Here is a 137,353-nt window from a genome sequence, read left to right as displayed (position 1 = left end):
AATAGTTATCAACAATTGGTTTTACTTTTTAGATAATTTATTAAAACAAAATCTACAAACTATTACATATGAATATCAATATAAGAAAAATTAAAAAAAATAATAATTATAGATAAATAAATTTTACCGGCATTCGGTTTGTCAAAATCTTCATTAATAGCTGAAAAAAATAGAATATTCAAGAAATCATTTAAGTTATGTATGAATATCAATACAAAAATACTTATGATCATACTCTCAAATTCTTCTTTATATCTAAAAAAACGTGCGGTCGAGGGAATAATCAAAATTGAGAGAACTGTAATTGTAATAATTATAAAATATTGCATAAACGAATTCATTTTATTTAATTGTTATGTACGAAGAATACAAATTATGTGAACGTTAAATAATGAAATGTTAAAAGTAACAGGTACTTCTTGTTTTTTTTTTAATCGATTCTTTCCTGACCCACATTACAATATTTAAAAATAAACAATAAGCAAATAATATACAACAACAAATATACCTACTATGAAAACAATAAATATTCATTATTTGTCTTTTTCTATGTTAGGCAATATATTGCAAAAAACTTAACCCATTTTTAAGGTTTTTTAACACACGTGTAAAATAAATAAAATATGTTTTAAAACGTGGTGCTATACCATTGGTGCATACATTGAACATACCAAAATTCTAAAAGCCTTTAAATTTGACCTCAATAAATATTACAAGATAATGTTTAAAACATTATATTTTGTATTAAAAACTACAAATTAATGTTCAAATACATATTTTCCCTAATAATAAACGTTTAAACATTTTTAAATAACACTAGTTTATATGAAAATGGAATTGAAACTTTACATCCAATAAACGAATTAGCTTAGTTTTGTATGTCTCTTCTACCTATTTATAACTGTTGTTTCAAGTTTAAGGATTTTACTTTTTAGATTGATTAAAATATTTTTAATTAAAAATCGAAAAATATGCAAAAATATGCACTATTAATTTTTGATAATTTGTTCATAATATCTTGGAATGGATTTCTGCTTTCTAGCTCAATAAGCATAAATCTTATAATTCTTTGTAGACTATTATTACAATATATAATGGCAATTAAAAATAATTATATTGAAACTAATTATAGTTCAAAAATCGACATATTATACCATATTGATTAAAATGTACTTTTACATTTTATCGTATATGTATAGTAGATTTTTCAATTACAATATACTGTTTGAATTAGGTAAACAAGTAAACGTCATTATATGAAATATCATACATATACGGTTATAGGTTGCACAAAGCATATATATTATTCGAGCATTAATTATTTATCTCCCAGCAGCGTTTTTTTCATGATTTGATGCCAATGTATGCTCATTCAATAATTACTCATTGATTACATGTAATAAACGATTTATTTGTAATTATTTTATATTTTAACACTTTTTAGCTGGGATGAAATGGTAATACATATTACTAATTGTATTACTGATTATTTTTATAGTAATATTACTATTTATACTTTTTTATCGGAGAGAATATTTATATACACACACACATTTATATAGTGAATATAGTTGACAAAATTGGTATTATTCCTACATGGATTACACAAATACCTATAAGAAAATATTTAAAAATAAAGTAAAAATTAGTTTTATTGCAGTGTTATAATTATTGGGGAGACGCAGTCTCAAACGACGCACCGCCCCTGGAAACTAATGATTTAAAACCTATTATTTTAGACGTAAAAATCAATAATATTAAGTTAAAGGTTCAATTAGATTCGGGTTCAGGTTTAACAGTAATTTCTGAAAAAACATTCTATAAATTATTTAATAAAAATACGTTTATAAAAAAGGTTTTTAAAAATGTTAGTGGTTATACAGGTGAAAAAATTAACATTTTAGGTATTTTCTTAGCGGATGTAGTTTTCAAAGATAAAATATGCGAACTTTTTAAAATTTTTGTAGTTGAGAATGGAAGTCCAAATTTGTTAGGTAGAGGTTTTAATGAAAAATTTAGCCTAAAATTAACTAATATTAATATGTTGGATTATACCGAGCCTGATTTTGAACAATTAAAAAATAAGTATTCAAAATTGTTTAATGATGACATAGGCGAATATGTGTATGAAAAATTTTAAATTAGGTTGAAGGACAATGCTACGCCTATATTTTTTAAGCCAAGACAAATTTCTTTCGCATTTAAGGATCAGGTGGAAGAACAGTTATGCAGATTGGAAAAATTAGGTGTAATTTCCCAGGTTGAGTCGAGCGAGTGGAGAAGTCCGTTAGTACCAATTTTAAAGAGCGATGGTAAAATTAGATTATGTGCGGATTACAAAGTTACGGTAAATAAATTTGTTCAAGACGTAAAATATTCGTTACCGAGAATCGAAGAAATTTTTCAAAAAATGTGCAAAGGAAAAGAATTTAGTAAAATTGACCTAAGTGAAGCGTACAACTAATTAGCTCTAGACGAGGAGCCTTCGAAAATTTTAACGTGGAGCACATATAAAGGACTTTTTAAAGTTCATAGGTTACCGTATGGTGTCGCACCGGCTAGCGCAATATTTCAAAAATTAATAGAACTTTTTCAAGGTCATGATTGTGTAGCAAAATGTTTGGACGATATTATAATTACCGGATAAAACAGAGTAGAGCATTTAAATAATTTAGACAAAGTATTTAATATTTTAAATGAGGCACGCTTAAAAGTGAAATAGAATATTTAGTCATATTATTTCACCAGTAGGTTTAAGTAAATGTAAGAATAAAGTTATAGCGATCGTAGACGCGCCAGTGCCTCGTAATATAACACAGGTTAGATCAATCATTTGCAGGTATGGTAAATTATTATTCTAGATTCTTACCGAACGTTTCGATAATTATGAAGCCTATCTACAATTTATTAACGAAGAATAAACGTTTTTGTTGCACTCGGGACTGTCAATTAGCATTCGATCAGGTAAAAGAATTGGTTATTTCAGATAAAGTTTTAGTGCATTATAACCCAAATTATCTAATTATTTTAACGACGGTATCGCGAGTTGTTTATCACATAAAATGCCGGATGGCAGTAAGCGACCAATTAGTTTTATTTCTAGAACATTCGTACCAGCGGAAATATTATTCTGTAACGGATAAAGAGGCTTTAGCAATTTATTGGTCAGTTAGAAAATTATTTCAATATTTACAGAACCAACAATTTACTATTAGAACTGATCATAAACCACTTATTGGGATTTTAGGCGAAAATAAAAATATACCGACTATGGCATCAGTAAGATTTCGGAGATGGGCAGTTTTCTTAGCGGGATTTCAGTACAAACTTGAGTGTATTAAGGGAAACGATAATTAAACGACTTTCGAGATTGCCAATTAGCGGAAATATCGAATTAATTGATAAAGAATCGCAAAGCACATATATCACATTTATTGAATTGTTAGTAAAGTTTATTATTATGTAACTCATGGATGGCCAAAATCAATTAGCGATGATTTAAAACCATATAAAGACAGACACGCCGATTTATCGGTGGAACAAGGTTGTTTAATGTTAGGATACAGAGTGGTAATACCGAGTAAATTACGTAATCAGATTTTAAACGATCTGCACAGTACACATTTAGGTATAGTTAAAATGAAGGCAGTCGCAAGATCATATGTTTGATGGCCCAAGATTGACGTACATATAGAAAGTATAGTCAAATCGTGTGATTATTGTATGAAATTAAGACAAAATCCTAAGAAGTCAGAGTTGATACCATGGAGTAGACCGAGTGGTTTATGGCAGAGAGTGCATATAGATTTTTTCGGACCTTTTCATAATAGTTATTTTTTAGTAGTTTCAGACGCTTATTCGAAGTGGTTGGAGGTAAAGAAGATGACGAGAATAACAACGGATAATACTATTGTAGAGCTGTTTAAGAGAGATATTTGGTAGATGGGGGTTACCTTTAACATTAGTTTCGGATAACGGTGCTCAATTAACATCACATGAATTTACCACGTTTTTAAAAAGTAATGGTATAGTTCATCTACGCACAGCTCTGGGACACCCTGCAACAAACGGCGCGGCTGAAAATGCGGTTAAAACAACCAAGCATGCTTTATCGGCAGCTTTAGCGGATTGTAAAAATAAAAATATACTCAGGTCAGTCATATTAAATAAATTTTTATTAGGTTATAGAAATGCACCACATTCTACTACGGGGTAATCACCGTCAGTGTTAATGTTGGGTAGGAAACTACGTTGTAGCCTGGATTTACTTTATAAATCTGACGAGTGGTGTGGGAGAAGCAAGAGAGATCTATACAAAATTATAATGGTAGTAAAAATAAAATGTTTAAAGAAGGTGATGAGGTGATGATAAATATTATAAACCAGGGAGTAAGGAATCGTGGATAAGAGCAAAGATCAAGAAAGTGCTAGGTACTAAAAGATACGAATGCGTCTCGAAGGATGACAAAACTTACATTGGGCACGTTGATCAAATAATAAATGCGACAATAAAATAAATAAAAACACAAACACACGGGAGCGTAAGCGGTGCAGTTAGTGTTACAGGTAGGTTAGATAACAAGAAAAAGAGAATAAAAAAAAAGTTTCTAGTAAATTAAAAGATTTTATAGTAAATTACAATTAATTATTAGTTAAATTGTATTCGTTAATTATACCTATGTAAATGTTGTTTTCTTTTTCTGAAGATTATAATGTTAACTGTAAAGTATATATATATAAAAAAATGTAATTTCAATATGTATGTATGAATATTTTATTATTATTATAAATTGGGATTTGTGGACTATGTTATAGTGGTTTCAAACTTTAATTACTAAGGGACTATAATATTATAATATTATTAAATATTTATATGTCAAAGCTAGCACGTATCCAGGATCAATTTCCTTGGATTGGAGGGGGATGTTGAACACCTAACCCTCTCTTATGTATATGTTCCTATAACAAAGATTCGTAAACTTCTAATATTTTTTCAAAAACAACTATTTCTCTATCACTTCAAAACGCACTATGTTCTATATGATAAATATATTGAACAAAATTTAAGCAATCACAAAAATACAAAATGTAGCTACTATTTCCTGCAGTTTTAAAATATATTAAACCTCTTTTTTTAGATTTTAATAATTAATTAATTTATAAAAATTAACTTTGCAAATTAATTTGTATGGTGTCTTTATTTATTTCTATATCTTAATACATTATCATTATACATCAAGCATTAATATAATTGATAGTAAATTATGCCAAAAGTGTCGATGTTTAAGTGAAGAGATTTCAAGTGAAATATTCCAAATTCAGAACCCTAAGATTAGGTTAAGTTAGCACAAACCATGAATATTATTTGAGCATTAATTATTTTTCTCCCAGCAGCCTTTTGAACACGACTTGATGCCAATGTATGCTCTGGTAACATTTTCTATAACAAACATGATTCATCAACATTATAAATTTATTCTGGGACCAAATTATTTTCATTAATGACTCATTGCTTACATTATATATTAAAAAATGTATTTATAATTATTATACGGTTTAAAATTTATTTACTGTAATCAAAATATGGTAATATATATTATATACCTAATCTCTGTATTACTACATACTGTGTGTTAAAACGCATTATGTTATATACGGTAATACGATAAATATAGCAAACGAAATTAAAGTAAACACAAAATGTATTACTTCCAGTAGTTTTAGAGTACATGAAAGCTCTTGTTTTAGATTTATAATTAATTGTGATGTATAATTAATTAGTTTATACAAATTAACTTTGCAAATTAATTTGTATGGTGTTTTTAAACATCAAGCATTACTATAATTGTAAATTGATAGTAAATTACGCCAAAAGTGTCGATGTTTAGTGTTATAACCTATCATATTAATATTATTAATTTCAATATGTATAAAAAAAATATTAAAATTTGTATAAAGTAGAATTTAAACAATAAAAAATGTATAAATCTAAAACTAGATCCCTTGTGCGTAGATAATATTTTTCAATATTCTATTGAAATATTTCAAGAAAAGTGATGTTTTCAATTTTGAAATGTTTCAAGGGAAATATTTCAAATTCGGAACCCCAATTATTAAAAATCTACAAAAACAGATTTTATGTAATTTAAAACTGCAGGGAATAGTACATTTTGTGTTTACTTAAATATTATTTATTATATTTATCGTATTGAACATAGCGCGTTTCAAAGTGATAGGGAAATAATTATTTTTGAAAAATATTAAAAATTTACGAATATTTGACATATAAATATTTAATAGTTAATAATATTATAATATTATAATTCGTTAGTAATTTGAGTTTGAAACCACTATAACATAGTCCACAAATTACAACTTAAATAATTTAATGTTTTGATATAATACAGAGATTCCTTGTGCGTCGATAATAGTTTTCAATATTATATTGAAGTATTTCAAGAAGCGTGAAGTTTTCAATTTTGAAATTTTTCATGTGTAATATTTCAAATTCAAAAGCAGAACCCTAAGTACAAAGCATGTATATTATTCCAGCAGTAATTATTTCCCCCCCCCCCATCAACGTATTTTTCAATACTTGATGCCAATGTATGCTCTGGTAACATTTGCTATAACAAACGCGATTCATCAACATTATACATTTATTCTGGGCCCAAATTATTTTAATTAATGACTCATTGCATACGTGTATTCAACAATAAATTTATAATTATTATACATTTTAAATTTTTTTTCACTGTAATTAAAATATGATAATATATATTATTTACCTAATCTAAAATATTATTAAAACTTACTGTTATACCGTACCTACACCACTTTATATTATGTACTTGTAACATATGTGTTACAGAACAATTTATTTTATTTAAAACAGCAATATTCCAAACTTGGTCAAGAAAACAGATATAAACGTATAAATAGTAATTAATATGACTATTAATAAACGTAATGCATGAATAAGGTAAATAACATATATAACCATTTCATGCGAGTTAAAAAGAGTTAAAATATATAACAATTATAAATCAATCGTTTATAATAAATATTCAGTGAAACATAAATGAAAATAATTAGAAGCGAGTACAAATGTTTAACACTGATAAATTATGTTTACTATGGAAAATATTATCATAGCATACATCGGCATCAAGTCATGATAAAAACGTTGCTAGGAGAAATATAATTAATGCTCGAATAATATTCGTGCTTTGTGCTTAGGGTTCTGTATTTGAAATATTTCAAAATATATTATATTGAATTTGATGGAAGAAGGAGTGTACAAATATACATTACTCATAATAAAGGCTGTATGTAAACTGCGACAAAAAAAAATTAACATTATACAATCTGCGACAAAACTTTTAAAATTAATTATTCAAACTGTTAAAATTTACTTTATATGTAATATATAATATCATTGATTATAAATATTTATAATATATTATGTTATTATTATTATATTTATAATCAATGATAATATATATAGATACGTACCGATACGATAACATACATAGGTATATGTATATATAATACACGCATCATACATACCTATGTGTTATTATGTACATATATCATTTAATTAATATGTTATGTTGGAGACAAATCTGTAAGGAAAATCCAAATTTATTTTTAAGTTTTAAAGCAATATACAAGTAAAAGATTATCATAAGTTAGGTTAGTACGTACTGTGTCGTGTAATATTGTTCAAGATATAATATGATTATCGTTTATATTTTGAGACCAAGTTCGACGACCTTTGTATGCAATAAGCTCGGCAAGCTCGTCCGTCGTCCCCTCCTCTCTTGGTTGTACGACAACCGTGGATATCCACCTACGCGCGATATACTATCTGTTCTTACGCGACCGTCGTACGAGACGTCGCCTTTGTCGCGTGTGCGTGTTTTTTCGTTGTGGGCCATTTTGTGCCATTTTTTACGTCATTTGGCGTCGTTGACGTATTATTCTTATTGAAGGTATTTGCAGACCTTTTAATTACTATTCGATATCTTGTCGCGCGGGATGTCGCCGCTGTTGTGCGTGGCGCGTGGGCCAATTTACTCGTTTTTGGCCGCGTGAGTCGTTGATGTTTGGTACCGCGTATTAATTAATTACCAGGTCGTCACGTCGTTTACGCTACTATTATTGTGTCGTTGTGCGGGACGTCATCGTTACCTTTCGTTTCGTCCCTTGTCCAATTACAAATCCGCGAAGTACGTAAAAAAGAAATACACCACACAAATGTGTGTGTCAATGACCTGTGTCACCTAAAATAGAGAGATATCGGGTCCAGTAATTACGCGCAGCCAGTTTAGTGGTCACACTGCGAGGGACTCGGCCGTCGGCGGAGATTAGCAGTTTTGGTATCGTTATTTTGTTGTTGTATACTATCCGTGATACCTGTGATATCAATCACGTTCAATATTATTGTTCCTTGCCAAATTGTCAATTATTGTATTTTACTGTTTCTCTTAGTTGGGCGCCCGGTATCTATTGTTATTATTATTAGTCATATTGTGTATGTATTTTATACGAGTATTATAATACATATACTCGTAGCACGACGGTGCGTATAAACTAAATTGGTTTATTCATTATAATATTGGTCACCCGCTCCTTGTACGATTGTTCACTATATACTCTGGGTCTTACTGACTTGCCATCCTAGGCCAACCGCCTTACGTAGGACTCTGGTGGTACGAATATTGTATTTAAAACAGAACAATACGGCAAACAATTATTGGTGCTTAACCAATTTTAAATTAAATTCCAAAATAAGAGGTTATTCAAGAAGGATTTGCTCAAAGAAAAATGCAGAGCCAAATTGGTATTAAACAACGAAAATATTACTCCACAAGACAAAATCATATTTGATACATACTCTATATCTATATCATAATATAAATATTTAATTAAAATATGATTAACGTATTTGTGTGGAGAGTAGGTGGCATATAACGGATGTGGGTTTTTTCAACTTAAGGTATAAAACACAAACATTTTATGCATTTTCAACTTCAAAATTCTTTGCAAATTTTAATGATTTTGACATATTTGAATATTTCGTAAACATTTGAACTTTAACTGTTAATTTTTTATTTACTAAAAATTGTAACTAACGATTTTTGATTTGTTTACTAAACTTAGTACAACTTATATGTATAAACTTAACAAAAGAGTTTAATAAAAATCTGACTGTAATTATGAAGAAAACATGGACGTATGAATGTTTCGTAAAACCATCTGCCCTGTTTTTATACTGTAGACTAAATCAATCTTTAATTTTGAAATAGCGAGTCCGTTTAAAAAATCAAATCTATATCAATAACTCAATATGTGGCTTAAATATAATTGTACAAGATAAAGGAGAAATATTTATTAAGTGGCAAATAACATTATTATGATTATACGATTATACGATTATTAACACGATTGATATTCTATAGTAACTACTAACTAGTTATAGCTAATAACGTCTGCATCTTCAACTAAAAAAGGTAAAATGAATACAAAATCTATAGAATATAGACTATAATATTAATACATTATGACGTTATCACATTACTTGGTTTGTCCGGCGCATTGTATAGGCATTTCGACTACATTTATGCGTAGATCAAAGCATAAAAGATAAATGATAAACTAGTTTAGAATAAATATTTAATTAAATTTTTTTTATAATACATTTTAAAATGTTACATATTATAATGTTATATACAATATACACAATATATAAACTTATTTTTAGTTTTTTTTTTTTTATTTCCGTTCCCTTCATTTTGACTTGCGGCCTGCGTGATATTTTAAAATATCTTATGTGGCCTAAATAAAAAAAAGGTTGAGTATGGCTGATCTATACTGTGGTATACGAAAATACGATGTTAACAAAGGAAAATATTTCGTAGCCCCCCCTCCCCCAGACAAACACATTTTCGACCGGGCCCATTGATATCTTATAAATTCAATTTTTTAGACATAAAAATCACAAAAAAAATAATAATTTTAAATAATTTCCGTAGCGAATACAACATGTTCATTACTTTTTGGGTTAGCCCGAAATACAAATCAACCATAAGTATACCTACCATAAATGGTACACATAACGGTTAACCTGATAATTGTGTAAAATGTATAACAGGTATATGTTTTAATTGTTGTAATATATTTATAATAAATAATTATAATATATTATATTTATAATAATTGTAATATATATTTTAATATAATGTAATGTTACATGGTAATATTATATAGATATTATTATATAAATCGGTATTAATCGAGTGACGAGTGTATCGGTACACTCAAAACCATATAAATCGTTTCGGTGCGTATAGGTTAAGGCCACCCGGCGATTCACCAATTCACCATTCGTCTGGGTGTGCATTAATTCGCACTTCCATCTCGCGTGTATACATATAAATCGGTCGTTCGTGCGTCGGCCTCGTGTTGTATCGGTGACGCGTCAGATTCGTTGTCAATTCGGCCAGTTTCATTTATCACTATTACCGGAATATTGCGTGACGCCGAATACACTTATGCCAATCAGCGCAAACACCGGCCGGTCACGTTGTAGCACAGTAGAACTTCGATAAGTCAAAAACCTTGATAAGTGAAAATAAATGCCATAACCTTGCGAAACCCTCGATTACTCGAAAGAAAGAATGGTATAGATAACTCGAACATTCCGATTTCCGAAAATAGACGAATAATGACGGATAAATCGAATAATCAATTACTAAATCTGCTTGTGCATTCCCATAATTTAACCTATTCACGTTTATTGATGTTTGTTATTGTATTTTTCATTCTGTTTATTTTCACTAAATTCGGTATATTGACATATTTTTATTTCCAGTTTCTATCGATCGTTTACACGTGTACGGTGCTATCGAATGTAACAATTATTAATTATTTAATCACATTTCTCATCATAACTTTTTAGTGGCAATTTATTTTAAAATAATAACAATAAAAATACGCAGTGTTGAATGATATCTAGGATAAATCATCTAGATACAAATTAAGTACATACAGATTATCTTGATAAATAAATAAATTAGACATTAGTATCTAAATGGATCATTTAAAATCAATCTAACATTTAAATACAATTACGGAAATCTACATAAATATCAAGTAAATCTCGTGTATTTCACATGTATTTTGTTCAATAATCTTTTACTAATTGTAATTTATACGTATATATTTATATTGTCAAATGTAATTAATTGTTTAGGTTAAAATGCAAAACCGGAATGCAGATGCATTTCTAGGCGCCGATGACTTCCTACCACTGCTTGTGTGGGTGCTTGTTCAATGCAAATTCCTTACAGCCGAATTGAAAGCAGAGTAAACGTGGGGACTGTTGCATCCATCATTGATACACGGTGAGGCAGGTTACTATCTGACTGCACTGTGCGGAGTTGTGCACGTATTAAAAAGTTAATAGTCATCCATGGAATCCAATACTATCAATGGCGTAAAGACATTATGCTCCGACAACACAGTATGTAACACCAAAATTGTTTGCTTTTTACAAATAAGTATAAAATCATTTATGTTTTTTTTTTTTTTTTTTTAGTTGAGTTATGATCCACTGAATGAACTCAAATCTGTTATTAAAGTGGTTGTACCCGATGAAACCAATGGATCACTGCTGACCAAGATGTTACCTGTTAGACCGTACATGACGACACGTGACGTGACAAATTTTGAAAATATAATTAATATATTACATACAATTACACAATAATGCTTACGAGTATTTGTTGAATCAACTTGTTATTATAAACGTAAATCACAAAATCGTTTATTCTTGTAACAGTCTTATAAAGTTACTTATAGATAAAGGCTACCAAATGCACTCGGTGTTTACTGCATTGTAGTATTGTCTATGTTTACGTCATGTATATCTCGTAAGCATAGTAAATACTTAAATTGTTAGAACAAAACTTACTTTTCATACTTAGGTGTTTAATCATAGTGAAATATTACTTATTTTTATCATAATTAATATTGTGATTTGCGTAAAAATCGATGATTATAAGGTAGGTACTATCGTATATTTTTTTTATATATTTTTTGATATTTCCAATATGAAAAGCTAAAGACATTGAATATTCCGTTTATAGATACCGAGAGGTTATTTACACAGTTCTGCGTCAGTATTGACTTGATAATACACGATAAACATATCATATAATGTTATAATTATTATATTATTTTATCTAAAAATATAATTTAGTATGTATTTTTGTGCGAGAAATAAAAAAATCTTATTATTATAAAAGTTACTATCCGATAGTCCCCATTACTAATAGATATTAATTTTGGTGCAAATTACAAACACTATTTTCAACTACTTATGGTGGTAACCTATGGTTCAAATTATGAACTCCCATCACTAGTAGGTCGGGAAACGATTAACTAAATTTCTTACCTGAGGTATTAATGATGCGCAAAAACAAACACCGTAACAGTTTGCGACAGTGCATAATTTATGCCACTGTATTATCTTTAATATAGTTAAAATAATATTAATGCTGCCCTTATTGTATTACTACACTGTGTTGGGGCGCTTGGTCTACATTATAAGTACATAAACCTAATATAATCGTTACATAGACCGGTCATGCACGGAAAATGGAGTGAGATTGTAACCGTGTGTACATCTCTTGACACATCTAGACATCTAGATTGATCTTTCATTAAATTAGATTAGAGTCATGATTTATGACTAACTTTATTACATTTAAAAACCATAGCCTTAATCCGTTGCCATCCTTGAATTTCATAATCTAACTTGTCGATAATGAATGTTAATGCTACCTATAACGTTTAAATGTATAATTATGAAATATAAAAATATAAATTTAAGAGATAAACAGTTTGCATTTTTAAATATTTTGAAATCAAGCTACTATAAAAAAACTGCCCAATAGCTTTTAAAAATATTTATAACAATGCTAATGAATTCACTAAAATGCTTAATATATGAGTACTTTTAAAATTAAAATTATATTTTACAATAATATATTATATAAAATCTAATTAATTTTTAAATTAATCTTTTGCCATAGGTTAAAAATAGCATTTAACTTTTCATAAATAAACTAATATTTAAAATTGTATTAAAAGTATTATATTACATATTATAACTTATACAACTATTGATACAAAAAAATCTATATTTATTTACACCCAAATTATAAAAATGTTACAATCTAAAAAGACTCATTAAAAGATTTTCTCTCTCAGACGATTAATAATATTACCATTTTTATAATTAAGGCTCGGATATATATGCCCATAAAAATACCGAAATGACTTTTCAAAAATTGCCTTATTTATTTAATAATTTCAAATTATTATGTAAAAAAAATATGAAATTATATTTGACTAATGGATGGTGTGACATAAAGATAAATTTTAGCCTTGTCTAATTTAAAATCAGATCACCTGATGTCAAGTTCAAAATAAAAATAATTTGTATTACGTAGTACTATTTATAGATATTGCATATCTAATGCAATGTATTTTTAGACTTAGAGCGAACAATAAATACATGATTAAAGAAATGTCTACTGTTAACCTAAAGACATGGGCTACTCAACATTGGATTTTTAAAACTACAAAATTAAAATTAGACAACAAAAGTTGAAAAACTAATAGTGGCTGGAATGCAATTATCATATCATCTATCTATAAGATACGCCGTATTCAATACGAATTATGACAAACTCAGTAGAATATTGAATTCATTAAAGTTTAGTTTCATTCAGGTTTAAGGGGAAAATAAAAACAAATTCTTATAGATTATATACCACATATCAACTCATCAACATTAAAATTTGGACTATCCTCGGTTGAATCAAATATGATGATTACCATTTTAGTATTTTTTATATTGAGTATAATCCTATATGATGTATACGATCCTATATGATGTATACGTTATAAAGTTTTTTTTTTTAAAAAAAATACGATTTAAATGTTTAATATATAATTTATGAAAATTATATCCATGTTTTTTAAAAATAAATATTTTATTTTATTTTTTTACAATAAATGTTTATTTAAATATATACATAAATTAAATAAAAAAAAGAGTACAAAATTATGATTTATCTACATGGTATTTTCAAGTTAAAATAATTATACAATATAAAATATATTTACAAGTTTTCTTATAATTAATTAGTGATAAATTAAATATTTAAAAAATGATGATCCTACTGAAATATATATGAATGACAATAATATTTTATGCTTTTACACACCAAATTATGCAAATGTTATTAAATATAGACTTATATATTTTTTTTTTAATATTATGCTACATTTGACAAAATATTTGGTAGTTACAATGATTTGTGATATGATTTCTATATTTCTACGGTTATGTTTTTCAAAGAAATTAATTCCTCATAAATTAACAACAAAAAAAAATTAAAAAAATTTGTCAATAAAATAAAATAATCAAACTTAAATATCTAATAATTACTTATATTGTTATCACGGTTGTCTACACAGGTTGGACCTTATCACTTGTCTAAATGGCAACTATAGAAACTAATAGCGTTTATTCTATCAGACCCGGTTTTTAATATGTTTTTAGTGTTTTTACACTTACAATAGTCAATAATTTATACAGTTTTTGCCAATAAATTACCGCAGATTGGTGATAAAAATAATATGATTTGATTACCCGATAGAAAACAATGTTATTAACAATTTAAGTTCTGTAAAGACTATCGCTAAACTTTTACACGGTGGCTACATGGGTTGAATATCCGCGAGCTTCAACCTGTGTAGATAACCGTGATAATTATATAAGGAAGCTACTGACGTTTTATATTTAGTTTTCATAGATATTGAGTATTTATAAATTATTCAAGTGATATTCACAATTTAATTACAATTCAATAATAAAAAATAAAACAACCAACATACAAAAAAATATATATACAAAGTATTTATATGTTTTATATAATTAATTTAATTGATAACAACTCCTTTAGTTTTAAATCCAATTTTTCAAATTCTTCAGCTTTACTATAAAATTCATAAATGTTATGAGTATATAATTTAAAAAAATATAATAATATCAACTTACTTTATAGGTACTATAATAGTATAGTGTCTGTGAGCCAATGTATGTATACAGTCTATGAAGATATGCCTCTCATCATCGTGGCTATTATGGGTACGTTATTTTTTTGTATTTGATCGTCATGAGTTGTTTTTGATAGAACGTTTAAACATTATCTTTTGTAACAACAATATTCACCACACCAAACAAACACTTTTTATGAACCTCCAGATTCATGTGGTTTTAAGGGGATCTTAGCCTTAATCTTCTCTCCTCCTAATTTTTTGTTTTTTCTTCAGTCGATATTGTATGCATACGACTTTGTTTGAATGCAAAAAACTCAGTTATTATATTTCCGTCCAACTCATCTGAAAAATGCAGGGTATTTTCTTCCACGAACTGGTGTAACATTGATAGGCCATCTGGCAAATTTGACGTATCTATCCGAACGAATAAGTCTACATTTTTTACCAATTCGTTATAATTATCATCTGTCATCAGTGAATTTGAAATAATAATATTAACTAATATAAATGTATACGAAAATTAGTACATATCATATACCAAGGTTGTTGATAGTATGGCTGGAGAGAATCTTGAGGCTAATGCTAAGGAACAAATTACTACTCAGACATCAGTTAATATCTCAGATTCGTCAAAAACTTATGTGTTGGTTACTTATTTAGCCTCTGATCAGTCTAGTTGAGTTCAGCTCGCAGTATCTATAGTCGAAATTGATACTATGAGGTCAAATTTTATAGCGGAGAACGAAAAATTGTTAAACTTACTTTCTGATTTAAACCAGCTGGAAGAGTACTCATTGAATTAGCAACTAATATCTGAGCAACAGGTCATGGTCATTGAAGCAAATGATTTCGGCTCTGTCCAGTCGTTGGCATCGGTTCCATTCATCTGGTTACTGATATCTTCTTATTGATAATTCTAGCTCCTCTCCTAGCACTTCAAAAGATTACTCAGGACTTTTACCGAAAGGGCTTTGGTTTTTACCGAAGTTATTGAACAATACTTCTGCCATAATTCGATGGTGAATGACAAAACTATCCAGCATTTGGAATACGTTCAAGGCTTTATGTCCAATGTCCAAATGATCTTATTATAGATGAATTATTATTATAAATAGTATTTAATTAGTTATCTTCATGTTGGTCCACAAGAATTAGTTAAAGGATTCACACTTTCGAACGAAAATAACACTACTATAGGCTAGTACGCTTTAGTGAAGCGATATAACAAACTTCGTAAGCTTGCATCATTGATTTTACTAAAATTTTTGACTGCTCCCGTCGAAACTTCTAAAACCTTTTCTGCTTTACAAGTATTCTTGTCAAATTTTCATAAGAAAATTGCTATTCTGGAATCGCTTTGTATTCCAGATTTATCTTCGTTCTTTCGCAAATAACAAATAATATCTATCCATCCATAGTATAATCAAGTTCGTTAAGTCGCCTACACCATAGGAGTGCAGCAGTCTGGAGACTTGTCCAATTATTTTCATAACAAGAACGGTGGTCTTTGATGGGACGGAAAAATCACGTTGGTATCTTCAGAAAAACTTACATCAACAAAATGTGTAGTGTGTTCTGGTGGTGCTCATCAGATAGTAGATTGTTCTAAGATAAAGACTTGGTCAGTCGATGAGCGATATAACTCAATGTATACCCGTCATTTTTACATAATTGGTTTAGGTGAAGATTAAATTTCGTTCAAGTGTCCATCTTCCTGCTCCATTTGTAAAAAAACGCCATCATACGTTAAACTACATCGAAACCCTACCGCTAACGATGAGAATACTACTTTGCAGTTGCTCTGCTAGACCAGCGACAAGCTCCGACGGCATTGCTCTGGCCCATGTACGAGACACAGTAGAAAGTAAACAGGAATGTATGTGTTCTAATTGATTCTGTTTTCCAGATCAGCATTAAACGTCTGTTTGATGTGATCATATGGTGTTACAGCTTTTGCGCTTGACAGTACTGTTATCGGGTTAACAGATAAGACAGTTCCGAACGGTGTAATTCAGCGAAAGATCTAGCCTAGAGACAGTCCACTTCCACCTCTATAAGAAAAGCCTCGGACACTGTCTTCAAATACTTCTCATATACCAGTGCAGATGCAATCCAAATGATCTATTTTCGACTGGTACTTGATTCATCCGGTATGAAACGATCCAGATGTCGATGCTCAATCCGTGATGATATCATTTGAGTCATCTATTGAGAACATCATAGAAAAGTTTAGGAGGGATGAAGAATCTGAGAAGGATCCACTTCCGTACGAAAAATAAAGGTATATATCCGTAAGACATCAATCATTCAAGCCATATAATCTGTATGCTTTCACATTTCATTTTCATATAACATTTTAAATTTTACAGTAACTATAATATTTGCTAAATATATTGAATACAAAAATGAATTTCTAATTTAATTAATATATATCATTTATATTGGTTAGAAGGTTCATTAATACAATTAAAAATGTGAATAGTATAAAAATATAATAAAATAACAAATCCACACATAATATATAACAAAATAAAGTGAATGGTAAAATACGAAATAATAATTTATAATATTTAGTTAGTATTATGAATATATTTCGTTTAACAAAATACAAATTTTTTAAAAAAATAATAAAAAATAACTAATATAAAATAAGTAAAATTATAATAATTAGAACAAGAATATTATTAAAAAATAAATGAGCAGTATTTTAAGGGAGGAAAAAGAGATGTATTCTAAGATACTCCATCAGAAATAGTCAAACAATTTATGGGACATAATTTGACCCGTAGGCTAAACAAACATGACCATATTATAATAGGAAAAACACTCGCAATTATCGTAAATAATAATACGAAAATCCTAATTAGATTTGATCAACGCTAAGGAGATATATGAAAAGTGGCCTAACTTAGCGAAGGATTACTCATCAAAAGATGAGTATACTTCTTTTATAAAACGGAATAAAAAGCGTCCCAATCCAAGTGTACCGAGACAACGAGACATGATGATCAAAAATGGAACAACCCGTTTTAAACGGAATGTATGTACAGTCTATCATGCATTCAACTCTACATATCTCACTCCTCCAAAAAAGAGAATGCACCTTACTACAGGCAGAAAAAATAAGTCAGATATCAGTGATGCTATTTTTAAAACTCAAAAATAAAGGCTAAAGGGGTTCGAAGAAAAGTGGTTAAAAGTAAATGTCTTTCAACCACCATAATGTTTGTCTTTATTCTACTGATGCTGTGCCCATGACCTGGGTCACAGCTCAAGGAGTAGTGATTAAAGTGTGGGGAGTGGTTTTTGAATCGACTAAATATAATACTAAAAATATATAAAAAAACAAAAATGTTATAATCATTACTTGGATTTACAAAATAAAATCCTTGAATGTTATTTTGAATAAGTGCTAAAACATTTCTTTTTTTTTTTACAGAAAAATAAATGTAGCTTCAAACTACATTGTAAATAAAAGAAAAACTATTGATGTCTGTGATCATAAATCATGTCAGTTAAATTTGATAATGACGAAATACGGTTTGACCCGTGGACTAATACCCGATGAAGTTGTTGGAACAACTAAAATCGATGGCAAATTGACATTCGTTCTAAAATGGAAAAACGCAAACAACGATTAAGTAGATTTGATCAACGCCGCTAAGGAAATATATGAAAAGTGGCCTAACTTAGCGATGGATTACTCGTCAAAAGATGAGTATACTTGTTTTATGAAACGGGATAAAAAGCGTCCCCTTCCAAGTGTACCGAGACAACGAGACAATTCGTTATAAACGGAACGTATGGACAGTCTATCATGCATTCAACTCTACATATCTCACTCCTCCAAAAAAGAGAATGCACTTGAGTACGGGCAAAAGAAATAATTCTGATGTTAGTGATGTTATTTTTAAAACTCAAAAATAAAGGCTAAAGGGATTCGAAGAAAAGTGGTTAAAAGTAAAATGTCTTTCAACCACCATAATGTTTGTCTATATTCTACTGATGCTGTGCCCATGACCTGGGTCACGGCTCATGGAGTAGTGATTAAAGTGTGGGGAGTGGTTTTTGAATCGACTAAATATAATACTAAAAATATATAAAAAAACAAAAATGTTATAATCATTACTTGGATTTACAAAATAAAATCCTTGAATGTTATTTTGACTAAGTACTAAAACATTTCTTTTTTTACAGAAAAATAAATGTAGCTTCAAACTACATTGTAAATAAAAGAAAAACTATTGATGTCTGTGATGATAAATCATGTAAGTTAAATTTGAGAATGACGAAATACGGTTTGACCCATGGACTAATACCCGATGAAGTTGTTGGAACAACTAAAATCGATGGCAAATTGACATTCGTTCTAAAATGGAAAAACGCAAACAACGAATAAGTAGATTTGATCAACGCCGCTAAGGAGATATATGAAAAGTGGCCTAACTTAGCGATGGATTACTCGTCAAAAGATGAGTATACTTGTTTTATGAAACGGGATAAAAAGCGTCCCCTTCCAAGTGTACCGAGACAACGAGACAATTCGTTATAAACGGAACGTATGGACAGTCTATCATGCATTCAACTCTACATATCTCAATCCCCCAAAAAAGAGAATGCACTTGAGTACGGGCAAAAGAAATAATTCTGATGTTAGTGATGCTATTTTTAAAACTCAAAAATAAAGGCTAAAGGGGTTCGAAGAAAAGTGGTTAAAAGTAAATGTCTTTCAACCACCATAATGTTTGTCTTTATTCTACTGATGCTGTGCCCATGACCTGGGTCACAGCTCAAGGAGTAGTGATTAAAGTGTGGGGAGTGGTTTTTGAATCGACTAAATATAATACTAAAAATATATAAAAAAACAAAAATGTTATAATCATTACTTGGATTTACAAAATAAAATCCTTGAATGTTATTTTGAATAAGTGCTAAAACATTTCTTTTTTTTTTACAGAAAAATAAATGTAGCTTCAAACTACATTGTAAATAAAAGAAAAACTATTGATGTCTGTGATCATAAATCATGTCAGTTAAATTTGATAATGACGAAATACGGTTTGACCCGTGGACTAATACCCGATGAAGTTGTTGGAACAACTAAAATCGATGGCAAATTGACATTCGTTCTAAAATGGAAAAACGCAAACAACGATTAAGTAGATTTGATCAACGCCGCTAAGGAAATATATGAAAAGTGGCCTAACTTAGCGATGGATTACTCGTCAAAAGATGAGTATACTTGTTTTATGAAACGGGATAAAAAGCGTCCCCTTCCAAGTGTACCGAGACAACGAGACAATTCGTTATAAACGGAACGTATGGACAGTCTATCATGCATTCAACTCTACATATCTCACTCCTCCAAAAAAGAGAATGCACTTGAGTACGGGCAAAAGAAATAATTCTGATGTTAGTGATGCTATTTTTAAAACTCAAAAATAAAGGCTAAAGGGATTCGAAGAAAAGTGGTTAAAAGTAAAATGTCTTTCAACCACCATAATGTTTGTCTATATTCTACTGATGCTGTGCCCATGACCTGGGTCACGGCTCATGGAGTAGTGATTAAAGTGTGGGGAGTGGTTTTTGAATCGACTAAATATAATACTAAAAATATATAAAAAAACAAAAATGTTATAATCATTACTTGGATTTACAAAATAAAATCCTTGAATGTTATTTTGACTAAGTACTAAAACATTTCTTTTTTTACAGAAAAATAAATGTAGCTTCAAACTACATTGTAAATAAAAGAAAAACTATTGATGTCTGTGATGATAAATCATGTAAGTTAAATTTGAGAATGACGAAATACGGTTTGACCCATGGACTAATACCCGATGAAGTTGTTGGAACAACTAAAATCGATGGCAAATTGACATTCGTTCTAAAATGGAAAAACGCAAACAACGATTAAGTAGATTTGATCAACGCCGCTAAGGAGATATATGAAAAGTGGCCTAACTTAGCGATGGATTACTCGTCAAAAGATGAGTATACTTGTTTTATGAAACGGGATAAAAAGCGTCCCCTTCCAAGTGTACCGAGACAACGAGACAATTCGTTATAAACGGAACGTATGGACAGTCTATCATGCATTCAACTCTACATATCTCAATCCCCCAAAAAAGAGAATGCACTTGAGTACGGGCAAAAGAAATAATTCTGATGTTAGTGATGCTATTTTTAAAACTCAAAAATAAAGGCTAAAGGGGTTCGAAGAAAAGTGGTTAAAAGTAAAATGTCTTTCAACCACCATAATGTTTGTCTTTATTCTACTGCTGCTCTGCCCATGACCTGGGTCACGGCTTAAGGAGTAGTGATTAATGTGTGGGGAGTGGTTTTTGAATCGACTAAATATAATACTAAAAATATATAAAAAAACAAAAATGTTATAATCATTACTTGGATTTACAAAATAAAATCCTTGAATGTTATTTTGAATAAGTGCTAAAACATTTCTTTTTTTTTTTACAGAAAAATAAATGTAGCTTCAAACTACATTGTAAATAAAAGAAAAACTATTGATGTCTGTGATCATAAATCATGTCAGTTAAATTTGATAATGACGAAATACGGTTTGACCCGTGGACTAATACCCGATGAAGTTGTTGGAACAACTAAAATCGATGGCAAATTGACATTCGTTCTAAAATGGAAAAACGCAAACAACGATTAAGTAGATTTGATCAACGCCGCTAAGGAGATATATGAAAAGTGGCCTAACTTAGCGATGGATTACTCGTCAAAAGATGAGTATACTTGTTTTATGAAACGGGATAAAAAACGTCCCCTTCCTAGTGTACCGAGACAACGAGACAATTCGTTATAAACGGAACGTATGGACAGTCTATCATGCATTCAACTCTACATATCTCACTCCTCCAAAAAAGAGAATGCACCTTACTACAGGCAGAAAAAATAAGTCAGATGTCAGTGATGCTATTTTTAAAACTCAAAAATAAAGGCTAAAGGGGTTCGAAGAAAAGTGGTTAAAAGTAAAATGTCTTTCAACCACCATAATGTTTGTCTTTATTCTACTGCTGCTCTGCCCATGACCTGGGTCACGGCTTAAGGAGTAGTGATTAATGTGTGGGGAGTGGTTTTTGAATCGACTAAATATAATACTAAAAATATATAAAAAAACAAAAATGTTATAATCATTACTTGGATTTACAAAATAAAATCCTTGAATGTTATTTTGAATAAGTGCTAAAACATTTCTTTTTTTTTTTACAGAAAAATAAATGTAGCTTCAAACTACATTGTAAATAAAAGAAAAACTATTGATGTCTGTGATGATAAATCATGTCAGTTAAATTTGAGAATGACGAAATACGGTTTGACCCGTGGACTGATACCCGATGAAGTTGTTGGAACAACTAAAATCGATGGCAAATTGACATTCGTTCTAAAATGGAAAAACGCAAACAACGATTAAGTAGATTTGATCAACGCCGCTAAGGAGATATATGAAAAGTGGCCTAACTTAGCGATGGATTACTCGTCAAAAGATGAGTATACTTGTTTTATGAAACGGGATAAAAAGCGTCCCCTTCCAAGTGTACCGAGACAACGAGACAATTCGTTATAAACGGAACGTATGGACAGTCTATCATGCATTCAATTCTACATATCTCATTCCCCCAAAAAAGAGAATGCACTTGAGTACGGGCAAAAGAAATAATTCTGATGTTAGTGATGCTATTTTTAAAACTCAAAAATAAAGGCTAAAGGGATTCGAAGAAATGTGGTTAAAAGTAAAATGTCTTTCAACCACCATAATGTTTGTCTTTATTCTATACTCCGTTTCACGAGAGAAGGTACACGTTTTTTCGTCCGTCGATGCGCATCTCCCACCAATGTCGCCCGTTCGTTCACGATCGTAAAATGTTCCGGCTGCGGTCGGCAACGACTCGTTCGCATACGTAGCGCTGCTAACGTACATAACAAAATTTAAACGGCAACTGTTGTCTATAATACAACTCTAACCGCGTAACACGTACACACTGTATACATCTACATACCTTCGATTTTATCGCACTATTCTGTTTGTTTTTTACTTTTTGTTTTTTGCAATTTAATTTGTAAATAATTATGAATGCTGCTGTAGAAGAAAATGTGCCTAGCACATCGTCTAAGCCAACACCATCGCCCGTGTAAAAAAATAAAAATGGAAAGGTAAGGTATCTCTAAATTATTAAACATTATTTGTTATACCAGTGGCGTATTTTATGGTCTTAATAATTTATTTTACCCTCGTGAATAATAATTTAGTGTTCCACCACCCTAAAATTAGGTCAAATACGCCACTGTTTTATACAATATTGAAAATATTTTAATTTTTTGAATAATTTAATTGTTACAAGTACGTAACTCGTCGTAAACACATAATATTGATAAAGGCAATTTTATTATTTTTTTAGTTTGTCGGAACCAGTCAGAAAACACTTATTATTAATTTGTACAAAAAGTATCTACTGGAACAACCAACAATGAAATACATCGATCTAATGATGTCGTTGTCGACTGATACGGGGTTCGGTTTACGCACAATAAGAAGTACTGTTAAGGAGTATAAAGAAACAGGAGTAGTGTCCTCACCAAACAAAAAAAAAATACGATCTACAGTTATTGAAAAAATTGATGATTTCAATAAGAACGCGATTCGCCAAAAAATACACAGCTTCTGGTTCAGACGAGAAATACCTACACTGATGAAAGTTTTGGCGGTTATTAACGAAGATTCTGAACTTCCAAATCTATCTCGTAGTGGTTTGTATCGGTTGTTAGCTGACTTAAATTTCGAATTCACTAAAAGAAATAGAAATAGTGCATTAACAGAGAGGAATGATCTGATATTATGGCGTAGACGTTTTATCCGAGATATAAGACGTTATAGAAATGAAGGTCGAACAATTTATTTCTTAGATGAGACTTGGGTAAATGCCGGGGAGTGTACGAACAAAGTATGGGTCGACAACACCGTAAAATCGTGCCATGATGCATTCATAAAAGGACTAACGACTGGGGCCAAGAATCCTACAGGTAAAGGCAAACGATTAATTGTTCTACATATTGGTTCATCTAACGGTTTCGTCGAGGGTGGTCTGCTGTGTTTTGAATCAAAAAAAAATTCAGCCGACTACCACGACGAAATGAATGGTGATTCATTTTTTGAATGGTTTTGTAGAGTCTTACCTCTATTGAACGAAAATTCTGTGATAGTGATGGACAATGCGTCGTACCATTCAGTGAAAAAAGACCCAATACCAACAAAGTCTTGGACAAAAAATAAAATCATTCAATGGTTGCAAGACAAGAATGTAGAGATTGACAAAACATGGCTCAAAATTGAACTGTTAGACAAGGTTCAACAGTTTCAACCTGTTAATAAATACGTCATTGACGAAGAAGCAAAAAAATATAATAAAATTGTCCTACGTTTACCACCGTACCATTGCGAATTAAATCCAATTGAATTAGCATGGTCGGTGGTAAAAAATCACGTGAGGCAGAACAATTCTACGTACAAATTGAGTGATGTACGGCAATTGTTGATAGATGGAGTTAAAAAAGTTTCTCCGGAAATGTGGGCCAATTTTGTAAAACACACCATCGCAGAAGAAAACAAGATGTGGGATATTGATTGTATTTCAGAAGAAATGTTAGAAGAAAATCCTTCAACCACTCATGTACTAACAATAACAGGGGAGACAACTTCGGATTCCGACTAATATGAAATATTATAAGTACTTATTATTTTTTTTTATACATTCTTATTCTTATTTATTGAAAATATACAAATTAAATAAATATTAACTTGTGTTTACTATTATTTTATAACAAAAAAAATACCTGTATCACTCATAATATTTTAGTGATGGTAAACACTATAGTACGCTGTATACACGTTACACCGAATGTTATCGGGGTGTATAATCGATTTGGCTAGCCGCCGGGCAGTAAAAAGTGAGGGAAATTTGGCCTCCGCGCTGTTGACGGCGTCAGTCGGATGCGCGACTCGTGTACCTTCTCTCGTGAAACGGAGTATACTGATGCTGTGCCCATGACCTGGGTCACGGCTCAAGGAGTAGTGATTAAAGTGTGGGGAGTGGTTTTTGAATCAACTAAATATAATACTAAAAATATATAAAAAAACAAAAATGTTATAATCATAACTTGGATTTACAAAAAAAAATCCATGAATGTTATTTTGACTAAGTACTAAAACATTTCTTTTTTTACAGAAAAATAAATGTAGCTTCAAACTACATTGTAAATAAAAGAAAAACTATTGATGTCTGTGATGATAAATCATGTCAGTTAAATTTGAGAATGACGAAATACGGTTTGACCCGTGGACTAATACCCGATGAAGTTGTTGGAACAACTAAAATCGATGGCAAATTGACATTCGTTCTAAAATGGAAAAACGCAAACAATGATTAAGTAGATTTGATCAACGCCGCTAAGGAGATATATGAAAAGTGGCCTAACTTAGCAATGGATTACTCGTCAAAAGATGAGTATACTTCTTTTATGAAACGGTATAAAAAGCGTCCCCTTCGAAGTATACCGAGACAACGAGACAATCCGTTATAAACGGAACGTATGTACAGTCTATCATGCATTCAACTCTACATATCTCACTCCTCCAAAAAAGAGAATTCATCTTGCTACGGGCAGAAAGAATAATTCGAATATCAGTGATGCCAACCATATTAACTCTAATATAAAGAGAATTTTTAATGGATTCTGGTGATAAAGAACTTCTTCTAATGGTTTCATAATGTTGTATTAGGGAATTAGTCGTTCTACATTTGCAGAATGAGGTTTAGCGTTAAATATTTTAAACATTATTTTTTACTGTGTATTAATAGTATGTTTGTGTAGAAAATACTATATAGATAATTATTAAAATTTAGTTTGACTAAAAACCATTAAAATGTGAAGCTATAAAATTAATCATAATATTATAAAGATTTAATTTTAATAACACACTTAAATTTCGTACTACACAAAGTGTGTCGTACTATACACAATTTTAGGGGCTGTTCCGAATTATATCTATCAAATACGTCATGACCTCAGTATTGAATGATATATGATCGACCTAACAATTTTTAACCCCCATTTAAATCTAGCAATTAGTTTGTTTAAAAAATCATGAAAATATTGAATTCTGGATCAATTGTGTTTAAAACAGATGTTTGATCATCGGTTTCTCTTTCTACTTCTTGGCATGCTGATCCCGTTGTAATTTCCTTGTAAACGTCATTATCCGACCCGCTGCTTTCTAACTATAGATAGCTAGTTGATATTCATTATTAAATGGAAAAATGCAAAATATGGGAAAGTAGATTTGATCAACACTAAGGATAAATATGAAAAGTGGCCTAACTTAGCGATGGATTACTTTCAGGCAAGTCTATTTTATACGTCACCTAATTGCGAAAAATGGACAAATCTGTAACCATAACATTACTTAAGTATTTCAGCGGTTCGGGGAGTAGTGAGTAGGATGTAAGGGATGGTTTTTAAATCGGTTAGTTTAGTAACCTATAACAAAGAAAGCTGTTTAGGTTATACATACAATAGAATGTGTATAATATACAGCATCAAAATAAAAAAGTAATAGATGTTTTACCTTTTCTTATTTATTATATTAATTATTTTAATAATTATTAGTTTAAGTGCCAATAGATATGTAATGACTACGTTTTTTTTCAATAAAAAGAAACATATAATTAAAGTTTGAATCATTACTGTCAAAGTTACCTAATCAAAAGGTAGTGTTTATTGCCATAGACCGAGTTATAAAATTATTTCAAATGTATAACATGGATGAAAAGTAAGTAAGTTTTTAAAGTTATTCACACAATATAGATTTCAAAAAACTTTAAGTATAATTTACTAAAAGCTACAATTTAGGTTAGTTTATTTTTTATTTTCTAAGAATCGAATTTAAACGACCTGGAATCAGATGAATATACTTTAGAAAAACCAAATACTTCACTGTAAAGTGAAGACTCTCTAGAATTGGAATATTTCAATAGTATCAGTAATGATGAATATTGAGAAGCATAGATGAATCGAATAAAAACGACATGGAAACAGATGTATATACTTCAGAAAAATCAATTACTTCATAGAAAAGTGAAGATTGTTTAGAATTCGGGGTGGAGGGGGATCTAATTTCGGGTCTGGAAAATATATTTTTCTGGCTGATTAGTTCATTAGCTGATTTTTTCAGAGGCTTACACGTAGACATGAACTTGAAAAAAATATTATTTAATATACTCTGATTTATAAAATAACTTTTAAATACATTATATAATATTGTCGCAAACGTACCACTTGTTGGCGACTTACTTTTTGCCGTCGATCGGTTTTCCGCGTGCGTCAACGAAGACGACGACGACGACGCCGCTCAGAGCCCATATATGCATCCGGTCACCATTGTTATTTCGTGTGTACCTAATCTATCAATTGTAGTTACTGGATCACCCTAACTGCTGCCGATTATTAGCTAAATTTTTGTGAACAACCAGACACTTGATACACATGTCTTAAGATTTCCACTTTAAGATTCACAGCAATTCGAATTACGACTTATGTAATAAACCTCGTGAAAGCTATAATTAACTCTTAAAAGTGACATACCGTCATGTTTTCAACGGTTGGTACATTCTACATTAAGGTCAGCTAAAAAGTCTGATAACAAAGACATTAAAACCCATCTAAGCTAAAATAAAATTGGAAAATTACTTTAACTTCGGGGCTTCAACTAGCACAGCGATAAAAATTGAAAAAAAAAGTAACAATATAATACTGTGAACAAAAACAGCCGTGGAACGTCGGAAAATATTTTAAACATTATTTGTACGGACCGGGAACGAATATTAATATTCTGAGCACCCGGTAACCGATATACTTTGTAGCGCTACTATAATATTCTCACACACCGACTGACCTACGTAAAAATGTGTATATGTGTATAGCAAATCAAAGGAAGTGGACGGGGTCGCCGAGCAAGACCAAAGAGTGCTAGTGTGCGGTGGTGTGTGTATGTGTGTATCATTGTATGTGCGTACTTAAATACTAAACGGATATAGGTAACGCAATGCAATATTGGTAAAAATACACGGTATAATACAATAATAATAAACTACGGCTCTTCTGGCCGAACAATACAAAAATATCAATAACGAGTAAATAAATAATAGAAAAATAACTCACAGTTTTTTGTGGAGTGCAGACTGGCCAGCTGTTTTCCTATAGCCTGTATAATATATAAATCTGCCAATTTGTGACAAGTATATGTTAATTAATAAAAACAACAAACTTAGGAGTAATTAGTACCCATAAAATATAATAAAAGAATAAAATTGGCGATCAGCGCCTATAAACGAAAATATAATAATAATTAGTAGCGATTCATACTCACAATTTTGGAGTATATGTGGCCGTGGCGATTAGCGCCCACAAAACACAACTTAAAACATTAAAAAATTGCCTATTTATTACGACGATTAGCGTACGTATAATGTTGGTTAACACTGGAGAACGAACGAACGAAAACTGAAAATTATTCGTTATAAAGCGTAATTACTATATATTATAATATTATATAGTACTTCACAATCGACAAAATAGTATAATAATAATTAAGAAACATAAAAAGAAATATAATGGGCGGCGCTCGAGTGTTTATGCGCGTGTGTGTAACAGGTCGGTCGGTGATGACCGAGAATCGGCCTATTTATAGTTGTATATAATTATTTGATTAACGGCGGAAACGGTGCAGCAAACATTATTGTTTACTGTGTATTAATAGTGTGTTTGTGTAGAAAATACTATATAAATAATTATTAAAATTTAGTTTGACTAAAAACCATTAAAATGTGAAGCTATAAAATTAAACATAATATTATAAAGATTTAATTTGAATAACACACTTAAATTTCGTACTACACACAATTTTAGGGACTGTTCCGAATTATACCTATCAAATACGTCATGACCTCAGTATTGAATGATATATGATCGTCTTAACAATTTTTAACCCCCATTTAAATCTAGCAATTAGTTTGTTTAAAAAATCATGAAAATATTGAATTCGGGATCAATTGTGTTAAAAACAGATGATTGATTATTGTCCTCTTCCTCTTTTTCTTGGCATGCTGATTCCGTTGCAATTTCATTGTAAACGTCATTATCCGAGCCGCTACTATTTCAGAGCCTTCACTTTATCTTTCGCTGTTTTTTTGACACGTCACAAAATACTTAAAAATAAGATATTACATTTAAACAAAATTAAAAAAAAAAAAAACAGATTTATAGACAAAATTTGTCCAAATAATAATAATAATAATAATTAACTCGAAGAATAAGTTAATTAGTTTCAGTGTTGAAAATTATAAGGCTGGTAGAATGAAAATTTTGCGTATTCAACATTTGAAAACTAACATGCAGAAAATATGTTGCTTACTTGTCAAAACTAAATAATTAAAGCTTATAGCAATCCTATTTCTGATTGCTATTCCTTTGTTTCCATTAGATCTAAATTGTATTAAATGTCTTATAAAAATTATAGTTACAATTCACAAGTTTTAAAAATGTTATATCATCACTAAATGTTTGTACAATCAAAGGATATTAAAAGAAAAACTCTAATATTTAAATTGTATATATTAATAATTGATGGACAGTATTTTACTACCTATAATCATGTAATTAATTGATCGATTAGGTATATTTGTTTCAATATAAAAAAACATCCATAGTTTAAACAGTTTAATTTATATTAGGTGATCTACAATGTTTTACAATTAAAAATAAATAAACTCCTAAATTGTGTTCATGCATAAAACACCAAATAGGAAAAATAATTAAAAATTAAAAACAAAATGCCAAATGAACTATCTTACCTTATTAATATTATGAAACCAAATCTTTAATATTTCATCTCCTTTAAACTTTATTACCCAACACTTCCACACTGAAAGTTAACTGACATCTGTAAAATAAAATAAAAATTAGATTAAATATGATACTATAGGTTTTTATGAAAATATATAAATCATAATAACAAACACATTAGTTTTTCTGAAGTTTCAATTATCAAATTGTATTTATGTCTAAATTGTATTCAATGTTTTTCACCAATACTGCTAAAATAAAAAGTACAATATGAGTAATTATGTGAAGTTAAATCATAATGCAAAATATATATAATAAGATAAATAAAAATATTTGACTACAGACTTTTAATATTGAATTATTAAATTCTTTTTATCTTTTAAAATTTTTCATATCAGAATAAATGTATGGCAATATAAAAATTTAAGAAGATTGATTCAGTTATTATTTATTTATTCTATTCATGGATTGATACATATCCCCAGCTAAAAAAAATTATAATAAATCTCAGATTCTTTAAAGGTGTTAAAGTCAATTTAAACCTAAATATTAATAATCTTTAGAGAACTATAGAATTATAATTTAATAGGTGCATTTATTTATCACAGAAATAAATAAAACAAACTATGTTTTTCAAAAACTTGAATAATAAGTAAATTAATTAGATTAAATATAACTAACCTTATTAGTTATACTATTATACATTTAATCGGTTGCCATCTTAGCACTTCATAAGCTTGTGTACCCATACTGACCATATTCAATGTATACTGAAATTTGTAAAATTTAAACATAAAATTAGAAAAATAGAAAATTATTTAAGTATTAATATATGTCCAGGGCCAACAATGGTAAACAAATCGTGGTGACTGGCCCAGAGTTGCCCAGAGCTCAAAACATGATTACGACGCGCAGTGCCACCAACGGAATACTTAAAATTGTAAACAAAAATTTTTTATGATTTGTATATAAATATATATTTTTCTAAATAAAACAACATTACCTAATAGTTAAAATGTTATCTATTATTTTAATACACCAGAAAACTAACGATAACGACATTATATATATTTTTTAATTTACTTACTGAATCCTAATATTTTAATATATTCCATATACCATAAAATGTTCAACGATAAATAGTAAAATGTAAGCACATTAACAATTATATAAAAAAAAATCATAATATCAATAACATATGAATACCTATCTTAAATCCACATGAATTAATGCATCTATTAGAATTCGACATCAACTGATTTAAAATATTTTATAAATTCCAGCTTTATAAATATTAACCAGAAGATACTTGGCTTATATTAATATTTAATCGCTGTTGTCGTATAATAAAATCTTAAATATAAAATTCGAAAAATATTTTAATGGACACATTTAGTCTTAATAAACAATATAGGTACACTCTTTGGCCTCCATTTGTTTATTTGGGACGAGGACCCCTAAGACTTATTTAACACACCACTAGCATAATGTTATTAATATATTGTACATAGCAAAAATATAAGTTACTTACACTGAATGTTAAATCTGTAAAATATAAACATATAATTAGAATAAAGATAAAAAAAAAAGTTTGCATGAAAAGATACTTATTACATATTATTAAAATATACATTATATTCTTTTAAATTATGCTTTATGCTCGTAATAAAATATAATGTGTAAGTCGAGTATTAACAGCAATTGTTTTGAGAAATAATGAAAATATAAACACTATTATATTAATTAAACATTTTGTATAAAAGTATTATTATAAACAAAGAAGTTGGAGAATATTAAAAAAAATAATAATAACAAAAAAACTAATAGTCATAATTTTACAATTTTGTATTAATTTTTAACAATTTAAATTTATAATAATTGTAATATGCATACATAAATATATGTATGTATAATTAAAAAACAAAATATAGATGATTCTTGCATTTATAGCTATCGTTGTAATGTGTATCTACATAAATAAATAAAAATAAAAATAGATTATACCAATATAGATTTATTGGTTATAAACGATTATGAAAGTAATCGTTACACAATCCATATTATCAGGACTTTTGGTTTGAGGTATTTGAAGTTATTTTAGAAGGTGAAATTAACAATTCTTAATCATTTATGAATTCAATGTATTTTTAAATAGTACCCATACGGACATTGAAGCCAGAAATGATTAACAGTTATTAATTAGAATGTAACGGTCTCTCGAACATAGTCATATGTTATTTTCCCACAATTAAATATTAATAAATTACTAATTTATATTTTTTAATTAATACATACAACATAAAATAGACTCAACTCGCCTTATTATTAATATAACTAACCAAATCTGTAATCTGTCGTCTCATTTAAACTTCATTATCCAATACTTACACATGGAGTGTTGATGGAAATCTGTAAAATTAAAAAAAAAAAAAAATTAAATTAAAGATAATAATATAAATTTTATGAAAATAAATAATGCATACTAAATTAATAAAAACACCATAATCTTTTTGAAGTAAAGATTTTCACATGATATTTAAGTCAAAATTATATTAAATGCCTTGTAAAAATTATAATTACAATTCACACATTTTAAAAAGGTTACATCACAATTGGTTACGTACAATTAAAGTACCTGTCTAATAATCTAATTTTATATAAACATAATAAATTGATGGACATTCATGTAATTAAAAAATCAAATAGTTATATATGTTTCAATATAATAGGAAATCTATGGTTTATTATAGAATTGATATTCTACTATTTTTCTGCAATAAAAAATAAATAAATTATTAAATGGTGTTCTTTAATTAATGTAAAAAACATATATTAAAGACAAACTATTGAACAGAAATTTTTGTGTAAAATTTAATTGTTTATTGAATAAAATACAATTGAATATATAATGATAGTTTTTAATCTTAAACTAAATTATTTAAAAGTAAATAAATAGACATAATAAAAAAAATATATTCAACAGCCACTTGTTAGCCTGTCTTCATTTCATTTAAATTGACTGATTCTTTTCTTCTTCCGTAGCTTTTGGTGTTGTGACGGAGTCAAAGGAATTGCTTTCAAAAATATAACTTACTAGTCAAATTAAAGAGTTAAAGTAAATTATATTTCTGAATGCAATTCCTTTGTACCCATTAGGTTCTCATCTCGCCCATATGCCTGTTTCACAATCCTTACTGAAAGTAGCTGCAACAATTTAATTGATGAGAATCAATGTGTGTTAACACATTACACAAAATACTAACGCTTCTAATGTCGTAACACAAATGTTGTAATTCATTTCACATACTACAAATTTTTCTGGAGTTCTAAAACACAAAAGAATAACATACATAAAATTAATTCAAAATTTAAAATACACTTCACAAGTATCTATTATAATTTAATTATGATTATAACATTTTGAACTACTACAACTTTTATGTATTTATATTAAATGTTTAAATATAATTACATATAGATGAATATATCGTTACCTTTTTAAGTGATGCAAGGTGGAATCTCATCCATCGATAGGTTACTAACAAATCAATTATTGTGATTGTCAATATAATAAAATTTAAAAAGAAAATGAGTAACAATCTGACATAATCATAGTAGTTCTCATAAATTAAAATTAAATTTAAAATTCTTTTGACAACAGAATACTAAGAATACAATACAAGTGTTAAAAATATAGCATAATTTAATATCAAATATATTATATAATTACAATTAAAATTAATGTGTTTTTACATATCAAATATATTAAAATGAATAGAATTATTTTTCAAAATAAGAACAATGAAAAGCTTATAATAAAAATTTATACATAAATTAAAATATTTTATAAACATCTGAATCACAGTCCATATATTTTATTAATAGTGCATCTCTCAATAAAGAATTTCTATTACATTGCTGTATTCATCATTTTTAAATTATCCAGATGAAGCAAACAATATAACAGAAATTCAAATATGAATTAAAACATAAGGTACCATGTGATTTTTAAAATTTTAATTAAGAAATACTAAGAATACAAAATATGAAATATTACTGTTATAGGCCTTAGTAACTAGTGAATATTGAATCCTATATTATAGACATGAACATGTTCAGTGAGGCCCATTATCTCCTTGAAGAATAAATAAAAATAAAATAAGTACTGATAAATGAAATACATAAAGTTATTTAATAAAAGAATAATAACATTTACCCATAATTGATCTAAAGTATATTAGACGACATGATAGTGAAATTCACTGTTTGTTTATGTAAAATTAATAATTTTTCTTTTTATCATCGATGATATATTTTTGTTAAAATTATATAATTATTCATACAATTCAATGTAGGAACCAATTGTATTGATATGTTATTTAAATATAATAAAGGGAGACTTTAATGCTAGTGATTTGTCGCAGGACAATTTTATAATTTTTTATAAATCTAATTTTATTTAAATGTTGTCATCAAACAATTCAACTCCCTGTACATGAGAATAACTGAAGTCTTACATAAATATTAAATATTTAATAAGATATAATAGTAAAAATCAAGTTAATGTTTGAATGAAACAAATCAAAAGACTAAAAATAAATATAAATGAATCCATACAATGAAAACAATTTAACTTTCATAAATATTTTAAATAAATCATACAACACATAATTACTTTTTAAATACTGTTGAGTGCATTTTCATCTATAAAACACCTATAAAATAGTTTATACCGTGGATCATCCTAGTAATAATTTAGTAGTGTTATAGCAAACTTTAGAGTATTGTAATAGTGTATAAAACATTAAGTATTACATATTTCTTAATCATAAATATAAAGTAGATCTTAGAATTATATTCAACAATGCCGATTAAAAAAACATAAAATTGATGTAATGCACATTAAAAGTAGTCATCATTGAGTACTTATGATATTAAAAGGATTTTATATGAAGAATTACTAACATCATTTTCATCTAGACAATATCATACAAGAATATATATGTTGATAAAATCGAATAATTAGATTTGAATATAATATGTTATTAAATTGATGTTAAAAAGCATAACAAATCGCATAAATGTAAAAGAAATTATTGCGAGATTATATCATTTTTAAACTCTCTATTGTCTATAAATATTTGTTATAAATCAAAATGACTTACCGAAATGGCGTTTTGATTGAAATCACTTGAATATGTAAAAGAAGATGTCAAAAATTGTCCAAGCGTAGGGTATTTGTATATCATTTTAATATTGCAAATAGCATCGGTATATGATGGACTGAAAAATATTAAGACAGAATTAGTAAAAAGATTAACTAATATTTGCATAACAAAAAATAAAATACATTTGATTTATTCAATAAACAGTTATTTTCCAGATTAAAAATAAAGAAATTATTTAATTATGTAATAATACTAACGCTTCTAATGTCGTAACACAAATGTTGTAATTCATTTCACATACTACCAATTTTTCTGGAGTTCTAAAACACAAAAGAATAACATACATAAAATTAATTCAAAATTTAAAATACACTTCACAAGTATCTATTATAATTTAATTATGATTATAAAATTTTGAACTACTACAACTTTTATGTATTTATATTAAATGTTAAAATATAATTACATATAGATGAATATATCGTTACCTTTTTAAGTGATGCAAGGTGGAATCTCATCCATCGATAGGTTACTAACAAATCAATTATTGTGATTGTCAATATAATAAAATTTAAAAAGAAAATGAGTAACGATCTGACAAGGTCATAGTAGTTCTCATGAATTAAATTTAAATTTAAAATTCTTTTGACATCAGAGTACTAAGAATACAATACAACATTTAAATCACAGTCCATATCTTTTATAATTAGTACTTTTTTCAATAAAGATTACTGCTGTATTCACTCTTAAATTTAATAATTATAAAAACTTCTTTACATTTAAAATATATATTAAGAACTAAACAAACAGCTGTAAAAAGCAATAATTGTGAAATTATTTAACAATACTAACGTCTGTAATATATAAGATACCACATATTCTCGATTACTAAAAAACCAAAGAAAATGTGCATACATTTTAGTGACAATTTAAAATAGGTAGCTGATTATTTTATTATAAATCAAATATAATTTTATAAACATTTATATTATCTAAGTTAAACTATTAACCTATTACTTAATATTATTTAAAAAATACGACTACAAATAATTAGTTGTTGCATATCATTAATATTTGATAATTATTTAAATTGTGATTTTATTTTGTAATTTTAAAATGAGCAAATTAAACAATACTCAACAATTAATGATCTATTCAGATCGATCAGCATACTTAAAATAAATAACAATATTCAAGAAGCGTTATGAATATAATAAAAGATGAATAAATATACCTGTATAATTCTAAAAGATTATGAACTATTTTTACTGTAGCAAGGTTTCAGTAGCTATACTCTAAGTCCTCCACAAAAACATAGGAGTATGAAGAAACACATGTTTTTGGGAAAGACCTATTTATATAATTATGATAAATCCACTCTTAAAATTAATAGTTAATTAACATACATATTGACTTACCAAAGTAGTAATTCGATTAAATTCACATAAACATGTAAACGTTGATGTCCAAAATTGTCTAATCCTTGATTATTTGTATATTTTAATAACCCAAGTAGCTATGGTACATGGCGCACTGAAAAAAATTAATACAAAATTAGTAAAATTATTTAATAATAATATTTGCATGACAACAACAAATATAAATACATTTGGTATATTCAGTAAGCAATTTATTGATTTCCAGATTATAAATTAAGAAATTAATTTATTATTTAACAATAAAAACGTTGATAAAATTGTAAATAGTTCCACATTCTAACACATTTTATCGAATACCTAATAAAAACAAAAGAACAATGTGCATAAACTTTAGTGAAAATTTAACATAGATACTTGACTAGTTTATCATAATTCAATTATAATTATACAATAATCTACACTTACCTCTTTTAATAACCTGGTAAAGAGTGACTCTCTAAAGTATTTTTAAATATAAAAATAGAATATACTTACTTAATTTGTTACCATGTCATATGTAATGTTTAATTTTTCAAACTGGAATGTTTGTATAGATACTTTGATGATGAAAGGAGAAATCTCATTGATACTTTACATATAATCCCAAATATTTTCAATACATCAATAGTAGTTTTCTGATATTAAAATTTAATTTTAATAACATGTCATATTGCTAAGAATACACTAGGTACTGGTGTAAGAAATATAGAATAACCTAGTATTAAATAATATAATATACTAATAACTACTATAATAACTGAATAATCCTAATCAAAAATATGAATATAGGTACTATAGTATAATCTAACAATAAAATGTATATAAGAAGCACAACTCCAAATAATAAATAGTTATATATCATTAATATTTACAGACTGTGTATTTAACAATTTAAGTTCATTATTTAAAAATTGATGAAACACACAGTTCTATAAAGATTAATGTACTATTTAGATCGATAATCATATCAAAAATAAATTTTAATACAAGCAATGCTTTAGTGATATAGATTAGTATAGATACGCATTATATGTACTGTTGCAAAAATTAATAATTATATTACAAGTTTTCATCAAAAACATAGAAAAAAACAGAACACATGAGGATTTTGAGTAAGATTTGGAATATAATTGTGAAAAATCCAATCTTAAAATTAATAAAAAAAAATAGTAAACATATTACTTCACATTTCAAATATAGATTATGAAACGTAAAAAATTGCACGAATGTAAAAAGCAATAACTGTGACAAAACATATAAAATTTTTATTTGATTGACTACAATTATTTGTTATAAACAAAGATAACTTACCCATGACGATTCCATTGAACTCGCACGAACATGTATAAAAATTGAAGTAAAAAATCTTCATAAAGTATTGTTGATTATAATATTCCAATTAGCATTGGTATACGTAATTTTGACTGAAAAACATTAGCACAGAGTTAGTAAAACGATTAACTTATATTTGCATGACAAAAAAAAGGAAATTTATTTGATTTATTCAATGAACAATTATTTTCCAGATTAAATATAAAAAAATTAATTAATTATACAACAATACTAACGTTTGTAATGTTGTAGCAATTTCACATGTCTGCAAATCTTCTGGACTTCTAAAACACACAACAATAATATGAATAATTTTAATTCAAAATTTAAAATATACAACTGTTATATATATTAAAATTCTATTCTAATAATAAAACTTTAAATAACTACCTCTATTATCTATGTAAAAATATAATAATATATAAATTAATATATGTATAGATTCTTCATTGATGCAAGATAGAATCATATCGATAAGTTACTAATAAACCAATCATTGTTTTAATTAATATTTGCAGATTGTATACTTACCTAGGTATACAAAAAATACGACGAAAGAAATGATGCATATCATTAATATTTGATGATTGTTTAAATTGCGATTTAGGTACGTAATTTTAAAATGAGCAAAATAAACAATCATCAAAGATCAATGTACTATTCAGATCGATATTAAATTATTAACAAAGCGTTATGAATAGAATAAAAAACAAATAAATATACGTGTATTATTCTACTTTGATACTTACTATTTTTTAGTGTAGCAAGAATCAATAACTATACTCTAAAATACCTCCACAAAAACATAGAAGTATTAAGGAAAACATGTTTTTGAGAAAGTGCTAGAAATATAATTATGATAAATCTACTCTTAAAATTAATAATTAATTAATCATAAATATTGCTTTACATTTAAAATATATATAAGGAAGCATAACAAATTGCATGACAGTAAAAAACAATAATTGTGTAAAAAAATATTAAATTTTCTTTCAATCTTCTTTAAGCAATATTTGTTATACATCAAATGACTTACCAAAATGGCGTTTCGATTAAATTCACACAAATGTGGAAAAATTGATGTCAATAATTGTCCAATCGTTAAGTATTTATATATTTTAATAATCCAAGTAGCTATGGTGTATGGTGAACTGAAAAATATTAATACAGAATAAGTAAAAACACTAAATAATGTTTGCATGACAATAAATATAAATACATTCAATATATTCAGTAAACAATTATTTTCTAGATTATAAATTAGGAAATTAATTAATTATTTTACAATGCAAACGTAGGTAAAGTTGTAAATAATTCCACATGCTAATACATTGTATCGAGTACCTATTAAAAACAAAAGATCAATGTGCATAAACTTTAGTGAAAATTAAAAGTAGGTGACTAATTATTTTATCTTAATGTAAATTTAATAATATATAATTATAAATCTATTATAATTTTCTACAATAATCTACAGTTCCTTCTTTTGAAAACCTGCTAAAGAGAGGCATCCTAAGTATATAAATATAACAATCGAAGATACTTACTTAATTTGATAACATGTCATATGTTATGTTTAATTTTTAAAAATGGAATGTATGTATAGATACAGAAATGACGAAAGGGGAAATCTCATTACGAATTGTTGTAGACAATCCCAAACATTTTCAATATATCAAAATATAATGGAGAAGTAAGTAAAGGTCATCTAAGACTTTCTTACATTAAAATTTAATTTCACATTCTTTTGATAACATATTGCCAAGAATACAATACTAGTGTAAGGAATTTAGTTTAACTTGACATTAAATATAATACAATTTAAAAGTAGAGTAAATTTAATAATTACATAACATGTCAATAATACTTTAAAGGAAATTATGTGAAAAATAGTATTTCAAAGAAAACAGTTCTCTTATTTATTTATTCAACTGAAAAATCAGAATACAAAATATGAACGTAGATACTATAATATAATCTTTCAATAAAAATTATATAAGAAGCATGATTCTAAATAATAAATAGTTACGTATCATTAATATTTGCAGACTGTATATTGAAAAATTTAAGTTTGTGATTTAAAAATTGATGAAATACAGAATTCTACAAAGATCAGTGTACTTTAGATCGATAATCATATCAAAAATAAATTTTAATATAAGCTTAGAATCTACCGAATTTTCTCATCTTCCGTAGCTTTTGGTGTTGTGACGGAGTCAAAGGAATTGCTTTCAAAAATATAACTTACTAGTCAAATTAAAGAGTTAAAGTAAATTATATTTCTGAATGCAATTCCTTTGTACCCATTAGGTTCTCATCTCGCCCATATGCCTGTTTAACAATCCTTACTGAAAGTAGCTGCAACAATTTAATTGATGAGCATTGTGTGATTGACACATTAGCTCAGCAACGACAGCAATTGATATAGATTCAAATTAAAACATATGATTGTTAGTTGGGATTACTGAAAACCGTAATACTCTATTGTACTGACTTAACTGGAATAGGATTCAATATCCATATTCAAATTAAAAACTTTTATTCATTAAAATCAATATGAATATACTTTATACATAAATTAGTAAATTGTGGTCGTTAAATAATACATAAAACAACAAATAAAAAAAAATTAAATAGACTCGACTCGCCTCACTACTATGAGAAACCAAATCTTTAATCAGTCATCTCCTTTAAATTTCATTACCCAATACTTCCACTAATAGTTGATAGACAATTAAAAAAAATGTAAATTAAAGATACTAATAAAAGTTTTTATGAAAAGAAATAATGTATAATAACAAATACCTAACATTTCTTGATATGATGTATCTAATGATATTTTCATCAATAATTAAATAAGGTTGTTTTATATAAGAATAAAATGTTTTATACCAGTAAATAATATTATAGTTTTATATAGGTAATATTAATATTGTTTTTTATAAGATGTACATTGTTAGCAGCTATACTGTAGCTGGTATAAATTATACCTACTATCCAAAATATATATTATTTATGCAAAAAAAAAATTAATTAATATTTATCCACTCTTTGAATAATTAATAAAAGCATAGTATAACTATTACTTTACATTTAAAATATAATTACAAAACATAACAAATTGTACGAATGTAAAAAGCAATAACCATGACAAAATAAATCAAATGTTTATTTGGCCGACTATAAATATTTGTTATAAACCAAGTTGACTTACCCGTGAAGTTTCTATTTGATTCAAATGAACACTTAAAAGATTATGTAAATATTTTTCTTTGAAAATTGTTGATTTTAATATTCCGTGTAGCATCGGTATGATGAACTGGAAAACATTAATACAGAATTAGTAAAAATATTTTTTCTATTTATTTAACTGAAAATTCATACTCAAAAAAATGAATATAGGTAGTAATGGTACTACAGTATAAACTTACAATAAAAATTATATAAGAAGCATGATTCCAAATAATAAATAATTACATATAAATTTCCTAAGATCTATAAACATACCTAAAATAAATTATAATATACCTACACTAAGTTTATTAACATAATCAATATAAAATAAATAAATACATATGTATTATTCTGCATAGATACATACTAAATTTACCGAAGCAAATATCAACAATTATTTTCCAAGTCCTTCTCAAAAGCACGGAATAAAATGGAACACATGATTTTGAGTAAGGATCGGAATATAATAATGAAAAAAAATTAAATACACTAGGAGAATTAATAAATACAAGGTATACATACTAATTTTCTTTTAAAAGATATATCAGGAAGCATAACAAATCGCACGACTGTAAAAAGCAATAATTGTGTAAAAAAATTATATATATAATTTGCTTGTCTAATAGTACATGTCATAGATTATAAAGACATACCCATTGCGTTCCAATTAAAACCACATAAACGTGTGACAGTAGATGTTAAAATGTGACCTTTCATCGAGTATTTGTAAATTTTAATATCTAAAGTAGAATTGGTACATGTATGATGAACTGAAAAACATTAATATTGAATTAGCAAAAAGATTAACTAATATTTGCATGACAAAAATGAAATACATTTGATTTATTCAATAAACAGTTATTTTCCAGATTAAAAATAAAGAAATTATTTAATTATGTAACAATACTAACGCTTCTAATGTCGTAACACAAATGTTGTAATTCATTTCACATACTACTAATTTTTCTGGAGTTCTAAAGCACAAAAGAATAACATACATAAAATTAATTCAAAATTTAAAATACACTTCTTATGTATTTATTATAATTTAATTATGATTATAAAATTTTGAACTACTACAACTTTTATGTATTTATATTAAATGTTTAAATATAATTACATATAGATGAATATATCGTTACCTTTTTAAGTGATGCAAGGTGGAATCTCATCCATCGATAGGTTACTAACAAATCAATTATTGTTATTGTCAATAAAATAAAATTTAAAAAGAAAATGAGTAACGATTTGACAAGGTCATAGTAGTACTCATTAATTAAATTTAAATTTAAAATTCTCTTGACAACAGAATACTAAGAATACAATGTAAGTGTTAAAAATACAGCATAATTTAATATCAAATATATTATATAATTACAATTAAAATTAATGTGTTTTTACATATCAAATATATTAAAATGAATAGGATTATTTTTCAAAATAAGAACAATGAAAAGCTTAAAATAAAAATTTATACAAAAATTAAAAATACATTTAGCTGATTTAATGTAGAAATTTCTATTAAAATATTTTATAAACATCTGAATCACAGCCCATATATTTAATTAATAGTGCATCTCTCAATAAAGAATTTCTATTACATTGCTGTATTCATCATTTTTAAATTATCCAGATGAAGCAAACAATATAACAGAAATTCAAATATGAATTAAAACATAAGGTACCATGTGATTTTTAAAATTTTAATTAAGAAATACTAAGAATACAAAATATGAAATATTACTGTTATAGGCCTTAGTAACTAGTGAATATTGAATCCTATATTATAGACATGAACATGTTCAGTGAGGCCCATTATCTCCTTGAAGAATAAATAAAAATAAAATAAGTACTGATAAATGAAATACATAAAGTTATTTAATAAAAAAATAATAACATTTACCCATAATTGATCTAAAGTATATTAGACGACATGATAGTGAAATTCACTGTTTGTTTATGTAAAATTAATAATTTTTCTTTTTATCATCGATGATATATTTTTGTTAAAATTATATAATTATTCACACAATTCAATGTAGGAACCAATTGTATTGATATGTTATTTAAATATAATAAAGGGAGACTTTAATGCTAGTGATTTGTCGCAGGACAATTTTATAATTTTTTATAAATCTAATTTTATTTAAATGTTGTCATCAAACAATTCAACTCCCTGTACATGAGAATAACTGAAGTCTTACATAAATATTAAATATTTAATAAGATATAATAGTAAAAATCAAGTTAATGTTTGAATGAAACAAATCAAAAGACTAAAAATAAATATAAATGAATCCATACAATGAAAACAATTTAACTTTCATAAATATTTTAAATAAATCATACAACACATAATTACTTTTTAAATACTGTTGAGTGCATTTTCATCTATAAAACACCTATAAAATAGTTTATACCGTGGATCATCCTAGTAATAATTTAGTAGTGTTATAGCAAACTTTAGAGTATTGTAATAGTGTATAAAACATTAAGTATTACATATTTCTTAATCATAAATATAAAGTAGATCTTAGAATTATATTCAACAATGCCGATTAAAAAAACATAAAATTGATGTAATGCACATTAAAAGTAGTCATCATTGAGTACTTATGATATTAAAAGGATTTTATATGAAGAATTACTAACATCATTTTCATCTAGACAATATCATACAAGAATATATATGTTGATAAAATCGAATAATTAGATTTGAATATAATATGTTATTAAATTGATGTTAAAAAGCATAACAAATCGCATAAATGTAAAAGAAATTATTGCGAGATTATATCATTTTTAAACTCTCTATTGTCTATAAATATTTGTTATAAATCAAAATGACTTACCGAAATGGCGTTTTGATTGAAATCACTTGAATATGTAAAAGAAGATGTCAAAAATTGTCCAAGCGTAGGGTATTTGTATATCATTTTAATATTGCAAATAGCATCGGTATATGATGGACTGAAAAATATTAAGACAGAATTAGTAAAAAGATTAACTAATATTTGCATAACAAAAAATAAAATACATTTGATTTATTCAATAAACAGTTATTTTCCAGATTAAAAATAAAGAAATTATTTAATTATGTAATAATACTAACGCTTCTAATGTCGTAACACAAATGTTGTAATTCATTTCACATACTACCAATTTTTCTGGAGTTCTAAAACACAAAAGAATAACATACATAAAATTAATTCAAAATTTAAAATACACTTCACAAGTATCTATTATAATTTAATTATGATTATAAAATTTTGAACTACTACAACTTTTATGTATTTATATTAAATGTTAAAATATAATTACATATAGATGAATATATCGTTACCTTTTTAAGTGATGCAAGGTGGAATCTCATCCATCGATAGGTTACTAACAAATCAATTATTGTGATTGTCAATATAATAAAATTTAAAAAGAAAATGAGTAACGATCTGACAAGGTCATAGTAGTTCTCATGAATTAAATTTAAATTTAAAATTCTTTTGACAACAGAATACTAAGAATACAATTCAAGTGTTAAAAATATAGCATAATTTTTTATCAAATATACTATATAATTACAATTAAAATTAATGTGTTTTTACATATCAAATATATTAAAATGAATAGGATTATTTTTCAAAATAAGAACAATGAAAAGCTTAAAATAAAAATTTATACAAAAATTAAAATATTTTATAAACATCTGAATCACAGTCCATATATTTTATTAATAGTGCATCTCTCAATAAAGAATTTCTATTACATTGCTGTATTCATCATTTTTAAATTATCCAGATGAAGCTAACAATATAACAGAAATTCAAATATGAATTAAAACATAAGGTACCATGTGATTTTTAAAATTTTAATTAAGAAATACTAAGAATACAAAATATGAAATATTACTGTTATAGGCCTTAGTAACTAGTAAATATTGAATCCTATATTATAGACATGAACATGTTCAGTGAGGCCCATTATCTCCTTGAAGAATAAATAAAAATAAAATAAGTAATGATAAATGAAATACATAAAGTTATTTAATAAAAAAATAATAACATTTACCCATAATTGATCTAAAGTATATTAGACGACATGATAGTGAAATTCACTGTTTGTTTATGCAAAATTAATAATTTTTCTTTTTATCATCGGTGATATATTTTTGTTAAAATTATATAATTATTCACACAATTCAATGTAGGAACCAATTGTATTGATATGTTATTTAAATATAATAAAGGGAGACTTTAATGCTAGTGATTTGTCGCAGGACAATTTTATAATTTTTTATAAATCTAATTTTATTTAAATGTTGTCATCAAACAATTCAACTTCCTATGCATAAGAGTAACTGAAGTCTTACATAAATATTAAATATTTAATATGATATAATAGTAAAAATCAAGTAAATCTTTGAATGAAACAAATCAAAAGACTAAAAATAAATATAAATGAATCCATAAAATGAAAACAATTTAACTTTCTTAAATATTTTAAATAAATCATATAACACATAATTATTTTTTAGATACTGTTGAGTGCATTCTCATCTATAAAACACCTATAAAATAGTTTATATCGTGGATCATCCTAGTAATAATTTAGTAGTGTTATAGCAAACTTTTGAGTATTGTAATAGTGTATAAAACATTAAGTATTACATATTTCTTAATCATAAATATAAAGTAGATCTTAGAATTATATTCAACAATGCTGATTAAAAAAACATAAAATTGATGTAATGCTTGTTTAAATAAGTCATTAAAAGTAGTCATCATTGAGTGCTTATGATATTAAAAGTACTTTATATGAAGAATTACTAATATCATTTACATCTAGACAATATCATACAAGAATATATATGTTGATAAAATCGAATGATTAGATTTGAATATAATATGTTATTAAATTGATGTTAAAAAGCATAACAAATCGCATAAATGTAAAAGAAATTATTGCGAGATTATATCATTTTTAAACTCTCTATTGTCTATAAATATTTGTTATAAATCAAAATGACTTACCGAAATGGCGTTTTGATTGAAATCACTTGAAAATGTAAAAGAAGATGTCAAAAATTGTCCAAGCGTAGGGTATTTGTATATCATTTTAATATTGCAAATAGCATTGGTATATGATAGACTGAAAAATATTAAAACGGAATTAGTAAAAATATTAAAAATGTTTGTACATCAACAAATATAGATACATTCAAAATGTTCAATAAGTAAATATTTTCTGGATCATAAATTAAAAAATAATAAATTATTTAACAATACTAACTATTAATGTCTGTAATATTGTAAAATATTCTGAACTCTACCACATTTTCTCGAGTACTAAAAAACAACAAAAACTGTGCATACATTTTAGTGCCAATTTAAAATAGATAGAGGTAGCTGTTTATTTTATAATAACTATTATAATTCTTCAAATATTTATAATGTCATTGTTAAACTACTAATATATTACTTAATATTATATAAAAATATGACGACAAATAATTAGTTGTTACATATCATTAATATTTGAAGACAATTTAAATGGCTTATTTAGTTCATTATTTTAAAATAAGCTAAATAAATTATCTGCAAATATCAATGTCCGATTCAGATTGATCAGCATACTTAAAATAAATAATAATACAACTAAGCGTTATAAACATAATAAAAATAAATAAATATACGTGTATAATTCTAAATCAATATGTAATATTTTTACTGTAGCAAGGTTCAATACATATACTCCAAGATCTCACCAAAAATATGAAAGTATTAAGAAACACATGTTTTTGGCGAAGATCTTGGAATATAATTATGATAAATCCAGTTTTAAAATTAATAATTAATTTATTATACATATTGACTTACCAAAATGGCATTTCGATTAAAGTCACATGAACATGTAAAAATTGATGTCAACAATTGTCCAATCGGCAATCGTTGAGTATTTGTATATTTTAATAACTCAAGTAGTTTTGTTACCTTGCAGCCTGAAAAACATTATTATAAAATTAGTAAAATTATTAAAATAATGTTAAATAATTAAATGTGTTACAACATATATAAATACATTTAATATACTCAGTAAGCAATTTATTGATTTTCAATTATAAATTAAGAAATTAATTTATTATTTAACGATACAATTGTTGATAACCGACTAGTTTATCATAATTCAATTATAATTATATTATAATCTATACCTACCTCTTTTAATAACCTGGTAAAGAGTGACTCTCTATAGTATTTAAATATAAAAATAGAATATACTTACTTAATTTTTTACCATGTCATATGTCATGTTTAATTTTTCAAATGGAATGTATGTATAGATACATTTGATGATGAAAAGAGAAATCTTATTGATACTTAACATATAATCCCAAATAATTTCAATACATCAAAATATAATGGAAAAGTTTGTAAACATCAACCTAGATCATAGTAGTTTTCTTATATTAAGATTTAATTTTAAAACATAGTGCTAAAAATACAATACTAGTGTAAGAAATAAAGAATAACCTAATATTAAATAATATGATCTACATATTTACAATTACAAATAATGAATGCTTACGTACTATATGTACTGTTGCAAAGGTCAATAATTTTATTCTAAGTATTCATCATAAACATAGAAAAAAGTGGAACACATGAGGATTTTGAGTAAGGATTGGTATATAATTATGAAAAATCCAATCTTAATATCAATAAAAAAAATAGTAGTAATCATATTACTTCATATTTCAAATATAGATTATGAAACGTAAATAATTGCATGAATCTAAAAAGCAATAACCGTAACAAAACAAATCAAATTTTTAATTGATTGACTATAAATATTTATTATAAATCAAGATGACTTACATGAACACGTACAAGTTAATGTTAATATTCTTCATACACTATTGTTGATTTTAATATTGCAAGTAGCATCAGTTTACGTATCATGGACTGAAAAACATTAATACAGAATTAGTAAAATAATATTAACTAATATTTGCTTGACAATAAAAGTAAAAATAAATTAATTTGATTTATTCAATAAACAATTATTTTATGGATTATAAATTAAGAAATTAATTCATTATGTAACAATACTAACGTTTGTAATGTTGTAGCCATTACACATATCACCAAATCTTCTGAAATTCTAAAACACACATCAATAATATGAATAATTTTATTTAAAAATTTAGACAATTGATGTGTCTATCATAATTCAATAATAATTATAAAAATTTAAACAACTACCTCTTCTATCTATGTATACATATAAATATAATTAACATATACTGTAATATATGTATACATTATTCGATGATGCAAGATGGAATCACATCAATATGTTGCTAACAAACTAATAATTATTTGAATTAATATTTGCAGATTGTGTGCTAGGCAATTTAAGTTCAATATTTAAAAAAATATAAAAATAAACAAAATTATGGAAATCAATTTTCTAAGACCTATAAACATACCTAAAATAAACTACAATATACCTACACTAAACGATATTAATAAAAATAAATAAATACACGTTTATTATTATGCATAGATACGTACTAAATTTACTGAAGCAAATATCAAACTATTACTTACCAAATCATCCTCTAAAGCATGGAATTAATGGAACTCATGAATTTGAGCAAGGATTGGTCTTCGATTATAATAAATACACTTTTAAATTTGATAATTACATATAAAAAAAACTTCATTTCATTTAAAATATAAATTAAGCAGCATAACTAAACACACGACTGTAAAAAGTACATGTTATAAATCAATATGGCTTAGCATGATGTTACGATTAAATTCACATAAATTTTATTGAGTAACAAAAAAAAAAAAAGAAAATGTGCATACACTTTAGTGACAATTTAATATAAATAGCTGTATATTTTATTATAAATCTATTATAATTCTATTAATATTTATAATATCAATGTTAAATTATTAACCTCTTATTTAATATTATATAAAAAAATACTACTACAAATAATGAGCTGTTACATATCATCAATATTTGATGATTGTTTAAATTGTGATTTTATTTTGTAATTTTAAAATGAGCAAAATAAACAATCCTCAACTATTAATGATCTATTCAGATCGATCAGCATACTTAAAATAAATAACAATACAACTAAGCGTTATGAACATAATAAAAATATATAAATATACATGTATAATTCTAAATCAATACGTTCTATTATTCTGTACTAAGGTTCAATACGTATACTCCAAGATCTCACCAAAGACATGGAAGTATTAAGGAACACATGTTTTTGGCGAAGATCTGGGAATATAATTATGATAAATCCACTCTTAAAATGAATGATTAATTAATTATACATATTGACTTACCAAAATGGCATTTCGATTAAATACACATCAACATGTAAAAATTGATGTCCAAAATTGTCCAATTATTGAGTATTTGTATATTATAATAACACAAGTATATTAGGTGTATGGTAAACTGAAAAATATTAATACAAAATTAGTAAAATTATTTAATAATAATGTTCATATGACAATAAATATAAGTACATATGATATATTCAGTAAGCAATTTATTGATTTCCAGATTATAAATTAAAAAATTAATTAATTATTTTACAATACAAACGTCAGTAAAGTTGTAAATAATTCCACATACTATCACATTTTATGGAGTACCTACTAAAAATCGAAAAACAATGTGCATAAACTTTAGTGAAAATTGAAATAGGTAGCTAATTATTTTATTTTAATGAAAATCTAATAATGTATAATTATAAAGCAATAAAAATATTATACAATAATCCACAGCTACTTCTTTTGATAACCTACTAAAGAGAAATACCTTAGGTTAATAAATATAACAATAAGAGATACTTAATTGGATACCATGTCATGTTATGTTTAATTTTTCAAAATGCAATGTATGTATAGATTTTTTGCTGATGAAAGTAGAAATATCATCACGAATCATTGCAGACAATCTCAAATATTTTAAATGCATCAAAATATCATGGAAAAGTATTTAAAGATCGGTAAAGATCGTAGTAGCATTGATATATGTATGATGAACTGAAAAATATTAAGACAGAATTAGTAAAAAGATTAACTAATATTTGCATAACAAAAAATGAAATACATTTGATTTATTCAATAAACAGTTATTTTCCAGATTAAAAATAAAGAAATTATATAATTATATTATATTATGTTATTATGTAACAATACTAACGCTTCTAATGTCGTAACACAAATGTTGTAATTCATTTCACATACTACCAATTTTTCTGGAGTTCTAAAACACAAAAGAATAACATACATAAAATTAATTCAAAATTTAAAATACACTTCTCATGTATCTATTACAATTTAATTATGATTATAACATTTTGAACAACTACAACTTTTATGTATTTATATTAAATGTTTAAATATAATTACATATAGATGAATATATCGTTACCTTTTTAAGTGATGCAAGGCGGAATCTCATCTATCGATAGATTACTAACAAATCAATTATTGTTATTGTCAATATAATAAAATTTAAAAAGAAAATGAGTAACGATCTGACAAGGTCACAGTAGTTCTCATAAATTAAAATTAAATTTAAAATTCTTTTGAAAACAGAATACTAAGAATACAATACAAGTGTTAAAAATATAGCATAATTTAATATCAAATATATTATATAATTACAATTAAAATTAATGTGTTTTTACATATCAAATATATTAAAATGAATAGAATTATTTTTCAAAATAAGAACAATGAAAAGCTTATAATAAAAATTTATACATAAATTAAAAATACATTTAGCTTATTTAATGTAGAAATTTCTATTAAAATATTTTATAAACATCTGAATCACAGCCCATATATTTTATTAATAGTGCATCTCTCAATAACGAATTTCTATTGTATTGCTGTATTCATCATTTTTAAATTTTCCAGATGAAGCAAACAATACAACAGAAATTCAAATATGAATTAAAACATAAGGTACCATGTGATTTTTAAAATTTTAATTAAGAAATACTAAGAATACAAAATATGAAATATTGCTGTTAAAGGCCTTAAACACGAACATGTTCAGTGGGGCCCAGTATCTCCTTGAAGAATAAATAAAAATAAAATAAATAAAGATAAATGAAATACATAAAGTTATTAAATAAAAAAATAATAACATTTACCCATAATTGATCTAAAGTATATTAGACGACATGATAGTGAAATTCACTGTTTGTTTATGCAAAATTAATAATTTTTCTTTTTATCATCGGTGATATATTTTTGTTAAAGTTATATAATTTTTCATACAATTCAATGTAGGAACCAATTGTATTGATATGTTATTTAAATATAATAAAGGGAGACTTTAATGCTAGTGATTTGTCGCAGGTCAATTTTATAATTTTTTATAAATCTAATTTTATTTAAATGTTATCATCAAACAATTCAACTCCCTATACATGAGAATAACTGAAGTCTTACATAAATATTAAATATTGAATAAGATATAATAGTAAAAATCAAGTAAATCTTTGAATGAAACAAATCAAAAGACTAAAAATAAATATAAATGAATCCATAAAATGAAAACAATTTAACTTTCTTAAATATTTTAAATTAATCATACAACACATAATTACTTTTTATATACTGTTGAGTGCATTCTCATCTATAAAACAACTATAAAATAGTTTATACCGTGGATCATCCTAGTAATAATTTAGTAGTGTTATAGCAAACTTTAGAGTATTGTAATAGTGTATAAAACATTAAGTATTACATATTTCTGAATCATAAATATAAAGTAGATCTTAGAATTATATTCAACAATGCCGATTAAAAAAACATAAAATTGATGTAATGCACATTAAAAGTAGTCATCATTGAGTACTTATGATATTAAAAGGATTTTATATGAAGAATTACTAACATCATTTTCATCTAGACAATATCATACAAGAATATATATGTTGATAAAATCGAATGATTAGATTTGAATATAATATGTTATTAAATTGATGTTAAAAAGCATAACAAATCGCATAGATGTAAAAGAAATTATTGCGAGATTATATCATTTTTAAACTCTCTATTGTCTATAAATATTTGTTATAAATCAAAATGACTTACCGAAATGGCGTTTTGATTGAAATCACTTGAAAATGTAAAAGAAGATGTCAAAAATTGTCCAAGCGTAGGGTATTTGTATATCATTTTAATATTGCAAATAGCATCGGTATATGATGGACTGAAAAATATTAATACAGAATTAGTAAAAATATTAAAAATATTTGCATATCAACAAATATAAATACATTCAAAATGTTCAATAAGTAAATATTTTCTGGATCATAAATTAAAAAATAATTAATTATTTAACAATACTAACTACTAATATCTGTAATATTGTAAAATATTCTGAATGCTACCCCATTTTCTCGAGTACTAAAAAATAAAAGATAATGTGCATATACATTTTAGTGCCAATTTAAAATAGTTCAAATTAGCTGTTTATTTTTTTATAACTCAATTATAATTCTACAAATATTTATATTATTGATATTAAATTATTAACCTATTACTAAATATTATAAAAAAAATGAAACTATAAATAATAAGTTGTTACATATCATTAATATTTGAAGATTGTATAAATGGCTTATTAAGATCATTATTTTAAAATAAGCAAAATAAACAATCCTCAAATATCAATGTGCCATTCAGATTAAACAGCATACTTAAAATAAATAATAATATGAACAAAGTGTTGTGAATATAATAAATAATAATTAAATATTTGTATATAATTCTACATCAATACGAACTATTTTACTGTAGCAAGTTTCAATAATTATACTCTAAGTCCTTTTTAAAAACATGAAAATAAGAAAGAACACATGTTTTTAAAAAAGACACGAGTATAACTATGATAAATCCACTCTTAAAATTAATAATTAAATAATTATACATATAACATATTCCTTCACAGTTAAAATCTATATTAAAAACCTATTAAAAACAAAAGATCAATGTGCATAAACATTAGTGAAAATTGAAAATAGGTGACTAATTATTTTATTTAAATTTAAATTTTATAATGTATAATTATGAATCTATTCAAATATTATATAATCATCTACAGCTCCTTCTTTTGATAACGTGCTAAAGAGAGGTATCTTAAGTAAATAAATATAACAATTGAAGATACTTACTTAATTTGATAACATGTCATATGTTATGTTTAATTTTTCAAAATGGAATGTATGTATAGATACTTTAATTATGAAAGGAGAAATCTCATTACGAATCGTTGTAGACAATCCCAAACATTTTCAATATATCAAAATATAATGGAGAAGTAAGTAAAGGTCATTTAAGACTTTCTTACATTAAAATTTAATTTCACATTCTTTTAATAATATATTGCCAAGAATACAATACTAGTGTAAGGAATTTAGTTTAACCTATTATTAAATATTAAATATAATAACATTAATAACATTTAAAAGTAGTGTAAATTTAATGGTTACATAATATGTCATTAATACTTTAAAGGAAATTATGTGAAAAATATTATTCCAACGAAAACAGTTCTCTTTTTTTATTTATTTAACTGTAAAATAATAATTAAAAATATTAATATAGGTACTATAGTACAGCATTTCTCAACCTTTTTTCATGTATGTACCGTTTCATCTATTACCACTGCTTTGCGTACCTCCAAATGCCAATTTATCATATATTCACACACACAATACAAATAAGATATAATTAAATAAGTTTTTTTCACGTACCCCCAGTGGTACGCGTACCTCAGGTTGAGAAACACTGTTATTGTATAATCTAACAATAAAAATTATATAAGAAGTAAGATTCCTAATAATAAATAGTTACGTATCATTTATATTTGGAGATTTGTATAATTCACAATTGTAGTTTGTTATTTAAAAATTGATGAAAAACACTAATCTACAAAGATTAATGTCCTATTTAGATCGATAAGCATACCAAAAATAAATTACAATATAAGCAAAGCCTTATTGACATAGATTAGCATAGATGAAACATTAAAACTTAACAAATTGCAGTAATGTAAACAGCAATAATCATGACAAAATAAATCCTATTTTTTTTTATTTTTATTTTATAGAATATAAATATATGTTATAAACCAAGATGACTTACCCATGAAGTTTCCATTGAATTCACATGGACATGTACAAGTTTATGTAAAAATTCTTCATAGAGTATTGTTGATTTTAATATTCCAAGTAACATGGGTATCCATATTATTGACTGAAAAACATTAATACAGAATTAATAAAAAAATATTAACTAATATTTGCTTGACAATAAAAATAAATTGATTCGATTTATTCAATAAACAATTACTTTACAGATAATAAGTTAAGAAATTAATTAATTATGTAACAATACTAACGTTGGTTATGTTGTAGCAATTTCACATGTCACCAAATCTTCTGGAGTTCTAAAACACACATCAATATTATAAATTGACGAAAAATGTCATTTACTTTTCTATATGTACATGTTATAAATCAAGATGACTTACCCGTGAAATTTCCATTGAATTCATACAAACATGTAAAAGTTCATGTAAAAAATTCTTCATAGAGTATTGTTGATTTTTGACATATGATGAACTGAAAAATATTAATACAAAATTAGTACAAAGATTTAATGACAAAAAAAAAAAAAATTAAATAGTATAATTTATGTAAAGATTATTTGATGATGAAAGGTGGAATCACATCGAAAAGTTACAAACAAACCAATAATTATTTTAATTAATATTTGCAGATTGTATACTAGGCAATTTAAGTCCAAGATTTAAAAAATATCAAAACACAAAAAACTGCGGAAATCAATTTCCTAAGATCTTTAGACATACCTAAAATAAATTATAATATACCTACACTAAGTTTATTAACATAATAAATATAAAATAAATAAATACATGTGTATTATTCTGCATAGATACGTACTAAATTTACCGAAGCAAATATCAACAATTATTTTCCAAGTCCTTCTCAAAAGCACGGAATAATATGGAACACATGATTTTGAGTAAGGATCGGAATATAATAATGATTAATACACTCTTAGAATTATTACAACTAACGCTTACAACTAAGCGTTATAAACATAATAAAAAAAATTAATATACGTGTATTATTCTACATTGATACTTCTATTTTACTGTAGCAAGGTTCAATAACTATACTTTAAGTCTTCTACAAAAACATGAAAGTATTAAAAAACACTTTTTGGGGAATACTTAAAAATATAATTATGATAAATCCACTTTTAAAATTAATAATTAAAGAATTATATATATAACATATTGCTTTAGAGTTAAAATATATAAATGGAAGCATAAAAAATTTATCATACAACTATAAAAAAAAAAAAATTGTGTAAAAGAAAATTAAATTTTTATTCGCTCTTCTATAAGCAATATTTGTTATAAATCAAAACAACTTACCAAAATGGTGTTTTGATTAAATTCACATGAACATGTAAAAATTGTGCAATTATTAAGTATTTATATATTTTAATAATCCAAGTAGCTATGGTGTATGGTGAACTGAAAAATATTAACACAGAATAAGTAAAAACACTAAATAATGTACGCATGACAATAAATATAAATATATTGAAAGTATTCAGATTCAGTAAGCAATTATTTTTTAGATTATAAATTAGGAAATTAATTAATTATTTTACAATACAAACGTTGGTAAAGTTGTAAATAACAACATGTTGGACAAAACATCAATGTGCATAAACTTAAGTGAAAATTTAAAATAAATAGTTAATTATTTTATATTAATGTAAATATAATTATGTATAATTTATTATAAATTTATCATAATTATATAAGAAGCATGATTCCAAATAATAAATAGTTACATATAAATTTCCTAAGATCTATAAACATACCTAAAATAAATTATAATATACCTACACTAAGTTTATTAACATAATCAATATAAAATAAATAAATACATATGTATTATTCTGCATAGATACATACTAAATTTACCGAAGCAAATATCAACAATTATTTTCCAAGTCCTTCTCAAAAGCACGGAATAAAATGGAACACATGATTTTGAGTAAGGATCGGAATATAATAATGAAAAAAAATTAAATACACTAGGAGAATTAATAAATACAAGGTATACATACTAATTTTCTTTTAAAAGATATATCAGGAAGCATAACAAATCGCACGACTGTAAAAAGCAATAATTGTGTAAAAAAATTATATATATAATTTGCTTGTCTAATAGTACATGTCATAGATTATAAAGACATACCCATTGCGTTCCAATTAAAACCACATAAACGTGTGACAGTAGATGTTAAAATGTGACCTTTCATCGAGTATTTGTAAATTTTAATATCTAAAGTAGCATTGGTACATGTATGATGAACTGAAAAACATTAATATTGAATTAGCAAAAAGATTAACTAATATTTGCATGACAAAAATGAAATACATTTGATTTATTCAATAAACAGTTATTTTCCAGATTAAAAATAAAGAAATTATTTAATTATGTAACAATACTAACGCTTCTAATGTCGTAACACAAATGTTGTAATTCATTTCACATACTACTAATTTTTCTGGAGTTCTAAAGCACAAAAGAATAACATACATAAAATTAATTCAAAATTTAAAATACACTTCTCATGTATTTATTATAATTTAATTATGATTATAAAATTTTGAACTACTACAACTTTTATGTATTTATATTAAATGTTTAAATATAATTACATATAGATGAATATATCGTTACCTTTTTAAGTGATACAAGGTGGAATCTCATCCATCGATAGGTTACTAACAAATCAATTATTGTTATTGTCAATAAAATAAAATTTAAAAAGAAAATGAGTAACGATTTGACAAGGTCATAGTAGTACTCATTAATTAAATTTAAATTTAAAATTCTCTTGACAACAGAATACTAAGAATACAATGTAAGTGTTAAAAATACAGCATAATTTAATATCAAATATATTATATAATTACAATTAAAATTAATGTGTTTTTACATATCAAATATATTAAAATGAATAGGATTATTTTTCAAAATAAGAACAATGAAAAGCTTAAAATAAAAATTTATACAAAAATTAAAATATTTTATAAACATCTGAATCACGGTCCATATATTTTATTAATAGTGCATCTTTCAAAAACGAATTTCTATTGTATTGCTGTATTCATCATTTTTAAATTTTCCAGATGAAGCAAACAATACAACAGAAATTCAAATATGAATTAAAACATAAGGTACCATGTGATTTTTAAAATTTTTATTAAGAAATACTAAGAATACAAAATATGAAATATTTCTGTTAAAGGCCTTAGTAACTAGTGAATATTGAATCCTATATTATAAACACGAACATGTTCAGTGGGGCCCAGTATCTCCTTGAAGAATAAATAAAAATAAAATAAATAAAGATAAATGAAATACATAAAGTTATTTAATAAAAAAATAATAACACTTATCCATAATTGATCTAAAGTATATTAGACGACATGATAGTGAAATTCACTGTTTGTTTATGCAAAATTAATAATTTTTCTTTTTATCATCGGTGATATATTTTTGTTAAAATTATATAATTATTCACACAATTCAATGTAGGAACCAATTGTATTGATATGTTATTTAAATATAATAAAGGGAGACTTTAATGCTAGTGATTTGTCGCAGGTCAATTTTATAATTTTTTATAAATCTAATTTTATTTAAATGTTATCATCAAACAATTCAACTCCCTATACATGAGAGTAACTGAAGTCTTACATAAATATTAAATATTCAATAAGATATAATAGTAAAAATCAAATAAATCTTTGAATGAAACAAATCAAAAGACTAAAAATAAATATAAATGAATCCATAAAATGAAAAAAATTTAACTTTCTTAAATATTTTAAATAAATCATAAAACACATAATTACTTTTTACATACTGTTGAGTGCATTCTCATCTATAAAACACCTATAAAATAGTTTATACCGTGGATCATCCTAGTAATAATTTAGTAGTGTTATAGCAAACTTTAGAGTATTGTAATAGTGTATAAAACATTAAGTATTACATATTTCTTAATCATAAATATAAAGTAGATCTTAGAATTATATTCAACAATGCCGATTAAAAAACCATAAAATTGAAGTAATGCACGTTTAAATATGTAAAAGTAGTCATCATTGAGTGCTTATGATATTAAAAGGACTTTATATGAAGAATTACTAATATCATTTACATCTAGACAATATCATACAAGAATATATATGTTGATAAAATCGAATGATTAGATTTGAATATAATATGTTATTAAATTAATGTTAAAAAGCATAACAAATCGCATAGATGTAAAAGAAATTATTGCGAGATTATATCATTTTTAAACTCTCTATTGTCTATAAATATTTGTTATAAATCAAAATGACTTACCAAAATGACGTTTTGATTTAAATCACTTGAATATGTAAAAGAAGATGTCAAAAATTGTCCAAGCGTAGGGTATTTGTATATCATTTTAATATTGCAAATAGCATCGGTATATGATGGACTGAAAAATATTAAGACAGAATTAGTAAAAAGATTGGTTGAGACGTTGGTAAAGTTGTAAATAATAACATGCTGTACAAAAGATCAATGTGCATAAACTTTAGTGAAAATTTAAAATAGATAGTTAATTATTTTATATTAATGTAAATATAATTATGTGTAATTTATTATACATTTATCATAATATTATACAATAATCTACAACTACCTCTTTTGATAACCTGCTAAACAGAGGTTTCTTTAGTATATAAATATATCAATAGAAGATACTTACTTAAATTGATACTAAGTTATATGTTATGTTTAATTTTTCAAAATGCAATGTATGTATAGATACTTTAATGATGAAAGTAGAAATCTCTTTACGAATTGTTTAAAAAATAAATTAAAAAATAAACAAAGCGTTATTAACATAATTAAAATTAATAAATATACATGTGTAACTCAACATCGATACGTACTATTTTTTATCGTAGCAAGGATCAATAACTATAATCTAAGTCCTCCACAAAAACATGAAAGCATTATGGAACACATGTTTTTGAGGATGGACTTGGAATATAATTACTTATAACATTATTACTTTACATTTAAAACATTTATTACAAAGCATAAAAAATCTAAAGAATACAATTTTCATTTTTAACTGAAAAAAATATTGCAATAAAATTATACAAAAAATACCGATAGTTAGTAAAGTATAACCTTCTACTAAATATTATATAAAAATTACGATTACGGATAATAAATAGTTACATAGCATCAATGTTTGCACATTATACATGACAATTAAATTATTTAAGTTCATTATTTAAAAATTATCAAAATGCACAAATCTACTTTATACTATAATTATTTATAATTATAATATAAACAAAGAGTTATTAAATAAAAAAATAAATAAATATACACTTATTACCTATTCTGTATAAATACGTACTGTATTTATTATAGCAAGGATCATTAATTATTATTCTCCAAGTCCTCTTTAAAATCATTGAAAAATGGAATAAATGATTGTGAATAGGATCGGAATATAATTATGATTAATCTAGTCCTAAAATTAATAAAAAACTAAGTATGCATATTAATTTACATTTAAAATATATATTAAAAAGCATAACAAATTGTACGACTGTAAAAAGTAAAAGCAATAATTGTGAAATTAAAATGTCATTTGCTTTTCTATTAGTACATGTTATAAATCAAGATGACTTACCCATGACTTTTGATTAATTTCACACGAACATGTAAAAGTTTATGTCAAAAATCTTCCGTAGAGAACTTATTTGTATATATTTATTATTCAAAGTAACATCGGTATATGACGGACTGAAAAATATTAACACAGGATTAGTATAAATATTAATAAATGTTCACATGATAACAAAAATAAATATAGTTCTTACATTTTTTATGGTGTGTGGTTTAAAATCATCGTTACGTACCCAATAATTTAATCATCTTTATCAGAAGACGTATGTGGGTGTAATATATATTTGTACTAAATTATATAGTTGCAAAGATCTGTTATAATCTTAGACTCACTAAAGATATTTAAATATTTATAAATTACATTTAAAAATATCTTTAATGAGTCTATGATCATAATATTATATGCTTAATCACTGAAATTTGTATTAATAAATAGATAATTATTATTAATTTTGATGAGCAAAAAATATAACGATAATCTGAAACATTTTTTAGATATTGGACAGCATATTTGACAGCATATTTATTATTATTGAAATAGAATTTATAGAATACAAATTAAAATTAAAATAATTAACAAACTTTTATGCAAACATTTTATGCATTTTATTATTTATACAGTTCTCAGATTTTTTTTTTTTTTAAACTTAATTCTTTATTTAGCAATCTGTTACAAATTTGAACAATAAGCTTAATTTATATGATAATTAAAATATTTTCATTTTATAAAATGCACACATGTAAGTTATCTGACACAGCTGTTTTAAAAAAAGACCTGTCCTGTAAATGACCTGGTATAATATATGATAATGTTATTTAATTCATAATTATAATTCAAATTTATCTAATTATTTATATATGAAATTAATTAATTACCAAATAAGTTGATAGTGATATGCCTAAATTTGTAGTCAGAAACTGTTAAAGGTAAATACATAAATTTGCATAGCAAATAAAGAGGTATAATATACTTTAAATATTTAAATTATAATGCTATCAAAAACTAAGATTTAAAAATCAATATTGTTTAAAAGTATACATATCAGCCTCTAAATAAATAAATATTGAATATTATATATAAAATGAATATATTGATACTAAAATGTAAAATAACTCCTCAGAAATTATTACAATTATAAATATCAGTTAATAAACACTACTGTATAAATGAAAATTAATAATAATATAATACTACATTATAACAATTAATACTAAATAAATTACCAATTTGTGTTCTTCAGTTAATACATTTAACATAAAATAAAAAATAAAATGGACTTACTTTACTAGTATTAGAAAACATAACTTTGATCTGTTATCTTCTTTGTATTTTGTAACATAACATATTTATATTGAATGATAATCTGTAAAATTATTTAAGCATATGATTTGTTGATGATAGAAAATTTGTGAGAAAAAAAATATTATTTATTATTACATATACCTTTCATGTTTTGAAATGATACTCTTAGCATTAAATTTTGATCAAAAGTTTCGATGGTCTTTAAGATTGTTCAAACCAATGCTACTGAAAAAAAACCTTATAATATGAGAAAATAAGTTAAATAAAGTGATTATCAAATTGTACGAGGACTTAAATGTTTCTAAATTAAATCCAAACAAAACAAAAAACAATTATTAAAAAAAAAAAAAATGATTATGAATACTTGAAACTATCATCAAATTATTCCATTCCAGTGTTTGAATATATTGTTTGTTTGATAATCTATAACAGAAGTCAATAAAAAAAATGTTAAAACCATTCATTAATCTTAATTTTATGGAAATAAAAATAGAAGACACGATTTTTGGTACCGTATAACCATTATAATATAATGTATTCCTAATTTATAACAAAACTGAATGAATGTACCAATCATATACTCTTTGGTGGTATGAGTAATGTAAGTTCATCCTTACATATCCCAATGATCGTGTATATTTTGTTGTCTATATCACAAAAAATGCATCAAAGTTGTGATATGTTCAGACACGTTGATAGATGTGAAGAAGAATCTGATACCATCTTAAACTCTTTAAAGATTTAAATATTTTTAAATAACTTCTAAATATGAAAATCTTTAAAGAGTTTAAGATTATAACTTAACATGGCCGAATCACTTAAATTTGTAGTTATTTTTTTCAAATACATAAATATAATAATAATGTATTATTACTTAAAAATAAACACAACTTTTATTATAAACATTTTATATATATATTAATGTGAAATATTTATGTAGTTCACTGGTGTATTTATATTTTATTCAATCCAATTTTTAGTTAAGTTATGGATTCTAATCAAAATATTTTTCTTAAATAGGTACAATATACATAAGTATGATCTAATTTAGTTGATTGTAAAAAATTAATTTGTGGTAATTAAGAAAAATCATTAAATATAAAATCAATATAAATGTGTTCATGGTATAAAATATTATTATTAACCAACATATAATCATATAAATGTAAAAATTATAAACTAACATATTATAATAGAAGTGTTAAGTCTACATCAATAAAATATAAACATATTACCGACAAGCTTAAAAATAAATATATATACATATATTTAGAAAATATAAATATAATTAATATACCTACGTCCTACATTAATATTTATATTATGATACTATAAACGCCTTTAAAAGTATTTAAAACAATGACCAAGAGCTCAAAAATAATATAGTGTGGATAAATAAATTATATAAAAAATGTATGTAATATTAAATAATAATTATTGAATAATTTCCTAGTTACAAATTAAAAATAATGATTGATAAATACTTCATTAAAAATAGAAATTAATAAAAATATATTCATTAAATTATTATTTGTTAAATATTTTAAATATCAATACAAGTAAAAACATTTTAAAACCCAAATAATAATATAATAGTGTATAAAATCTTAAATGTACACATTAAAAAGAATTGTTATGTCTTACAAACTCAAGTATCAAAAAAACCTCAAGAAAAAAAAAATAATAATAATCAAAATACTTATTATAATTTATAATAAAGTATGTAAGTTCACAATATAACAGGTTGAATTTTTAATGGCTTAAATTTGTAATAACTGCCAAAAATATACAGACGTAATCAACAAATTGATATTATTTAGAGTAAAGAAGACAATTGAATGCCCATAAATAATTTGAAAATAAAATATTTATATGTCTGTGTAAATGGTTGTCAATTGATTAAATAGGTAGTTACCCGATATAATTAGATTTTTCTTAAATACATAACTTAACATTACCGTCACTGTACCTATGTACTCTTTTTTTGTAAGACCGTAGAATTCAACACTTATTATCCAGTACCTTAGTACCTAGTACCGTCAGACCGGCCAATTTGGGCCAGGGATTGATGCCGCCCATCGTGATCATACCGGGGAAGGTTTCATGAGTGGGAAATCAACGGTGTACCAAATATATACACCATCAAACAATAATCAAATAACGGTAAAACGCTATAATCGTCTATCCGTTCTATTCGAAAGCGTCTATAAAACGAGTTGACGGTGGCTGGATTTCAACACGCAAAGTTATGAATCGCTTTAGGGGGAAAAAAAAACATAGCTCGTTGTGCGAATAACATTTTGAATGTGCCGTACGACGCATCGTCCACGCGTATTAAACGTTAAACGCAATACCGCCGACGGACGAACCGAGAGGACACGGGACAAGACGTACGGCACAGTCCCTCGTAAAACGTTACGGAACGAGAAGAACGTGCGGCGCGCCATCTATACGACGGACCGCGCGTAAGCGGCCAGACACGAATTTCCGACTTTTACCGGTAGGAGCGCTGCTGGACGTAATCGACCGTTTGCGGCGGCCGAAATTCGAGTACTGCGATCACCCCCCCTTATGCCTCCCACCGCCGCCCACACACACACCGCCCGTCGGTGCAACGCGCGCGATCCGGTCCTTCGTTGCCCGCGCCCAACAATGCGTTTTCAATCGACACGACGTACCGAGCACTGCGCTAGAGAGCGTTCGGTAGCGGCGTTAATAATAACCGTAGCCCTATACGCGACAATATTATAATAGCTTAGGACGTACACACGATCAACGTAAGATCCGACACTTAATAACATACGGACACAATACGGATTAAGTGTCGCGCGGGTCTTACTTACAAGTAATTCCTTGGACCAGAGGTTCCCAAACCGTGGGTCACGATTATATTTTTTTGGCGGTTCAAGTTATATTTCAAAATAGTACATTTTTTTAAACGTTGTATAAAAAAAACGTCATTGATATGATTGTAGGCCACCAACATTTAAAAAATTCACAAGATGAATGGGTGCCATCATAGAGGTTGTGAACCCTTGCCTTGCACAAACAGTATTAACAATTGTTAACAAAAATAATTTATTAAGACACCTATCATTTCGATTATTTTTTTTCAATTTTGTCTAAGTACCCAATATATTATGTACTTATTAGAGGCACATATACATTTATCACGCTAACCTAACTCCGATGAACCTTATTAACATCCAGAATATATTCTATACAATTTAAAATAGTTCAGTCATGAAAACTAAGGAAAAACAATCACTATACTACAATATACAAAAGGAGAGGTTTTACCGCGTCCGTGACAAACGGCCATACGCTATATAGCCTATACGCCAGGATATCAGCGCACCGTTTGTTCTCTCTGGCCCAATCGCAACATAAACAAAACGCATTTACGCCGAATCATTTTTTTTTTATGTCTATTGATCTTAGAATAAAATCACCTATTACAAAAACGATAGAGAATAATATTTTTGAGGGTATGAAATATCGATTTATCTAAATATTGTTTCAAAACAATTAAAACATAATTTACACTTAAAATATTTTTTTTTATTTTGTGAGTAATACAGATATAAAACCAATGTAGTTCACTCAAAAATAGTATTCTATATAATTTTTATGATAAGCGATTTTACTTTTAAGTTTACTCAAAAATCGTAAAAAAAATTTTTAGGTGAAAGCGTGGGTCTGAGAGAGAAAATAAATATTGAGCTGCAGATATCCTCTAAATATTACTTATATTAAAAATAATTTTTAAGTGTAATTTATTTATAATATATATACTTAAATTAATTTTTATTTTTAATGAATCTAGATTTTAATTTATTATTTGTTTTGTTTTATTTTTATATTATCACGTTTTATAACTACCAATATATTTTATAACATAATAAAGAAAATACGCATTTATAATAATATACATTTTAATGATACCTATCTTAGTAATATCTTAATAATATTGTAAAATCATTTTTAAAATTTTTAAAATAAAGTTTTTGTTATTAAATTTTAATAAAGAAGCTAATTTTGTTCCTTTATCACGAAGAAAGACAAACAAGAAGACTTTAACGGCAGTGATGTTTCGTGGATAAATTATAACTATTTCTCTATTATTTATTGAAATTTTTTAAATAAGCATTTTTATAAATTATTTTATTTAAATGATTAAAATTATTATAACTATATATTTTTTTTTAATTTCAAAAAAAAAATTATTCTCATTATTTTAGGATTTATAAATATTTTACGAAATTTTTCTGTATTTTTGTATTTCATTTCAAAATATTTATAATTTTATTTCTAGAAAATTATATTTTAACATTCTTTTAAACAATTTAACTATATATTAAACTAAATATAAGTCTTACATCTATTTGAAATATTTTCAAATTAATAAAAAAAGAGTACTCTATAATTTAAACTAATAAATACTAACTAATTATTAAAAAAAAAAAATATTTAATTCAATTTAATCTAATATTAAATTGAAACATAAAAATATTTAAATAAACTTAATAATACATGCGTACCTTTGATATGCAGTCGAGTGTCGGCAAACATCACGGCAAGGAATGTGCAGGCTATCGAGACATCAATAACGAAAACTACGAAAAAGTGAACAAAAAATTAACACTTAAATTAAAAATAAGTCTTAAAATCAATTTGTAATATTTTATTATTTTTTAAAAATAAGTTACTCAAAAATTTAAACTCATTATAAAAAAATATATACATATTTAATTTAATTTAATATTAAATTGAAACAATTCGAAAAGTTAAAATATTTAAAATAAACTTAATAATAAATACGCACATTTGATATGCATTGAAGAGTAGAAAAATCCATAGAGTTTGAAATGGTTTCCAACGGCTCCTCGGCAATCATCACGGCAAGGAATATGACCATCCGAGACATAGAGACCGAAATGTGTACCGCTGTTACTGAAGCCGAAAAACTGCGAATCAGCGGACTGTGTAGCTGCCTTATATAATAAATTGGTCTGCTCCCTCTCGCCGCCGCCCGGATATGGTGATACAATGAGACGTCTTCTGATTGGAGCGATGGCGTCAATGGGGCCGTGCCCATTCCGTCCCCGACGATGCGCATACATCGTATAGAAGAATGTGCATCTCCCCCTCGAACTGCTCTCTTGCAGACCCACACACTCCTTATGGATATTTACCGCCGGGACCATTATTGTTATATATTATATTATATATTTTATATATTAAACAGAAGGTTTTTACAAAAATATATTGTTCATTATTTTTTTTTCTTTTGGTCAACACATTTATCAAAACCGAAATGTCGAACTCGGATACGCTCACTACAATGTATAATATCATTCCATTTATAAATTATTATGTTCGGACAGTTATTTTAATACAGAGATAGGTACACGTTATTTTACCTGAAGACCAGGTAAAGGGATCTATTTTTTGTCCGGTATAATCATGAAGTAGGTATGAGATACAAATACATTGAAATATACACAATAACTATATTGAATAATTAAATACTCTACACATAAGTGAAATCAATCGTTATTTCGTTTTGAACGACTATTATACTTTTTTTTCGAAATCATTCTAAGCTGGCCCCAACCGGAAATCCTATTTATATATTATAAAATATAATATAATATCAATACTATAACATATTATACTATATATAACAATAAATTGCAGTATGCAAGTAGATACTATTAACAATGACGAATGATTACTATATATTATATTTAGGTATGACTTTTTAAATTTAAAATAAACACAATTATTTAGAATTTCAACACGTATTTTATATAAAATATTATATTCCTGTAGAATAGTAACACAAGTAGGTACTGTTAACTATAGGTACAAAGTTCAAGTAAAGAATACGAACCAGTTACGACGATAAGATATCCGATCCAATGACTACATACGTTAAGTAAACAATTACAAGTACTGTAGAGGTGTTATACCTGATTATTTTTCGACTAATAGAAAATCTATAATCTACAACACTCTACTATAGAGTACTGGTACTCTATAACACTGTATAATATTTTAATTGAATGAAAAATATATCTTCTCCAAGAAAATACTCGAATTTAACGTATGCTACCAATAAAAATTCATTAACTTAACAAACATATATATATATATATATATATATATATATATATATATATATATATATATATATATACCGAATAAATTCATATATTACTCTGCAAACATACTATAAAATGTTTGTCATTTCTCTACGTTATCTATACTATTATAGACATATCTATGAGTCTAAAATGATTATAAATAACCGATACCAATAATTGATATCCTATTGTCTTTCCAATTTAATAAAAATTTTAAATCGACTGCGACTTAATGAAAACAATTATTATGTCTATAAAAGACGATGAATAATTATAAGTTTTAACAGCTGTTCTAGTAATATATAATAATAGTTATAATATAAATAACCCATAAAATTAATAAATGTATGTCTTATTAATTATTCGACAACATAAAATTATACTAATAACGAATGAGTCGAATACTCGAAAGACAATGTTATATATTAGACTTTGGAGTATAGACCAAAAACATCTTTAAATATTTGTGTTATAAATACAACACAATTATATAAACATAGCTAACGATAACTATGAATTATTGCAAACTTAACAACGCAATAATTATTAATATTATAAAATATTCAATGTTAACGAATCGTCCAATAATTATTTTATTTCTGGCTGTCTGGAGACCCGATCTTATACGCAATGTGCCGTGGTGTATGCATAATTACTGTATGACGGAGGAGGGAATCAGAAAAAAAATGTAAATGCTTCTTCAGAACTGATAAAGATGTTCCTAAAAGAAGTTAGTAAGTAATAACAAAATTGATAATATTATAATATAAATGCACAAAATCTATTAACGCGTTAAATTCTTATTTCTTAAAACGTTTTCTAATGTAAGAAAATGCATTATTAGCCGACGGATATGCTGGACGTTGTAGTGTCGTAGTATTATTGTCGGCGACGGTGACGACGGCCTGTGCGGCCGCCGATTGATCAAATAATTATTGTATTCTTGTAATAATATTTTTTAACTGCAAAAATCTAAACGCGTTTAAGTTTAATTATTGTATTGATAACGTATATTGAATGAGAAAATAATTGTTATTTATACGGACGACATATGAACACACATAAAAATCCTCTTTATTTATAACTTATAATATTTTAATATAAATAAAACATACACATTACTCGAACCCTGCAAATAACTGTTTTATGACGAAAACAAAATACTTATTTTAATATTATAATATAATGTTTGTGTTTTACAAATCGATGAATTACGAATTAAAATAATTTCTCGAATTTTTTATGACTGTCAGGCTGTTATACATAGTAAAATGAACTCATTAATCACGAAAATCGCTAAATGTCGACTGTCGACAACTTGTAATACGTGCGACTCGGATTATATACCCTCAATCGTATGCTTCGAAAACTGTATTTAATTCACGAAAATAATATATAAAAAAGTTAAACAGTACCTTTCTAAGGTATCTATTATAACTACTTAATAGGTACATAAGACAGTAATTCCGGGGTAGCTAATTTACTTATTAGGTTTTTATTCTATATTATAATATACAATATACATATTATATATAATATGTACTTAAAATATTGTATTTAATAATTATAAAAATTCAAGATTTAAAAATATATAATACCTATTATGATTTTCGAATAAGTCGTACTTTTGGAAATTTATAATCTTTACATTTTTTATATCTAAGCATTCTAAGCTATTTTTAAACTAGTAGAAAAACTACCTGTAAAACAGAACTGAACAAGTCTACAATATCCTATTAGTAACTAATATGTTTGCTCAAGCTCTAGAGTCAGACAATAATTTATAACGACCATCAAACTATCAAAGTCAATTCATCATAATTTATTAGGTCTATTGTCTATTTTTCTACTACATACGAATACTGTTCTTGGCGTTCTTGCTAACGATCGTTCGTACGCATAAAACTCATTTTCTAATGTAATTTGATGTTTTGTGTATAGCCAAATGAAACTAAGATTTACAAATGTTAGACTATACGGATACTTTTCGTCTTATCCACCGAAACACTAATTGAATGTACATTCTTAGTACTACAAAGATTATACAATTCGTAAATATTAAACATAGGAACATCACATATGTTTAAAATGTTTCAGTTTTCAAAATATTATCAATTGTTTTTTATTCAGTTATTATAGTATATTTTTTTTATTTAATATTATTTATTATTAAATATTAATATACATAATTTTAACATATTAAACATAAGTACCTTAATACCTGGTATACGGGAAAAAAACCATCGATAAAAAACCAAAATCATAGTATAATTAACACTCAAATGAGCAGCTTTAATTTTAATGTTAGCGATAACTTTCGTCACTTCTACTTGCCTTGGTTCAGCTAGATGTTTATACGAGGCGTAATAACCAAAGGTTCAGTTTTAAAAATTGAAGTTCTCACAATAGCATACTATAAAGTGATATGAATATTATATTATATTATATTTTTTACAGAGTGATCATATCATTTGTATACATTTTACTCAACAATAATTGTTTTCGTCCATTTTAAATCACCAATATAAAACTAAAATACTGGTCGGTGACAGTTGTGGCCATTTTTACTATATGTATTACTTAACATTGAGTAATTGCTAATACATAGTCAATATTATATAGAAATATAAGTGTATATACACTGGTCACTAGGTCACTCATATAATATATTATTAAATCGTTGCCTTTAGCGTTCAGCGAAGAATATGACAAGTATATGTATAATATCACGCGCGATCACGAATATCGTACTTACTAGATCTGTTATTGACGTGATGACATCTAAATTTTTTTGCATAAAATCATAATATGGATTACAACTTAAAATTAACACAAACTATATTAAATGAATAATATAATTTATAAAATATAGTTTGATAAATTTATGGCAATAATAATAATAAACTCGTTAAGTAGGTATAAATAATATTATAAAGAACTATTTGGTCGTTAAATATTAAACACATTCAGTTTAGTTTAATAATAATTGATCATGTTAACGTAAATAATATATACTAAAACAATATATTATAATAATTATCATAGTTATTTTTTATTTATTGCAACATCCGGTTTAAACACATTATTACAATATTTGTACTGATAAGATGGCTTTTTCGGTACCTTGTTAAATTATGTTCAATATGATATTCATTCTTCATGTACCTATGTCTGAATAGGTTTTTAAGCTAATCTACTTCGATAAAATACGCTTTAATCGATTATAATTACAAAATAATAAGTATTTATCATCGGATTAATTTTCAAGGAATACGTTTTTAAGAAAATAATTTTCGTTCAAAACATAGTTCCAAATCAAAATACTTCGATAAATACAATACAGAAAAAATATATTAACATTTTTACATTCGATAAATGTTATTATTTTCAAATAAAATAGGTGGGAAAATGGTTACCGCTCTTCTGCGCATAAAGTATAAAAATGTTGGTATGTAATACTAATGATTTTTATTTAATTATAAAACTATTAGATAAGAATTTTACAAATATTTCTTCCAAAGCTATTTTAATGACCTTAAGCAAATTATGGGCGTTGGCTCATCGCCTATATATTCGACACAGACGACATTAAAAACTAATTAGTAATTAAAATTAATAATATAAAATATATCAATCGACCATTTTTTATGGAATCAGAATAAGATACAATAGGTACATTTTATACGAAATATTCAAAATAAATATTTTATTTTACATTATATCATATTGATGATTGCAAATTGATTGAACTACCGTGTCATTACCATAAAACACTAGCTGCTTCAAATGATAATATTATAATATACTAAAATCGTGTACTAATATATTATAAATTAAATTATATTTTAGTCATTCTATCGTATACATTTATGTTAGCATAATAATAAATGTTTGTATGGTGGTAACTAGTTGCATCTTGCGCTAAAAATTTCTTACTAATTGCGGCCGACGTGTTTTTGGGGTAAGTACATACGCGTGAATTGCAGCCCAGATATTTTTTAACGTACATCCGAATTGCCGACCAAATTTTATCAATTAAACATTTATTAAGTATAAAATTATACATTCTAAATTTAATTTTCCTCCCCTTTTTTGTATAGACTTAGAACTGACTATAAGTCTATAACATCAGTCGTACTACAGGTAGGTTAAAAATATTATTTTTAATTTATTTAAAATGATATATTGTCATTTAAATATATGTATAAGATTATTTAAATTGATATTTAGTAAAAACTTTAAACTTGTATGATATTATTTTTTTAACAAGATGACAAATTACATGACTGCTGACTGTCGTTGTTATTGAATGGGGAATGATATATTATTATAAATGGGTGTTCCTCACTGCGCCGAATTTGGGACACTACCTGTATAGCATGGTAAACGGACAGTTGTACTATCTATTGTTTAAGTTGCATATCGCGGACGCTTTGTTAGGTGATAATAAATTGGTAAAATTCGATCGCAGACGTTTTGTACGGTATGTAAACTGTGGTGTTTTTATTTTGCATATTTTTGCATATTTTGGTAAATAAAATGCATATTTTACAATTTTTTATTGCATACAAATCCTAGCCCTGATTATTATTACTTATATATATTAATATTGTTAACTACCTGTATTTTGTAATAACAAATGATGTCTAACATTTAATGTCTCAACATTTTTTTTACCTGCAATAGTACAAACTGTCCGCGGTTTTCATTTTTTCCGGGTGACCGTACAAAGTGTCCTACAACCATATAGCATACATCTATTGCACCGGTACAAAAAAGGTATATTAAAAAGGTATACATCAATTGTGCCAAAAATTATTTTTTTATTAAAAATATAAGAATAGTCTTATTTAGTTTATTTGTTATAATTTAAGAGTTAATACGTTACAAAATGATTGACAGCGGTTGCAACTTATATTGTAGTGTCAGTTTTTACTTTTCTAAAAAAATAAAATGCAAATAAGAAAAATGTATAGCTACCCATTATATAGATTTTTATTGGAGGATGGTCGTGATTAATTTCTTCTTTTAAAGTTGTAGTCTATGTATAGTTTAGAGTTACGCGTCACCCTTTACGCCATTTTTTGGTAAGTTCTTTACAAAAAAATGTATAATACCACATAACACATTCACTAAAAACTATTTTCATAATAAGTAAAAATATGAGCCACAGCAAATATACGAACAACGCGCGGAATTATACTGAAAAATATTACGGATTTATATAATAAACGGATAATATTTGTCCAAATTGTATTTTATCTTCATCGAATAATAAAATAATATGACGATAAAAATAATGATGGTTTTCAACTTATGAGCACAATGCCGTAGATTAGATAAAATTAGAGAATCCAACACATAAAAACAAATTCAAAAGTTCTAAAATAAATATTAATGGACAATAATATCATATACAAAATATATGTTTTTAAGAATCGAACGGTGCAATTGACATACAACTAAGTCATTACATCCTAAAATATCGATCGGCACATTTTTATCCCGTACTTTTTTTCTTTACATACTTGCGTTTTTCAGCGCATATTGACATTTGTTCCAATCATTAAATATTTAAATGTAACTATAAAGATTTCTCATTCTATATAGGTACATTTATAAAGTCATATTATGGCAATTGCGCCGAAAATCGCAGGTATACATTTAAATGTACTCTTAATATATGACTCGTAATAGTCGTGTAATAGTATTAAAACAATATTATCAAAAGTTGACAAAAAACAACATTCAAAATAAACTTAAAAAATTTAAAACAATATTAATAGTTATTTAAATTGAATAGTAGGAATGGGCATTCCTATGCATGGGGCGACTAATATATCGAAGTATCCGTTTAATATTGTGTTGAACGGCACCAGTTTCGTATGACTGTGTAAGTAAACAAAATCAATTTCGATCATATTATTATTATTATTATTACTATGCATAACTGCATAAGTATATATCATTATAACATCTTGATCGCATTGGCAATGAAACCGTAATAGATTGGAAAGCTATGCTATTATATTTCTTTTAATTTTGAATTTATCACTCAACAATTCTATTACCAAAATAGTTTCATTGTAGAGTAAATAACCTAATAGTTATATAATTAAATGACCTAAACATGACCTTTACTTACTAGTTACTAATATTGGTATGTTTTATTTTATTAGGAAACTGTGCTAGATAAGAATTATACGAACATTTCGTTCGACGTATGCAGTGACCAGAGTAAATAATGGTCGTTGACTATCACTATCGTCACCCGTGCGTAATCGCTATACAGTTTACGGCATTAAAAACAAATTAAGAATAATATGAAAGTATTCGACAGCTTTTTCTTCGGGAATTTATTATAAAATAAGTAAATAGTCTAAATGTTTATGTATTTATAAATTATTTAAATTTCAATATTATTCATATGTGATTAGGATACCATAGCGCCTATATTAATTAATGTATGATATACGGCCATCGAATTCACACAATATAAAAAAAAACTGGTTTCGGTCAATATTATAAGAATATTAAAATATCTTCATCGAGTCGACACTCGACAAGCCATATAGCCATATTAGTTAATTGGTTGTAACTTCTGTCTACTATTTAATATTGTTAAACATTTTGTTTGAAGAAACATACAATGATACGTAAGGTGAGAATTATGTGGATAGAAAAATATAACTATAATTAATACCTACCTAATAATATAAATTATAACCAACGACTTTTTACCAAATATTGGTCTGTCTTTTAAGCGAACTAAAATAAAATCTATTCTATTTAATAAAAATATACCTAAACCACACGTAAAGTTATTCAATTTAAATTATTCTCTTGTCCGTTATTTTTCAACATCATCACATACTTTAATATTAATTGACAAGAGTTATGCTATAATTTATATCTTTTTATCATTGATTGTAGGTTGTATGAATATGTTTTTTATAATAAATACTAATAGCTAATCACTGTGTTTAATTGATCGTATTAAAGGAAGTAAATAGTATTTTAGTTAGGTAAATATAATATATTAATAGCAACATCCGGTTCAAACACATTATTACAATTTGTATCGATAAGATGGTCATAGATCAATGTTCAATACGATATTTATTGTTGCCATTGTAAGTATAAGTCTCAATACGTTATTTCTAAACTAATACAATATTTCGACAAAATACGCTTCAATTAAATACGATTACAAAGTATTTATCATCGGTTTAATTTCCAAACTCATACGTTTCCGAGCAGATAATTTTATAAAAAAAAAATTTTCCAAATCAACACACAACTAAATTCAAGACAAATATAGGTAAAATATGGAAAAAATATTTATTGAATTATTAGGTTCCGATAACTTTTACTATATATTACAATAAAATAAGTGCTATTACTTATTAGATATAATTATATAATTAATTATTATATTATGTGCTAATTCGGTGGCCGTATATCATGCATAAATAGGCGCCATGGTATCCTAGTCACATGTATACAGAGTGTCCGCGAAAATTTACCCGTCGCAATGTACCTAGACACCTAGTGCTACTATTATTATACACGGACATACGGTTATATTACAATAATAATTATAAATTACAATCAATATAAATATAAATTTAATCTACATACCTACATTTATTTTGTTTATTTGAAAAAAATGTGTTATGTCCGTGAACCTTTAACTTATAAATATTTAATAGTTCATAATAGCTATATAGAACAAAATTTTGAATACCTAGTTAGCTAGTTAAAAATGTTTTGACAAAAATGTCAAATACTTTTTAGGTGCCTTATGTAAGCAAATTTTTAATCACAGACCTTCAACAACTATATTAATAATGACATACAAAAAGTATAATTTCTTTATAACTTTAATATTACGCATACCTTTGTGAATAAAGGATTATATTTTTGTTACTTACATTTCATAAATATAAATTAGAGTGATTGTGTTTAGTAATGATCAGATTAATTTGTTTGACTCAACTTTAATGCAATGATTTATTGGAATACATTTGTTTGTTTATTTTCATCTAGTAATTAGTACTCAATAAAGATAATAATAAATAAATAAACGATTTTTTCTTATTTTACAAATTTCAAAACATATTTTATTGAAATTGTAGTAAATTTTTTCCTTAATAAGATCAAAGATGTTATTTGTTCAAACTTCATTAATTCAATTATTATAATTTATAATAAATTAAATTTATTCCTCAATTGATAATGTTTATGACTTTATTATAAAGTACATATTTTTCAGTGTGGGGGAGGGCTGGCGAGGGGGCCATATTGTTTTCTGAAGGGGCTAGAGCGCCTCCCCTTGGCGCCGTGTCTATACTAAAGCAGTATTAAAATCTAACAAATGTAATCTTTGTTTTTCATTACAATACATTAAAATTTTTATAAATACAATTAATTAATTTGCCTAGTATTTATTTTTTATAATTAATAAGAAATCACTAATCCGTATAAAAAAATAATAACAATAAAAAAAAGATTTGTTTAAAAATAAAAATTACCAAACGACTTATGTAGTTATTCCATCATTTTTTATAATTTTATAAGCATACTAATTCGTATTATCACACATAGTTTAACAGCTGTAGTATTTACCCAGGCGATTCCGCGCCACTGTTAATTTTTGTTCGACGCACTGACACCGCTAACTAGTCGGTATTTCATATATTCGAATTAAACTCCGGTATATTTCAGTGCCTGGCCGTTATTTAAAACAAGTATAATAGATTTCACAATTTTAAAATTTTCATTACCTCTCTATTTTTTTGTATAGAAAACATACATAGCTAATGGTCCAGAATACACAATATATATTATTATTATTTAAATTAATAACGATTATAAAATATTATTTTTTTTGCAAATAAAAAGTTTGAACATATTTTGGTACATAAATAGAATTAATATTCGTGAAAATCGTGATTAATATAATAATCAAATAGGAATTGTATAAAAAATTAATTTAAAATGCCCACTAATACATTATTATAAGCTAACAACTAACAAACAACACCGATTATTACATCATAATGTATCATTATATATTTTGAATAGCGTAACAAACTTTATAAATTAAATAATATGTATAAGCATACAACAATATATATAAGCTTATTATATTAATATTATTAATTTTTAATATATTTATTAATACAATTGATATTTTATGTATTTTATAATATATATTCAAAGCATATAATAAAAGTATATCTACTTGATTATATTGTATAAATTGCCTGATTCAACCAACAGAGATAAACAAAAATTGATTTACTATATCCCTTCGACGAATAAGGTGTAACTCATAACCATACGGTGTATGATATAAATCAAGTTAAGTTTAGGATTAAATTAAGCTATAGATAGGTACGTTTAAAGGTCAGTTTACAATTTGTTCAAAGCACATAAAACAATAATAATTATTCATTTGTACATCCGGCTTGGTCATAAATGGTGACTAGATTATATAATATAATGTGATTATGTGAACGTGAAAACTACGTATGATTAAAATTAATTATTAAAGGAAACGGTGAGTATGAATAAAGTGTACAATTCTTATTAAAATATCTTAGATGTTAGATTCTTAAAGTACAACCATATTTTTAAAACAAATAAGATTAAAAAACATAGATACAGGCGCGAAAAACGATTTTCAATTTACGGTTTGGCAAAATCGTTTTATCCGCGATTCTATATAACATAAACATTACATAATAAGAAAAATACAACGACGTAATAATAATAATAATAATAATAATAGTAGTAGTAGTATATTTATATATAGTCTCATTATTTGTTGAAAGTCAAAAAAATCAATTTACCCGAGATCAACATTATATATGTTTAGGTAAGTGAACGTGATGGCTGATTATGAAGTGGGACGACTAGACAGCGTCTAAAAGATAATATATAGACATATTAACCCGTCGTACGGCTCACGGATTTACATGTCTCATTTACGCGCATGGGGTAAAAATTTACCCCTCAAAGATAGCTAGTTATTATTTTATAGTTAGTATATAACTGTTTTCGGTAATAGTAACTTGAAAACATTTTATTTTACATTTCTCAATAGTGTATAAAATATGTTGGCGGTATACAAAGAGAGTTTACATTATACACAGTGATTATAAAAACATTTTTTTTTTTTTTTTTATAGAATATTTCGTATAATTGTAATAAATCAAAAAACTCGGGTAATAACAGTTAATAGCTGTCGTCATAATTACATAATAATAATATTTACAATTTAGAAGGTCACATAAAGAAATAAAATTATGCACTTGCGTAACAATCTGGACACACGCTAATTAGGTGGTCCCGACTTATAAGTCTTATACGCGTTGTACAGACTTTTGTTGTTTTTCTGTCTTTTGATCTTTCACAGAATGAACATCAACCACTTGCCTTTACTTGAAATTCTTGAAGTGGTTGAACATTGAAATATTTTCTAATTGACGACAGATATAAGACATATTTATAATGTGTATAATATTATAATGATACAATATAGCACGACAATATAATGATTATAATGGTTAAGATATTTTATACAAAAAAAAGTGTTTATGCGATGTATTATAAATATTATCAATTGTTCAAGTATAATAATAATAATAATAAATTATAATATTATTTATTATAATAATTTACAGAAGTAGTTATGTACCTATATGAAGGTATAACCATAACGTATTATCTATTTTATTCGTATTATTATAAAATGAAACTTTTTTTGTGGTGACGATTGGTCACGCGGGAGACAGAACTAAGCGGTAAAACTGACTCAATTCGGTATAGACATAATGTAATATTCGTTTAGCCATACACAATAAGTAAATTCTATATGCGACTGATAATCTGGTATTCCGAGAATAACAATTACAATTGTATCTGATGAGGTACTTCTCCAATAACGAGGGTCGAACCACATGACAAGTCTCTGACATTTATAATCATATGCGATAATAGGAGAAAAAAATCAATGAGATTCTTTCATTATCCTGTTGTCAGATCATATACAAGTATATCCCATTAGTTTTTATATTACTACGGTTCAGTAATTTATTTTACTGTTTTTTTTTTCAACAATAATCATAACCTATTGACGTTGATAATGAATCATTAGATATGTGTATACAGATAATGGACATTCTTGACGTGGGAATATCGTTATTTGAGGCTTCCTATAATATACTTAATATTCAATATTCATATGATAATAATTGTCCTGGTGCATTTTCGGATAGTTTTAAATATCGATAAATTACGTATATTACGTAAACAAATGTAGGTACATATTTTCGAAATGTATAATATGATAATATCTCCTTATTTCATCGTCCGTAAAACTTTATAAAAATTTGATTTTTACTGATAAAAAAAAACATTGTATTTCCATATAATTAGTGACATGAAAAATGCCAATGGATTCATCTGCAATGTCGATTTCTCGTTATGAATGATTTAACCTATTCTAGTGAAGCGGAGCAGGACTTCAAAAATGATTGAAATTTCCAATATATTTTGATTTCCCTGTAACTTAGTGTTCTAGTCATTTCAACGCTGACATACTGCAGAGGAAACATTTAAAAGAAATATCATATATCACCTTAACATAACGCACGTAAGTTATATATTTAATTTGAAAATCGAGTTTATGCCTTAAAATGTATATGGTAGAATTAGAATTATATTTATAAAACGTAGAAAAAAAAAATCAGAAGATGATGAAATAGTTGCTACGTATTGCATCATGCTGATGTGGGCAACATGTGTCCCCGTAGAGGGTGGCCAAACAAAACATCTATTTTATAAAATATATTGAGGGTGTTTATAATACGTGCCTTTAGGTCACAATAAATGAAAAAGAGAATTGATCAACAAGTGTTGTTACAATAACACACAATACAAACGATTCATGCCTGGAACACGTCTTACCGTTGTCAAGTGTAAAATATTTACGATGTAGCAGGGGTGGTCATTTTAATGGTGTTCAGAAATCGTGTTTTAAAGATTTTCAAAAAAAAAAAAAAGTCCTTTTATACAGAATAATAATAAATCAATACATGAAAAAAGTATATGAATAGCACCATACGCACACAAGTCATACAAATCGTCGACATGGGTCGTACCGGTTCATGAACTACGTGCAGATCTTCGAAATTGGTTGGGTCGACCGTATCGTGTAGAATATTTAGAAACCTACTTGAACAAAAATAACAATAAATCGACAATACAAGGAAATGTTTGAAAAGCGCATTGTATACAATTATCGTATTAAATAAGACGCAGTAGATATTAAATATTTTATTTTAATGCCCCGACCGACCGGAGACATCGTGTAATGGTACAGGCGACAGTCGATGAGGGTCCGGTTCAGAGGGTATGAAGTGCGGAGCGGGCGGACCCACCCGACGGGCGGTTAAATACGCACGTGAATCGGGGCTGAAGAGAGAAAAAATGATTTCTTTCGCATTTTACAGAAAAAAATAAGTAACATAAGATAGCTATTTCATTTAATTATGTATTTGTATAATATACGACCTGCAGGGTCTGGTGACTGGGGTATGCGTATAGAATATAATTGGCTTCTAGGGTCAGATTATTGTAGATATAAATTAAATGTTACATTATACTGTGGAATAATCGTTGCAAGCCGTATAGTGTATACCATAAATTTCTTATGCGATGGGCGGTGGCGGTTGTAGACCTGTTTCTTCGACCCTTATCGCGTCTAACGTACCGCCCTCCTATCTGACCTATACCGATAGGTTAGGACTGTAATCGATTTTCACTAAAATTAATCCGAAATATATACAACATAATATATTACGTAGGTACTTTCTATCAACATTCGTTTGTAATATGCATCGTCTCAGGTATTGAAACTATGATGAATTGCGACTTACACCAAAAATTAAATATTTTATACGTTTATAGTACTCACATGTTTCAGTATTAGAATAGAAGATATGAAAAAAGAAAGGCTAAGAACACAGAATATATTTTGAGTGACTATTTCACTAACTTATTCGTCGAATCTCGACGTCAACGTGAATACCAACGAAACTGTTGAATACATAAAAACTCGTTTCAAATTGCAAACACAGTTTTCGACTACCTGTAATGTTAAAATTTACAAACACTATTTTTGACTACCTGCAGCGGCGCAAAGTCCAATCGCCCTCTGATCAGTGGCCACAAACTAAGATAATAGAGGGCTCGTGACCACGATTAATAACGTTTCCCTAAATCTAAAAGTATTTACATGCGAGATTCTACTGATGGATTTCACTTTTTAGCTACACGAGCACACGGCTAATGCTATACACATAATATATCTTAGCTCATGCAACTTAACTCTACCATCGTACCATAGATAGCATATATATATACACTAATAAGACAACTCTTCAATTGATATAAACGCAGTGGCGGCTCGTGTTACACAGTGCTCTGATGTGCGTAAAGACTCCAAAAAAGTATAATATATATATATATATTTATATTTGTAGTAAAACTATAACTAGTTACTATGCACAACATAGTTGGCATTTTGAAAACGATTTAAAAAAAAAAAAAGGTTGTTGCTGCTATTGGTAATGACGAAAAATGGTGTACCTGTTAACGATTTGTTGTTGTGCATTATTTAGTACATTAGTTTTGATAAGTGCGTAAAACAGTTTTATGGACAAATTACATATCTCAAAAATGTTTGTGTACCCCCTTACGCCAACTCTACGAGTCGCCACTGATACTACACGGTATAATAGGTATTTTGATCGAATATGAAGTCTACTAGTTACGATTATGGTCGTATATAATGCGGTTTATGACGAATAAAACATTTAATCAACCCGCCGTCTGCTAAAAATGTCGAATTCGATTGATTTTATTATTATTTCTTTTTTCATTATCGTTGTAATATTATAATGTATAATCTAACTATAATTTGTCATGATATTGTGTTTTTAAGTTATAGCTCTGTAATATTAGTATTATCGCAGTGTGTGATATTGTTATATCTGCAGTGGTGATGATACGACAACTTCGATCGTACGCGACCGTTTTGTGCATGGTGGTAACTAGTAGGTATATAATACATTTATAATATTATAATATTATACGCTCTTCGACCCCGTCCACGAATACGATGTATATTGTATACGTTCCATCCGTGTGTGGATGGGACACGTTCCCCCCCCCCAACAAACCAACTCCCTCCGCCCGCAAATCGTTTCGTGTCGACGAGTCATCTCTATAATAATAATAATACTATCTATAAAAGTCATATAGTTGGCGGTCGTGCCGTCACGGTCGTCCGGACGAATTCCTCCTGGCGGCCGCCGCCGTCGCCGCGACGGACGCCGAACTGCCGAACTGCGACAGCTGCAACCCGCTGGCCGTCGTGCGCGCGGACGTCGCGCCGCCGCTGTGGGTCCGCGTGCTGGCGTTGGCGGCGGTACCGAAGGTGTTGGGCTGGCACGACGACGAGAAACTCGGGTACCTGTGCGGTTCGCGGACGCCGAACGCGCGGACAAACCGTTCGCGGGCCGGTTCGGGCGCCCGGGCCAGCAGCAGGTTTAGCACCGACCGCTTCCAGCAGAATATGAAGAACACGAACACGCCGCGGAGCGAGTTGATCGCGTCCGTCGCGTACCAGTAGTAAGCGGGCGCCTCCACCGCCCACGAGATCACTTCGAAAACGAAAGTCACGCCCATCAGGCAGAACAGCTTTAAGTACAGCGACAACCTGCGAACAAGACACATGATAATATGACGATGACGAATCATAGACTTACTGCGCCTATGGGGACGCGCTTAAAGGGGAGGGGCGCGACATGGGGAGGCCTTCGGATAAATTTGTCACAGCCACCCGGTTCCGATTGATGAAAGTATTATATTTATATTTATAATTATTATATATTACATAATACTTATATTTATATGTATTATGTATAATTATTATACATGTATATTACATGTACAATACTGTATATATATATGTAAACTATTTTGGGTACTATGCGTGTTTTCCTCTTTCTGGTAAAAATATTACCTATTCAGCTGCAACGTAGGCTTTTTTAAACATTTACACTATAGTAGTATAAAAAGTTATAAGCATTTTAAAATCGTACGTTTTTCTTTTACTCGCAACGAATTTAAAATATCAAAAATACCGACGAGAACCTATCGCCCCCAAATAATATTCATGCCTTTAAATTTGGGTTTAGATCAAATTACTCTGATAATATACTAATAACAGTTTAAAATATATTATTTCGATTGTATATTCTGGTATATTATTTTGACGCGTTCAGTATTAAGCCGGAGATAAATAAACGACACAACATATTATGATGTTCAATGTCATCTTAACCTTTTAAAATATATAGGTACTTTAAAAATAAATATGTATTTTATAACAAGCAATTTTTAAAAGTATAATATTCAAAGACTGAGTTAAATCATTTCGTTTTCATTTATGAGCGTAAGGACGAACAAAAATACTAAGCCACAATAGATGGTTCGGAATGTTTTTGAAATAGCTTTTACAGGAATAACGATAAGTCCCGACGCACACACAAATCTGTGTCTCCCTATGATGCCGAATCCGAGTAATTGTTCATGGATGTTTTGTGTATTGTGTTGATGTTTCTTTGAAATGTCCACGACTAAATAAATACGAACGTATACTTGTATATAATAGATGGGACATACTTGTGTGGCGGCAGACTAAGGCCGACGCTGAGGGTAGATCGTGTTTTGTGATATTATATGCAGGACAGGTAGGTTCATGTACATTGTATACGCGTATTAATCATATTATATCCTTTTGGCGCCGATATCTAAAAGCAAGATTTGGTTTATTCCTTTTGTGTGATTGGTGTGTATGTGTGGGTACTGTATATTTTATATATTATATTATAATGTATATAACGTGTCCTACACACACATATATATATATATATATATGATCAGTTACACTATGGTTGTGTAAGTACGAATGTACTTACAACACGTACAGAGATGCCTAATTCAAATAGCTTCTATAATATTGTAATTGGCCACATAAAATACATAAAAATATTGGCTGCGTACGAACCGAGTCGCATGTAAAAACCTTTTAGTATGGATTGAGCCCTGAATTATTTTTGGTACATACTATACGATGCGTTTAGAGCGTTTTATTTTGATAACAAATTTAAACTTCGCTGTTTGTGTATATGTTTTGAATAAATAATAACTGCCGTTGTCAACGGTAAAACTTAACTTTAAAATTTTATAATAGCTGATCTTTTTTGTATTATTATTATTTTCCTTGTATTTTGGGGCGTATTGCGTGTACCAGTTACTCTACAAAAGTACCTTTTTTATACCAATTCTCCCCAAACTACCTACAGCAAAATGCACCAGTTGTCCCTTAACTAAATGTACGAGTTGCCCTCACATATTATATACATGATTATAATAGGTATATAATACCAATCCATAAAATAGAAGAGATAAGTTGGTAAATAAGTTAAATAATAATAATATTTATAATAAAAGGATAAATGCAATAATTATTAGCGGTATACAATGTAATTTTTCAAAAAAATAAAATATGTAAAATGGTAAAATAAATGATATTTTCATATAAAGATATGCAGGTATTGTATTATAATAAAAAAAGTAGTATAAAATGATCGGTGAAATTTGTAAAAATAATATGAATAATACAATAATTATAATTGTTAGCAGCGTAGGTACTATGTAATTTGTCCAAAAAGTAAAATAGTATGAATAGTATAGTAGAGTTATTATTTTTTATAATAACGACAAACAAATTTAAAAAAATCTTATCTGTTAGTATTGTTATTTTTATATTTATTAAAAAATTTCCAATTTCGGTTTTTCTTTTTATGTATGAGCGATTATTGGTGATATTGATTATGTTTCTTGGCTATTCTTGTACACTACTCATAGAAATATAAGTACTCGTTTAAATTTCTTTTAGGATATCTGTACCAGCTAGTGAGCTATTATTATTATAGTATATTCCAAGTATAAGAAATGAGTTATTAGCCACAATATTTAATACTAGCATTACATTTTTACAACAAAAACTTATCGTTAAAATAAATAAAACCAGTTTGACATTTAATGACCTTTAGGAAATTGTATTTATTCTTGCTTAGTTAGTAAAATAAATATTAACTATTAATTATTATACTATAATATTAATTTTAAACATTATATCAATTATTAGTTTCTCTTATTTGAACGTTTTGTAACGATGTTTATAATCGATAGTACAAAGTACGACAGACGTTCATCCGGTCAGATAACAAAAAAGTACCATATTGTAGTTTTCGGAGATATATATTTTTTTCTTTTAATGAAATAAATTAAAAATATATTAAGGCACAATGAAAAAATCGGAATGCTTTTTGGAGATTGCTTGTACATTTGATATACGATAACCTATTCACCACAGAATTCTTTTCTGAACACGTTTATTCGAAGCTATAATGTATTTTCTTTTATTATTATTATAATATGTTAGTTTCTTTAAAGATGTCTGTGATTAAATAAATGTAAATGTATAGGTGGGTCAAAGGTACTTAAGTGGCGACACACAGACGGGCGACAGAATGGCGAGTCGGTTTGACAAGGGTAGATAATATATTGTTATTGAGATTATAGAGGGTATATTTTTTGATGTTCGAAAGCGTCTACAACTGGTCTCATACTTGGAATAACATATTGTTTGCAGTGGCATTATCGGTATATTTTCTTAGGTTTTTGGTTTATAATAGTGTTCAAGAAACATGACCTTCGGCACAATTTACTGAAAACGTGCACGCTGAGCGAACCCTCTTTATTCTCAAACCTATTGTTACAAACACCGCCGCACTGAACACCCTGCGGACGATCGCACACATCGATACACCACGTTTTAGCCACCTGAAAGAAATATTGTAAATACGGACGAACTAAAATCGACCCGGCTTAAATCTTTACATTTATAATATACTGTGGAATAATATAATGTATTATACGACATCCAACATATGGCCGACACATGAAATGTACAACGCACAAGCAATATACTGAAAGAATATTATTTTAGGCCCGTCGTACAAGATTTTATTACAAAATTATGTAGAATAAATACAAAATATTTTTTGACATTATTATTATTATTATTATTATGTAATCGATTGAACTGAAATAATATCATTATATTTATTTTAAATAATTTATTGGGTTTTGTTTAGTATATATGCGTGTAAAATCTGGATTTTGAGTTTTGTATTCTAAATGATAACTGACATTGTCGTCCAGTTACTTAAACAGGCATATTATTATATACGATGAAGTTTGACGCGTGTGCAATTAGGCTGGTACCTACTTAAAAAACGTGTTTTAATTCGAGTATTAATAAAGTAGCGTGTAGTAAAATACACAGTGGAGTCGTTTTATGTAGTTATCAGTAAGTCAAATATGTTTTTAATAACAGTGAACAAAAAATGTCTTGTTTATATAATTGATAGTCCTATACATAAATTAACATAAAATATATTATACATCGTATAAAACCAAGTGCAAGCAAAAGATAATTTACATATTATGTCCACTGGATTATATATTAAATCTAACAACTATATGTATATTTAATCAGTACAATTTCACGATTAAAAAAAATTATGTTATTATAATTATTATTAGTTTTTGTATTCTCTCCGTACAAATAGTATACAATACATTTATCCATAAATAATTATCATATTGTGATTAACGATCGACAGTCAACGTAATAAACTTATAATTATTCGTAATTCAACATCTAATCGTTAATAATGTTAAATTTTATGACTGCGTCGATCCGCGCTATACCAACTATTTTTACTAAATAGAATAATATTTTTAATTAGATTTCTTCTGCCCCATTACACAATACACAGCTATTTTTTTTTTTAATATAAACCATAACAATTTTACATTCTTATTTACCTCATATCATTGTGATTATTTTGACGATTCAATACTTTTGACGTACCCCTTCGGATGAATACAATTCTAAAAGCAGTGAATAAGAACAGTATGAAATTGGTTGATAGAAGTAACCCAATGGGCAAATAAAAGAATACACCAACTGATAATTTATCTGAAAAAAAAAGTAGTTAACAACAGACATTATCTTTTATCTATTTTTATTAACAAAAGTGTATGCTTTTCGACTGAATTAATTTTTTTTTTTTGAATCGAATGGATCGTGTTGTGTTAGGTACTTATTTATTATACATGGATAAAAATAAGTGCTAAATATTGTCATGCTTATTACTTACTAGAAAACCAACAATCATAGTTGCCAAAATTTGGTTTATAACTACTATCACCGAATAATTTAGTGAATTCGGCCATAGCTGTTAGTATTGTGATTCCGATGCTACAGCCCCACGCATAAGCTGAATAAATGACATATTTTTTCTTCTCGTTTTCAATTTTATTTGAGGACAAAAGTAGTCTGAATCCGCTGTAATAAAACGTACATTAGTGTGTAATTTATTAATAATGCTAATTGCATTTTTGAATAATTATATCAAAAATGTTACCAACCTAAATGTCCACGCAATGTCCGCACACATAACGTTGAGCCAGAAAAATGCTGCAAGAAATGAAAATTGTATGACAAAACCTAAAAGAAAAAATGTATCAATTGACAAGTTTACGAAATATTAAATGTAGGTATTTAAAAAAAATTTTATGCATAATTATATGATATCTTGCTTCGCCTCAATTATTTCATTAGGAAACAAGAAGTACCTACCTATACACATAATAGTATTATAGTATATTAGACATTGCTCATTAGAGAAATAATTTTTCATTTATGTTTATGCGTTTTAAAATAATTAAGATAAAAGTAATTTATCTGAATCAAAATATGTTGATAATAAGTTTTAACTTCGAAATATTGTAATTGTATGCATATTATTGCATACGAGTATGCTAGATGATCTTGCAAGACGGCATGAACGGCGTTGCCCGTGACAAATAAAATGCTAAAATAAAAATTTGTTAAATTTAAATGGTACAGATTTTTTTTACTGTTATTTGAGTTGTTTTCAACAAATAAAAAATACAGGTGTAAAATTATATCCAATTATAATAATTATTTTATTTCCTGTAATAATATATAAATAAAAAAATATGGTTTTTCATCGGTCAGTTATATTCAACATTTATGGATTGAAAAGTAAAAAATAAATTATAAAAAGTAGCGCATGACATAAGAGATTTTGCTGAAAATATTGACGAAAATATTATGAACATCATTCAAAAACCATGAAGTAGCATAAGGATTATCCCAGCATCTGTTTTAGGCAATATTGACTTTCTATATTTATTAGTCATAGCTGATTCTGCACGACGTTGCCGTGATTTGACTTGACTGTGGATCATTTACACACGAGCATAATATGTCATATACACAAACATTGGCTTCTATTAATAAAATAAATATAGTCATATTTTTCATATTTATGATCATACATTATATTATTATCACATTTTAATTTGAAAAAATGAATTATCGACATTAAAATATTACTCATTGTAGATAAACATACAAATTATTATTATCACATTATTAATTTAAGATTAAATACCTACTTTCATATTATTATAATGATAATATGAGACGCGTATTATTTATTTGTTTCATCGTGTAGCATTTAAATGTAATAAATGAATAGTGATTCTAAAATACCAACAACCAAAACATTATTTTTTTAAAACTTTTAACCTTATTACAAAACATTAAAAATAAATCTTATTGCAATATTGTGAAATAAAATAAATTCTACACATAAACAATAGGCAAACGGATATTCTTAAAATTAATAATAAGACATAATATTTAATATCGAAAGCCCTTCAAATTACATATAATATTTAATATACGTTATTATAAATATTAAATTGATTTATGTTTAATTAATCGTCTGTGGGTTTCAATGTTACAAAGCTAATCAATATCAGTTAAACGTTTTGATCCAAAAATTATAACTTTTTCACTCATATCTTATAAAATTAAAACTATTTGTCAACGTCATGATTTTATACATTACTTATAATATATGACGTCTTAAATTATATCCTATAAATCTATTATTATTAACATTTTTATTATTTTACCACAAACTTCAGTTTTTAATGAAATTGCATGTTTGTATTAAACAAATTTAATATTCATGAGGACCAATTAGTTTATTTTATAAATAAATAATTCTTAAAAGAGATTCGAATAATTCATTTAATAACAATATTTATTATATAAAAATAAAATTTTTTTAAATAAAAAAATACGGTCAAGTGGGCACTGCTCTGAAAATAAGTATTGAATGACCAAGTCCCACACTGATAGATATTTTAAATTTTAATTCAATGATATATCGTTATATACGAAAAACGATTCTGAGCAGACGGTCTATCAGTTTATAAAAAAATATATTTTAAGTTTTGTGTTAATAATGCTATTAAATGCAATAGGTTGAATTAATTGTTACCAAAAACATTGCATTTGAAAATATTTTTTGTGTACCTATAAAATATAATAATATTAGTAAGTAAGTACGTAAAATTTTTATGTTTCAATGTATATTTTTTAATTATAGTTAACATAATTATACACCATAAGGAAAATTGTATGCTCAATTTTATAATTATATATGTGCCCTTAAAACCAGTGGGCTAAAAAAACATATCCCATTAAATTTAATAATTCTTTCTGTTTTTTGTATTGACAAATCCGCGAAAAGAAATGATTCATATTTTGATAAATAAACTTACACTAAACTATTTGTAAAATAACAGGAAATTTAAATTAGTGATATAATTTATATATGAAATATAAATAAACATTTTGATAACTTAATGTTTATTTTTTTGAATTTGTTTGTTCAATAGTAATAAAAACTGACATCGGTTATTTGTTGGACATAATAAAATATTAAAATAGGATAATGAAATTTCATTTCAAAATTTTCTAACTCATTGATCTGCCACTTTGCAGTATAGGCTGAATAAGATTAAAGAAGTTAACTCAATGGTGATAGAAATATTAAAGGAATAGAAAAAATATTGTATGCTATTAGGTTATAAACTTGTGAGTTAAAAATATTTATTATTTAAAATTATAAAATTAATTTTATTTTATGAATTAGGTTGATATTGTTTTCAATGGATTATATCGTCATCAATCGTTTTAGATATATGTGAAGAATTTACAAAATTGTACAATAATATTTTACAAATTAGTAAAACAATACATAAAACTATAAAAAACAAAGATGGGAAATTGTTACTTACTTCAAAAACTCAAAATGACAAATGATCTTACACAAAGTAGGTAGATAATACAAATTTCAAACATTCAATTTTATTATGTCACTCTAAAAATTAATTTAAACTGTAAATTGTTATTTGGATGGTAAAGACTAAAGACTGTACACTTTTTCACCCACTAAGTTTGTTATTTGTACCAACATCACCAAAGTTACAAAAGATGACAGCTGAAAGAACAATATAATAAAATAGGTACTCCATAAAGGATTTACAAAAGAGTTTTATGTTTAATACTTCAATCAGTGAATCTAAAAACTATTTATTAGGTTTAAAAAATAAAAATTACCAATACCACCTTGTATAATAGTAATTGGTACACCACTAAAACCTGAACAAATTGTAATCTACTTTAATTCAATAAAATATAAAATTTTTCATATTACCCATGCAATTGATATGTTTTAAAATGTTTATTATGTTTAACTTACAATATCCTTTACAATTATGTACAGTTTGGAATAGTTTGGATGTTCATACAAAAATATTTTTTTAATATAGATACCTACAAAAATAATAAAATATGATACACCAATTACCATCTAACTTATTATTTGAATTAAATATTATAATAATATAACATGAACATTAATATCATGATATACATTGTTTTATATTTTTTTTAGTAAGTATTTTATAACCTAAACTAAATAATATTTTTTAGATTATTTGAATTGATGATGTCGATAATGATGATTCAATTCCTTATGATTGCAACATTTCTCATCAATATCTACACCATCAACATCTTTTTCAAATGAAGCTGAAACTGAAAATACAGGACTATCTCAAAGCAAACAAAAATAAAGGAAAAGTTTTTTTCCCCATCTGTTATTTTCAAAAAACAAGAGACTATAACAGATAGAATTATAAAATTTATTGTCAAAAATAAGCTCCCACTATCTATTGTGGACAGTGTTGGATTTTTGGAACTCACTACAAATTATGAAGTTCTAAGCAAAGCAATAATAAAAAGAAGAATTTTTGGTCTATAGTATCAAACAGAAAAAATTAAAGTAGAAAGTGAAATAAAAAGTTCAGAATGCATTGCAGCATTAACAACCGTCTGTTGGACGAGTAGATTAATGGAATCGTATATTTCAGTTACAGCACATAGCATCAAATAACGATTGGAAAATGGTAAACTTTATATTAACTACTGAAATAATGGATGAGCTCCATAAAAGTATTAATCTTAAAGATAAAATTATCGGCATTGTAAGAAAATGAGATATATATATATATATATATATAATAAAACTATTTGTATTGCACATGATAACGCTTCAAATATAAGAAATGCAATTGTTTCTATGACACTTGATGTTGAAAGCAGAACATTCATATAACACTTATGTATTAATAAAGGTTTAGAAGAAAAAACTATCAAGTAAATACTTGTAACTGTGTCATCAATCGTCTCAAATTTTAAACATTCATCTATAGCAACCAAAGCACTACAGTTCATACAGACAAATACAAAACAATCAGAAACAAAATTAATACAATCTGTAAAAAAAAGATGGAATTCTGCCTATTCCATGATTGTAAGACTTATTGAAGTTATTAGTTAGACAAATTATCAGTATAGTACTTAATAGTTAATGATTGTTCTACCACAAACAGAAACACTGCATTTATGTTGGAGCTCAGTGAGTTAAAATGGATACTATCAGAGCAACTAATTAAAGTACTTAAGCCTTTTGATCTTGCTACCAAAGAATTGTCGACAACTAAAAGCCCAACTATTTCAACTGTACGACCTCTTTTAAAAAGCATAGTTCATAATTTTTTAATTATGAACGATTCTGACCTACCAGAAATTAAAACATTAAAAAAATCTTTGATAATGGAGTTTAAATTAAAATCTTTTAATGAAATATTACACGATGATGCAATATTAGTTTTAAATATATCTTCAATTTTAGATTCACAATATAAAAATTTTTCAATAAAAATAATTAACACATTAAAACATTTTTTTAAAACTCAGATCACTGATAAAGAAGATTCAATTGACAGTAATAATCAATCAAACTATTGTAAATCTGTTTTGATATATTGTTTCCTCAAGATAATAACAGTGAAGAAGTTAACCAATAAAATGAAATAGATAAATAGGTATGTAAAATTAAATTTAAAAAATGTATTGACAAAAAAGGTATCCAAGTGTTTCCAGACTAGCTAAAAAATATTTATGTATTCCCTAAACTTCCACTTCATCAGAAAGAGCATTTTCTACAGCTGGAAACATAATAAGTTCCAAAAGGAGTTGTTTGACTGGTGAAACCGCTAAATGGTTGATTTTCTTATCCCACAGGACTCAACATTAAAATACATACATAATATTTTTAATTTTATTTTTAGTTTAATTGATGTAAAAAAAAAAAGAATGTATGTAGTTTTTAACTTTATACTTAATTAGCAAAAGTAATAAATTAATGATACAAGTTAGTAAAAGTAAATAATAATATTTTATTTTTTTATTATTTCTGGTGGAATGGATCCAGATTGATAGATCGATGAAACATTTTCCCAGCACTATACACCATAGTTCCATACCAATTAATAACCCAAATGTTGCACTATTTAAATAAAATAAAATAATAAATTCAATCATATAATTAATCAAATCTAATATACAAAAGTAATTTTATCTATGATTATATTTAAAATTTAAAGCTAATTAATACAAGTTATGTATTTTTATACTAAAGTATTATAAAATATATATAACGTTTTATAGTATTTAATATTTTGATTTAAATCTATGTATTATATTAGTTTGTTAATATTTTTTTCTTTTTTGAAATTTCTTAGGTTTTGCTTCATTATTTTATTTTTTGAAGTTTTGAAATATTATAATTATCTATATTTGGACAATGATGATAATATGTGTATTATAATAAAATATAAATAATTTTACATTACACATTTACTGGTTACTTAGCTGTGTATTAAAATATCCTAATTTCATGTCAAAACTAATAGGTATTTAATAATATGGTGCTTGATACAATCATAGGCGTGCGCAGATTTTAATTTCCGGTCGAGCCTGGAAGAATTAGTGCCCCAATACTTGAACAGTGCCCCTAATTTTTTTTGACACATTAACATACTAGGTACATAGGTACATTCTAATCGTAATAATTGTAAATTTAAAACTGTATAATATATATATGCCTATACAAATAGAATCAAGTTGTATGTGCAATGTGCATACAACATTAATGTGATAAACATAAGTACTTGTATATTTTTTAAGTTAAAAATAAAATTATATATTATATTAATACATACCTAATGCATGTTTTTGTATCTAACTATACATATTAACTTAGTAGGTAATATATAAATGTGTAATTATGTAATAATTGATAAATGATAATTTCCATAGGCGATAGGCCATTGTCTACATTATACAGTATAGAGTATAAAATCTTTAGTACTTCTTTAGTCATACTAGGTACATATTTTGACGTTTAGTGCACAGTGTTTTAGTCAGATAAATAAATAAATAAATAAATAAATAAATAAATAAATAAATACTATGTGGTGGTACACAAATATTTTTATTTTATTTCACTATTACGACAAATACAATTTTCATGATCTCCACGAATATAATGATAGAGTTAAATGTAATATACACAAATTTGAAATATTACTATACCCCTAAAAGATTCCGCTCGTCCTGTACGTACGCCTATAGATACAATACATATTTGTACAGCCAGTTTTTAAAGTAAAAATAATAAATATGTTTAAATGTTTTTTAAGATAAAAATAATATTTATTAATGATCCAAATACTTTTTTAGTTGAGGTACAATAACTTTTTTGAGAAAATAAATTATTTGTCAAATCAATAAAAAAAATTATACAGCCTAAATAATATTAATTATTTGTTAATTATGTATTTTCTTAAGGTGAATAAGTATTTATCAATAGTATTAAATTGAAATCTTTGATGTAATAAATAATTTAATTAATTGATTAAAAAATAAGATGTATAGCTAATGATATAGTCTAGATGCAGACCAGATCTACACATTATATATTAATAGTGCTTTTTCTTATAATAATAAAATACTTATTAATGGAATAAAGTTTAGTGTTATTGAAGCAATAAATAATTTATTAAATTAATACAAATTCTATAGACAAATTTTCAAATAATCTAACTGGCAAATTTTTCTATATCAAATTTAATAAAAATTTTATAGGGTCACTATGCAATGATATTTTATTAATATATTTATCGTTAATTTTGGTTGGTTGATCTAACAAATAATGAATATCGTTATTAATAATTTTCAATATGTAATAATATCTAAGTTTCAACTTAAATATCTATAAAAAAAATATGCATATATATTTTTTTAGATTTTTTTTGTTTTCAGTATTAAATACTCATAAAAAAACTTTGAATTAAACTTTTAATCCTTAGCTATAAAAATGACATGTTTATAAATGTTCAACTGCAAAATAATTTACAAATTTTCATATTTATTTCAAATATTTTTACATATAAATAAGAAAATCTTATTTTAGACCTTGTATTTATTTTCAAGAACTTTGAACCAATGAATAATTTTTAATCGTCACTTATAGGAAAAATAAAAATAAAATTTTCAAAAACTTATAAACAGGTAGCTCAAAAAGAATCGACATATTTGGAAATTATAATATGTGTAGGAGCTAAATACTAGGAAATGCTAGTATCACCACTATCACCGCCTGGTGCTTATTTCTCAAATTATTTTTGTATTATTTATAACATTTATATATAATTTTTGCTTATTGTCTTGTGAACAATTTAATAAAATATTGTGTGTACATACTACATATCTAATATACCTACATTTTAAATAAATGCAATTATTTATAATGATAATAATAATTATTATTTTTATAGTTACCTACTAACTAGTAATTATCAAGTTAAAATACAAACAAGAATACAAGATCAATTTTGACAATAGTATCATTCATACAACACTGCTAATTAAATATGTATATTATACCTACTATATACAAATGTTAATTAATTTGGTTTATCATAAATTATAAACTATAATGTTATGATTGTAATACAACCTAAATGAAAAATATAAAAATAGTATGCTAACAAATAATAACTGTCTATAATCAAAAATATTTTTATGTGTCGCACTTCTCTATTTCACACATATATTATAATAGGTAATTAAGTTATAACTCATTAATTACATTACCTACAATGTTGGTTGATTATTTTTATTCAAGTTACACTTATATTTGTTGATGTCTTTCTTTACTTATATACCTACCTAGCTGTCCTAGGTTATATCATAATTGTTATTTTTATTTATCATGATTAGTGATTACATTTTCTTAACACAGACATCCGAGTTGTGTAAAATATTAAGATACGTATGTATCATAGGAGTATAAAATCTTATTATCATATCATCAGCCCGGCTAGCTCAGTCGGTAGAGCACGAGACTCTTAATCTCGGGGTCGTGGGTTCGAGCCCCACGTTGGGCGAAGATTTTTTTTCCATCATAATTATTAATTATTATTTATTAGATTCTAAGCAAAGCATATACTTTTGATAGGTGAAAAATAAAAACTGGCAGTACTAATTTTGACAATTGAATAAAAAAAACAAAAATCAGGAAAACAGGAATTATTTTGATAACATCGATTTTGTTTTTTCGATGTTAATCGGAAACAAATAATCGTAAAAACATCAAATTTTCACCAAATATTTATATTATTGTTTTCTAATTTACAATACAATTTTCAAAATATTTTATTTTTTTAATAGTTATTTATGGACAATCGGAATTTTTTTTTAGACATGATGTTTAAAAATTATTTGTTAGGTAAAAAGTAGTTAAATGCTTGAAAAATTAATGCAGAGTTCCTCATGCGTTAGCGTTATTAATTATTTCTCAGTTAAAAATTTACGTTTAAAGTTAGAATTGTGACAAAGTTCATAAAAACTGCAAAAATTAGTAAATTATTTGATATCTTTAAGTTATGAAAATCTACAGGCTTCTGCATAAGTAACTCATACTGAAACTATAAAATCCAAAAAACTGTTTATAGATAATTATTTTTTTATAAATATTTTAAGTTCTGTTTTGGACAAAATTACTTATTTATAAACGATAAATAACGATATTTTAATTATTTTGTTTTAATTTAAAAATATTATTCATGGATTTCTATTAAACACAGTAACATGTTTGATTTATTTATAGTTACTATAAATCTAATTTTACTATTTTGCAATATTTACAGAAAGAAGTGTTTTGATTAAATTGATGATATATTATGGTACAAATAATATTATTTTGTTAAATATTTATTATTATAATAATTAAATACCAAAATACCAATAATATAATATATTATATATGCGATATATTCGAAAAAATATATATCGCAACCTACTATAACATTAAAATCAAAATAAATTACTAATACATAAAACTACCTATTATATCAAAATCATCTAGTGGTATAAAGCCTACAAGCCGTAGGTCGTTTCTGCTCAGAATGGTTTTTCGTATAATCGTTTACCAGTTGATATACAATTGAATTCAAATTTAATACACTTATAATAAGTTATAATATAGTTAGCCAATTGACACCAAACGTACAACAGAGTGGTACTCAATTATCTGTTTTTTTTTTTTTTTATATTAATATTTAGTTACATACAGTGTTATCATACTCGTCATTAAAGATCAGATACACAACTAACTATAGATAGTCTCTGACACGGATTTGAATGTTTTTACTATTTTCATTGATTACAACAGTAATGTATCTATTATTGATTTTTAATTTGAACGTACAATATAATAAAACGGCGCAATCGTGTATTTTCACGTTAGGAATTTTTAAATTTAAATCTCTTAAATCTATTGTGTTAGTATGAATCTTTTCGATGTCTATCAAGAACAAAATCTACTGTTCTTACGTTTTTTAGTTTTTATTGTAATGTCGAGGTCTTTTTTTTTTTACTGCAAATTTATGTGTATAATACGTTTGAGAATTTTTCAGAGCATATTATAGTCGCATACTAAATATTTTATTTATTATACATAATGAAACACTTTTTTTTTTTTTAGTGCGAATCGAATTTACGTACCCCACACATTACAATATACACTTTGTGAGTAACGACGACCATAATTATAATAATATTTACCGGCAATGACGCAGGCGCAATTGTTGAACAATTGCCGGACGAGCGTGGTGGCCGCCAGCGTGGCGTACGACACGAACAGGCAGACGGTGTGCGCGATCAGGTTGCCCGAGTGGACGGTGACGCGAAGCTCGGGCAGCACGGCGTATATGAGCAGCGTGGCGGCCAGGAAAATCGTGCCGACCACGAAGTAGGCGCCGTACAGTATCTGCCGGAACTTCAGCGGGCCGGCGGCGTCCGCCACGCCGGCGGCCAGTCGGCAGGCGAGCATCACGCCCGTGTACGTAGTGTTCGTCTCGGCCTGCATCGCGTCCACGCAGTAGTCGTCGCGCTCGATGGGCAACAGGCCGCCGTCCACCAGCACGCGGCCGTCCGGCAGCAGGCCGTAAGTCGCCTGCACCCTTTTCGTGGCCGCGACGCCGGTATTTTTCATGTCCCCGCCGAGCAGGTACCAGCCACGGGGACCGCAGTTCGGCGGCTTCAGGCCGTAGAAATAGAGGTCCTTGCCTGCGGACGAGATGTAAGCGCGTTACACGCATTGCGTACCTACGGCCGGGACCGTTATCCTTCAAAAATGAGATGCCTAAGTACCGGTTTCTCCGCCGTTCGTTTTCCTCTAAATAAATAGAACCACGTTCGACAATTGCGCTTTCCTCCGCCCGTGACCGAATCGCGTTTATATTTTCCACCAGATATTTAAATCGTTATGATATTGATCTATTAAATACTAAAATAATTGATTTCATCTGTTTTACTTTAATTTATTAAATAATTAAACAATTTATAATTTTATTGGTATTCGTATACATAAAGCATGGAAATTTTAATAACGCTCCTGATGCTAATAATGTATATACTCGAATAGCGATATTAATTTATATGTTATTATGTTTTAATTTGAAATCATTATACTGGTACTTTTAGTTTAAAAATTGATATTTTCATAATGATTTTTTATTTTAGTTTATTTTATGTTTAATGTCGACCCGTGTCCCATAAATATATAAATATATATATACTCCTGGCAGAAAATTATAGGTACATATACCTAATAAAACTAATAAAAGGATAACGAATAACGATTGAAAACGAACAGTGGAGAAATATAGTATACCTATCTCATTTTTGTAGGATAAATGATAATAGCTATGGTAGGATTTTATAAAATGAACAAAAAATAACACTGACATTAAAATAATAAGAAAAATATCACAATTTACAATAATTCACAGTTCTATACATAACAATCATCGTGATTTTCTTTTTACCTATACCATTGCAAATATTGTTAGCTCATGCGAATGCTTTATATTACATTACATTAATAAAAAAATTACATGCAAGATGCATTCAGGACATTTATTATTAGATTTATTAACAATTGAAAACAGTATTTTCTACCTAAATTGTACGAGCAGCGATCGGAATATGAAAAGGAAAAAAAGGTCAAACTCACAGACCACCAGTGTGGCGATAAAACGATTTCACTATACATTGTTACCGAAACGACCGCATATGATATTATGTATAGATAATGCTAAGTCACATACATTTTGTGATATATTTTTATATTTATTTACATTATTTTATTGTATATCATTATGTAGTCCTGTCCATATGGCATAGGTAATCGATATTTTTGAGAAAAGTATATAAAAGGTGATAATGTACCAGATTTCGATGACACAAAATGGTAACGGATAACATAGGTACCTACTAAAATATAGAACGGTGTGAATATTTTCATAAGTACTATATAAAAAATAGGCAGAAGTTAATAGTGTAAAATTAACTTTTACAATTTTTTAAAAAGTCGTTGTATATGTATTAAAAAATAATAATATAGGTATACCTATGTAAAATTTTCAAGACCTCGTGAAAAGTTTTTTTTTTAATTACAACAAAAAAAATTGTTTAAAATGTTTAATTATCTAATTCTATTAAAATTCTAATTTAAAATATCTATAAAAATTATTAAAATATTTTCTAGATTTTTTTGGTTTCAATATTAACTACATACTTACTTAATATTTAATAAATATGTAGTTACAAAATAATTTTACAAATTTTGTTTCATTTAAATCTCAAATGTTAATATTAATAAAAAAAAATCATTACATATATCTATATAACTAAAAAATTCAAAATCTTTTGAACATTTTACCGTGTATAGAAATTTTTTAAATATTTGAAGACAATTAAATGTACCTACGATTATTCAATTTTTGAACTACTACCAAAATCGTTTATAAAAAAAAAAATCATAGTATTTCTCGTGTTAACATTTTACGCTTGAAAATTAGTTAAATGTTCTATAATTCTATATAATACATTTTTTACTGGAGTATAAACATTGTTTAGCTTTGAGATAAATACATTTTTATGAGTGTTTAAATTCAAATTTTAACGACAATGGATATTCAAACATAAATCAACGATTTCTGATTTCTCCTTCAACAATTTTTGTAATATAAAAAACATTAACTGTTGAAAAAATCTTAAAATATATTAGCCATTAGGTACCAAATCATTATTTCCTGTAAACACAACATTTTTAAAGTATTTAGACTATTTTTATGCTATTAAGTGATATGTATTTTTAATTTTCATTTAACGATTAGTGTGTTTGTCGTAATTCAAAAACTATATTTCATAAAGACTTGAAACTTTACGTTACCTATACTGCTTAATGCTTATATTATTATTTATCATTCAAAATAATAATTAGATTAGTTTAAAGCTATCTATTTATATTTTATACCACAAACCTATTCACACCGTTTTACTATACATCGGTATTTCACTTAAAACTGATATAATATTATTTAAAAATTACAAACTAATATTATAATTGTTAATATTTAATTTATGCAATTTGTTTTGGACAACATTTAGTTCAAATTAGTACATAAATACTATTTATAATCGATGATATTACTAATATCAATATATGAAATTATATTACAATCAAATATTCTTAGATACGCATATCCGATCAGAATCATTTTTTACATATACACTGATTTATCGTTAAATTTTAACTGCATATCAATTACAGAAATCTATTCAATGATTCAAGACCTTCTAATAAAACAAAAAAACTTTTTTGCGTTTTTATAAGATAATTTAAAAAGTAAAAATTGAATACTAAACTTATATAAACTGTCTCAACAGCAAAATGCATTAATATAATATTATGTGAAATAGTTTATTGAAATCATTAAATCAATTATTGAAAATTGAAATATTATTGATTTTAAATAAAAATAGTTATTAAATGTCAAAAATAATATCGCTAAATCGATATCTGGATTATAAAATATTTCCACGAAATGTATGGCTATTTAGTATACATCAAATATATAAAACGATAACCATTTCGTTTATTGAAAATCCCGACACAAAAGATGTGATCGAAAACATCGATTGCGGTACACTATTTACAACACGGTCAATATCTATCTACATATTAGATCGTAGAAAAAATATGTATTAAAGGAATATAATAGAGGCGTCATTTATGGGGCGGCTGCAAGATATATATTGTTACCCCTATTTTTTCTTTTATGTTTTATTGACCTGTCATACAATTTACAAACGCGCCGACAACCAATGCATTTTAGTTAAAATATATTTTGTTAATCATGCACAATTCGTTAAATATATATATATTATACAACTACTATCTAAATGTTATGTATACAGTTGCCTCAAAAGTCCCGTATCGCCCTTTTTATCTCCGTGAAAAATCAATATGTCAGAATGTGAATTTTTCAAAAGCTATCTATAAAAAATGTATTCCATTAAATTTAAATTTGGTTATTACTGTTTCAAAACTCCATTTAAACATTATATTGATGTGTCACGGCCTTACAAGGATATTTGTGGTGGTGCGGGACTTTTGGGATATATACAATAGAACCTCGAGTATCCGAACTAGTTGGGACCGCACCTAGTTCCGAAACGCCCGAGTTTTTTAAATACTATAATATACTAGACAGTATTTACATACAACATACTTGATAATATGTAGGTAACACATATTAATATATATATTTGAAGCACTCGTGGCTATATGTTAATCATGCATATTATGTAATACATGAATGTGCATGATAAATAATAATTCTATATATTAATAAATAATAATAATGCGTATAATAATATAAATTATAAAATATATCATATTATATTATTGTTAAAGAATAATTATTGTATATTACATTTGTATACAAATAGTATACAATATGTCAGTATAGATTTATTATTATTAATATAGAATTATTATGCATAAATTATATTCATGACTAACGTGTACGCCGTGTGCTATAACGCGTGTTGATATTTGAATAATCGATGTTATCTGCTGTATAGTGAACAAATGTATACGTGCACGACAAAAGCTATTTCCGACCTTCCAGATTTTTCTTTGGAATAATAATATTATACACTTATGTAGATATTATTGTAATACTTTATCCTGTACCGATGACATAGTGTTATGTTTGTATAATATAGTCGACGAGTAAACTGATTGAAATACGATTTAGCCGATATTTGATCATAACGTATTTATTATTTCAACGAAGAACGTTTATACATATTATGTATATATGTTACTGCGAATGTCCGCAATTGGTGAGTGCTGACAGTCACCGGTTAATGTCGTCATACACCAAAGTCATTGGTGAATGTTGGAATATTGATTAAGTTTGTACCGTTTGTAAACATTTACTGGCGGATGTCGACATTTATACAACGATATTGGTTAATGTTGGTAATGCCGATATTATTTAATTTGATCTTACCTAATATTCTAGTACCTGCCTATACACGATGTAATTGCAAAACAAAGTGCACTACAAAAAAGTGCGGTTGTAGAAATGTTGGCATTTTATGCGGTTCAAAATATCATGACAGTTTGTCATGTTGCAATAAGTGGAACAATTTTCGCCGTCTTTTTAAAATAATAATTTTCGTAAGGCAAAATAATCATAATTTAAATCAATAACACAAGTATGATATTGTACAAAAACAATAGTCATAATTAATAAAATTAATTGTTAATATTTATAACTAAACATATCATTTCTATTTTATATTATTATCTATAGTACTATACTGTAATATTATGTGCGAATACGTAACCTATGTCAACATTAACCAAAACGATGTCGTGTTTGTTATCATCGACCAAAATCCTAATGTAAATGTCAACATTCACTAGGTTTTCAACACTCGCCAATTGCGGACATTCGCAGTAACACGTACATACATATAATATGAAATGTATAGAATGTATGTATAATATGTTGTATTGATTAAATGCACCTCTGCGCGCGTGTGTGTATATACCTACACATTTCTATGAATTCATATCTAAAGGTGAAATCGATAGTATTTTAATACACTAAAACACATTAAATACATCTATAAATAAACGCTCGAACGCCGCATGTACACTGAAAACCACTGAAAAAATGGGCCCCCCGACGCGGAGAAAAACTGCGCCGCTATTAAAAAGCAAAACGAAAAAACAAAAACCACCTCTGCAACTCGCACAAATCTAATACGTAACATCAAAATATCCTGTACGGGAGGGGGGGGGTGGAGGGTCGAGGGACACTCACGCCGCAGTTCCGTGCCGTTGGCGAGTTTCATGTGTATGGCGGCGGTGGCGTTGACCACGGACTGCACTTTGCCGCACCCGATGACGCCGCTCTTGTTGTGCTGGTACGCGAGCATGAGTCCCTTGCCGCAGCACTTCGGCACGCACGTCATCCTCGAGCACGGCTGGCACACCAGCGCCACGTACGTGTACCGGGCCGGCGTTCCGTAGTTGACGGCGGCCGGGGTCGTGCTGGTCGTGGTCGTCGTGGCGGCCGCCTTATTGTGCTGCGCACGCCCGTTGCCGTTCACCGTGACGCCGTCCACCAGCGACACGCGGTCGATGCAGTACTCGGCGCTGGAGAACGTCAGCCGCCCGTAAACGCCGGACGACCGGGTTTCCTGCCCGAACATGACCAGCCGCCCGTCGTCCAGCACCGCCACGTCGTCGTCGATGACGGTCATCTCCCGGGCGCCCATGTCGCACGGCATGCGGCCGTCCATGTCGAACATCCGGCCGTCCGGATCGAACTTCTCCGACAGGTTCGCAGACTGCAGGAACTCCATGTACGGCGGTATCCACCTGCGCAGAAATCGGACGTGAGTTTTCGGTTCCCGCGGTCGTGTACGACTAATAATATGATGTTGACATAATACTGTCAAACGAATCCGAATCACGTTTAGAATACCATCGCGAGTGATGGTCGAATATTATGTGCGCATTACGGAAGCGCAAAGGTATACCTCCCTCCTAATCGCGGGGCGAATTCGGTTTCGGTATACCCATTCTTTTTTTTTTTTTTTGCGTTTTATCCAAATGTTAGTTTTTAAATAGATTTGTTACACACTCGGGGGCAAAAGCGAGTGTATTACACGGCCCAACTCGTCGAGTTGAGATATTGAAATCCGTTCAAGTCGATAATATTATACATGTATATTAATTGCACGGGTTGCACGCGGCACACGATGGTAAGAACTCATTCGCGAGTACGTATTTATTTAAACGTTACCGACCAGGGAATCGAGTTGGAGATGGAGAACGCAAAGTCTGCTGGTGCGGTGGCCGCGGCCGAATCGTCGTCCGACGACCAAGCGTACGACTCGTGCTGGTCCTTGTCGTCCGCCACGAAGCCCGTGCACGAGAACGTGTCGATGGCCAGTATCATGTCCCTTGGACAGCATTTCGTCACCTTGGCATCGACGATGGTGGCCGTCGGACAGGACGCCCACGCCACGATCCATACGGTCACGTACGCTCGGGCTATCATTGTACTACTACGGCGACGATACAGATGCGAACCGAAAACAACGGATGACGGTCGAGCTACAGCTTTCGAGCACTTCCACGCACTTTTGCTGCCGCTGTACCATAGTTTCTAGAAAACGAAAGTTTTATTATTATTCTTACACGACCGTGTTGAAAATAAATAATCAATTATTTTTTAACGTTTATATATTACATGATATAGGAACATGCTTGTGCACATGCAATATATAACGACAGGCTGACAACACACTATTATGATTTTAATATTTAAAAAAAAATACAATTTTAAATATTATGATAAATACTTCATACTACGTATTTCATAAATATCACATACGTACTGGAGTACTGACATACGCACATCGAAATACAGAGAAATATCGATCACGAATATCGAAATTGTAATTGAAAACTATTGACGTGACATCGCCTGATGATAGGTTGTCATATTTTGTTATCATCCGTCGACAATTGCCCACAATCAGTGTTCACCTCATTTTATTTAGGTAAATTATAATAAACAATATTATTTATTTGAGTTGGTATAAGTATAGAGCAATACAAAATAGACAAGTAATTAACCGCTATACTGTACAGTAAATAGGTGTCCTACAATAATACCTACCACCTATATCTAGTCCTCGAGTTTAGATCACTATTGATATACTAAATTTTAAATCAATAATAAACCATTGCATTCGAATTATTAATCTAAACGGAGATGGTCTTTCAACCAAAATTACTAAGTTCTGAGTAGTAAGTATTTATTTTACTAATTGTAGTAATTTATTTTACTACTAGCAATACGGTAAGTTGAATTAATTTTTATCGAAAACATCGTATTTGTTATAAATTGAACTATCATGATAATATAGGTACCTATAATATATTATATATTTTATTTCATAAAAGAAAAAATATGATATTTTTTTTATTATTATTAATAACTTTTTAATTATTACCGCGGCTAATAATAGATTGATATATTAATAGAAATAATACGTTGAAAATTTCATCAAGTATTTTAAAATATAATAATATACATAAAAGTTTCAAATCCACATGAACAATTTTTTAACTCAAACTAGGTATCGAAACATATGTACAGCAGAACGAGTTTCCTGTTTATGACGTATGACATGGATTGCAATAGTAATTTTAACATTTTAACTTAAATCATTACTATTGATAAAAGAGTATTTTTTTAGCAATTTACATCTGGTTTTATGCTATGTACCTATCAAATAATATTAAAATAAAATAAGCAATAAGCCGTATCAACCAAAATAAATTAACAATGCGTAACATGGGATATGTGTATTGTATACATTATATCTTTATGCGAGTCTCCTAGGACCAGGATGTTGATGCACCGCAATATATATTAATAATAAACTAAAAAGTATAAAAATATGATCACGTTATTTTTGTAGTAAATTGCACCACACGCATGGCGTGTACCTTATCATACAATAACAATGTCATATAAATGGAAATTTGTTCCGTGACCACACACTGCAGTGATATTATTTGATATTTGATATTTTAAAATATTATTGTTTATTATAAACGTAAAACATATTATGGAATATATTATGAATGATGGTGGGAATAAGCGTCGTGACTAAATGAATATTTGACCACAAAATAGTTGTAAGATAAATATTATAAATATTATCAAATTACCTAGCTAACGTATGTTATTATTACTATTAGAACTATTCTATGCACATTTTATAAATAAGTTAACTTAGAGGTAACCAAAACCAACTATAATATTAGACTCGTTAAATAAAAACAAAATTATATAGTTGCGCTAAAAACCACGTCGGTAAAACTGTTACAATTGGCCGAATTTTGCTGGTTAAACGATACAAATGTGGCGTATCGTAATCGTTTTTAACTCTAATGCGGACTAATTAGTTCATTTATAATTCATGTACCTATACGATCATATGTACAATACTTATAAAGATGATACGCTGAAAAGTACATGAATACTGCTTTTTTTTTAGAATTGCAGACTCAACCATACATTAGAAATGAGTACAGCTATTCTAGTAATATTGTATTGTAATATGGTACAGTACATAGTTTTGAAAAAAAAAATATATCTCAAACATTACGATATCAGTAAATATATTTATATATATTTTACGACGGGTATTTTATTATTTTTTATAGACATTAATTTTGTCTAAACGATAGAACAACCATTTTAATCCTGACCATTAATACACGATATAAATACAACTTATTAAAATGTTAAATTAAACTGTAAATAAACTAAAAATCTTATTTATATTCTAAATCCCAATATGTTAGTATATTCCTATATTTCCTATACTCCAACGAGTATACAAATTAAATGAGTTTGTTGAATGTTTTTTTATAAAAAAAAAAAAAAAAGAATAATATATCATGATATTGATTTTAGAATTTGGTACTCTCATAATATTTATCTCTGTTTAGTTCGTTAAGCGTATTATATATTTCTAAATAGACCATACAATTAATACTATATATTTTTATATTTTAGAAATTATAATAATAATAATAATATTATTATAATAACGATAAATACTGTCAATAGAATAAATCACGTCGTTATTATAACTCTCAACAATTAATACCAACGAATTATTATATATAAATTTTTTTAAATTAAAACTAAGATTATTATTAATTAATAAAGCAACTTATATATTCTAAAAAAATGCATTGTTTTATATGTGTTGAATGTTAATTAAACTTAACATATTAGGTATATTTATGCGTATCAATTATTATACACGAAATAATGTGGCCGATGAATAAAATATAATGAGTCATATCTATAGGTCAAAAATCAATCTATTATTATTTTTAATTTGTTGAAGTCATTGGAAACGTTTAATGATTTTTTTTAATCTGTTTAGTTTACTCGACGTATTAATATAATTCTAAAAAATATGATTATTTGATTTGTTAGAACACATAAATGTCAGTCCGATAAAATTGTGTAGAGAAAATAATAGTATAATAATACCAAAAACATTACGTGATGTCGTGATGTTAAAATATATTAATGCCTGAATACTCTTTTAAAAGTATGAATTCAACACTAGACGATTTTACGATATCTACCATGATAATACATCTTCATTTATCCAATTTCAAAAGCAAGTACCTATTAATTGAATGTTTTTTTACTAAAAATAATTCGAAGTGAACCACGTAATTATTATTATTGTATATTAAAACTAAAATTATTATTAATAAAGCAACTTACCCAATCTAAAAAAATAATTGTTTAATGTGTATTAATTAAATTGTATATATAATATAATATGCGCACATAAATTATTATGTACAAAATAATGTGGCCGATAAATAAAATATAATGAATCATATCTAAAGGATAAATATCCACCTATTATTCATTTTAATCTGTTTGTCATTGGAAATATTTAATGATTTTTTTTATCTGCAGGTTTAAATGGTTTAATTTACACGAAATATTAATATAATTTTATAATAAAGATGATTATTTGATTTGTAAAAACACGTGATAAATGTCAGTTCTATAAAATTGTTCGGAGAAAAAAATAGTAAGTATATCAAACATACTATATGTGATATTATGATATTAAATTTTGAATCCAAAACCACGCGATTTTACGATATCTATATACAGTATGATAATACGGCTTAATTTATCCAAATTCGAAAACAAGTACCTAAAAACTTAACGTTTTTTAGCTAAAAATAAAACGAAAAGAACCCCATAATTATTAACTTTAATAATAACATCTATATTATATTATCATTGTATTAAAACATTTAATACTAAAATTATTCTTAATAAAGCAACATACCCAATCAAAAAAAAAAAAAAAATTGTTCTATGTGTGTTAATTATATTTGTGCATTTAATATACTATTATATTATACAAAATAACGTGGCCGATAAATAAAATATATTGTTTTATATCATAGCCTTATTAGCCTATAGGACAAATATCCACCCGTTATTAATTTTAATCTGTTTGATTCAGTGAAAATATTTAATGTTTTTTTTTTCTCCGATGGTTTAATTTACTTGAAATAATAATATAATTGTAATAAATATGACTATTTGCAATGTTTGAACACGTGATAAATGTTAATTCAATAAAATGGTGTAAAGAAAAAAATAGTATCAAACAAATTATGCGATATCGTCATCATTAATGACTAAATGTTCATTTAAGGCCCTTACACGCTAGGTCAATATTATTCACGCACGAACGCGATTATAATTCACCGCGAACATTCGCTTAATGCTTAAAATTTTACAGCTTGTATTAGATTATACCATTCACACTATAATTATAAAGCGAGTGAATATCCGTCATTATCCGCAAAAATTATAAGTCGGAATCTGAAGTATATAAGCCCTATAAGTATACAGCTACAAGTGCAATTACAATGTTTACTCGGCGACGGGAGGAGAGTGGCCTGGAAAAATTATTGTCATACAGATTCGTTAAAGCTATAGGCATCCCCCTTCCAAAGCCATCGCTGTACTATTTCAAATATTATTAGTTAAATATAACTAAATTATCCTATATGTAAATTATTTTTAAATATTTCATAAAAGTAACATTTTATATTTTATTTTTTTGCACCAAAATGTATACATTAAACATAAGTAGTTACATATTTTATTCTTTATAAATATACTAAAATAACAATCCAAAAATGATATACTAATATATTAATTTCTATAAACTTCATAGTCGTACGCGCGGGCGGGACAAGTTAGACAGCTGCCCTTCAAGTGAGTTAATTTTTATTGTTCAAATAAAGTATATAAATTGTTACAAATATATAGTAAGGCAATCTTATATCTGGAATCATGAGTGATTTAATAAATTATCTTTGGAAATACCTACAATAATAATTGACAAGGACTGTGTGACCCAAAATTCTGCCGTCGCCGCCTCTCTTCCCTGTCAGCAAGGTCTGCGTATACGCCTATCATAATCATATATTTAGATACTCGTATGGTTGTCTATTAAAGACAATTATTGTTTTACATGTATCAATAACATAGTAAAAACATTTTATAAATTAAAATGAAATAACGTCTTATTTATCTATTTGTCTCAATTAAATAGTTTTAGAAAATTATTTTAATATTTCGTCGCCAATTATTATTTACTTTTTAAGATAACATGTTTTATACCATACAGAATTATCAACAAGGCAGTGAATATATTATCTTATACACCGTTAAATTACGCAGTCATTATTTTTTATTCTACGTATACCAGAAAAAGTCTTTTTATAAAATACCTAAGACTTTAATCAGTATTATCTGATTTCGAAGTAAAAAGAAGTGATTGACAATTATAACAAAAAGGCGACGTGTTCTTAAATCCCAATGATTAGGTCGTTTCAGAGTTGGTTGAACAAACTATTGATTTTAAACATCAACGTGTATTTTTATTTTCAAAAAAAAAAAAAAACGCTTGCAGTGGCAACAATATAGGATATAAGCTTGTTGTCGGACACACGTTCAACGGCGTATTATTTCATAAAAGGGCCAGTATGGTTTATTGTCGTTTTCAAAGAATAACGACAAAAAGACGTGTGACGAATCCAGCACAGTGGATATCATTCGATTGATCTCCGAACACCATTCGACCAAACACAAAAACATACCTTTTAAGTGTCACGTATACACACAGCGACCATGCTGGGCATCCGCTTGTCACACCCATATCGGCCCTAATAATTTATTACTTTATATAGTGGTCGTTTGTCCATATGAGCGTGTAAATTCTTTGGTGTTTTTTTTTCTATTTTGCTTTTGAAATTATTTTAAAAGAAATTACGACGCATTTCGAGGGTTATCTTGTGCCTGCGTTAACCATTCTCGGCGTATTGTCATACTACATGCATTTTAATATTATTGTGAGGGAGAGATTTCTTGGCCTGAATACCGAGCGCTGAATTTATCACAATTTATTCTTGTAAGAATAAACACCATTGAACAAAAATACATGTCGATGAAATTAAATTGGTATACTCATAAAAATAAAAAATAAATTAAATCATTCGATACTTTCAAATCAATTTTTAATTAAATCTTTTCAGTTCTCAAACTGTACAACATCATGGTCTGAATTAAATCAAAATAAAATAGTCCAAAGGTTATACATTCTAGTTTATAGCGTTAATTTTATATAATCAATAAATTTGTGTCTCGAGGTCGAAAACGAGATAAGATACGCGTTGATTGATACCCCGATGGTTATATAATTGCTTTTATTGTTTTTATTTTACATACTGTTATTTGCCATGTTTTCGTTTGGGCGTCGCCCGAGTGTGTACCGTTATCATATCGTACCTTTTTAATAGCCCTAGCTAGTGCGTCAGTAATGTTATCGTTGATAATACCTATAGGTACTATAACGGTACCCATAATATTATCTTATGTTAGTTTACATTTGCAATATAGTCCATACTACATACACAGGTATTTACTATTCGTAAATAACATTACCTTCTTAGAAATATTAAAAAAATTCAAATGATAAACGCAAAGAATTTGATTCAAACTTCTTATCATAAAGGTATCTAAAAACACAGATCGGGCAATAAGAAAAAACATTTAATTTAAAAAGATACCAAACTGAACGAATGTTTATATTCGATCATGTGAAAATTATAGCATTGAAAAATCCGGTGCACCGTAACTGCGCGTGCATTGTGGTCATTTTATAATGTATCACCTTAACTCCACACATGAGTTTTTGTTCTTAACACTGTAACTCAGCACATACATCTTTTATTTTTGTTTAAATATAATATATGTTAAAATAATAAAAATAATATTAGATAAGTAATACCGGAAACAGCATAACCATAACGACGTACTAAGAGATTTATATCAATCGTTTTAAATCTACAGGTAGTTATAACTAAAAACTAATCATCTAATAAAAATAATAATTATCAATACATATAACAAACTTCGTCGTTGTCGGTATAAAATTAAACGTAAATTATAATCAACTATTATTAAACGAAGTTAAACTTTTTACAAACTAGTCATTAATCGATACACAATAATGATTAGATATGGCTTTGCACTTTGCAGATATAGTAGTTTAATTTCAATTTGATTTTACACCGATATTGCAATATCTTTGTTTATTTTATGACATGCGGACATTTGGTGTTAAAAATATTTCTAAAATGCGGAGCTACGATGCGTTCATTTTTTCGACCGTGCGGAAATACGGTGTATGCGGGACTACGAATTCACAAAATATTTTTATTTATGCGGAGCTACGGTGCATCCGAAAAATCAACTAAAAAACAAATAAATAATATAAAAATATAAATATTAAATTATAAACATTTTTAAATATTAGTACACTCATCCGACGTTTTAAAAACGGTTGTAAGTCAAAATGATTTAATACATATTAATAATTAAATATTTTTCGGGTACAAGCCACTTCATCCCGTCATGGTGTACCTGGGTAATGACTAATTATAAATGAACAAAGACGCCCTCGGCTATGTCAAAGTATGACCTTTTTTCTCTCGGGATATTTTCTAAACATTAAAAATAAGGGTTATTTCGAGACACACCACTCCCTATTATTATCAAAATTCTAATAATTCAATTCCTTCTACAAAACCAAACTTAAAAATAATAGTAAATAAAAAGTAATAATAACATTCACATTACAATTTATAAATAAGTAAATAATAATCTCATCGTATCATACGCGATTTTTAAAAATTAAATTAAATATTTTGTGTTATACCTACCCATTATGAAGTTAGTAATTAAAAAGCAAATCGTTACGCATCATTTTTTATGAGTTGTGATTTGAAATTAGTATTTTTGGTTTATGGGACTCGGTGAATTTTTTTTAGCAATGCAAGTGCTCAAAACGTTTTGTGAATTGCTTTTATAATATATCATACTGACAACGGGGAGAAATGTATCTTGTAGACTCGAAAAACAAGAATCAGTTCTGCTTTTCCACTTATAATATTACGCTATAAAACGTTATATCCGCGGCGTGCAAACACGCAATTTGAGGGGGTGCTCGGGGGGCTCAGCCCCCCAAAATGGTTTGGTATATATCCCCTTCCACCTTTTTATATCTCGGGGAGTTTGCACACAGTACATACGTGCAAATTATAATAGCCCGCCACCTCCAAAATTTAAAACTCAAATTGTTCCTATGGCCGCGCGTGTATGACGGGTACCTGCAGCGCGGCACCTTGAATGACATTATCACGTCCATATCACATATACTGACATAATATTAATTATCGTGTTCATAATCATTACAGGCGTACCGCCGGGATCCGTGAACGCTTATACGAGATTATGCACTGTACACACCGTTTCGCCTGTGCAGTTCGGACGACTATTAATGTGTGATATTGTTATCGTCGAGGACTGTAATATTATGCACGTGCGTACGTACGAATGCGAGTAATACGTATTATGATATTCAACTGTGTACTGTGTGCCCGTGCGCGTACACCGACTACACATCATATAGACATACACATGCGTATACTCAATTAAACATTTGTACGTAAGATAATGTTGTAAACTAGACCCCGTGCTCGCGCGTGCGCGTGTGGGCGCGTACATTTAAATTCACGGTCGTACGTACCGTACTGTCGAACACAAGACATATTTTATTGTCATTTCGACGAATGTAATTTATTCGACGTGTATGTCTATAGGCTTTACGGGCGGGCGGCTGCCGGGGAATAACAAACGGCGCCTTAGTGGTTTTTACCTAGTTTTGTTTGTTTTTTCGCTCAGCACATTATACGCGCACGCACACGCACGCACACACGCTCGCTCACACACCGCCGTCCGGTTGAATACGATCATTAATTTGCACGACCGTACGTGCATAATATACGCTTGTGTACGAGCACAATGGTGACGTAATCCGCAAGACGTTTGACACACGCGAAATCCGAGTCGAATTTCGCGGCGGATAAACGGGCGCAACGCCACCGCTGTCAGTGTACATAGGCTCGAAGCTGCGGGATTTCCATTCCGGTCACGAGACGCGGTTTCCGGACGACAAGACGCGCGCCGACTGCCGTCAACTGCCTTACGCCGCCGACGATCAAGTCTCCGGATCGACGACTTGCACGGTATCAGTGCGGCTCGTTCTCGAGTGCCCTCAACCCTCCCTCGACCCACTCCTCCCCCCCGCAAATAAAGAAATGCCATTACCGGTACCTTTCCACCTTATTTTTAACTGCCATACGTTTAAATGTGTCTGCAATGCAGTCGAATGTATTATATTCCGATCGTTGTTGGGTCGAATTTCGATTAAAAAAAAAAAAAAAAATTAATACCTCATAACTTGTACTACAATATGTGTATATTATATACATTGGAAACTAAATAGAATTTTATCCTTGTTTTTATTTCTGAAAAAACTATCATAGATATTATCAGATAATGATAAAAAAGCATCGTACGTTATTATTATAATCCCTTAAAACCTTATATATCTCCTATGAATCGAGTTCCAGAAAAGTTTCATAGAACAATCGATTTCATTAAAATGCGGTCCTAAATTTGTATTGTTAAAAATGCACGCAAAATAACCATTGCGTATACAATAAAATAAAAAAATCATTTAACAAAGATAACGTTGATTATATTCCATTACGCTTTATTTGATTAATTGAATTTATTTAAATACGTAAATCGAAGTAGTCATGTACTCTACTAATTATTCTAGTTATGATAAGTCGTCTTAGATAACACAATACAAGCTGCATAAACAGGTGTGAAACGAAAACGAACTGTTCTAGTCAAACGTGTGTATTTGTATGTAAAATACATGCCTACCTACTCGTTATTTTGCATTTATTCTTCTCGAAAAGTCGACGAACACAATTAAGCATACACGATACACCTATCCCGTCTAGGTTTGTTTTATATGAGGAAGGTACGTCGGTTTTTGTTAAAAATACGCACATTAACAATAGAATTATTCTATAATTTCCGGATAAACTTTCTAGTGAAAATACTTTTATATTTTATTTGTACATTTTAATTAAAAAATTAACGTAACATTCATAGCCAGTAATGTGTGTGGTATTCAATTATTATCAACGGTTTCAAGTCGGTTTGACAAAAACAAAATTGTTATTAAACTTTCAGTCTTATCGTGTTTTTAAGTTGGTTTCATAATTAGTTTCTACGAAAAATATTGTTACTTAATTATTATCTTCTCGAGTTGTTATTGATGTATAACTGCTCTGTGTTCGTATCAAATATAAGCTTGTCACTGAAATATGTATTTATAATTATTAGTTCATTCACACGAGATTAGTGTTAATATGTATATTGCATACGAATCCAACCCTTAACGCATAATATTCTAATGTCTAATTGAGCCCTTTAGGTATAGATCGTATTTTGAAAATAAAGAAACTTTTCAATGCTAAATAATGTTAAATTAATACTAAATGAATAATATCATGTGCCATGTGCTAAATGTGTCGATACAGTATACTTAATTTACGAACAAATATTATATAATAGAAGAGAATTACACACAATAAAGTAATGTTTCCGTAAAGGTAAACTATGGCGTCGTGATTAAAAAAAAGCTAAGCATTAAAATGTTTTTAAAATGTCGTCAAAACACTAGTGTAATTTTGTTTTTAAATTACACGTTGTACGTTTAAAAAAAAACGTATTTATTATTATATAGGTATTAAGGTACAGTATTACATGTATAATAATATATCGTAATATAAATTTATATAAATAATATGTACAAAACACAAACCGGTTATAAAACCACTTAATTAATAGTGTAAGGCTGTAAGTATAGTCATCGTGTGAAATAGACAATTTGTGATTAGGTTACATTTTATATAGGGAAGTAATAATATTATACGATGAACAACCTGCAAAATATGTACACGGTCAAGGAGAAGATCTTGAAAATAGATTTGACGAACCGCGTATTTAGCAGAGGTAATATGGTCACATAATATGAATTTTTCAGGGTCGGTACCTGAAAATACAAAGTAAACACAATACCTATAATATAATGAACAATACTAAATTGCGGTTAAAACAATGTAAGTTTATAAAAATCAAAAATGTTCATTGCAAAGATCCTAAATAATATACACGGTCGCTTATATAGAAAAAATATAACAATCCCGATGTCATATCGTATAGGTACTACATACCCGTGGTGCATTGTCAAAAATAATGCCCAAACACACAAACCCAGCACAATATGTGTGGAAAGCGGATTTCAAAAGGTATCAGACATACGAATAAAAAAAATCTCGCATTTCACTGTTATACGTTTGTGTAACTATTTAATGTCACTACTCCTTTAATACACAATATTATTATCTAGCTACTAACTGGTACGAGTTTATTACAAAATACAGCATCGACCCGTGTGTACATACGCGCAAACACGAATCGATTCCACACATAATATTAATTTGCTGTCGACCGCAAACAAAGACGACGAATAATCCGATCGCATATTTCGTAGTACACGCCAAAGCTTATATCTTAACATACATAATATTATAGGATATTATTTACTATCGGTTTAAGATAATGTTATTGTTACTACTACCTTGGACGCGAATAATAGTGCTTATCGCTAGTTGTTCATCGCGCCGGCGATTCTACTCGTTCGTCGACTGTCAGCAAACGGTCGCGTGTTAACGAAATTATTTTACGACAAAAGTTACGTGTTACGATAACAGTCGCGTGCGACCGGTTCGGACTGAGTTTGCTAGGCAGAACCGATTACGCGACCGGCTGGAAAACGATAGTATACTATTTTGATATCGTGAAACGCCGAAAGTGTTCTCTGCGGTTTACGCTATACGCCGGCTCCGATCGTCGTCGGATCACTGACGCGGCCGTGGCTCGCGAATCGCCTCCCGATTGCGCGTCCGGTTGAACTTAACCAAACCACGCCTACTGGTCCAAATATAACTTAAAACCGTATAGAATCATAGTTAATGCCATATTATGTTTAATAATATTATTGTCGTTATTATAATTTTTTTTTGTCGATTTTCATAATCACCGTCCGGACCTTACCTATTCTTGTAGTTCCGGGACGACGTAATTACTTTTGCATTTGCGGTGTTATTTGCAGCCGATCGTCTCTCGACTACACTTTTCTAGTTGAATTCCATCACAACCATAATAGCGGTTTTGTCCTATACATATATTATGTATATGAAAACACAACACATGCCTACGCTGAATAATGCTTAAAAAATGTGTACAAAAATTATATTCAAAAAGTATAGGTAAGTAAATAAAATAATATTATTACAGCCTCGGCCGCTCCTCTCTTAATTTTATTTGATTATAAGTCACACAATCTGAGTATATATAAATAGTAAAATAGATAATGGGATTTTAAGTTAATTCGTTTACAAATACAGTGTACAATCAATTAATATAATTATTGTAAATTAAAATTTTCAAAATGATGTGTAATATTTATTCGTTTAAATTGTAATTAACTTGTATTTTCTATAATTGTATGTAAATAATACATATACATTATACACATATTATGAACTGTAGGGCGAAATTTTAATTTTTATCATTATAACTACAAGTTACAGTATAAGTAGATAGGTAGGTATAGCCTGTATACCTATACTCATATAGTTATATATTGTACTCTCTGTTGGTTTCTGAATGGGTTTCGTATTTTTATATGCAAGTGTAGATTGACCTTGTGGAACTCGAGCGCTTTAAATATGTAATAAAATAATAATTATATATACTTGTAATATGCACCGAATTTGAAATAAAATAACGCAGCTTGAAAAGTTTCAAGTAATAACGTAATGGTGTGAAATGGGAAATTGTATCCTAACATTTGGTTATTGGTAACAGATACCAATCATCGATTATGCCACATGTTTAGAAAATATTTATACATATTGATAATTACAGACACCGGCATAATGGCTATGAGCAAAATTATAACTTTGAGTCTCTTTGGAAACTACTCAAAATAACTACCGCTTATATCAACATAACAAATTCTATCCCTTATGCAAATTACCAGTATTAATTACTTCACTAAAGCCTGGTTACTACTACACCGTGTCCTGCAATATATGTGGAAACTATTTGATTTACCATAATTTTTAGCATTTTTAGAACAAAATAGTTTGAATTAAACATTTAGTCCATCGTGCATATTTAGAATATTATTTGTTGCTTGTGATCGCCCCCTACATTCCTCCAGATTGTCACTATCGCGACACTACATATTATTGTTTGTTCTAATGCATTATGAAAATACACGTATATTCTATATCTAATATATTATTAAATATTACGTCGCGTATAGGCGCAGTGTAAACATATCGTCGTCGTCGTACAAAAAATGACCAATTGATATTGTAAACTTTTTCTTGTTAACTATTCGTTTTAATATTATTAAAAACAATAAAAACGTTATCAAACAACATAAAATTGTTTTACTTTAGTATCGCATATTTGCAACTATGTATATTAATGTTATAGTTTACAAATTAAGATAACAATTATTTGTATAGATTATTATCCACACTCGTAAAATATTATACATATATTATATAATTTAATTAGTATAATATACATTATACAATTTATATATATATATATATATACTGATGGAATTATTGATAGTTCAACAAACTGTCAGATACGACTATTGTAGATAATTAATAGAATGGACAAATTGACGCAATAGAAATTCATTTTATCAGTCATTACCTATGATGAAAAATGTTATGTTATCATAAATATCAGCGCATAATCCATCACAATACTAAACACAGCGCTAAAATTATTGCTCGACGACTATATTTGCGTATATTGTATTATTTTACAAGTGTTTTTTTTTTTAATTTTGTCAAACCGGTGCATATTATAAGCAAGATAACACAACGTTTCGTCAAAAATAATAAGTATGAAATATATATATATATATATTAGATGATATGTTTGTGTGGATAAAATGAGTCATCTGACGACAGCCTACTTAAATTTGCGAATAAAATTTAAAAAACGCGCAGTGCGACATTTAAAACCACAAAAGTCGAAATCTGTTTGCGACCGATAAACAACAATGAGAAAAATAATGGATTAACCTATATTATTTTACTTGTTGGCAGAGCATTCCAATACGTACGAGTGATAATAAAAACATGATTAACTACTGAAGTAAAAATATTAGGATCGGCTATTAAGGTAAATAAAACTATTAGGTATTCGAAAGATTAAAATCGTATATTTTACAGATATTACTGGTTCTGGGAAGTTGGTAGAAGACTGTATTTTTATAATCATTTTACTTGAATTGATGTTATATTATGTTTTATATGCACTATATGACCTGCGTGGGTATAAAAAAATTAAAATAAATCAACATTACTACGTTCTAAAAAAACAAAAAAAAAAAAATACAATTTTCTAATACATTTGATATGTCAGCATGTCGTAACCTATACAATACCTAGAAATATATTTTGAACTACGCTATCGACATCATCTTTATTGCAGATGATTTCCTAAAATTAATTTTTATACGCGTGGTATACTTATTAGGTACTTAATATAATATGATGTGTAGTGAAATAAAATAAAATGATTGATTAATTTGACAATTTGGTTAGACATTAATGATATTATTATTGAGCAATATAAATTGTAGATAGTCGATTTGTCAATAGTAAATTTGTCGCGTTTAATCTATATACGCATATTTGTATGTATATAACGACGAGTGTGCCATTACACTTAATTAATTTACGAGTAGGCAACCAAACTTACTACAACTATTAAGTAATTGTATTCTGTTTTATTTCCAGTAAAACATCCAAACTACTTAAAAACAAAAACCTACACAAATAATATCCTAACACTCAGGCAATCAAACTTGAATCAAAACTGTGCTTTTATGTGCTCGAAGTAAATTTTTTTATTTAGCCCTCCCCCTATTTAATTTCTAGATCTGCGCCTGCTAACACTATAACCTATGGCTATACCTATTAAATGTATTATTATAAAATCATTTATGTCCTATAATTACTAGTATTAGGTGATATCAGAGTACCTATGTACGAGTGGTGAGTATACCTACTCAAAATGTACAGATGAAAGCCTAAATCGCGTTAGTCATTTTAATGCGAATACCCATGTTTCGAGAAGGAATACCTCAGGGCTCAGATCCGTACCAAAACCTGGAAAAAAGAGATCGATTTAATAAAATGATTGTCATATAAATTGAATAACTTACTTTTTTTCAAGAACAAAACAATTTATCACAATATATAAGAGAACAATAAATATTAAATGGGTTTTCTTTTTCTAAAATTATTCCCTTTATCGTCAGCTCGGACTCCTTAAACTAACTTGAGTAACTTATCAATATTTTCAGTAATTTAATAACTATCGATTCTGACCGAAAAAGTTTAAAAAAAATTTACCAATATCAACGTCTAGACGTTCGTTTGTGAACGCCAATCAACGATCGATAATATAATATTATGCATTAAATGGTAAATGCATAACTATCTGTACAAAAAATAAAAAACCCATAAATTATAATCAATTTTTTTATATATAGCTACTAGTAAAATAAACTATGATGATTTATTAGTCGAACATCTATTGTTAAATATAAATAGGTTATATATATTTAGGTCATATCATAATTGATATTTGACGGACGGCTTTTGGTAAAGGTGTTCAATAATAATCTTTTCTTATAATTTACTAGTGACTTATACGCTGCGACCGACTCCAGAGCTTATTTATTGTGTCGTAACAATTTATGTGCATTAAACGTCGAATTAGGAACGTTCGTTCGTAGTATATATATATATTACATTCACCGTATAATTTGTTAGACAAATAAATTTCACGACTAATTTTATTACACGAGATACATTTTTACAATATTCAAATGATATAGCACGCTCAGCCCAGAGAAAAAGTATGCAATTTATATACCTACAATATGTCTATATATAGGTAGTAGGTACATGAATATATAATACAATAGTAGGAATATAAATAAATAAATAAATAATTGGCGTAACGTTATAATAATAATAATTGTATTCGGATCAATGCACACATTTTAAATACTAAAAACAATGTGCTGTAATGTTCAAATACAATCGTGGTAAAAATTCGATCATTGTAATATCCCGTATTCACATGCTTAGCCAGATTTTGATACTTTACAGTGAAATTCGTATTTACATATTACGTATAACAATAGGTATAGCCAAACTCTACTATGAAATCACATCATGCACTTAGTATTTCACGATCAGCGTCATTTAAAAAAGTTAAGTTTGTATCTCGACGCGATGTTTACGTCCCCTATAATAGTACAATAGTTATCTATTAAATACAAATAACATATTGACCATCATCGCTCATCCAGCACACGGTTAACGAGTAACGACCAATTGAAGTTCATTATCAACTATCGTGTTGTAATACGCCACCTCCAAGCCGAACAAAGAACTCTTATAAATTAAAGTCATAATGAATAACACCGAGATGACTAATCGAATTCATTCGAACAGATATACAATATGTAAAATCCAACAGATTCTGTTTATTTACGACATAAATTATACAAAGCCCGGAAGTAGATGCATTCACACGATTTTACTGAATGGACGAACAAATTACTAGATCAGCAACCGATTTTATTTATATCTTTATAAATACATACTATAAAAAAATTTATTCTCCATGTTTCTAGGTTAGAGTTTTTTTATTTATTTGTATATTTTTCAAACTGTTTATAAAAGATAATTTTTAAAATTAATTACTTCTAACATGTCTATAGATAAATAAAATATAAAAGTAAGTTTATAGTATTTGACGGCGAGGCGTCCATCAGTTTTATTTTTAAATGTACAATGAAATTATATTTTTAATCAGTTAACGTAATTAAAATAAAAAAATTAAAGTATAAGATTTTTTTACTTATACCTATTTATAAATGTAAAATATTTTTTAAGGCATATTTCAGTGCATATATCAATATTTTTAAACGCATTAATGATTAAACTTCTTACAAGCCCTAGGTCATACAATCGTATTTTTCATTTCAAGCTATCCAAAAGGTTAAAGACTGTGTGAATTTCAAAACTAAGTTTAAATGTTTATGAGTACTTATGAAATGTCATAAATATAATTTTTACTAGGTATATACTTGAAAAACGTATTTTCTATCACTTAATATAATTTTGATTTGATAAGGGAAGGACTACCGTACGATTTTCAAAACTAGGATTTTATTATCATAGAGATAAAGAAATGAATTCCGAAAAAGTTAATTTTTACTATGAATAATTTTAATTTATTAAATAATTATAAGTATATGCCTATATAAGACTTGTTGATGGTCATTTATATGTTGTTTATTGTTGTTCTGTTGAACATCCAATGTTATAAAAATTTGAACTTGAAACACTAGTAAACATTTAATATGATTTCCGCTTAACTTTTTTTTTTATCATAAGTAGAAAATCTTGTATAAAATTTGCATATGTTAGATGCAAAAACCAAAATTTAAAATGTTTGTAAGAAACTAAAAAAAAAGTTAGTTTATCTATTTTGAAAATTTTGTCATGTACCTAAATAAAATGCTGATAATAACATTTTAATTTATATATTTTATCAATTATTTACCAGATATAGGTTATTGTAGGTACAAAAATAAAAAATAAATTAAACAACACATATATGACATATTATGTAATAAACATTTCATTAAATAGCATATTATATGAAAATAATTGCAAAAAATATAATCCTATTTTAAAATATGTGATTTTTACTACAAAGATCAGAAACATTAATAAATTTCCCCATAATTTATATAATGATATTTAACTATAATTAAATATCTGAGAATTGTGTTTATGTCAAATTTCTGTAAACATTATATAAAATAATATAAAATATCTTCAGAAAAATTTATTATGTTAATTATTACCGAGCAATAACTTTTTTTAAATTCTTAAATGTATACTGAAGACATAAAATTTATATTCTTTAACACTAAAATTGTATTAAAATGTTTACCATAACATAAAGCCGTAATTAGGATAAAGCGAGCGAGGCGCTTGTCTCGGGCACCTGATGTTGGGGAGCGTAAAAATATTAAATGATTAACTCAAGAAAAGATATTATTGATAATATAAGAATTTTCATCGATACGTTTATATTATAATGTTGAGAATTACATACTTGAGGTTAAAAATTGTATTTTTTGTTTTGCTTGAAACCTAATTACTAATTTTCTGATATTTCCGACTCTTTTTAAGAAATACTAAAAACTGCGAGTGTGTCACCACCCAGGTGGCGCATAGCTAGAGTTATGCCTCGAGATAAAAAATGGCTCGGTACGGCTCTGTGGCATAACATATATTATCCTAACCATGAAGCAAAAGACAAAAATAGTGATTTTGAAATTAACAAATCATTGTCTATTTCGAAAGTTATAATTCGTGTAATAAATAGTAATAAATCGATTATTTTTTTTTTAACGACTAATGATTTTACTGTTCATAGCACTTATACTTACGACTTACACCATGTTTCACACAACATATCCACATATGTTATATGTATCAGTTGGCTATTTTCTATTAGCGTAACGAATCAGACCTTCAGATCCAACTAGTGGCGTAATTAAGGTGTTGTTAGTTGTGATTTTGTGAACGACGGTGCTTTTGCATCTCTTGGTAATTTGTAACAAGTGCAAAGATCTGCTTTTACACGTCATGATGATACTGAACTTTGATTTTGTTGAAATATATTATTTAATTTTTTTGTTGATAAAAGATAACACAGCTGAAAAAATGTATTGATTATATTTTCACTTATAAATTATAGCCATAACATTACGATAACTCGTAAGCAAATAAACATTTTTTAAATATTAAATTTGTATTTTTATAATATTATACTCAGTGCCGGGTTAATGAATATACCTGCCCTTTACAAACCTTGTACCGTTTATAAAAAAAATTGAAAATTTGAATAAAAACAGTGTTAAAATTGTTTAATTCATTAAAATAATAAAATGCAATACATTGAATAGAACAAAAGTTATTGCATATGTCAAATAATGCTGTTCCGCCATTTATATTAAATAAACAATAAATATAAAAATGTAATGTAATAAATAGTATAGAATCGTAGTCTGAATAGTATAATAAATTAGGTTATTTACAATTAGTTTTAAATATCCTTATGTAAAATATATTATTTGCGACTTTATAATGAGTATTTTTCATTATTATTTATTAAATAGTATAAAATACAATACAATATATTATTTAATTTATTTTTATTTTTATTTAGGAGTACAGAGTAGATACTTATGTACTATTTTCAATTTTCTATACATTTTTTATTTTGTTTTAATTATTAATGTATTACGTTAGTCTTTAAGTTTTAGAAGAAGCAATCTGATTAGGAAAGTTTTAACGATAACACAATGTATTTTTAAAATATTTCGAGTTTATCTAAGTAAAAATTAAAAAGAAGTAGGTACTCATATAAAAATTACTGAGGTACAAAATAATAATTTTAAAATATCATCTAAATTATTAATCAACAACGTTATAAGCTTTTAATTTGTAATCAAGTATCCAATCTTACGATAAACACAACTTTTTAATTAAACTATTGTTATTTGTCTACTTAATTTACTTTAAACTATATTAGGTTGCATATTGACAAAAACCAATAATCTAAAAATAATTATCACAACATATAATTAATTATAATACAATTTCATTAAACAACAACTTCCATATTATTATTATAATGTTTTGAATTATTTGATCCATTGCACTAAAATGTGTGTCGTAAATTTTTTTTTCTTAAAATATTATTATATTTATAATTTATTCGTCATTTTGATCAAGTTGTTGATTCACATACGCCATTTGGTTAGTCAGTACTTCATTCTGCTCAAGAAAAACATCACGAATATCTACCAACTCATTGTAAAGTTCATCTAATAAATAAAATAATAATGATATTAGTTTTTAATTTTTAATTTTTATATCATCAATAGGGTGAAAGCTGATCCTTACCGTTGAAGAAAGTATGAGATTTTCCTGATCCTCCTACTTCTTCTGGCAATTCATTTCTCGATATATAATTGAAAATATCATCGGAACCGACTGGATGAAGTATTATCTAGAAAATGATCAAACAAAAATGTATTAATTAACTAGATAGATCACTATCAGTATTATAATATTATAACAATATAAAATAAATAATTCAATTATTAGAGTGTGTGAGTGTGTAAAAATAATATTAAATATTCCAGACATTTATTATATTTATACATATTAAATGCCTATGGAATCATAATATACCAAAACTTTTGTGTACATAAATTTAATTTAAAAAATGTAAGCAAGTGAATACCGCTCTACTATAGAGTAGGGCTCGAGTGAGGAGGGCTAATGTAATGGATGTATTAAATTTGAATTGAATGATATATTATTAAATAAGAAAAACGATTTTAAGCAGAGACGGTCTAGGATATTTTAACTGCAGTTAAATTCTTATTGACAATTAAAAAAGATTGGAAAATATAAATTTCTGATAGATAGCTTAAAAATAGTCCAAATATTTTGAAAATTATACGATGTATAGAAAACGATAATAATAATAATAAACACTTTATGAAAATGTCGAGTATCAATAGTATATTACTAAGATCGAATGTTGTTATTATTATGTATGTAATTGGGCCTGGCCCATTTAAAACTTAAATAAATAAATAAATTTGTTTTTGCGCTATACAAAATGACGACAAATAAAAAAAAAATTTAAAAAAATATATCATTATTGTAAAAGAATGTATTAATACATTCATTGTTCCACTAAGAATCTAAAATAATAAAATGAGTAGAAATTTTTGTTCTTTGACAATTAATTTATAAGTCATGATTATATTGACAAGCCCTAACAATAAAATGAAAACCATCAATTATACATAATACATTATTATATTAACCTGAATACATAGTTTTTTCTAGTTTTTCATAAGATTTAAACTACAAGATTTTAATTTTATTTTAGCCAATGCAGTGTTAGCTAGTGAAATAATCGCTATAATTGGATAGAAAAATTATAAGTCGTTTTGGATACAATACAGTAATGCAACAAAGACCCCTTTCAACAGCAACCAAGTTCGATATGTACCGGCGATTCTTTATTCAAAGAATACTTATTATTTCAAAAACTATTAACACCTTCAAAAATATTTTTCTTACCTAGGTAATTTTAAGGAACTAAAAATAAAAATTATATTTCTTATTGATTTATTTTTAAATTTTTATTATTTTTATTATTTTTACTTTTCTTAATGCCATACATTTTTAATTTCACATTCCAAAGCAAAATATTTTTCTGAATATTTTAATGCGTAAAAATTGAATTTTAGGGGAATAGTTAATTGTTTATACGTCGCCAACCATGGTTAATCGACATTTTCTTCATGAAATTAATTCGACACTGTTTTACACTGTCTGATCGGATGAGTAGAAACTCAGCCGTTGTTTTATAGTTTTATACATTAGTGAGTCATTATTATCAAGTTTTTAATAGCCGAATTAATAGTCAGTAACATTTCTTTGAAAATACTTAGCAATTTTAAATTCCGTAGTATTCTAAAACCAATTATAAACGCACCAGACTTATATTTATTTATATTTTTTATTCAATAAGCATAAACACATAAATCATAATAAAATGATTAAAAACATTTATTTTTCATTTAATTTTTTGCACATATTTTAACATTATTTATGTATTGTTTGGGCTTTCATTTATTTGTTTTAATATATACATATAATATTATATTTTTACTTTGAATAATCCTCTAAATAATCTATAGTTAAAAATATTTTAAGTTTAGATAATGAAGTGGAGTGCAACACAAGAGAACCTATGCAAAATGATGCAGCCCTATACTTCGCTCATCTAAACTTAAAATATATATATTTTTAATGTCATTATATTTATAAATATTCAAAATAATTTTACGTAAGTACAATAACTTAATTTATTAAAAATGCAATAGCATTGAAAATAACTTGAGAAGAATGTGTAACTTTACTATATATTAATATTCAAATTATATAACTCAAAAACATGTTCTGCTTGAGTATATTAAATCAAAAATAAATATTATCATTCAAAAAGTAATAAAAAAAAGCTATGATTATAAATAAAAACAAAATTTTTCAAATATGTGTTATGTAATGATGACTTCAAATTTTGTTGAAAAAATATTTTTAAAAACCTTTATACTTTTCGAGATAATTATTCAATTGAGAATCAATTGAATCACTCAGTATAATATGGATATTATTATTTATATTATAATATATAGTATATCATACAGCATTTTTTATTGACGATGAATAATATTATAATCATTAAATATAATTAATGACTACAGCGTTCACGTTCACGGTATCTTAAGGCAATCAGGTCACTGGACAACATGCTAAATATGAAATAGTGGTTTTTCTGTATATATAATTTACCTACTTAAGTACGATAAGTGTTTAATAATACTTATCAAATTATGCTTGCATTCGCATCTAAAGGATTGATATCATAATACCGTTCAAATAATATATTATCTGTCTAATAGTAATCCCTCAGCTTTTTGACTGTAAGAAAATTTCCTATTTTTAAAATAAATGAATAAAAATAAACAAAATTATAATTCGTAAAAATAATTTTTTGCAACAATATGTTTAATTTGTTTTATATTATAATTTATACTACAAAATTGTTTTCAGATTTCAATATTAAACTCAAATGCACAAAATAAAACTTAATTTAAAAAAAAAAAAGCCCGCGAAGAAAATGGACAATTGCCATGAAACCTCCTCAAAGACATCCGTATCTCACCTATATCTTATATCTACTCTACTAGTTCACTTATTTTGTATATTATAACTTAGCTCCTCGTATTATTTTAATCGTAACTATAGTTATAATTTTACGTTCAAAATATCACGATTTCAATAGATATAGTTATTTCTTAACTCTAAATCATGCTATCAAACATATTATATAGTTATATGTTATATTAAATTGTTATAATTTAAATTTAACGTTAAAATAGAACAATAAATTACAAGGTTTTCTGTTGTTCATTTTTTTGTACGCAACATACATACTTAGCTACGTAAGTATTCCTTTATTATATATTAAAAATGTATTTTACCTTTTCTAATAATTCTTGATTAGCAAATCGTGTAACCATTTTCATTATCATCTGCGTAGCCGACCCAGCATTCAAAACATGTACGGTTTTTAAACGAACTGGTAGACCAACCTAAAAATATATAAGTGAATTACTTTGCGTACATTTTTCTTTTGTAAAAACTTATAGTTGTATAAATATTTTCAAGTCCAATGAGTTATTATTTTATCTTACAATACAAACCGTACCTAATTTATAATTCTATCTATTGACATAATATTATGATCTTAATAAAATGAAGCATATAGGTATATAATTTATCTGAGTACATTTTTTTAATGATTAGTTGCTATTCTTTTTCAATGTCAACAAGTAACTTTATAATACGGACTTTATTTAGAAACTAGTTGGATAGCATTGTACGCGTGGTCATCGCTGTAATACTATGCCCAAACATTTAAGGCCGTTGTGGGCCAAACAAATGCATGTAAAGAGACACACGATTTATTTAAATAAATACATAATTCAGAGACCTGGCTTATAGGTGGCCAAGAGGGGGGCTCGTCATCGAGGACCACGTATGTATTGTTACTTCGATTGTCAGCTTAAAATTTTCATTTCAATTGTCTTTTGTAATTATTTCAGTTAATAAATAAATGTAATTATAAATGTTGTACATTTTAAAATACACTAAAGAAAAATAGTGAGTTAGTAACCGCCATGTAATTTCTATATATTTAAGTTCGTGGTAAAAATATAAGCAATAGCTTAAAATGTATTTAAATATTTTAAAAATTGCATTGTGTAATAGGTACGTATACAAAAATATACCTAAAGATTTCAAGTCATAATAAATAATATTATTTAATAACAAAAAAATGAGAAATCGCTAATTTTAACCGTAAATATCCAATTTCGTCAAAATTTAAACTTCAGAATCTCATAATAACACAAAATAAACAAAATATTTAAAAATTATTTCATGTCTAGTAAATTCTATTAATTTTCGGTAAAATGTCAAGTCTCTACATAGTAATTCATTTTTAAATATATTTTTCTTACATATATATTCAAATATATTAAATGAGAATAGTTAATATAAAATGTAATTAGTATATTCATTATTCTTACTAATTTCAATATTTAATATTTTTTTGTTAATTCAGTATTATTTAAGTTAAATTAATAACGATTATTTTACCTTTTTAATGTTTAAAATTTATATTTTATTAAGCTATCATAGTTATGTACTAGTGGCTTTTTATTAATAAAAAAAATAAATTATATATACATTTATGCACATTTTAACTTTTAAATTTAGTGATTCTTGTTTAAAGACGTATTAGTTCTGCCATTAGAACACCTAATATTTTATGTAGGCATTAAAGTTATAATAATGAAGTAATTTACATGATATATGTTATTAAACAATAGTGATGTATTCTTATTATTACTGGTATTATTTCTTAATAGTGCGTAAAGTAATAATATGTATGTCATCAATTTACGAACAGTATTGGAATGTTGAAAAAATAAAAAAAAAAGATATACGCTGGGCTGTATAATATTTATTTCCACAGATGTGGTTTCACAACTAATTTTCTACCCCGGGCCACTAGAGATCTTAATTCAGGCTATGGACAATAAAGATCTCTAGGTACGTTTCAGTATAACATATTCGTCATATTATATCATAATGAGTATACATTGTTGTTTTTATTATAAAAACTATAATTCAAATATCAACTTACTTCCAAAAATTTCAACATTTTACCAGCAATTCCAATTGGTATTTTTACGATGTGACGCCAACTTAGCCCCTTGGTATCTATTACGATAACCATTCCGTCGCACGTGCCGTACTTCAATAGCGTATAGTTCATCCACATAGTGAGGTATTTGAAAAGTGATAAGTATTCAAATATCTCGTGATTGGTATCTTGAAACATCATAAATAGCACTCGATCATTTTTGTCAGTGTTGACAGTCGGCATTTGACAAATGCTCCTACACAAATTAAAAAGACAAAACTAAATTAGCCTTATAAAATAAGAGCTGTTGTCTCCTCCACAAGCTTATAAACTTTTGGAGACAATCATTTATATAATTTATTTAAAATTTATTTGTATGTTTCTTTCGGTACAATAAATATTATATTATTATTACAAAAAAATAATTAAAATCATTATTCTTTGTTTGAAATGTTTAAATAAATTGGTGTATTTCGGTTGAATTTTAACTTAAAATGTTCATAAAAATCTAAATTTATATATTTTTAAGATTTGTTTGGTTTCAATATCCACTTTTTATACTAAATAATCAATCTGTAACTATAAAAATTGAACATTTTATACTCGTACATTTTTTATTTCAACATTATTTACAATTTTTCATGGTTTTCATGAATTTTATCTACATTTAAACTTTAAATGCTTATAAATAAAAATCACAGCATTGTTAATGTCCAAAATTTTATGAAAATATCATAAAAAACTATTTAAAATAAATAAATATAAAATAAAAATAATGCAATATTTTAAAATCAATATGTTCATCGCTCAGCACACAATCTAAAATTACTTATAACAAATATCACTTTCCTATTACTCCAGACTCTATACCTAAATGTAACATATTTAGGCTTTTTTTTACACCTAATTATGTCTAATTTTCGTAATCAAATTATAATTATAAAATATTTGCATAATTTTTTACTGTATAAATAAACATAAAAAAATCTATAAAATGTAAAAGCTATTTCATAAAAAAAAATTATCGGCTATTAGAAAAAAAAGAAAAAATTCAAATCTTAATCATTAACATCGAAAACTAGTAAAAACTAGATATACCTACATTATTATTTTTAGTTATAAGTAATACGTAACAAAAAGCAAAAAATATTAGCAATTTATAATAATATGCATTCTATTATAGCGAAATTTATTTTTTCTAAACACAATTGTCCCTTATTATATACAAGGATATTTTGTTTCTTTACAACATTACTTTGATCAAAATTGTGATATAAAACAAATATTTTTTATTTTTTTATAAATTATTATCATATAACCACAAACGTAATTTACATTTGTGTTTCTATATTTTATTGTTTGTATGGGCATTAAGTAATAAGTGTTTAACCTAAATATTTGAAATTTGAAATTAAATAAATTATATCGTTTTAAAATACACAAAACTTAAATGAAAAAATAAGCATCTATCTAAAACGTAAGTAATAACTCTGTTAGAGCAGTTGTTTATCGCTATCTATCAGTTTCAGAATTAATTAATAGCATATTTTTCTTTTACTAGTTTACATATTCTTTTCTGTAATTAATAATTAGCACTGAGGTTGTTAACTCAATACATGTAGTAATAGTACCTATGCATTATTTTAAAACGCAAATGGACGTTAATTGAACAAACAAACAAATACATAGTAAAATTATTTTATAAAAAAAAAAACTATTCCTAAAAAAACGGCCAAAGACATGAATACAACTTTTTTTAAATTTATACTATACAGCATTAATGCATTATACACATTAACATAACTACTGGCATCGACTAAAATACAAATATTTTTAAACAAATGTAGTTAAAAATAAAATAAGTATACATAAAATACACAAAAATGATTTGTCAAAAACTAATCACAACGCATACGTTCACAATGTTAAAAATTTTTAATTTGTCTCGATAGTTTATTTTTTTTTAAAAGTGTCGGACATTAAGCTGACAGTACTAAACAGTAAACACTTAATTATACTTACACAAAATACCACTTGATTTAAACTTTAAATTTTATACTCATGACTCTCCAGTATTGCAAGTACCTAAGTAATTTTTTCGCAGCACAAGGCCATAATTTACAAGTAATCCATTATAAAAAAATTATCTATCGTGCAATTTACTATAGCTCTGAAAATTTAAGGGCGTCAAAAAAATATAAGTAGTTTAATAAAGAAAATTATTTTCTATATGTTACACGATAATGATGAAAATATTTATATTAAAAACTAAATCATAATAACTAAATTTAAAAATTGTATAAAAATAAATTTAAAAAATAGATTTGAAATTATAAAACGCTTATTTAAATGTTCATTTTTTATAAAAAATTACAGTATAATAATTAACTTAATATTAAATAATGCATTTGAAATCATTGAAATAAAAATAGAAATTTCCCAAACATCTATGCTTACAACAATAATGATATGTATAAGACACCTCGTTGTTTTTAATTTTCCCGATTTGATGATTAACCAGAAATTACACATTTTAACCACTAAGGTACTATAAATAAAAGTCTAATTGACAATTTAGAGATGAATAAAACATTTAAATTATCTAATTTTTCTCATAGTAAAACACAACACATAATGGCATACCAATAAGTTGCATAAAGTTAAATTAAAAACCCAAAAGTAATTTTCTTGTAGTGTAGATGGATATTTTTGGTAGCAAGACATTTTTGTGTCAGATCAAATGTCGTCTAATGTAATTTACCAAAACACATGGCATGAATCCGGGAATTTTAAGTAGTTCGGAGACACTGTGAAGCCATATTCCTATAAACATAGCCTCGAATTGACTAATATTCTTTACTTTATGTCTATGGCTAATTTAAAATAATAATATGTTTGTCATTTGAACGTTCGATTCTGAACAATATATAATATTAACACGAAAAAAAATACCAAATGATTAATAGTAAATAATAATTAAACTAATCGTAGTTGAATTACTTACAAACAATTATAACTTAATTCTATATCATCGGCTAATGGGTCCAATTCACAAAACACTTGTGGAATTCTGAAGTGAAACTGGTAACATCTCTTAATGGTCTTTTTGGCTAATTCTATATCAAAATTACAGCTGTGTAGAAATGCTAAATATTTTTTGTCTGAAAAAAAAAATTTCATTATTCAATTTACTAAATTATTAAATTAGAATTTTATATAACAGCAATACAATATAGAGAACAAATTAATGTTGATGAAATTATAATTATAATATAGTATAAAACATCGTGATTATAAATTTTGAAGCTTTAAAAATACTTTAAAATAAATTTTACTGAGTTAAAATATTATTCATTTTTAATTCATCATTTTAGTTAGGTACCTACGAAATGTTTATTTACCTATTCAATGATTATGCATATCCCTGTATGAATTTAAAATAACAAAAATGTAATTTAACATTATTAATATCAACTACATACCTACATATACGTATGTATTAATAAGGAAAATATCATCTTTTAAAATATATTTCAGTGTAATTTTAAAACATAAAAATGTGCAATGCATAACCTAATCTAACTGATTAGTCTAGAAAACAAAATACAACTAGTTTTAAAACATCTAAGCTAATTATTTGAAACTTTAAAACTAAGTAAAAATAGAAAGGGCCATGTTTTTTACATATTAAAATTAAATAGATCATTTATTTAGTAAATAACCGTTGCAAGCAAATTAATTATCAGATAAAATTAATAACATTAAAATCTCGCTGGTAAAATGACATTAAATTGAACATATTTCATAAAAGATTTTTTGACGATACATTTACTGTTATTATTTGTAAATGTATGTAAAAGTGATGTTTATCCAAAAAACGAGAATAAAAAATAGATTTACATTTACGAAATTACGTATAGTTTTAAGTTATAACTGTTATAAGATAAGCCAATTAGATGTAGCGACAACCTTGTATGACTGTCGTTTTCCATTAAAACATACTTAAATCTAGAATACATGCAAATTTAATAAAAAAGACAGTAAATAAAAACTAAATTGTATACATTCAAAATTATTTTATAAAAAATTAAGTAGGCCTAATAAAATTATATTGAAGTGGAAAACAACGTTTTTAAAATGTTAACTAGATAGTCATTATTAATCTTATGTGATTAGTTAACTAAAAAACTACTAAATATACGAGTACATGCAGTTATAAACGTTAAAATAACGTAATTATAATGTACAAGGTACAACATATTGTGTATTTCGCTCTAATACCAAAATATGCAAAATTATAAACAATAATAAATATCTTCAATAGATCTTAATCAAAGTGACATTTTTATTTTTTATGTTATTCTTTATCTTTTACACTTTATAGTCTGGTTGTTCTATAAAATATAATCTAAAAAATAACTGCAATACAAATCACTTATGGGTATGTAGGTACTCGGTATTATTTATCGGCGTTGTTGTTCATCGACATACAAAGCTATTAACAATATAACGATCTAAAAATAATATTATTTTGGAAATAAAATTACAAAAATCAATGTCCCTCACAAAAATAAAATTTACTAAGTTATCCTAAAAAACAATAAAGATAGGCATTAAACCAAATATGAACCTACTCAATAATATTTTTAAAACATCAAATATTTAAAAAAAAAAAACTGAAGTTTAAAATAGTTTTGTCTAAATTTAATTTCTTGTACGAACTAATAAAATACATACATTAAATCCACAGCCACAATAATTTTTTAGTAACTATTACCTATTATTAATTTTGGTGCTATTTTTACATACAATCTCTACGTGGCATGTCTATTTATAATGTATTTATTTACTTGGTTTAACTGATATTTTATTTGATTTATTATGCTAGACGAGTTCGTGAGGTGTTGTTTGTTGAAAGTAATTTATCATAATATTATGCATAATAATTATAGATAGTGACTAGCAAGCAAGAGATCGGTCTTAATAATTTGTTGTATCGCTTTTTACACTCGTTGTTGAATTCAATTCACATTTTAAAATCTATTTGTTATACGTTATCACTAATTTATTGCTCAAAATTCAAGAGTAGAAAAACAAAAAAAAATTTTACCCAAGCATTACGCGGAAAAGAATCTCCACTGAAACATTGATCAACCAATGTCAAAAAAAAAAAGGAGCATAACTTTTTAAATCGAGTGATGTATACACATGACACAAATTCGCCACCTTTTATTATAAAAAAAACAACTTAAAAATTATTACAATAAAAATAGATGGCTCTTATGAAAAAAATCATAATAAAAAGGTTTAAATCATCCACGGGGTACTTCATACATTGTGTAAAAAATCTAAGTTTTTAAAAATATAGCTCCTATGTATTTATAAGCATAAAGTACCTAGTCTTAGCTAAAGGGGATTACAGGCTTCAAATTTCTCCCCGAAATGTTAGACGACCATTTGACCATCGAAGTAATTATAACTTTGTGAAATCAAACTTATTTTTTAGTGAATATTAAAGCCCCCCTCTCCACCAAAAAAACCTGATTGGCACTGTGCACGAGTATGTATACATAAAAATTCCAAAATAACCATTTGAGTAGATTTATTACCAAATTAAAAATTGGGTGGAAGGTGAACGTTCTAGTGAACTACCCCGTTTATTATATATAGGTACTAACCCGATATAGGTGGCAAAGTCTGATCATCCTCTAAGCTCTCCTTTAACTTTTGAATATCGTCAAACGTGAGCTCTGGATATTTGCTCTGCTCTACTTGCAGGTATTCACTGAACGGCGTCAACGGGGAGTACGCCATGTCGATGAGTTAACAATACGTATTGGTATTATAGACCAAAGTCACACTATATGAAAAATATAGCTATTGTGACCGGTAGTCACGAAATAATGTACAACAAATTGTTAATTATTTGCAGTTGGACGCATAGAATTGTCGTGTTTGCCGCCAACACTCGAACGCTAAATTTTCTGATTGCCCGTGAACCGCATGGAAAACCGTTCGCGATGTAATTGCAGATCGTGTCGGGTATATTAAAGTATACAAATATTATTATCGTTTCGTGAATCGCATCCTAGTCTGCCGAACGACCAAATCAGTCTGCGAGTCAATCTTCAACCAGTTTATCGGCATATATACGTATTATTGTAATGTAATAATATATCATATAAAACTGAGTACCGACTTGGAGAAGGGCAAGGTCAACATGAACGCCGCCGTGATAATATGAGCAAGAAACAATGCATCCCATTCGATACGCATATAACGTACATAAATATCGGTAAGTACCTTTTTTTTTTATCGAATGAACATATAGTATTATTTATTTGTAATGTCACGTCAATATTTTTTAAGATTCTGAGCGCATCGTTAAGCTATGTTGTTTGTTTTGTTGTTTTTGTTGTTTTTGAAATACTATTTCTAATAAAAAATAATTCAACTTTTCATTTTTAGGCGGTATCTGAAAACAAATTGTGTCTATTTGATACTGTGAAAGTACCTATAACATAAACAACTTAGCATACTTTCTTCCTATTCGGGAAAAACTAAAAAAGAAAATATAATCATAAGTATTTCAAATTTTCATCAAGTATTTAAATTAATATCTTTTTAGACGTGATATAATGTTTGAAATATTTTTGCTCTTTTTAACCTATTATTTATCACAAACATTTGTAATTTAATAATAAACATGTATACCTATTATTTTATGTTTATATTTAAAAATTATCCTCTGTTAAAAAGCTTTAAATTGTAATATTAAGTTATTCACAAATTTTACTTATAGTAATTTAAAAATATCGAAGTTACAAATGCATAATTTTCAGTTTTAACCGTTTGTAATTCAGATTTTGACCAAATTGGATACTTAAACAAACCGCTATTCATATTCACACCGTACTATCTATGTTTACTTTTCAATACCATAATACTTCAGTATTGGGTGTAGGTCTTTATCTATTTTTTCAATATGACACATATAGGTAAGGTATTACCACTGAAAGGGGCTTTAATGACTTATTTTAAGACTTTTTTTTATTATAAACTTATAATGACTCATATTATACATGTTCAGACTGCAAAATATAATACTATAGATAAAAATATTTTAAATTCTAGATAATACAAAAATGTAACAAACAAAAAGTTGGTAAAACCAATTGAAAAATACTTTTCAGTTATCACAAAATATTAATGTAAATGCTTAAAAATCAATTTAGTTAATCTACAAAAATTCAATGCACGTATTTTAAAAATTATTTCACCTAAATATTTTTTGCATTTTGTTAATTGTTCATTTCTTCACCATATACTTTATTTCCGAGTAGTTGGGATTTTGATCCCAACTTATAAATTATTCTGTTTATCTTGATGTACTATATATTATCTCTTCTAGTTTGAAAATTGTCAACTATAACTCCTAATTTATCCTATGATATTGAAAATTAATAAATTATCAAATATAGGTATCTAATTATGAATCAATCTCAATACTACCAAAATTATTTTATTAATTAATAGAATGCGAATTTTAAATTTTTATTAAAAATATTTTCGTTGATAAAATGATAACTAACATGGTTTTTGAACGCAGAAATAAAAAAGCGTTTAATTCTATTGACTATGAAATCGTATTAAAAATTGAACATTCAATTAGGGAGTTCATGTGATTACACGGAACTAGTGCACCGCCAACATTAAAATGTGCACCCTAAAAATAAAAACATTTTTCTATTAAAATGTTACTATTTTGAAGTGAATATTATCATTAATTAAAATATTGTTGCATAAGTATGTTTGAGTTAGTACAATAATTAAAATTTAATACATAGGCCCAAGAGCGCATCTAATTAAAATTAAAATAAATATCATTTTAAATTAAATCGAATAAAACAATATCATAATTAATTCAATACCGTTGACAAATGATTATTAATTATGGATATACCTAAATAAGTTAGTACCTAATGAGTAAATAGAAATAATAACCATAATTTTGATCTATATAATATAATATACATTATATTTAATCAAAACAAACACATTGGTAACTCTAAGTAGCTACCATTATTGTAAAATAAACGTAGACACGCTAACGTGATATTGAGCGTACTGTAATCAAGGAAAACTACTTGTTTAAGTTTTTTCGTCTATAGTTTTGCGTTCTAAATATTTCCATACCTGAAGATTGTAGAAACACATTTTATGTAGGTAGTAAT

General features: G+C 26.8%; 3 protein-coding genes, 1 long non-coding RNA gene and 1 other non-coding gene across 9 annotated transcripts; 2 read left to right on the top strand and 3 right to left on the bottom strand.

Moving 5' to 3' along the window:
- The first annotated feature begins 22,444 nt into the window (after window positions 1–22,444).
- Window positions 22,445–24,875, top strand: LOC113555299. The gene is made up of 2 exons (XM_026959722.1): window positions 22,445–23,319; window positions 23,565–24,875. Exon 2 carries the CDS (start codon window positions 23,634–23,636, stop codon window positions 24,873–24,875), a length of 1,242 nt encoding a protein of 413 aa, XP_026815523.1. The 5' UTR covers window positions 22,445–23,319; window positions 23,565–23,633.
- A 4,360-nt stretch (window positions 24,876–29,235) lies between these two features.
- Window positions 29,236–30,297, bottom strand: LOC113554778. The gene is made up of 3 exons (XR_003405304.1): window positions 30,238–30,297; window positions 30,072–30,160; window positions 29,236–29,426 (listed from the first exon to the last, which is right to left on the bottom strand). It is a non-coding gene; the product is annotated as an uncharacterized LOC113554778 (long non-coding RNA).
- A 47,902-nt stretch (window positions 30,298–78,199) lies between these two features.
- On the bottom strand, window positions 78,200–115,964 carry LOC113554430 (probable G-protein coupled receptor Mth-like 3). Of its 5 annotated transcripts, none has more exons than XM_026958273.1 (9): window positions 115,693–115,964; window positions 114,998–115,107; window positions 103,789–104,150; window positions 102,798–103,357; window positions 97,171–97,674; window positions 87,177–87,255; window positions 86,906–87,093; window positions 86,571–86,724; window positions 78,200–82,323 (listed from the first exon to the last, which is right to left on the bottom strand). In XM_026958273.1, the coding sequence occupies exons 3-9, from the start codon at window positions 104,040–104,042 to the stop codon at window positions 81,882–81,884; spliced, it is 2,181 nt and encodes a 726-aa protein (XP_026814074.1). In that variant the 5' UTR covers window positions 104,043–104,150; window positions 114,998–115,107; window positions 115,693–115,964; the 3' UTR covers window positions 78,200–81,881. The 5 variants fall into 5 exon arrangements, with proteins under 5 accessions (XP_026814074.1, XP_026814075.1, XP_026814072.1 ...); XM_026958274.1 differs by having other exon boundaries at window positions 115,696–115,964; XM_026958271.1 differs by lacking the exon at window positions 114,998–115,107.
- Trnak-cuu lies at window positions 95,420–95,492 on the top strand. Its single transcript has one exon. It is a non-coding gene; the product is annotated as a tRNA-Lys (tRNA).
- Window positions 115,965–123,875: 7,911 nt separating the features above from the next.
- Window positions 123,876–134,933, bottom strand: LOC113552295 (alpha-tocopherol transfer protein-like). Its single transcript, XM_026955098.1, has 6 exons — window positions 134,798–134,933; window positions 132,124–132,280; window positions 129,120–129,375; window positions 127,390–127,500; window positions 124,223–124,328; window positions 123,876–124,143 (listed from the first exon to the last, which is right to left on the bottom strand). The coding sequence occupies exons 1-6, from the start codon at window positions 134,931–134,933 to the stop codon at window positions 124,031–124,033; spliced, it is 879 nt and encodes a 292-aa protein (XP_026810899.1). The 3' UTR covers window positions 123,876–124,030.
- Window positions 134,934–137,353: the final 2,420 nt, after the last annotated feature.

The sequence above is a fragment of the Rhopalosiphum maidis genome, chromosome 2 (assembly GCF_003676215.2).
Source record: "Rhopalosiphum maidis isolate BTI-1 chromosome 2, ASM367621v3, whole genome shotgun sequence".
Taxonomy (NCBI): domain Eukaryota; kingdom Metazoa; phylum Arthropoda; class Insecta; order Hemiptera; family Aphididae; genus Rhopalosiphum; species Rhopalosiphum maidis.
This window is presented reverse-complemented; position numbering and strand designations above follow the sequence as displayed.

Excerpts from the sequence above, each read along its gene's own strand:
- LOC113555299 (XM_026959722.1), top strand. The coding sequence starts at position 23,634 with ATGAAATACATCGATCTAATGATGTCGTTGTCGACTGATACGGGGTTC.
- LOC113554430 (XM_026958273.1), bottom strand. The coding sequence starts at position 104,042 with ATGATAGCCCGAGCGTACGTGACCGTATGGATCGTGGCGTGGGCGTCC. Across the intron at positions 103,358-103,788 it reads ATCTCCAACTCGATTCCCTG|GTGGATACCGCCGTACATGG; the intron begins GTCGGTAACGTT and ends ATTTCTGCGCAG. Across the intron at positions 87,256-97,170 it reads TTGCGCCTGCGTCATTGCCG|GTTTTGTCATACAATTTTCA; the intron begins GTAAATATTATT and ends TTTTTCTTTTAG.
- LOC113552295 (XM_026955098.1), bottom strand. The coding sequence starts at position 134,933 with ATGGCGTACTCCCCGTTGACGCCGTTCAGTGAATACCTGCAAGTAGAG. Across the intron at positions 132,281-134,797 it reads GACTTTGCCACCTATATCGG|ACAAAAAATATTTAGCATTT; the intron begins GTTAGTACCTAT and ends TTTTTTTTTCAG. Across the intron at positions 127,501-129,119 it reads AAATGTTGAAATTTTTGGAA|GTTGGTCTACCAGTTCGTTT; the intron begins GTAAGTTGATAT and ends ATATATTTTTAG.